Genomic DNA, 143,191 nt, shown 5'->3' on the forward strand with positions numbered 1-143,191 from the left:
CTGAAAAATGTTGGAACAAGATACAACATCCCTCAACAGCCTATTCCAGAACATCAAAATATTTATAGTTCCTTTTTTTTCTTAAATATTTAGCCAAAGTAATGTTTGCTAAGACTTCAGCTGCTATTTTCCTGGATCTGTGCTGTTGAGCAGAGAGAATGATGGGTCACTGTCCTCTTATAATAATCTTCTAAATTTTACAGGGTTGAAAGGCTATCAGCATTACCTCTCCCCAGTCACAGTTATCTCTTTTCTGGAGATGACAAATCCTCTCCTCTTTCATTTCTTACAGATAATGTTTTTTAACACCTTTCACTATTTTCACTGCTCTTTTTTGGAATGTCTTCCTTACAAAGTGTGGCATCCTGACCTCTCCAAATGCTGTCACACCAGCACCACAAAGTAAATTCTTCCAAGTTCCGTGAGACTCTCATTAATGCATCCCAGAGGGAGATTGACTTGCAGTGCAGCAGTATGTTACTTGCTAATTTTTTTTTTCGGTTTGTGATCCCTACTCCCCATTCTGCAATTCTGCTATCTTGCCAGGCACTGACCATTTTGTGCTTGATTTCATATTATCATCATCCTATACATTTCTTTCTCCTAATATTTCTTTTGTTCATCTTAGATCCTCAGTTTCTTCAGCCAGACTAGTTCTTCAGCTGGTACAAAGCCACTAATTGCAGTTGCAGCTACTGTTAGTCTCTACTTAGTAGAGACTGTGCTGGTAAGCAAGTGTCCCAGCACAGCTGGACCAGTACTGGAGAGGAGCTCTCCACAATTAATGTTCTTGGATTCCTGGAGGCTTAAGTCCCCACAGAAACATAGCAGTAATATCAGAGATGCAAAACATTTTATCCAGTATATTAGTTTCCTTTTGTTATATGTCTAACAGAGAAAAAATATATATATCTTCTGATTGCTCAAGTGCTTTGATCTTTCAGGTATTAGCATCTGCCTGCTAACAAAGGGCTGGCTCCCATGTACACTGAGTAGGTCACAGCTGAACCAATCCCTTTCAACTGGCAGCCTTCTGAAAGCAGTTCACACACTAATGCATGGTAATGTCATAATCCAGGAATGCCTTTGTAACCTACTGCACCTGTCAGCTCTTGAAAGCAGTTTGTTGAACTCATGTGGTAGAATGGGCTGCTTTTAAAATACAACTGTTGTTAAGAAGTGTAGTTACCAAATTGCAGTTAATGTACAATGCCTTTTAAAAGGGTTTAAAACAGCAGATGCATACATTAAAAATAATACCTATGCCTACATTCCGCTGATCTCTGGACTCTAGGAGAGTGCAACTTCCATCAAAGAGCAACAGCAGAGAAAAGATATTCTTAGACTCGGTGAAGAGAGAAGTAATAATTAATGTTAAAATAATAGATTGGAAATGGCCTAGATTACCATCACAATGGCCAAGCAGTGCTGCTTTATAAGAAGCTTGCATATACATCATGCCATGGCAGATGCCATGAATATCCACAGGGTCTAAGAGAATGCTCTCTTTCTCCACTCCGCAGGAGACCACACTTTGGTCTTTATTACATTTGAACTGCGCTCACTCGAGACCAAAGAGAAGTCTTTTTCCTTTTCTGCCTCATCTTATCTTCTATATATAATCTGTAATAATGAATACCTTCCGTCATGTTCTGGATGTAAGTATCCGAAAAATATGTGTTTGACCAAGCGGGTAAAGCATTTCGTGAAGATAATTTCTGAATAAAAATTATGCATGCATTTCCTTTCATTCTGTAAAGCGTGCCACAATTTAGTCTTTTGACTGTGTGTTCTACACTGACCTGAGGTTCTACAACTGAAAATCCATCCAGAACAGCATTTTACTGAGAACATCCTTGGTTTAAGCAGAGGGATTCCTAACACTGTCTCTGTCCCTCTATTTCCTTTTACTCACCATCCAGAATAGACAGTATTTGTTTTACTTTTCATTTTATATAGCATATTATGGAGTTTGATTCTTGTTTGGGTCATAGACTGAACTGTCTACAGCTGATAGCAACTGAAATGCTACTGAAGGTAAAGGAGAATACCTACTTTTAGACCAGCCAGAAGTTTGATACACTTCATGAAATGGGGGCTCAGACTCGATATGAATGCTCAGACTTGATATGCATGCTCTGCACACATACTGTTTCTGCTTCTAGTTAGAATGTGTAATGAGAATAGTATGAATTTTGTTTTATGGATCAATTGTTATTAAAAATAATTACACAGCATTAGGCAGCAGCCACTTTCAAAAATGTCATTATCACAACGGCTGGATTCATCTAAAAAGGAATACCATTCACATTATGGGGGAATAGTCTGCAAGCTCTGATTCTTTTTTTTATTTTATTTTATTTTATTTTATTTTATTTTATTTTATTTTATTTTATTTTTGGAGAAACAAAACAAATGGATTAAAATGCAGTGGCTTGTTGCAAAACTTTCTTAGACAGTTTTGATGACACATCATTAACACCACCAATGGGTGGGAACGGTCTGGTCAGTGGTCAGCTCTGGCTGGCAGTGCCCAAATGGGCAATACTCTGGAATTTCCAGCATAGGCAGATGCTTTCCAAAAAAAACAAAAACATTATGTGAGTTCAAATACACCAAAGAGCTCCCCTGTGTGCGGGGAATCTCAGTCTCCAAGATCTCTCTCCCATCACTTTGTGGGAGACTTGTGCCCAAAAGTGAGGCACCAGCTAGCTCTGTGCTGGCTCTCAGCCATTGCATTTCAAACTCTGGTGCAGCAGCTTAAACTACTCCTTTTGTTTATTTAAAACCATGCAAAAAGGTGTACTCAGTCCATGAACCATGTAAGCTATAACATAACTGAACTACACTGCAGGAGCTGCCAAGGCAGATCTGCAAGAGAGGTGGCCACAGGCAACACTTCTGAAAGAGCTACAGCAGCTCTGTCTTCTACAGCACTAATATTTCGCTATTGTACTTATTGTACTAATATGTTGGTGAGGTACAGTGTTGGTGAGGGGAGGCAAAAGATATAGGATGGATAAAACATGAGCAAGTTTAGAAGTGAGCTAAATCACAAAATGCTCTCTGTAGGGCATTAGCTGTATGTTATGAAACACCTTTTTTTCTATGAACTACGTAAGTGCAAGATGTAAAGCCATGTCTGAACACAGTGGGATATCAGATGTACCTAAATAAATATTTGAGACCATGGCTGTGCAAAATAAGTTTATTTGTTGCTGCATATGTGATGGGATATACATTAAATATGAGGATATTGAAAGGTATGTACTGTGTGTTAATTTCAAGCAGTAATAGTCTATTGAAGACACTACTGCTCTCTGCAAATAGAATAAAGTTTGTTTTGTTTCCACATTCTCTTTTCTATCTATGATTTGCCTTTCTATCTATGATTTTGCCCTGGCAAAAGATCACCTGTGGATTATTCTTATTTTGTCTCATCACAGAATTGTAGGGGTTGGAAGGGACCTCCAGAGATCATCAAGTCCAACCCCCGAGTCCAACCCCCCTCATAATGAAATATATCATTTCATCTTTATCTCACCTGAGGAGAAAAAATGTACACAATGTGCTCTAGAAGCAAACTGTGCAGACTGAAGTGAAATGGAGAGTCTGGGTGAAATGCTGGGAGGTGAGGAAAAGGGGAGGCAGAAAAGAAAAAAAGAAAAACAGTCCTGGAAATTAAGTTGTTTCTTATCATGGAAGAAAGTACACATGTTTTGGAGGAGTATATGAATAATAAATGTAGTGGATTAGGACTGAAATAAGACCAGATGGATTGTCAGTGAAATAATCTTTCCAGATGAAAAATAAGCAAAAACAAAAATCTAATTCTAAAATTGCAAGCCAAAACTTACTCTCCAAATACAAAAGCAAAATAAAAAACAAAAAACATGTTCATGTCACGGGGAGTTCTAACAGTAGAAAATGGCCATAAAATAAAGAACTAAAACAGGAAATTGAAGAAAATGCACAAATAAAGCAAAGTTGCTCATGTTCCCCTAGGCATACCAGGGGAAAATCAGAAGCACATCTTGTGTGTCTCCCTTAAGCTGGTTCTATTTACTGAAAGTGAATCCTCAATGGAAGTAGACTAAGCTGAAATTTTCATTGGTATTATTGAACATATTTTTTCAGACAGATTAGTAATATCTCCTCTTTCTCTAGCAGCTGGGCTACATCTATGCAGATATCTAAAGAAATGTTCATAGAATCATAGAATTACCAAGACTGGAAAAGACCTCCAAGATCATCCAGTCCAACTGTCCACCTACCACTAATACTTCCCCACTAAACTATGTCACTTAAACTTAGTACAACATCAAAACATTTCTGGAATACCTCCAGAGGCAGTGACTTCATCACCTCCCTGGTCAGCTCATTCCAGTGCCTAACCACACTGAATCTCTTCTGGAGCAACTTGAGGCCATTCCCTCTGGTCTTATCACTAGCTACATTGGAGAAGAGGGTAATTCCCACCTTGCCACAACCTCTTTTCAGGTTGTTGTAGAGGGCTCTTCACTGAGCCTTCTCTTTTCCAGACTGAACAACCTCAGTTTTCTCAGCTACTCCCCATAAGACTTGTGCTCCAGAGTCCTCATCAGTTTCGTTGACCTCCAGACATGCTCCAGGGCTTCAACGTCTTTCTTGTAGAGAAAGGCCCAGAACTGAACACAGTACTCGAGGTGCAGCCTCATCAGAACTGAATACAGGGAGATGATCACTTTGCTACTCCTGTTGACTGCACTATTTCTAACACAAGTCAGGATGCTATTGACCTTCCTGGCCACCTGGGCACACTGCCCTCTGAAGAGACCTCTGAAGGATCTTCCTACTTCCAGGCAGATTGACACTTCCTCCTAACTTGGTTTCATCTGCAAACTTGCTGGGGGTGCACTCAATCCCATCATCCAGTTCAAGTTATTTTAAGCTAGAAGGATGAAGATTTCAAGTTGGTACCACAGACAGAAGCAATCTCCATCACAAGCCTGTGGCTTCTGATTTCTGCCCAGAATCCTTTGCTGCACAATCCAGCAGGAGCTTGCCATGCTGCTTACAGTACATTGTGTCAACACTTCTGTCCTACCAGACAGTAGCAGTACCTGCAGCCTCAGGACCTCTTTGTGTTAGGTATTGTTAGGCATATGGAAATTAGATGGTCAGGTGTTTACATCATAAGATATTAACACCCAGAATGAAGCAGGGAAGTGCTAGAAAATACTGAGGTGGTAATACACAGTGAAATAAAAGATGGGCACAATACAGTGGATGCCCTCCCAGTATTGGGATTTGTAGCAAAGAGCTTATGGTGGGGTTGTTAAAGAAAATATGTTTGGACAAGAGCCTTCATGTGTCATCATCCCAACAAAATCATTTCTATTACAGTGTGCTGATATACGGGGGAAAAAAAAAAGTTTGAGTGCAGTGATTAAAACAGTCAAGCATGCATCTGCTTGTCTCATATACAGAATTAAACTGAGATAAAATGCAAGGCTCTGTTTTTTCTGTGTTTGTTTCTGTTAGGTTCCTAAAAAGGAAGTTCAAACTTAGCAAGTTCAGTCAGCATGTCCTTTAGATGTCTGATCTCAGCTTTCTGCACTCTGTGCTAAAGTGCTAAATCTGGAACCTGATCGTTCTCAATCAATTTGTAGAAGTAGATATAAAATAGATAAAAATCAGCGTCCTTCTAGTAAACTTTGCACAAACACAGTGCAGATATTCCTTGACCCAAAAGTGCATAAGATGATCAGGGAGAAAGCATACAGACACATAAGTGCGGATTTAGCTAATACCTTTTAAACCACAAAGCAGGGCTTTCAATTACCTACTCCCTGATAAGCTCAGTGTGCTTTTCACTGCTGTCCCTCCATTTTGCTCTTGTCCTCCGTCCTTTTGTAGCCCTGATTAAAACTGACATCTTTGTTCCCCCAGATTCCCCTCTTCCCTTTGGAAATGTTTACCCAGTGGATTTTGAGGATTTGCTATATTTGTTTTGGATTTCTGTGTGTCTTGGCAGACAAAATTGCTGGCACACTGTTGAACACGATCCAAATGAAAGCTGTTAGCAGAAATCTTGGTGATTTCCCATGTGCATGTACTGTGCAATGTTCGGATAGTTCATATCAATATGTTCATATTCAGCATGTCTGTCATGAACATCGACAATACCTGCAAATTTCTTTCTGCAGAGGCAGACACGCAACAGACCCTGATAAACCACTGCTTTTTTTCTTCCCGTGCCTGATGCAGGTCGGTGTGAGAACAGGAGGAGTAACACAGAACACTGGTGACACCATGGGCTCCAATTCTGCTTTGCAGCCAGACAGACCCAGGGCTTCTCTGCTCAGCGCCCCGTGGGTGCACTGCAGCACAGTACTCCCTGGTCACATCACACACTGCATTGTTTTTAGGGAATCCCTGCTGCCTTCTGCCCCTGCTTACTATTCTGGTGTGTGAACAGGCCTGCTCAGCGTGGCCTAGTTTGGCCTGGCTTGGGCTGCCCTGCCTCAGCACCGTGTGAGGGCAGCCTGGAACAAGGCCTGCATTCACTGCTGAGCTGCACAGCAGGACCTGCTCTCAGCTCACAGCCATACGGGCAATAATCAGACTTTGATTAACAAATGCTAACAGCATCCAGCCTCAGAAGCTTCATCCCACTCCCCTGCCTTATATTTGCAAGGCAGGTTTTTAATCCCTTTTCGCGAGGCATGCCACCTTCACCTCTTGAAGAAGACTGAATGCCCTCTACACGAGGACCTTTTGATCAGGCTGATGGATGAGGCTCCCAGAGTTGACAGAACAAATTAACTGGCAATGCAAACATGGCTGAAAATATGCAGCGGGTTCAAAATTTAGTGGTGGGGGCACAGCAAGTATGCAGCAGCTTCCTCGAGAAAGCTGAAAGCTAAACACACGTTGTGAGAGGAGTTTCCAGACTGACCACAAGATGTCCTCCCTACGCCAAAACAAGTCCTGCTAAGGCTGTGCCAAAATGCTGGCTTGAAAGTGGCTTTTGTGCAAAGGCGTGAAGTCCTCCAAACTGGCCTACAGTTGGAGTAAGTTTTCAGTTTAATATTTGTCACAAATTTTTCTGTTTTTCTGTTTTTCTTTTTTATGTTGGGATTTACTCAGAATTAATCCACTGCGGGTTTTTGTGTGCTGAAAACAGTGTGCTGGGAGCCAGCAGGCTGCAGGTGCAGCTATCCAGGCTGCACTGTGCTTCTCAGAATGGTTATGGTGCTGTCCTTCACAGTGTGGCACGGCTTTCAGCCTCTAGTTGGGCAAATAGTAAAAAGGCAGGAAGAAAACTGTGCACTCGCTGTACTAACATCTGGGTGAAATGCTAATCGTGTTGCTGTAGGGATCAGCTGTAAGGATGAAAACCAATTTCCATTCCTATCCAGAATTCACTGGTTAGGCATGTAGGCTGATTCCCATAGCCTGGGAGATGAAAATTTCCATGTACACCCAAAGGCAGCAGGTGACAGGCAGAGGTAAGAACTCAAAACAAAGAAACACAATTGCTTTCTATGTAGAGTTATATCACAACCATCAAGTAAAAAAAGACAGCGTGCTTAAAGTCAGCATCAAAGTAGGCCATCATCTGCTTTCACTTCCAGTTTTTCATAGTGAGGAGGTTAAAATTAACATTCCTTGTCTCTCAACTGGACTCGTCTGTCTCAGTAGACTGGTGCAAGAAAGTGTGGGAACCATGACAGCCAGTTCTGGATGTGGTCCAGCAGAACTAAGGTCAAAATGTATGATGTCCTCTAACTGTGTTCTGAGCTGTTTTATGTATTCAAACCAAAATGAACAGCAGTTCAGTCTTACGTTTTTAGATGATTTCCCACAGCTACGAAAATGCAATCACATTATATTTAGCTCTAGCGCAAAGTTAATTTGTTGTTACATGACATTCACAGCATTGGCTTTCTTTAAAATAGTTATTTGCATTCAAGGATAGAAAATGGAAAATAGTTGATACTAACATAGTGAAATGTCCAGCTGTTTTATAATTTGGGAGTCAAATATCTCTCACTACCCAGGAAAATGCAGAAACGTGGTTTCACTATCCCAAATTAATCCCAAATTTGAATATAACTTGATGATGTTACAGCTGTAAGGGCCCAATAATAGCCACACATACAAAGATGTAAGAGTATCATGGTGTGATAAAAATGCATCACTTAGTTAACAGGAAGAAAGAAAAGGAAGTTATAAAATCTAAAATTCACCTTCAAAACAAAGGCGTTCAGTCTAACTCCTGCTATGTTAGTATTAAATTCCATATATGATCAACCATAAAGGATAATGAGATTCCTGCATTAATGCTTACCAAAATACTGGTAGAAAAGAGCCTTATGACTTGACATGACCTGTAGAAATTTTGATTAAAGAAAAAAAAAAATCTAGTTCCAAACATTTTTCTGCTTCTCCAAGTGGTCCTCAAGACCTCATTAAAAGAATCATTTTAAACACTGGTATGATGCAAACTCTGGCTTTGGAAATCCATATACTGCAGAGTATCAGAAGCCAGGAATGTGTACTGAGCACTGCAATTCTTTGCACATGCTTTTCTCACATTCCTTCCCAATTTGATTCTGTACAACATATTTTGGCCTATGAAGAATGAAAATCCAAACATTATTTCCCAGCATACTTCAAGGATTGGCTAATAGCCATGGCAGGTTTTTCAAATGTGTTTAGAGACTGGAAAATCAACACAAGATTAGAGTAAACCAGTGGCCAGGGATCTTGGTTAGCAGCTGCCTTATGGTACTTTCTGCTTGAACATGGGCACCACCAAGACAGCAGATTTGGCTGAATGTTATGGAAAGTGCTCATATACTGAGGTGGATAGGTCTGACAGGAAGCACTGATCTATATCAACCAAAGTTTTAATCTTTAATAATAAGAGTTTCTAAATACTCGAAGTTGCAAGTCCCAGCAAACACAATACTGTAGTCGAGCCAAGACTTAAATCATCATACTGCTATAAAAGAGATATATAGTGACAGGAAAAAAAGCCAAACACTCATCTTGGGTGTGTTACACAATTATTATCTTAGCAGTGTAATTATACCAATCATGTAGACAAGTAAATACTTGGTTTGCAAAGGTTTGCCTTTGTCTGTGTCTCTCTTCTTTTATATCACTCCTCACTGCAAAACACTATTCAAATAAATTCTTTATAGTTTCAAAGTATGTTGAATAGTAGGAGGTTGTGGTTTAGCTGCCAAGCAAATCAGAGAGATGAGTACTCTCTCTGGGTAAGAACAAAGGAGTCAGTTCAATAGCAAGCTTGTGCGGGAAATTGAGAGTAGCTTTTTCACAGCTTCTGACCCTGATTTTTAGAGTCACCATTTAGGGAACCAAAGCATATGCTCTGTTTTTGTTTTGTCTAAAAGCAAATTTGAAATGAAAGTGCAAGTCCTAAATGCCACAACGTGAATCTGGAGGGGGTGGGACAGGGGTTTGTATTTACCCCAGTATTACTGAGAATGGCATCTACTAATGCATACATTCTTAGACTTATTTCATGAATTAGTGCAACTGCAATATGGGGTTTGCATTTAGCTAGCTCATATTGTGCTGCTATGTTATCGTTGTCCTTTGATGACTGTTTCTACATGTCTCAGAACCTTTATTTTCATGTTGGATGAAGGTAGGATTTAAGAAGCCCTGAGAAAATGTTACCAATGCTGTATAACCTGCATTTGCAGTTATGAATGTCTAGAAACTGGATTTTTTCTGCTAACAAGGTAGAAAAGCCTTTTTTCTAACAGTTGAAAATTCAGCAAAGAAATTCTTAGATTGTGGTTTTCAAGTATCCAGACCTTTTTTGTGCTTTTACCTTTCTCAGTGTTGGCTCCCAGCAGCCCTGAGGTGAGATACTTCAAAAACGAGGAACATAGAAGCTGAGCTTACAAGGAGCCACATGCTTGACTCCAGAACTGCATGCTCTCAACTATCATCCCCTTGCTTAGTAGAACTGGCAGATTCTCACATGTGCCTCCTCAGCAGACATCTCTTTTCAAGTTTATTTCTAAAACATCTTCCCACAAAACTCTTCACTTCTGATAAATCAGCACTTTCAGATGAAAAATTGTTCTATCTAAAAGTAAACAACCAGCTTTAGCTTTGAGAAATGTAGATTAGTTAATTGTATCAGCGAGTGCTTACTTTGAAGCTTAGATATAAACATATCCTTAATGCCCAACCAAGCTCTGCTAAGCAGAAAGGATGATTTATAGAGCAATGCAGAGGCTGGCAGAGTCCAAGGGTTCAGATTAAGTCCTATCTTAATACTTGTTGATATTATTGCGTCCTGTGCCTCCCAGAAGGAATGACACAATACAGCAGAGAGGGACCAGCTTTTGGATATGTTATTTTCTGCTCTTATTCATTGTATCCGAGGTTGAGGTTTTCATACTCTGCTCATGTGTACGCTAATAACAAAGGATCTGTTACAGTCACACTAGAAATGTTTATCAGTGCATCCAGAGTAATAAGCCAGATCAGTGTTTTGTGTTATTTCGCAAAGAATGTCCCTCCGTTTGCGTTCACTTCACAAATTACATATTAAATACTTCAGCATACTATTTTTCTCCTTAGAAATGAACTCTAATGTCCATAACCATCTTCTTCTTCTGTTTCTAGTAAAAGAAATTCTTTGTATATGTTTTCTTTGATCATTTTTCATGTCATAGAGAGTCACACAGGAAACAGTGACAAGCTATTTCTCACAGAAACAGACCAAATAGCACATAGAAGTTGATGGCAACTGGCCGCCATGTGGATTATACTTTTAGCATCATGAATTTAAGGTGGGGAAATATGCATCAAGAGCAACTGAACATATGATCCAGTTCCCCCAGGTTTTATGCAAAGGAGGTACAGTCAAAGCCGTTGCAGACCAATGGCTCCAACAGACACTAATGCTGAGAGTCTGAGAAACAGAGCTGGCATCATTTTGTCTTCAGAACTGTAGGTCAGGCCTATCTGATCCGATGACTGTGAACAGAAGGAACATTATGCTAAGACAGTGGTTGGAATAAAGATATATAAACTCTGAAATGTTTCTGTGAACTGCTCTCATACCCCAGTAGTGAGTGATATAGCAAAATTGACTGGCTGCATGCTGAAATGCTGGCATTTTCCTCCTGGACCTCTGTAAAGCAAATGTCTGTTCTACCAAATGCGTCTTGACTGTCCAATATTTTCAATTGTTTTTAATTTATAAAATGCAGTTAAAGTGTAATTTGGTAATATCATATGAGATTTTTATAATCAAAGGCACCATGGGTTATTCACTGCAATGGATGTTTCAGAGCCTACAAGTATCAAGATATATACCAAGATGTAAGTCAAGATCTCCATATTGCAGAGAGCAGCTTCCATGACAGCTAAATAGGTGGAACATCCAGCATTTGTTCACAGGCAGGGGGTAGCAGAGAATCCAAAAGGTGCTATCTGAGTTGACACTAGATGGACAGCTGAGTCCTTCTGTGGCCCAGGACTGTCTGCCCCAGCACACTGCTCCGGTGACTGAGGGTTCAGGTCATTCTTTAGACCCCTTGCCATCCCATTACATGGCCCAGCAGCAGCAGAGCAACTTCATGAGCTGCCAGCATCTCAAAAATCACATTCAGACATGAGTGGAGAATATGAATTATGAGAAGTTTGGGAGTTTAAGCCAGTATTAGTGAGAACAATTTCTCAGCTGAGCACTAGGCAAACTAAGAAAAGGACAGAAGGAGAAATTCTCTGTCTCAAAGCACCTCGTAGTTCAGCCTACCCAAAAAACTGCACCAGTCTAAAGATCAGAATAGTGACTTTGGTGACATATCTTCAGGAAAATCTCAAGGAAATTTGATAAGCAACTCTGGCCCCTATCAACCTCAGGTTTATCAGAAAGTCATCTTTTTCCAGCCCTTGTAAGCTATGGCAAGCAAAACTGTGCAGGTTAGGTACATCATATGTCAAAACATGATGTTATACATCATGTGTCGAGTCCCAGTGAGACTATGCACAGTGGCATATCTTATTCTCATCACACAGCAAAGCTACATCACTTGCTGCACCTGCTGCAGACATAGAGAACAGCTTCCCCTGGAGAATGCTTTGATTTCTGTTACTATTTTTTCTGTATTTATTCAGAGTATTTATTTTTCTGTCTTTCTTCTCAGCTTCTTCTGTCTTTCTGTTTTTCTGTCTTCCTAACAGCTTGCATATCTCTCCTAACTACTGTCAGCAAGTGTACCAAACAATTAAACTATCCCTCTGCAACATTCCTGAAGCTATTAAAGCATGTAGAGATTCAAGAATGGAAAGAAAACCTGGTACAGAAAATGGGAAGACTGCTGGAATTAGTGTCATGTTTTGAAATTCTCCTTGGAGAAAACACAATGTTGAGACCTTCTAATTCTTTCAGAACTCCTTTTTTTTGTATTTTTGCCCCCGCCAGTTCATACACTCAAGTTTAATTAGATCTCTATTAAACATTTCTACTTTCTTGCCTAAATCACATTAAAACTTAATTGGCATTGCTTCTTTCCTGTGTATTTTTATTTATCCTATTTTTCTCTTCCCCCAGGCCAGCTGGGTTAAGCAATAAGCCCCACTCCCGAAACCTCACAAACAACCAATTGCTTTTTTGTGTCTTCATTTTTCCTTGTATTATGCACTTCTATCCTGTTGGCTTTTTATTTCTCTCTAGCTACTGTGTAATTTTTTCTGAGCACCAGGCTTAATTCTTGACATAAATGTAATAACTCCAGAGAGTTTGTACAACTAGATTTGTGTGCTGAGGCTTTAATCTAGAAATAAGTACCAACTTTAGAACAAATCGGTTACACGTATCAGCCATTCACAGTGCTTCTGCCTACTATCAAGAGACAGTGGTGCCATGTGCAATCAACAGAAGACAGTTATCTCTCTGACATTCACTGCAGGTGAATAAAAACCAGAAGGTACACACTGAGATCTCATTTTCTTCTCCTCATCATCTGCATCAGTGGTGAAGAACTTTATAATAGAGGTTATAATTAGAGTCCTTAGAGCTTCTGAATGTACGTAAGTGCTCATGGTCTACTTAGAGCTTTGGATGGCCATATTTTCTTGAAAGGATTTGAAAAAGAGCTGAGGAATAGCTCTTCCTCACCACATTTTGTTACTAGTATCACAGTGGAAGGAATATATTCCTCCCTAGTAAAACTATATGTGTAAGTATTGTTTTCCACAGCCACAAAAGTGAATACTAAAATCCAATATTCACTGAATATTGAATGACCAGAAACAAAAGCTGATTTTCCTTCTCTCACTTTCTGCAGCAATGTATGTAGATGTAGTTTCTTGGTGATCTCTGTAGGATTTGTGAAGATGCAGCAGTATTGCATTATAGCCTTTATCTCCCTTGACTTTGTATTGAAATTAGGCCTGGACAAGCAGTGGCAACTGGAGCACCTCAGATCTTCCACTATAATATGACCAGTGTACCTAGAACATGCCCCAAATACTTGCATGCCTGAGATCTCCATTACACCATCTTCTGTTTCACATCCTACTCCAGCTTGGAGTTTAACACATTTGTATTTCTAGAAGAATGAGAAATGGTTTATAGGACTGCTTAAAGAGATGGTGTAGATGGAGTACTCTTGCAGCCCAGGAACTTTCAGTCTTTCCTGTGCCTATTCCAAATGCTTCCTCCCATAAGATGTACTCCTATGAGTATTATGAAGTCTTCATAAATTATGGAATCAAAGAATCATAGAATCACCAAGTTTAGAAAAAAGCCTCTAGGATCATCTAGTCCAACCATCCATCTACCACCAATATTTTCCCACTAAATCACGTCCCTTAGTACAACATCAAAACATTTATTGAACACCTCTGGGGATGGTGACTCCACCTCTTCTCTAGGCAGCCCATTCTAACACCTCACCACTTTTTCAGAGAGTAAATTATTCCTAACATCCAGCCTGAACCTCTCCTAGAGCAACTTGAGGCCATTCCCTCTCATCCTGTTGCTAGTCATGCAGGAGAAGAGGCCAATTCCCACCTCACCACAACCTCCTTTCAGGTTGTTGTAGAGAGTTCTGAGGTCTTCCCTGAGCTTCCTCTTGTCCAGACTGAACAATCCCAGTTTCCTCAGCTGCTCCTCATAAGTCTTCTGCTCCAGACCCCTTGCCAGCTTCACTGGCCTCCTCTGGACACACTCCAGGGCCTCAATATCTTTCCTGTAGTGAAGGCCCCAAAATTGAACACAGTATTCAAGGTGCGGCCTCACCAGGGTGAGTGCAGGAGGACAGTCATCTTACTGGTCCTCCTGACTATACAGAAAATGATGCTGTTTGCAAAAGAGCAAAATATTCTTTCGCACTGCAGGCTATAGGAAAGCAAATAATTGGCATATAAAAGGTAAACTATTTTAATGCATTTCAAAAGAGAAAAAAATCTGTCCCTTTCTTCAAAATCTAAGAACCATAACTATGTTCTCTAGATGCACAACATCTCTTCACAATATAAATATTTCCAAGATCTTTTAATATCCCCCTTTTCGTGTTATCTTCTACAACCAACTTGATCTCTATAATGTTTTATCTGCACTTAGCAATCAAGGAATAGTTAGTCACATAATGAAACTTAGTCATATCAAACTTCCAGTTGCCTTCTATATATTTTTATTGTGACAATTTGCAAAGATGACAAGATGCATACATCTTATTGAGAACAATATAATTCAGTGACTCTTCAGCTGCTACAGTTAGGCATTTGCTGTACAAACTACACTGTCACTTTCATAGAGCAATCAGTCCAACAAGTCAGAGTTGGTGTGTCCTTTTGATATGGTCTGTGATGAATAGACTCTCATTCTTCATTTCCAATCTATTATTAATAACATTGTCTGTGATCATCTAGACTCAAAGAATTAAGAGGATAACTCAGTAACTGAATACCAGAGCCTTATCTTGCCCAGTGGAATAACAGTCATTAAGTTTCTGCCAAAAGACCACTGCTTCAGACATAATGATGATCATACAGGCTTGGAAAGTGTTTATGCATTGTGCATTAAGTTAAAAATATTCCCTTTTCTTGGGAGTTATCTTGTGAGATACAAAGCCTATCAGTTAATTTACCTAATGAAACACATTTTAATATAAAGTAATCTTCATTCCCAGTATAAAAATCTCTTTAGTAACCTATAGCATCATCATTAGAATCAAGAATATAAATTAAAGCTTTTGTCTGTGACCATCTTCCTGCAGACAAACTTAATGAAAGAAAAAAAGGGTCAGGGTAGAAAATATGTCTGTGTTGCCAAAATTATATATTAAAAAAAAAAAAAAAAAAAAAAACGAAACAGAAACAAACTTCATGAGACAAAAAGGGAGATATAAAATAAGCTAGAATAACAGTTTTTTGTTAACCAAGCTTACTTTTGTGAGCAATCTGAAATAACACTGTGGTATCCTAGCACTGCAATTCTGTGTCTGTTTCCGTTCACAGTACTGCTCATTAAGTATTGCAGTTAGGAGATGAGAAATATGCAATCATGATTTAGGCATCACAGTGATGTGCATATGGAGAGAGAAGACAAACACAGGCAAAGAGCCTGCTGCATGGCTGCTGTCCCTGAACAATAAATTTAGAACAACATGCATGGCACGTCTGCCTGTTTTTTGAATGCCCTAATATCATCACCCATCCCTATCCTTTCTTTGTACCATATCCAAGTATTTAGGATTAGCCATAAAACTGCCATTGTCAGTGCACAACTTCTTGCTGTTTTCTCATTCAGGAAGTGACCTGGCACAGAATGAGAGCGCACTGCACTGTGACCACCTCTTGGCTGTATCATCTGAACACATAAAGAAAATGTTGTGGTTTATGGGCTGCAGAAACTGCAGTCACAGCCTTCCAAATTTCATATCCTCTTCCCATGAATTCTGTGCATAATCTCATCTCCATAAACATAGCTTTCAGTACATTATCTTTTCAAAAGTTGTGCATTCTCTTTATTTTGCTCACCAACATCTCAAATGCAGACCTGTTGCTCCCAAAAGGAAGTTTCGATGTAGAGCTAGCACAAGGCAACACCCAAGTTCTGAATGCATCCTGAAACACAAAGCTATTTGAATCAGAGATACATACCTATCCAAAACATCCTTCTCACAGATATCTCAGCTGAAGTTCTGCATCTGATCAGCAGAATTCTAGCAGTTTTCTTTCCTTTGTTTAACAAAACGCCTTCAGAAAATATACACTCTAGTGTACTCATCATTATTTAACGGTTTTTAATTTATTATAATTAATTAACTACCCTTATAAAGTATTAACTATTATAATCGTTATTACCACTAGGATTATTGTTGACATTGATTATTAGGAGTAAATTTTAAAAGCATTGTGATCTGCGTTTAGAAAGCAGAACTGCTTTACAAATAGCTGGAAAGTTAAGATTTTATCTACTTTAGCTCCTTTTCCCTTTGATTTTCAATTTTGTTTATCTAATCAATCTCAACATTTTCCCCAGCTTCTAAGTATTATCTTCACTCTTCATTCCTTTTGTTTCTTTCTCCGGGCCATATTAGCATGCACCTAATCTAGGAATGTACTAGCAGTCAGGTTCTCTCATCAGCACATATTGCTCTTGACAGTGCTTAGCTATAAATAGTGTAGCTCAGCTTTTAATCATATGATGTAGAGTTATGAATGACTTTCCATTCCTAATGCAGAGTTTCAATCATTTTTGCCTTTTAAACAAGGCTGGAATTTCTGATACTCGTTCGTAGCTCAGAAGATAGATTTATTTAAAATTTGGTGACATATTACTGGTGGAATTGACTTTGAAAACAAAAAGGCATTGTCCAAAGTTAGTGGGATCTATAGATGTAAAATTAACAGACAGAGTGGAAATGTCAGGTAAATAATTTGCTGAACAAGACAGGACTTCCTAATGGGAAGAAACAAGATGTAGAAATACTGCAGTTCATATTAAATATTTTAGAATGTTGACATGTTGACATATGCAATATGTTGCTCACCTGGTGGTGTGTTTCTCAAAGGTTATAGAAATGTTCCAAGACCTTGCAGGTGTGCAGAATTACATGCAGAAGCATTAAAAACGCCAAGCTACTAAGCTAAACTATACTGGTAAATGAAGTAGAGAATTCTTCACTCTGGGGCAAACATGCACATATACAGCTGTATGTGTGATGTACGTATACACACACATTGCACATATGTACAGCTCTGCAGTGCATTGTACTGTACTGTTTGGTTGTTGATGTTTTGTTGTTGCTTTTTTTAAACCTGAAGTAATCTGTCTGAAATCATTCTGAAAAGTTGAAATTTCAGACTTTCTAATCCAAGAAGTCCATTACAAAGTATCTATGACATTTCTGTTGTTTGCTTGTCTGTTTTTGTTTTCTGCTTAAACGTGAGGGTTTGCAGGATTAGAATTTGGGCAGGATTAGATGATGTACAAAATATTATTGGTATTTAGCTTTGATACACTTCCAAAAAGCATGGCATTCATGTCATTTAAAAAACAATGGTTCTAAAAATACTTTTAGCATTTCCCTTTTTACTTTTCATAGAATCATAGAATCACTCAGGTTGGAAAAGACCTTAAAAATCATCTAGTCCAACCACGACCTTAACCATACTTCCCTAACTAATGGGTAATGAAATGTTGATTCAACAGCTTCGCTTTATATACCATCTTTTGGGTGGCATCTTTTGGCTTAGGAAGATATGAGATGCAGCCTGGGTTTGAAGTTTATCCTAGGCAGAGGAATGCTTTTGCCAAGAGAGCATAAATGAGTATTTGAAGTACAATATATATACTTTCTTAAGTATATCTTTCTTAAGATACTTCTTATATACTTTCTTATTCTTAAATACTTTCTTATTCTTATATATTCTTATATATTCTTATATATTCTTATATTCTTTCTTATTCTTATATACTTTCTTAAGTATATTTTCTTAAGCTACATTACAAAAGGTTGTGCTCCCTTCATCCATTTAACTAAAACACCTGTACCATTTCTCCAAATATGAGCAGGAAAAAAAAAAGAAACTTGAGTTTTTCCTCTTATTGTTCTTGTCATAGTTTCTGAAGTGCTATAATTGAAATTATATCCACGTATCAATTCACAAATGCTAATATAGTAGAGTTAAGTTGCCCAAAAATATTCTCCCTCTCTGTTTCCAGGCAATACTCCTTGAACTCTCTGTTACTTTTAAGTAGAAGAAGGGGCAGGAGCATCCTGCCAGGTGTACCAGGAGCATCCAGGTGTTTGGTAATGAGAGCTTAAACTGCAGAGGTGGGAGACTGGGCTACGCTGATGATGCAACTTAAATCATTTTCTTTCTCTCAGTTGGTCTCCCTTCACTGAGGATGGGCAAATGCAGAGTTACCCAAGTCTGGATGAAAGGGTTAGTTTCATCCTTGGCAACATCTCCAAATTGTGGGTCCTCCTGCATGCATAAATAAAGGAAATGATCTAACTGCTTCCCCATTTCCTGCTCCTGTCTATTCTTTTTTAACTCCCTTATCCACATTTGTTTTTAATAACAAGTGGACAAAGACAGGCATTAATTGCACATCTGTTTTAGCTCTGGCAAGAACTCTCGGGATGCAAGTTCCAACAACTGCCAACTGCTTTAACTTCAAAATGGAAATTTTCCTATGAAAACTTCCTCTGAAAGGCTGATCTTTGCTGCCAAGTGAAACAGGCTACTGCAATAGGTAGGGCACTGTTGCAACTCCTTTCTAAACACATAATAGCAAAATGCTATCCATTAATTCAGGTAAGAGAAAGTGAGGGAAGGGAAATGAGTGATGCTTTCTCCAAACATTTGGATGATAGCTGATAATATTTCACTCTATGAACTGATGTTGTGTAAGCTGAATTGGGCTTCAAAGATACGACTACTCATTTCTGCTATGTTTAATACAGCGTTTAAAATAAAATAACAACCTCCATTTCTGACATCAAATTGTGAATCAATGGCTTTCGTCTGGATGCCACCAGAGGGAGCCAGTGCAATTGCAATCTTAATATTCTAGTGCCTTTGCAAAGAAACGCAAGGGAAGATGACTTTCCTGATAAGCAGTAGTGAAAGAAAGAGCACACTTTAAAGCAAAAATTCCTTCACATTCAAATCACATGTGATGAGAAACATCGATGTAATTGATGAAACACTGCTTAAACTTCTTCCCCAGGAACAGAAGTATTATTTCACATTCTGCTGAACTTTAATAACCCATAATTTAAATTATTGTTATCTCAACAATGACTCCCTTCACATATTGCCCCACACCAATTACTCAGCCTTTTTCTCGTCTCTCTGAGGTGGCATTTCCAAGCCAGCAAGTGCAGATAACATCTCCCATCTTCAACAGCTGTGAGAATTTTGCAAAATGTCCTGCCTTCTCTGAACTTCACCTGATTGTACCTAGTAATACATCTGATACTTTTTATCTGACTGTTTTTTCTTTCATTTTATTAGAATTAATTTTCTGATTGTCAGGCAACGTACTGCAGAGACACTGTACTGTAGAACTCAGCTTTTAGCAGCTGTGCTAAGCACCTCATTCTCAACATTTCCTCATTTATGGCTTTGGCTGTTCAATTGTTAAATATTCATCTCTTGTCTCAAATTTTAAGTGCATGTGATTCATTTCTGCATCTTTTTAAAGTGCCAGGCTTCTACACTTGAACAAGATGGCTAACTATCCATCACATCCTGGACAATCTCTGGTGAATGCGCACATTTGCTTTTCCCTGTCACGGGTATTGGAAATGGCAGTTAATTTCTGTAGGGGCTTTTTAATGTTTTATTTTATACTATCTTCCTTCTTCCAGTTGATAAAATGAAAAACCTATCTACTATTCTTTTATTCCTCATCCACCCACTGAAAATAGTGTTAGAAGACAAAGAGGCCAATCATCTTCTGGCACAGCCAAAGAGGACTAGCAGTTTCCTCTAGCCTTTTGGTGGCTCTTTTGCATGCCTCTGACTTGCACAAGAGCTGGGACATCGTATTTTTTCCTTATTAGTAGAGAAACAAACAAACAAACAAAAAGGTAGTGGAGGTAGATGAATTCTGAAAAGAGGTGGGGAAAAGATGAGGAAAGCCACAAAATGGAAAAGCCACTTGTACAATGTATGGCAAGGATATAAACCAACTCCTGAAATAAGAGCTTTTGTAAACCACAGGGAACACTTGAGATTTCTCCATGTTTCCCTGGGTGCACAGATTACCTGACTTTACAGCACTCCCTTGGGTAAGGCAAAAAATAATGTAGTTTCCATGCTATGTAACCCCCACATCCTAAGGAAATGTGAATAGAGGAAACTGTTACCCCATCAGCCCTGGGTTTGACTAGAATGGAGGGTATTCTTTTGTTCCCCATGCACGACACAATGAAGTAGTAAATGGTGGCAACCTGAGCATCAGGAATGCACAGTGATGCCAGCAATAGAATAAATCACTACAGTGCTGGTAGCTTTGATCAAGTGCTTGGTTATTAAAATAAATGAGTTTCCAGCTTTGTCTTTTGCTGAGATGGCTCTTACCAGTTTGTGCTTTTTTATAAATTATTATAATTTTTTTCAAAACATTCATCAAGCTCAGATGGCCTCCTCTGGTCGAACTGTTAGAGAAGGATTGCCAGCAAACATCACATTGTTCATCTAAGGTCCATTAACTCGGATGCCATTTAGAAGATTCCAAACTGTCATTCACTATGCTTTCTATTTATTACTGAATGCTTTCTTAAACAAAATGTACCTTACTGATGCCGCATGATGTCTTCACATCTGCTCACAATGCTGCCTTCTCTCTCATCTCCACTCTTAGCTCTGGATATCGTGAGTCATCGATACATTTTTCAGTGATGCACATCTGTCTATCATTCTGAAACTTCACAAAAGCAGTGAAACATACATGCATTTCCCTTTATGCTTTCAGTACACGTTCTTATAGTATTTTCAAGGTGAGGTCAATTTTCCTTCTGTGAGCTACTAGGTAAAAACTAAACTGACTTCTAATAATTCTTGGCTCTGCACACTGACATTTTTTAACCTATTGATTTTCCAGTTTTACAGCAGTACCACCCATCAGAGAGCAGCTCTAGTCAAGGTTTGTGGCATTAGTAAGTTCTCATATGGGAGCATATGATTTTTTTTTCCAACGATGAATCCTTCAGATTCTTCTGTGTATTTCCTAACTTAATACCTTGAGAAAGCATTGACTATTTGGTACTAATGGCACCTCTTCCCTAAGCTCATCTTTAGGTGCTTTAGATGTTCAATCTGCTCAGTTTCCCTCATCATAATTACTCAACCTGCACTTGCCTCTGATTTTTATTCTTAGTGAGCATCAGTACACATAAAAGAAGTTTCTGATGATCAGCTTTCTTAGAGAAAGTTAAATTCATTGCATCATTCACAGTTTGGGAAAACAGACACCTTTAAACGCACCCCCACCTCCTTTACAGAATGTTTCATTTCTGTGTGTGATGCTTCTGCCTCATGACATCTTTGCTTTAGTCACCTAACTTCAGCCTCTGATGTTTTTTCCTGTATTACTTTCTGTAGGTTTTGCTTTACTAAATTCTTTTTTTTTTTCTTTTTCCTTTTTTCATTTTTACTGATAGATGTTCATTCCTGGAACCAATATGATGTGAGAGTTGGACCTGATAGTTATGTTACAACTGATTTTGATTTTCTCCATGTTTATCTCTAGAATTCTTCTTCTTAGGCACCATTGTACTAATTTAAGCAAATCACTGACAATGTCAAGATCCTAAGAAATGCCATATTTTAGACTAAGACAGACCAGTGGTGTAATTGTTTGGATCCACTGCAGTCTTTCATCACAGCTATAAAGTTATGACTATCATATGATAGAGATATTCTGGGATTCAGAACTGTATTATGCAAGGACACTTACATCAGTACACAATCTATCAAATTTTTCCAGTGTCCTAGTATGTCTCTAAGGGCTTTGCTACATAAATACTCTTTTGAGACTACTCTGAAACTATACGTTTCCTACACCTGAATTCTGCATACAAACTTGACTGACCACCTGCCCATTAATTACTGAGTCCTGTCCTCTGATTTGTAAGCAAGACTGTTATTTGCTGTTCTAATGCTGAAACTATTTATTCAAACCACCCAGCCTCCACTTTTCCTGATCTAAAGGAATTTTCCATTTTTTATGGTATCTTTTCAGTACATTTATTTAGAAATCCCTTTTGAGGGGAAAAGTGATGAGAATGCAGATTCCCTCTGATAAGGAGTTTATTCTTACTGGGATCCCTGGCAGATTTAAACCATGCCACAGGAATATAAATGGTTAGATTCAATTATTCAACTTTTCTTTCAGAGTACTTTTTACCTAAATAGAAAATTTAGGTTCTGCATGGGCATTTCTTGTCTGTTTTATTATACAACTGTTAGGTCATACATTTTCAAGGCCTGAGATTCCTCCAACTAGTTTTTAAAAGACATCCTTTATTAGACAGCTCACATGATGCGACATGGAGAGGAAGCTGCCCAGCTGTGTGGCTGCATTTAGTACTGTACAAACCATACCAGGCATGCTAATCAGGGAAAACCCCCTAAGTCCCTCCTCCCACTAATCCACCTGGCACTGACATACATTGCCATGCTCCCCTTTACCTTTAATTTCTTCAGCATTTCAGTCGTCGGCTTTATGTGGGATGTCTGATCATTCACTTCCTTAAGTGATGTCAATTATTTTTTCAAATAACTTCTAAAATTTTGTTCTGACTTGATCAAAATACATTAACACAGAAAAAAGGCCACTATGTCATGCAGAGTGTACAACAAGCCTGCACAGAATTTATACAGGGCCAAAAGCTGTACAGAAATAATTCACGTAATGCAATATGCTATTTTCTAACTCATAAATTCTTAGTAAAAAGCTCATTAAATCCTGTGCTGTGAGCCTACACGGTGAGGGCACAAACAAAAATTAGAAGTGGAACAGAACACAAAAAGATGAAGGGTTGAGTATGCGTGGAGAGCATAAAAAGTAGATAAGAAATCCAGTTTCGTAGCAGCTCTTCTGGACTCAGGCATCCTAAGGACCACATCACTGAAGCACTTCACTTCTCACCTAATGGTTTTTTTGTTTGTTTGTTTTAACATTGATTTAGAAGGTAGCGTTTCTTGTCTTTCTCTGTTTGGACCCCTCTCCTATTTCTAATGGGGTTATAGACCACTGCACAGCAAATCTAAATCAATGGCAGTTGATTTGCTTTGTCTAGCTTCCTTCATGAGCTCTGGTTTGAAAAACCCTGTAAATAATCATCAGGGCAGCTCTCCAGAGGCTGTAGCACTTCAGAAGCAACATGGTGCAGATGGCAGCCAGTACTTGCCTTGACTACTCCAATGCAGATATATTTTTAAGTATTAACATATTAGAGGACATATTCTAAGACTGAGAATGATCTCAAGAAAATAGAAAGAAACTGCAGTATCAAATAACTTCCTATTTAAAAAAAAAAAAAAAGAAAAAAGAAAAAGTATGGTCATTGGTCCTTTGTTTTTATAAAAAAAAGATGTACTTAATAGAAGACCACTTTCATAGTGAGGTTAAACAAAGCAAAGCAATTTATACGGCTTGCGTGTATGATAGATATCTCTCACTGCACTACATTAAATCCATTCCTTATGGACTCGTGCCAGCGTAGCTGAGTGAGGATCCTGTGTGCAGCTCAGCCTTTAGGCTGGGTAGCCAGGCAGTGTTTCCAATTAGGAAAGCAACCGATACTATCAAAGGCATGAGTGCCATTCAGTGGGGCCTTGCCAGGCTGTAGAGACAGATCAACATGAATGTCTTCAGATTCAGCAAAGTTAAATGCAAAGCCCTGCACCTAGAATAAAAGAGCCCCATGCACCAACCAAGAGCTGACTGCATAAACAGCAACTTCATGGAGAAATTCCCAAATGTCCTGGAGAACAAGAAGGATGGATATGAGTAATTGCTCTTGCAGCAGTGAAAGCTAATCATATACTGGGCAGCATTAGTAACACCACAACCAGTAAGTTGAGGGAAGTGATTAATGTTCCCCACGGCCTTTGGATGCATCTGATACTGCTTGTTGATCTCTGTGCACAACTTGGGGTAATACAAGAAAGATATTGATGAACAGCAATGAATTCATTGGAGGGTCACTCCAGGGAGCTGGAGCATGGGACACTGAGACAGCTGGATTTATTCAGCTTGGAAAAGACTACAGTTTTATCTAATTGTTGTCTTTAGATACCCAGTAGGATGGCACAGAGACAGTGAAGCCACTCTCTTCCTGGAGAATCATGGCAAAATGACAAGAGAAAACCAATCAAGCAGCAAGTTGGCAAATTACAAGCAGATACAAAGAAAGAAAATATTTACAGTTAGAGAAGACAATCTCTTGCAACGAAGAGCTTACGGAAAATCTCCCATCTGTGATTATTTACAAAACACAATCAGATGACCATGTTTCAAGCTTTATTTCAGCTAAGCAAGCTGAAAGGGAGGTAACTAGCTTCCAACTGCAATGTTGAGTGAGATCCTAGACCTGCTGCTCTTCACGGTTATGAAGGGCCTCTTGCAGACAACTGTTGCTTCAGGGATCAGCAGCCTAATGAGAGCTGATCACAGAGCTGGTACCATAATGAGGAAAGCACGGCAGGTTTGAATTAGGCACACAGAATAGCCATATGCAGATACCAAGGAGAAGACAAAAGCTTCCTAGACCTTGGAGTGCTGATACTAGTTTCTAGTACTTGTTCCACTTTTTGCTTACAGGTCTCTGTGACAAATCAACAGGGAAGATATTTGCTGTGTAACTGTGAGTCGCAGCAGCATTGCATTAGACCATCCACCCCAAAACAGCACTTTTGTTTCTCTGACTCATACTTCAACATCCCCTCCTGACCTCATTCTTATATAGCTACAGATAAGTCATCATCTAGGCACAGGATATGTTTGAAAGGACAGCTTCAGAATACATATAGGCTTCACTGAAGAAGCAAAAGTGGTCAAGATATTCATTTTCACCACTGTAGGATAGTTGGTTAACCTAACCCTATTTACCATCACCAGCTTCGATCAGAGCAAGTGTTTTTGGTAGATATTCTTGCTCTCACTACCAAACAGGGAGTGGGAAGAGGCTATGCAAAAGTATGAGTTTGCATATTGACTGGCACTTTTTTTTCAGGATTGTCCCTGTTGGAAGAAGACATACAAAATATGTAAGATGGATGATGGAGCTAACAATACCTGTCCAGAAATGGGATCAGGACAATGGATTGAGGCATGACCAAGGGCTGTCATCACGAAACTAGTTGCCATCCTGAGAAGACACCCCAACATACAGTGTACTGAGCTACGTATGTACTGAAAATAGGGTAAAACACAAAAACAAAGAGGAGGTCTTTGTAAAAGTTTGAGGCAAAACCAGATGTGAGCAAAGACCAGCAGCTCAGGACAGCAGCAAGCACCACCTCTTAGACAAGGCTGTTCTCAGCTCAGTTCCCTGATCACAGGGATCAAGGAAGAGATTGGGAAGTGACAGGTGGAAAAGTCTGAACTAGCCAAGCGCAATCAGTCCCACAAAATGCAGACAACCAATATCTGATCCAGCAGGAAGTCTCACAAGTTAAATCTAATCATCAGCGTCTTTTGAATAAAGCTTGATCCTGCCTGGCAAGTTTAGACCAGCCTAGCAATGCTGCTTCGGATCCTGTTCCCTGAGGTTTAAAGCCTATCCATCACTAGATAGTAGCCCTGCCAGTGCATCTCATGACACTACTCTGAAGTAATTCAATTATGAGACTTTAACTTATGTTTGTCACTTGTCAGGATAAAACGTATGTTCTTGTTGCATCCACTGCATCCATCAGGAACACATTTATTTTCAAACGCTTTCAGGAGCTGGCCAGTTTGTTGAAATACTTCAGTCACAGGTCATTTATATTTAGATATTCTACATACTGATTGTTGTTTGTTCCTCATCCATGATTGTCTGAAAACGCCACTCTGGGGTCCTTTTGTCCAAAGAAATATTCCTGGTATCAAAGATTGCTGAAAGGGAGCCTTGTTTGTTCCAGCTGACTTTTTATGCATGGAGTTAAAGCTTCATACAATGAGTGAATTACAAATAATTTCCTGTCACTGTGATACAGCCTGCAGCCGTGTTACCACTGACCAAACGAGTGCAAGACATATGGTCAGTGTGTGTCCTTCGGCCTTTTACTCTCCAGTCTCCGAGTAATTGGTTTCCATTTTCCCCTCTCCCATTTTAGGGAGGTGAGGAGCAGGTGCTGGAGTCCTCTCACCCAAGGACTGCTGACTCTGAAGCTTCTCAGGTTCCCGTAAAAAGAAACTGTCTGCATGAACCAGATGCAAAAACACAAATGTAAAGTTTATCTGGGCTGCTTTGCTTCTTCAGTGTCTCAAGCCTGATGGTTTTGTTACGCTGTTTTCACTAGTTTGCTCACACAGGTCCTTCAGTTATGGGGTGTAGGAGGAAACAAGCTACGGGTGGGAGGCTATCCACGCATCCCCTCGTGCCAGCAAACTGGCTACAGCAGCACCCACATGAACAACGGCCACTGCCTGCACAACGAGCTCCAGCACACAGCCCCTCGCGGCCCCGCCTTCTGCAGACCGCTGCCCAGCGCGGCCTCGCTAAAGCGAGGCGAGAGACGCCGGGTGCCGCAGGGGCGGCGGCACCAGAGGTTACGGGTGTTTCGCAAGTCCTCGTTAGTATAGTGGTGAGTATCCCCGCCTGTCACGCGGGAGACCGGGGTTCGATTCCCCGACGGGGAGAAATAAGACTTTTGCCTCAGCGGCTCTCTCAGTGCGATCAATGCCAGTGATCGCCGTCGGGCACAGCACAAAAACGGCGGCCAAAACACGAACGCCACTCGAAGCGCCGCTTAGTTGATCTTTCGTGTAGGTAACGCAGCCGGGCGGTGGCAAGTAAGAAAACTCTTGCAGCCTCCCCGTCGGGGAATCGAACCCCGGTCTCCCGCGTGACAGGCGGGGATACTCACCACTATACTAACGAGGAACGCCTTAACTGAACCCCTCCATGCCTATCCTTTATCTGTGTTGTTTAGCTGCCTCGAAAGCAGTGTATTGCGAAGGGAACAGGCAAAAGGACGTGGAAATTATCTGAGGGCCGTGGAGTGGGAGCGAGCAGCCAGGAGCCGTCGTATGGCGGCAGTTCCGCGGAGAACGAGCTTTACACCACCAAGGGAGCGAGAGGCCCTTGGTGCTGGCAGCCGGTGTGTGGGCGAGGGGCGTCAAGTGATCTGCGCGGGAAGCGGGAAGAGAGCCCGTGAGGGAGGAAAGGAGATTTGAGGCAGTAAAGCGACGCGGTGGCGGACAGTTGTTGTAGGTGAGTTGTAAAGCTCTGGCCGAGCGTTTGCTGTAGGACCTCGTGGCGCAACGGTAGCGCGTCTGACTCCAGATCAGAAGGCTGCGTGTTCGAATCACGTCGGGGTCATTGTGCTTTTGTTTCTGCTCCCGTTCTATTTGCCGCCCTCATTGCAGGGGAAAGGGCGGGACGGGCGTTGTTGTTTGTTTTTGCTTTGGAGGCGGGACTTCGGATTTCCTCGGGAAGCGACTCGAGTAGAACGAGGGGAAGGGAATGAAGCAGTGTGCGAGGCGTTCACAGAAAGTAGGATGTGAAGAAAAAAAGTCGGAAAGATGCATTCGAATAACAACAAAAGGAGTGAAAGGAGGGACAGGGAAGCAGGTGTTACAGGACCAGCCGAGAGACGCGGGGCAGATGTGGTTTAGCTTTTAGGAACCGAAAAGGGCTAAGAAAACCCTAATTTCGAGGGAAATACTCACAAAGGTATTGTTCTTTTTCGGCTGTGAAATAGTGGAATGTTCCCAGAGTGGCCATTTCCAGAGACAGAAAGGTCGAGAAAACACTTCGTTTTGTTCTAGTTTTGAGATAAGGAGGCAGAGAACCAATCGCTTTGTTATTTGGGTGGATTGGGAAGTCAGACACTTACTGAAATTTATTTAGGAAGGAAACAGAACAGTTTGTTAGAGTAAGTCCTGAACTTAAGAAACAGAGAAAAAAAAAATGGCAGAGAAAAGATCCAAGTTTGTAAGAACTCATGGTGTTATAAACCATGGCAGGAAAATGAAGAGAATAGAGAAGGCTTAGAAAGCACACTCAATTGAATCAATTTTATTATTATTATTACTATTATTATTATTATTATTATTATTATTATTATTTTAGACAAATAATCCTGTTTTTGCAGCCTGGTCTTTGTTTCATATACCCTGAAAACCTTAGAAATACAGAGCCTGCAGTCTTTGCTCTGGCGCTTTGCCATCACTGCTGCTCTGACGCTCACAGCTGTTGTTTAGCCCCGGTGTACCCTTTGTTGTAACTTAAGTTCAGAACTCATGCCATTGCTAGGTGGCACTGGGGAACAATTTGTTCCCTTCCTTGTCTTAGCAACTTCTTACACATTAGAAATGTGTTAGGTCTCGCTGTAGATGCCTGTTCTCAAGCAGTAGACTGTGTTTGCTGGGTCTTTCTTTACTTGTGTTGCCAGAATCAGACACAGTACTCAGCTGGCTCAGGCTGTACGGTACTGACAAGACAAGCAGGACAGCCACATATGCTGTGCTGACTGCACTTCCCTTTCTGAGTTGGAACAGGCTGCCCAAGGAGTCACCATCCCTGGAGGTGTTTAAGGAAAGGGGACATGTAGTACTTAGAGTCATGGTTTAGTGGGCAATATTGGTGGTAGGTGGGTGATTGGACTGTGTGATCTTAGAGGTCTTTTCCAACCATCGTGATTCTATGATTCTATTATGAGGTCAACACTTTTTTTTCTTCCTTAACATGACACTGTTGACAAGGGTCAGCCTGTGTTTCACCGCAGCAAACAGCACTTCCTTTGCAGGGATGCCCCGTCCCTGGAGGTGTTCAAGGCCACACTGGATGGGGCCCTGGGCAGCCTGCTCTAGGATGAAATGGGAGGTTGGTGGGCCTGCATGTGGCCCTTCATGATCCTTGAGGTCCTTTCCAACCCCGGCCATTTTGTCATTCTGTGATATTTTGCACTTGTCACTGTCTAACTTCTTTCTACTTTTCCAGATTGTTCCCAGTTTCTTAGGATTAAACTTAAGTACCAATATATCCAATATATTTGCAGTCTCTGCTAGGTTCCTCTCATCTGCAAATCTACATGTTGTAGCCTATCATCCTAATTTCTAATGGAAAGATTGTGTAGAAGAGAATGAGTGAATTATTGACAGTTTTTGCATAAAAATATTGATGGTTTTCTTGCAATAGATAGATAGATAGATTTTTTTTCCTTGCAGAAATTAGTTAAATATTAACCATTTTTGAAGACACTATGGACCTACCACTCTTAACTACTGTAAGTTCTCCTGGCTTGCTTATGATCATATTGCATGAAAGATACTGGTCAGAATATCTATATAGTCAGGATGTAAATAATGTATATATTTAGTGAACAGAAAGTGAGGTGGATTAAAAACTGCCTGGACAGCCAGGCCTAGAGGGCAGTAGTCAGTGGTGCAGTGTCTGGTTGGAGGACAGTAACAAGCAGAGTACCCAAGCGGTCAGTACTGGGTCTGGTTTTGTATAGCACCTTCATTAACAATCAGGATGGTGGAGTATAATGCACCCTCAGTAAATTAATAGACCATAAGTAACTACGAGGAATAGGTGATTCACTGTAAAGCTGTGTCCCCATCCAGAGGGACCTAGGCAGGCGGGGAGGGTGAGCTAGCAAGTCTCATTAAGTTCCACAAATGCAAACTCCTGCAATGGGGGAGGGACAGCCCATGCACCAGTACGTGCTGGGGGCCACCCAGTTGGAAAGCAACTCTGCAGAAAAGGACCTGGGGCTCCTGATGAACACCAAGTTGAATGTGAGTCACTAAGCCACTGTTAGCCACTAAGAAGGATAACAGTATTTGTGTCAGCATTAGGCAAAGCAGTGCCAGCAAGTCAAGAGGAGTGATCCTTCCGGATCCTTTTGCTCTGCTCAGCGTTGGTGAGGCCAACAACTGCTGTCCAGTTCTTGATCTTGACCACCAAGATGATGAAGGTACTAGAGTATCTCTCCTGTAAGAAGAGGCTGAGAGGGCTGGAGCTGTTCAGCTTAGAGAAGAGGAGGCTCAGAGGGAATCTTATCAATGTCTATAAATACCTGAGGGAGGGTGCAGAGAAGATGGATCCAGTCTTGTTTCAGTGGTGCCCAGTGACAAGACAAGAGGCAGTGAGCAACGAACTGGAACAGTTCAGGAATGCTTCCTGAACATCAGGAGGAACATCAGAGCTGTGCAAGTGATGGAGTACTGCCAAAGGCTGCCCAGAGAGGCTATGGAGTCTCCTGCTTGGAGATTTTCAAAAGAAACCTTATAGATGAGCCTGGGCAGCCTGCTCTGGGTGTCCAGGCTTGAGTGAGGGTTGGACCAGGTGGACCAAATATGCCCACCAACCTCAGCCATGAGAGGCTGAGGCAACCTCAACCTTCTTGAACTCTGTGGTTCTATGACATAACTATTCTTTCTACTCCATCTCTCAGGAGAACATCACAGAAGAAAACTGTCTTGAGATGATTTATTCTTGGTATACATTTTTAGTCTTATTTTTGTCTTCTGAATGCATGAAATTATTTGCTAACATTTTTCCCTAAGGATGAAAGATGAGTTCATTTTAGATGAGCACTTTATTTGCCTTTTCTCTAGAATGCACCCTCATACAGAAGTAACATTTTCTGAAGACGTCCACTAGAGATTTTGCAGATGCTTAGTTCTTCAGCACCGTGAGATGTATTCACCAACCTGAAAATATCTTCCTTACTTGATTATTTTGTGACTTGTTCTTTTCCTATCATATCACGAGTTCTTTCTTTCATTAGCAGTGTTAAAGCATAAATTGCTATCAAACTGAATCAGTTAAGTGGTAATTGAGAAACTGAGTTACAGAAGTATAGTCCACTACTCTGGAAAGAACTATGTAGGTTCTTAAACTTTCTAAGTTATGGAGAAGCCGTACTGAAAATGAAGGTGAGGAAAACCAGGCTGGATGCTATATATTCCCATGCTCCTACAAAATTTCTTATGTCTTCACCTAAGTTCCTGTCAGAGCCAATGGATGTAAGAAGCAGTGACAATCTGCTTGCATTCCTGTGCTGCTGCCAAAGCAGGTGCGCTACTCCAAGCATTCCAGATTGTTGCCAGATGATACCTTCGGCTCACAGCGAGTTCATCTAATGCCAACACCAAAGATCTATTAATAGGAGCAGATGTTGTCAGGGTGTGGTTTCATACTGTAGCTAACATGAGTGCAGGCTGTCACACAGTTGTCAGACTTGCATCCCTCTGACCATCCCTGCCTGCCTGTTTCCACCATTCCACTTGCATCACATCTTACAATTGCACAGCAACAGCTGCTGGCTCAGCATGAGGGCCTGGCAGCACAGTACTGGAGCCAACACGAGGAAAGCGTCAGCAGTGTGAGGCCCAGGACAGAACAGAGAGCAGAATCGTCCTTTTTAACAAGCCGCAATTACCATGCAACAAAATAATTTCATTCAAAAGTAAATGAGAAAATTAAACGTTGCATTCAAACTTTGCAATGTCTGAGATTTTTTTAACTAATGTTTCTCCTTCTCAGTGTCCTATTGGTAAAATGGGGATAACAGTTCTCTTCAGTTACGGAGAAGTGTTGTGCAGCTTGCTCCATTAATTCTGATGCACCTGAGTATATTGGTATTTGCTTCTCAGCAGCATTTCTGCAGTATGTGTCCTTCTATGCTTCTGTCTCCTAACTTTTGAATATTGCAGTTTGTAACCTGACTGATCTCTTAATGCAGATCTTTTTTTCTTATGGAATTATTCCTTGTTAAATATAGACAGTAACTTAAATTCTTACAAGGTTAAAAAGCCTTGGAGCAGAAGTAATAGCTAATGTGTGGTAAGCAGAGCTTTTGCTTTATTTCTGTCCTTTTACAATAAAAACACGCACCCATATTATTCCTGTTTGGAAAGTGCAGGACATTCTCATGTAAACTGTCCTTCCTTCAGCTCTGTCTGCATACTTCAGCAGGATCTGACAGTTCTGTTTCCAGTCTGCATTGATATAGGCCCCCATCTATCATAATGACAGTGATATAAAATTATTAATCAGCTGTACCATTGTACACATTTCTTTCCCTGCCTGGGTACAGTCACACAGACTTCCCACAGAGCTGGCCATCCCTGTGCTCAGACTGAAGGAAGCCACTGGCCTGTTTGCCCCATCAGGCAACCTGTAGCATTCCCCAGCTCCGTGAGTGTGGAGTAGCAATGAGTGATTCTAGGAAGTACACTTATACTATGCCATAATGATCGAGGAACTGCTTATTTTATTTGTATGAATGCTTTCCAGTTTCTATTGCCTAAGAGGAAGTGCTATTTTTGTTGTCAAACTCACCATAAACCAAGACTGAATTAACATCTCATATAGGTTTTTTACATTATTTAGATAATAAAATTTCCTTATTGACTCGGTCTGAACAAGGGCATGTCTGTAGCATTTCCTTAAATGTCTCTGCCATGAATGGATTTACAGTTCTCACAATTTTACTATGTGTTTTGAGGCAAATATTATACACGAATGCAAATTCTACACGTGTATTTCATTATGGATTAAATGTCATCCAGAAACTCTGCTGAGTTTAGGATAATTTTTTGATCACACAGATAGAGATAATGTCTTTTTTTTTTTAGCGTCCTACAAGATGAACGACATATCTTGTTTTTATTGGTGGCATTAGAGGTTGAGAATCATAAACTTGGGGGAACTCTAAGCTAGAAATCCGAGATAATTTAGAAGGCATTAGGTCTTTACATATCAAAGATGACTTTATGACTGAAAATCTCTTCTGACGCTCAGGAAAGCTAACAAATTCCAGACATTTGGGAGGGTTCTACGAAGAAAGGATTTTTGGCTTCTACTTTTAGCATATTTCACATTTTTAGGCAAGCTTACGGCTGCTTTTCAACCACTGAAGATCACTATAGTCTCATTCCATTTTCACTTTTTTTCCTAAACTTGCTTTTTGTCACTGTTTATACTGACAAGAGATAAAATGTGACTGCCTGTTTTTCAGGTAGGTTTGGATATTCTGGTCTTTGAAAGCCAGAACTTGCTGTTAGCAGTAAACACGTAAATACTAGAACACTTCTCAGAAGGCATGGCTAAACAACAAGTGTGTATTCAATACTCAAAATGCAAATAATCTAATAGGTATATGTACCACTTTGGTTGTTTCTCTTTTTTCTGAAACGACACTAGAAAGCTCTTTTGGGCTTGTCTGTAATTAAGTTGTTCCCTTTGGCTGCTGTGTTATGTTACATCATGGAAGCTTTGTTTCCCTCAAACAAAACAAATGGTAGAGGTGCAGATCCTTAGCTGTATCAAGGTCTGACTACAGTGATAGCTGCAGGTTTGCAGGTTCCAGTGCTAATCGTTATGTGTGTTCACATTTTGGATCTCTTCCTTATTTCTTCTCCTACTTTTACCTCATCAGGAGAAAGCCTGTTGCTCCCAGGGAGAAACAATGAAAAGTGTAGGGCCAAGGAATAAGTGACAGGTTTGTGACAAGGTTTTGCCTTCACAGAGCAGTCTACCACTCTGGAAAAGGGTGATACAAAGTGTCGTAATGATGCTTTTTTAACTTTGTCCCCTGTGGAAACAGCTGAAGGTAAGGCAATAAAAGCCCAGGGTCTGTGCGATGTAAAAATGTAACCGAAAAAATCATTAATGAAAGGTGATACATATTTATGTGGTTGAGGAAATAGCTTGCAAAATATAAATGAAATGTAAATACCATCTGTAAGGTCCCTTTCAGACTGTGGTTCCACAATCACTCTTCTGGATTTTGAAGTTAACCAAAACACATGATCCTGAGTTTCTGCTGTCTTTATGTTTCTGTATTAGCTTTGCCTGACAGTAGAAAGAAAAATTACAAATCCAACACAACAGTGAGCCCACCCATTTTTAATGAACAATCCCAAATCCAGACTGTAGCTTTGCACTGATTCTCTACATCGTACCATAGTGCTGTTGCATTTTTTAAATGCTACACCTTGTACATTAAAACCAGACAACATCAATGTAATTTGATTAAAAGGTGCAAACTGGCTTCAAACTCAACATTTTCCATCCTTCCACTGCTAAGGGTCACTCACAAGAAAATCCAACACCAGCTGTATTGGATTTACTGAACTGTGTATGGAGTTGCAAATGGCTGCACTATGCCACTAAGAAGCAGCCAGAGAAAACAAGCTTCTGGCCTAGAGGATAATATCATTTATTGTCTGTGGGGATGTTAAATGATATCTGCACTGGTTTTCTATTGATCCAAAAGTAATGCATGCTATTTTATTTCCATGGAAACTATAAGGTACAAAATGTACAACACAACTTGATAGAGCAAATTCTCAGCTACGAAACACTATTCTTTCAGCATACTCATCCCCACTAGCTATACCTCCTGCCAGCAATGACCAAAAGCCTGAATATTACACTGTTAAAATCTTCACCAGCAGAAGTGACCCAGTATTACTGTTGTCACTGCTGAAATGCACCACCTACTGCCTCTCTGTGCTGCAATTGCTGCAGGTTTCACTATTGACTTTGATTAAAGTTTCCCAGACCAGTTTCCCTTGATGCTGTTTTAAAACACTGTGACTTTGTATGAATGGTGTTTTTACTTTTCATGTTAGTGCAATATCTAAAGAACCTCATCACTGCTACATTTCTGATGGACGTTGTTTCAATCTGCAACAGGTTTCAGATCTTATTTATATGAATAAGATGCAAATTCTGAAAGTGAAAGAAGCATCTGCTTTCCAAGACACCTACAAGGGCTGCTCCTAAAGTAATGCCTCCCATTTAGTTCTCTTGGCCTATGACATCAGAGGTGGATGTCACTGTCAGAGCAAGGGAGCTTGACCCATCCTACCAATATTCCATTACATTTTGTTGCCATGTGACTGATGGTAGCAAAGGGACTGTCTGACGAAATAGCATCCGACACGGAAGTGCATATGAAGCAAAGGTATGGAACTGAACTCCTTAGTGTGAAAAAAAATTGGAGCCCACTGATATTCATTGATGCGCGCTGAGAGTTTATGGAGAGAACAGAGAACGTGAGCACAGTGAGGTGGAGAGTTGTGCATTTCAGCATTGGAAACAGCAGATCATCTCTGCTGGTAAAGGTTTTAAAATAAGTGTGGTATGCAGGCTCTTGTTCACTGCTGGTGAAAGGCATAGCAAGTGGTGGTGGCTATGCTGAAAAATAGAGTTTCATAGGTGAGAATTTGTTCTATCAAATAGTGTTTTGTACTCTTTGCATCTGTTGTCATTTCCATGGGAATAATTTTTTGAGTGATTTACTCCATACAAAAAAAGAACAAAATATTTCACATATTGGTTACAACGAACAGCAGATGGTAGCCACCACATATCATTAGTTTTGCTGCAAAGTAAACTAAATTCTGCAAGCTCAGCTACTGCCTTGCATTAACTGCTTTGTTACACTGCACCAATTCATCAGCGGGAAGCACCAGTCTTAGTGTGGGCAGACCACTTGAAATTCTCTCCTACAGAAACAGCCCTCAGCACAACCACAGCTGACACTGCAGCGACGGCCAGGCAAACCGGAGCGACAGGGACGGAGCAAACCAAACCGAAGGGCAATCTCCTCCACTACGGTGTGAAACTCCTTCAGGAGTTGGACTCAATGATCCCTTCAGCTCAGGGCGATTCTGGAACTCTAAGAAAGAGTGAGCTCAAACACCGACGATCCTGTTTCACACCTGGGATGGATGGATGAATTTACATAGCCACTCAATTATTTCCATCTCCGATATTTCAAACACGCAGGGTACATAATCAGATGTAAATTTTGAACAGCTCCCGTCGTAAAACATAGGCAAATTTACAACGGTGAGCATTCCCAGCGAGCAGCACGTAAACGCAAGGACTTAATTCGGGTTAAATCTCAAACTCAGCCCTGCTTTCCCAGCGGGGCAGCTTGCGAAACGCCTGAACTCAGCACTCTCACGAGTGCTCTTCCCGATTCCGCACAGCCGAGAAGGGCGGCAGGGCGACCGCACCACTAGGGAGGCGTAGGGCGGAAGGGCGGCGCCCAGCCCCTCAGGGCGGCACCACCCCGCGCCTCTCCCGCCCGAGCCGAATTTAAACTGCGTTGCTGGTCCCCGCGCAAAGCACTAACGCTGGCCGAGCCCGCGCGCCTCTCCCTTCTCCCGCCCTACAGCCAATAGAAGAACCGCTTCGTCCCCCTCCCCGCCAATCGGGGCGCGGCTTATTGGCGGCTGCGAGGAGCGCTCGCCGTGCGCGCCCGCTCGCTGTAGAGCTGGGTGCCTGGCGCGGGGCAGCGCGTCCCCTCCTCCCGCGCTTTGTTGGTGCCTCGGCGGGCGGCGGCGGCGATGCCCGAGTTCCTGGCGGACCCCTCGGTCCTGACGAAGGAGAAGCTGAAAAGCGAGCTGATCGCCAACAATGTGAGCCTGCCGGGCGGCGAGCAGCGCAAGGACGTCTACGTGCAGCTCTACCTGCAGCACCTCACCGCCCGCAACCCGCCCGTCGCCGCGCAGCCCGACTTCTCCAGCGACGAGGAGCGGGAGCCCACCCCCATCGGCGTCCGGGGCCGCGGGGCCTCCGTCGGACGGGTGAGTGCCGCAGCGCCGCGCTCCTGGGGCCCTCAGCCCGCCTTCCAGCCCGGCCGCGGCTCGGGGCCCGCCTGGGGCGCAGCGCCTCCGCCCGCCCAGCCCCGGGGCAGCTCCGCCGAGAGCGCCTGAAGCGCGGCCACCGGCAAACAGCCCCACGTGGAAGGCTGCGAAAGAACAGCTTGTTTGTTTTGGTTAATGAAGTGCGCCGTTTCAGTACGGTCTGCTTAATGTAGCTGTCTGCTCCTACGGCTGAGCACGTGTTATAGAGCCAAGCGCCACTGCTGTGCTGTTAGGTGCCTTCTGGACGTAGTTCTTAATACCGTGCGTGTAGGGGACAGGGCAGCTGGTGCCACTGAGTTCTTCTCCCTTTAGATATGCGTGATTTTTCCCTTTCAATTTCTCACGAGAGCTATGTAAACGCTCGCATATCATTTAAGCGATAGTTCGATTCATAAATGAAAAGTAAGCGTGCTGTCTGGCCTTGTAAGAGATTGTCAGCTGCAGTTTAGATTTTTAGACGCTATGCTATTTGATTATATCTGCAATACTCCCTTTAAAAGCTCACTTGTAAAACAAGGGCACGGATCACTCTTTAAAAGATATTCCATACTTCAAACTTAAAAACAAAACAAAAACAACAACCAAGCATGCCAACAGTGCTTGAACTGATAAACTGAAAATTGCACCTATAAGATTTCTAACCAAATGGTTTGTCTTTTTCAACATCTGCCTAATTAAAATACTGGAGTTTACGTGGGAGAAATTGTATGCAAGACTTAACACTGAACTCAGCACTCCTTTAATATAGTGGTCTGCCTGTAGCATTTTTTAAGGTGCTTCTAAGTGTAATAGGATGAGCTTGAATCCAGGGTGTAAGCAGCTTGTGTTGGAAAGGAGTCCCTGGAGGTTTTGTTTGTTTTTCCCCTCCTTTCCTTTTTCCCAGGGCTTGAGCTTAAACAATTAGAGGTGGCTTTTCTGTTGTTTACACAGTGGGTGTTACTCTTACACTTTTACTTTTGTTAACAATGCCTGTAAGGCTTTCTGCTGCTCTTGTGTTAATTTCAGAGCAGTAAATTCCAAAATGTGATGGATGGTGCTGGTGGCAGCTGTTTGGATTTAAGCGTCCTGCGTCCTATCTGTGGGACTCTGTTATGGAAACTGAGTGAAATATCTTGATAAGATTAAGAGGTGACAGAAAGAAAAGCATTTCAGACTTCTGAAAGAGGGAACTGAAAACGTGGGGCAAAGGGAAGGTACCCTGACTGCAAAGCTCTGTGGAATTAATATAGGAATGCTGTATTTTATCTAAGTTGCTTTGTAAGGCCTGGAAACAAAGGTGGGTTTGGCGTTCTGTTTTTCTTTCCTCTGTGCAATTTGATTGTTTTATCTTGTGTATTTCTTTTAGGTGTATGCTTAAGAGGATGAGAAAAGTTGGTGCTGGGTGCCTTAGAAAGTAAGAGCAGTCTAATTTGTGGTGATACAGTAAAACGGATAGAAGGAACAAAATTGCAGTGCTCTACTTGTTCCACTTTTATTTGTGTTGGAGGTCTTAGATACTGTTGTGTTGATTTAAGAGGAAAATGTAAACCAGGTGTTGTAAACCTTTATAGGTCAACTGCATGGCGTCTTCCGTATCTCGTGGCATTCTAAAAGAAAAATTCAGAGCTGCTTAATTTAGAAGTTGCAGAGAACTCTTCAGTGCAGATGATGCAGTCGCGGCTTGTGTGAACTTGCTAAAAACCGTTGAATAGATTTGCATCTTCACAGAATCACAGAACGGACTGGGTTGAAAAGGACCACAATGATAATCTGTTTTCAACCCTCCTATGTGTAGGGTCGCCAACCAGCAGACCAGGCTGCCCAGAGCCACATCCAGCCTGGCCTCGAATGCCTCCAGGGATGGGGAGGGTTCTGGCCTGCTGTGATCTGTTATTTTTTTAAATTTCTTTAGATATGGGTTTTTGTTTTTTAAAGACTTTATAAAATTAAAGGAACTTGATGCAGAAAACTTGTTCTTGCTGCTGGGTAAACGAGTGCCTGATGCGTGGAGGGGGAAAGAGAAAAGGCCAGCAGTGCGCTTGGAGCAAAGAGGTGTTTTGAGTAGAAAGGAGCGAAGTGAGACCTGTCGCTGTGTCTCGAGCTGGCGCTTACTCACTCGGAATACCAACACGTGCGGCTTTGTGCTCCCACGCGCCCTGCCTGCTAAGTCCCGTCTGCCGAGGTTCAGCTGTCCGTCTCTTCGCTGCTCCGATCGGGCCCGGCCTGCCGGCGCTCTGCCAAGTGCATCGCGCGCCTCTTCGTGCGCGGAGCTGAGCCCGGCGCGGCCCCTCCGCCTTCGCCAGCGCGGGGCGGGGGCTGGAGGGCGGGGCCGGCCGTAGAAGCCCTCCTTCCCCTCTCCGCCGGGGTTTCTTTTCCTCCGAGTGTTTTTGGGAAACGAGTTTGGCGCGGCGCTCTGAGCGTCTGTGCTGCAGCTGCTAGGAAGGCGGAACTGTGTCCGAGCTACCTTTCTTAAAACAAAAACCTCAGTATGCTGGTGATGTGAAGCTGAGGTGGTGTAGGACAAGTGTCTTGCATCCGCAGTGATGTTGTTCTTGCTCGTGCTTGTTTATATTTCCTTTTTTTTTTTTTTTTTTTTTTTTTTTTTTTAATCCTGATACAGCAGTGAGCGTACAGGTGATTAAGATGAATGTCTGAGCAGACCCAACTTTAAGAGAGTTTTGTTCTGCAGAGTGTTTTCAGGCCCTGGAGATGCTTTGGAATGGCAACTCTTTAGGCAGACAGTGCGTTTTTTTTCTTTTCTTTTTGGAACCTGATGTTCACAACGGAAGTATTTTAGTGGTAAGAACTCGTGAAACTCAATCTTTTATGAACTGTAATGTGGTGCAGCATATTGCATGTACTGCAGTCTGCTATGCACAGGGTGTTGTCAAATACATAAAATTGGCTAAATCAAAGTAAACTTAATTATTGTTTCAAAGATCTCACAGGAAAGCTCTTTCAGAGTAACTTTCAAAATGTGAGCACTTCTCTAGATATAATGGTTATCTGTAGTTTTGGGGCGAGGTTGGATGTGTCTTTGCTTTAGTCACTTATGCTTACCATGAGAGGTAAGCATATAATGTCTTAAAATGATACTTCTCTGGACCTCACTTTCTGAAGTTGTCTAGAATATCCAGCTACTCTAGGCGTACTGGTGTGGATAGTTCTGTTTGTTCTGTTGGTTTTGTTTTGGAGGAGGCTGTTTCTCCCATTTCCCACAGTGTTGTGTGAGGACAGCGGCTGATACTGCAGAAACCTTTTTCCTGCAGGGGAAACTACTCTGTGTGGGTGCTTATGGTGTTGGTTGATCTTAAGCTGGATGTCTGGACAGCTATTTCTAGCTCAAAAGAGAAATAACTGCAAAATAGTATTTTTGCCTCTATAAGAGGTAGATGCTTTAAAGTCAATATCAAAAATATCATCTTGATGTTGCTGCCAAACAGGAGCTGTTCAGAGCTCAGAAGGTGTAGTTTTTCATGACCTCACTGGAGCTGTTCATATCTTCCTGAAAGAACTTTATGAAACACTGAGTGAAATTCTGGGCTTCTAAAATGGTGATTTGGGAAAGATCACTCAGATGTCTTCTCACTTATGCTTCTAAAGGTGTAATGAGGACATTTGGATATGAGATGTCTATTTATAGCTTTGTAGGAGACATCTATCAGGTAAAGATGTTCTTCATTTGTTTTAGTGAAATAGGCAGGTTTAAAAAAAAAAAAAAAAAAAAAAAAACCAAAAAAAAAAAAACAATCTAATTTCAGCTGTTAATGGTATGGCAGGAGTAATATCTGCAGCTGATATAATTGTACTGTCTCAACTACTTCCCTATTGGAAATGGGAAGAATGGTGAAACTGGATGGTTATGAAGATGAAGACCATGAAAGATGGGATTGCATGCTTGGATAGGTGAGAGAATGTGAAGTTCATGTGCTGCTCAGTGATCTGCTCGGTGTTTCCTGTGTGGCTGTATCTCCTGATTATGATGTACTGTACAGATGTGACCTAGAGGACACATCAGCAACTTCCCTTTGAGAGCTTTTAATTGCTTTTGAGCTCGTGTCAGTTTCTCAAGCTTTGTTTCCCGGTCAGTGATCCACTGTCTGAGTGGTGAGACCATCTGTTAGTTTGATTTCTTGATTTGCTTGTTCTCTGAACTTCTACTCTTTCATCAGATTCTCTGGAAACAGTTCTTCACCATGCAATATTCACCTGCTTTCAGGGCAGATGAATTCCCTGCACTGAGTAAAATGGAATTTAGTGTCTGGGGAGGAGGAGGAGGAGGAGGCGTAAGTCCATAATCTTATCATTTAGGACTGCTGCATTACATAGACACTGAGGTCTGGCATGTCCTTGCTAGGGGTAAAAGACAGAATTCTCAAAGCTAACTTTATCAACATCTCTGGATTAGCTGCTGTATAATTTCCTTTCCATTGTTTATTTTGTTTGTCATAAAGCTTAGTAAATAGTATTAATGTTCAGACTTAAAATTATACTATTGCAGAAAATGTTTGTATATAACTGAATAACAAGTGCATGGGGAATAGACCTCAGTGTTTCAACGTCCAAGCCTGGCAGCTGCAGTTGCTTATCTTTCCTGAGAGAAGTAAGTGTCACCAGGGGTGACACTGTGCAAACTGGAGAGTTAAAGAGCATCCTGTTGACATGATTTGGGCTTCTTTAGCCTGTCTTAACCTCATTCAGAGGAATAGTAAAGAAGCCCTGAGCCTTTCTGCTGCTGGTGATGAAGCTGCACCTGTTCGAGATTAAAGCCTTTGGATATCTTAATGTGGGTGCTATTTAACTCAGGATTTGAAAATACTTTTGATGTACCATAACTGTTTGCATAATGACTTCTTGATGGTGTTACTCCTGCTTGTCTGGTGGATCAGTTTTGGAAGCCAGTGCAGGTAGCAATCAGGTCTGTCTGACAAACTGACCTGTGGTTGTTGGATTTCTCATCAGCAGGAATAGTAAAGATGAGGTATGAATTAGCATAGCTTAAACTTTCTGCTCCTTCCCTGTTACTGAAGGAAGGTGGAAGGTTTCAGTGCAGCTGGATGATACTGAGAAGGTGACCTTTTCTTATTTTGTGTTTTCCTGTTGTTGTAGAACTGAGAGCTGTGTGGGAATCCCATTCTTATAATTCACTTAAGCGTTCGTTTGAAGGGTTGAGTATCAGCTGATCTAAAACTGAGCATGACAGGTACACTACCAAATTGCTATCTATTTAGTAGAAATGGATCTCTCTAGTGAAGTATGCTGATCCTCTTCTATTTTTTTCCTAGCAAATGGCCACGACTGGATGTCTTTTTCCTTAATGCTGCTAGCTCTGGTTGGGATTATGAGATCTTCTGATAAGGATTTGTGAGTCTGGGTAGAGTGCTGCAAGCATATTTACAGGATTATGGGCAAAGTACCACCTTACTTCAGCAAATCCTGGTATTCACCACAATTTTGTTTTAAATGCTTAAACTTTTAATTTTTCAAGTGTATGCAAGATGAGGAATATATGGGTGTTCTTTTGTTTGTGTTATCATTTCGAATGAGGGAAAAAATGATAAATTTTAAAGTCAGTCCTAAAGTCTAAAGTTTGACCTGTCTCTCAGGATACTCTCATGAATAAGTTGTCGTGCACAGAAAGTGCAGTGGTGCTTTGTAACGTGATAACAACAGTGCTGTTGCTGAGATTCATGCTGTCATATCACAGACAAGACAGGAAAAAAATTTTCTTGTACCTTTTGCTTCTGGGACTGATCCTTAGTGATTAAGCTGCAGCTTTTTACTTGTACAAGTGAAATCATTTGCTTCTGCTTAAAGGGGAATAAGTGTTCAAAAGTAAAAATTGAAGACATCACAGAACACACGATAATCAGTGTGTCTGGCTGTAGTATTGAAAGGCTCATTACTTTTGACTTTTCATTTTTCTGCTGCCCTCCTTTTTTGGTGAGGCTGACTGTTCTGATGGTTTCAGTTTGTGGTAACGTGAAGTGATACAGAATAATATAATGAGAAACGGTATTTGGAAGAAAATACTACTATTATATGTGAGTTTACTTGCATTGCTGGATCATATTACTGATAAGTTGCAGTACTGTCTGATGGAGATCTCTGTAAAGCATCTGGTAGAACTCCAAGTAATTCTTCTGCTGTGTATTTTCCATCAATACAGCCTCTTCTGTGACGTGTAGGTGATAGAAATCAATCATATCTTAAATGTGGTTTCCAGCTCTTTAAAGAGGCATTGGAATGTCACTTCCTGCACCATGCTAGTTTTCATATGAAATACAAAAGTATTATTCTAGTTAATCTGACCAGTGATGTGTGTGAACACTGGAGATGTCAATAGTCAGATCCTAACAACAAAACCCAGCGTATGTTTTGAAGCTCTTCACTGTTGCAACATTTCAATAGTCCAGGAAGTCCAGAGATGAAAATTCTTATTAATACAATAACACCACTTTGTGGTAAGTGTGTTATTTTAAAAGCAAATAAGATATTTTTTCATGATAAAGGAATGGAAGGGCAGATTCATACTTCATTTCATCAGTCACTAGACAAACTTGTCACTGACATTTTTATCCCTTCTTCAGACTGCTTGGAGACATTTTCTTGATTTTGAGAAACAGTACAAGTTCATGGGGATTCTGTTGCTTTTCAACTGTTAAGTTCATCATGCGAATGTTATAACAATCCAGGAGTTAAAGAAAGTCTAAGTTAATTAGGGAGGCATTTACTGGAAAATCTTATACGGTTGCTGTTCAGCTTTAAAATATCGAGAGTAAGCTTGCATGCAGACCAGTGGTAGAACTGGCAAAAATGCCTGTCTAGTTCCTATTGACTCATTTCGATGATCTTCTTACAGTCTTCTAGTGCTATCTTAGTAAATGCATCAAGAAAAGAGCTTTTAAGCTGTAACATTCATTCATGATTATTTGCATTTGGGATTTTAGGGTTTTCAGTAAGTAGCAAGAGACCCTGATAGCTCTTCTGAGCAATCAAGTTGAATCCTATTAAGTGTATTATTTGTGTATCTGTTTAGATACTACGACTTTGAGATACTGCTTTGAAGTAAGTTGTATTAGTTTCTTTTCTGTTGAGCAAGCAATTCCTAAGCATTTATTCTGCCATCGTAGCTCATCACCCTCTTGAAGATCTTGGAGCCTGGGAATGTCTGTGGTAGCAACATTTGTTCTACTTGGGAAGCCTTTGTGATCATTCTGGATGTTGTGGAAACAGCTAATTTGGGAGTAGCATCTTGGCAGGTTATTTTGATAACCATCTGCACATGATGGTGTGTTGCCAGAGTTCTTTGTAGGATTTTATCAGGATGCAGTACGAACGACCTGAGGAGATAGGCAGGGTATTGGAAGTTTGAGGGTGTTTTTGGCTTTGCCACTCCCTCTCTCATTTCATAACATCATGTAATCTCCCAGAGAATGTTAGTAGAAGAGGGGAAATAGGGATTTGGGGAACTTGATTGGGAGCGTGTGGTTACTGAGGAACTACTTCCATAATCATAGAGGAAGAGGTATTGACCTGCCAGGTAGAAGGATAGTAGAAAAAAGCCAATGGAATGTGAATATTTGTAGTTTAGAGTAGTGTTGGATGAACGTTTACAAGTTTACCTCTCCGATCATTGGACAGCAATCCTCTCCATTTGCATACCTCAAGTTAAAACATGGTCAGAATAATGAGTAAGATATTTATTATTATAGAGGCATCATATAATGGGCATTTCCTTTTATGAATAGGAAACATGTTTGTGTGTTATTTCATAGGTGTAAATGGTTTGTAGTGTTCGGTGTATGCTTTACTTTTAGTTGGGAACAGGTAGGAGAAGAATATGGCTACTTTTCTAATGGCTCTCTTAGCTGCCTGTGCCCTCAGAATAAAAACGTGTTCTGCGTTAACTGGAAACATTCTGCCTTTTGTTTTCACAGAAAGCCACAAAGAAAACTGACAAACTCAGGGCAGAGGAAAAAGATGACTTGGATGTAACAGAGCTCAGTAATGAAGATCTTCATGAGCAGCTTACGAAGTATGGAGTAAATCCTGGCCCAATTGTAGGTATGTCAACTAAACTAAACTTCAATGCCGAGTAGTCTAAGGTTCTTTGATAAGGTTACTTGTTAGTACCAATGCTATTGCAATTTTATTTTCACTAAAGATGTTTTCATTGAACTAAATACATTGAAAATGCTTGAAGCATTTTCCACATTCTTGTGAAGGCAAATTCGCAGTTTATTCCCCTTATGTTCTAGGCTAGCTATACTTGTTTCAACTCCTTTTCTGAAGCTGTGCAACTATTAAAGATCAGCACTGTGGAAATTAGGTCTGATACAGAGGTTGAGATCTGGAGCCTGCCTAAATAGCAAGTATACCTTACATAATAATTTAAGATCTGAGGGCAGAATGAGCATGGAACTTGTTCCTTAGGGCATTTCCTGCTCCCTGCATTCAGCATTAATGTTTTTCTTTTTTTTTTCTGGCCCCTTAACCTTGCATTCCATCCTGTACGCTGACCTACTTCAGCAGGGTGGATGGCAAAAACTCCCAGCTTAGTCCCCTGCCTTAGGCACTCTCCTGTAATACAAGATCAAAGCTCCTTGCCTTTCAGATTGGGTACTGATGGCAAGATAATTTGATTTTACAACTCTTCAGTAGGAGATAGTTTCATCTAGCACACTGAGCCTTCTGTGGAATGTGTTTGAAATAGAATGGAATTGCCAGTAGTAAAGTCTGGAGTCTTGTGTGTGTTCAAATAATTTGGTGCATAATATTTTCTGTTACCTGTTTCTGTATGTTTGCTCATTCAACCTCTTTCTCTTGGGTAGAGCTCAAAGCTCCTGGAAAATTCAAGTAACTACGCAGTCCCCTAGAAATATGTTCAGACTTGATTTTAAGTAAAAACTTCAGTTCCTACAGGGTGTGGATTCTGTTGTGACAGCTGTTTTTTATATATGTGTAAAGAAGACTTCTCAGAAGACTTCAGATAAGGCAGGACTTTGCTGTTGCTAGCAATGCAGGCACTGGTTATTTCTGCTTTGTTTTTTTGCTAGCACAGTCCTGATGTGAATGTATGTGACAGCTTTTTGTTTTAACTTCACAGCTGGATGCAGGAAACAGAAAGCTTCGTTCTTGTTGCTTACTTACACCACCTGTCATGCTTATTGGGCTGGATTTGAAAGCAGGGCAAATGTTAAACTAAGGAGAGAGATGTTAATTTCAGGATAATGAGGCTAAGATGACAGTATTGGAATCTGCATGGATGCTTGCCTTTGCAGTATCAATCTCATTAAGTTTTTGGGAGGGTGTGACAACTCATGTCGTGATGTGTGAAACAACATTATAGCAGACTGAGTTACCATCCTGTGGATGAATGCTCACAACAATAGGTGTACCAACACATCTCTGCTTGTCAGTTCTCTTGAACCAAACACTCAAGCCTTAGAGGTACAATTATATACCTAGATATACATGCTGTGGGTGTACAGACATGAAAAATACAGAAGAAGTGTATGGAAATTCCTGAGGAATACATAATAATGAAGTTCTAGCAGTCAGGCCAGGAAAGACCAAAGCTGCATCTCTAGCATGTATTCTTTTGCTACAGCTACTACAAGGAAACTTTATGAGAAAAAGCTGTTGAAACTGATGGAGCAAGGTCCAGAACCGAAGACACCTGTGCCTCTCCCAGTGATTTCTTCAACTACTGAGAACACCAGACAGAATGGAAATAATGATTCTGACCAGTACAGTGACAATGAAGAAGGTAAGCCTGAAGCAGAACTTGCATGCAAACTATTCAAGTTACTTATGAATAACACTTGGAGTAGAAGAAATATCTGAAGAGAGCATGATCTGCTGTTTGTTGAGGCTCAAAGATACTGCAGTAGACCATGTTGTTTGTATACTTCATGGAGTGCTAACACAGTGACCCAGGAGGTGTTCTGGGAAATGAAATTTTATTAGTAAACTGTTCCTTTCTTATTTGTGCAGTTTCCCTACAGATCTGAGCCTGTAAAAGTGCTAGGTGGAGAACTGGATATTAAGTGTTCAGTGTTCTTTGCACTTCAACTTTGAGTTTCATACGACACACACGCAGTAATTACCTCTATTTTGGGTTAGTGTGTCAGTGTTTAAGTTCATGCTTCTAAACACAGTTTAATTTCTTGCAGACGGTAATTCCTCTTATACTCTGTTCCTTAGGGACCTGGAGCAGGTTGACTGATTTATCTGAGTGGGTGGGTGTGTTGTTCCTACTCTTTTAATATTAAGAAATGATAAGGGCTGGAGAGGTAGAGTCTAAAGCACACCATGTATCTTACAAGAAGTAATGGTGTATGCTTTCAAGGAACATCGCTTTAGTTAAAGTAACTGCAATCTGATACTGGTTTCTAAGTGGAACAGCTGAAATAGTCAAAGATTGTCTGTCTGAATTATAGGACTTTTTTTTTTTTTTTTAGGACAGAACTCATGCATTGGGTCAGTTAAGGTCATTCTTCAGAAGATTGTGCCCTTCACTGGGGAAACTTAACCTATGCCAGGTTGTTTAAGGAAACAGTAGTCCATGAAGTTTGATACCTCTTCAAATTAGTGCAGTAAAATTCGTTTAAACCAATTGCAGTTTATCGATCAGTAATGTTATAGAAACCAGTTATTAAAACTCATTACAGATCTAAAGACTGAGCTGAGGCTTGAGAAGAGAGAACCTCTGAAAGGCAGGATGAAGACTCCAGTAACACTCAAACAAAGAAGAGTTGTTGAGCATAACCAGGTATGTTTTATTTAGTGGCATCTAGAACAGCCGCTAACTGCAGGCATTGTACTCACTAAACATAATCGTGTGTGTGATATGCTGTTCTTAAAAATTTGGTGGTGATCTTTGTTTTAAGAAAGCCTATTCTAATACAGCATGAAAATCTTGTGAATTAACTACATCTGCTGCTTTTTGCCTGTGTGTTAATGTTCAAAATCATGGTCTGCATGGTCACACTTGCCAGTGTGTGTAGCTCACCTTTGAGGGAAAACTCTAGGTAACCTTTACGTGTTTAAATTTCAAAATCTGACCGATAATAGGCTGGAGGAACTGATGTTCTGTTGCATATTTATAAATGACTTAAAAGGAGCAATTTCCTAAAAATAAATAAATAAAATCTGAAAATATTTTGTGAGAAATACTTTTAAATACTCCTGTACATCGTATTTCTATGTATTTTCGGTGCCTATCTAGAGATAAACAGAAGTGTGTGTACACTGGTCTGTTATTGTGGTTTAAATGTAACAATCTATAAAATAATGCATTTTTTATAGAGATATGTGTGTGTATATACACATGCAGCATCTCTGGTATCTATGGAATGCTTTTTCCTCGGCCACACTGAGCAGCCTTACTAGAATACACATGAATTTATTAGAAAACTCTTCCTTAGAAAAATAACTATTTTCAACTTCAAAGTATGTACCTCTTGTCCTTTAATATTACCATTAGTTCTCTTGGCCAAAGGAGGATTTTACAGAGGTGCCTCAGGCTTTCAAACTGCTGACTAAATACTGGATTCAGTGATTGGTGGCTGATCTGTTCTTATGATGTGACAGTGTCACTAAATATCCTGCTGCACAGCTTAGATTACTTAGGATATTTACAGTGTTACTCATCTGACCAATAAGTAGTGGAGTTATGCTACATTAAGAACTTGTCCAAAAAGCATTCAAGAGGGGAGCGATCTGACCTGTTAATAGCCTGATATTAGCAGATAAGAACGTTAAGAGAGTAGTCTTTTCTCAAGATTGTATAGGATGGTAAATGCCATATTGCTCCTATTTAGGTGGAATATCACCTACAGCAGGTAATGCACAGCTCTGTGTGTTACAGTTACTGGGTTCCTCTGCTACTTCTGCTTATATTTGACTGTATTCTTAGGGGTGCAGACTAAACGTATCTTTCTTCTACAGATGAAAACAAACACAGTTCAACACACAAAATCAGTGTTCTTTAACATAATCAATTTGACCTCATGATGGTCTTTATAATGGGTATCAGAATCATAAGGTTCTTCTGTTTTAGGAATTATTCTTTTCTAAGTCACTGTCCATCCAAAAATCCCTGCTAGCTTCAGTGTGGTGGAGGTGTTTAATTTAGCTGTCAACAAATCTTTGTAATCTTCAGGTACCTGCTTCCTTTTTGTGTGTTTTTGTAGTATTTTTTGGTGGAGAGGAATTATTCAATTCTTAAATATAATTTTGCTGTAATAATACTAAGTTATTACTCTATTTGCTCTTGCAATCTTTTGTCTGTGGTATAGATGTTATATTTTTGCAGTTTGCATATTTTGAATACCAGTAATTAATGAAAGGAGTATCTCTTGAAATGCCATCTTTGCAAATTAGTCAAAACGACAAATTCTTGAAGAACCCTCAAGTTTGTTAAAGCTTTTGCCTTTAAACTTGTGACTGCTGCTTTAAAAAAAAAAAAAAAAACTTATAATTTCTTGAGTCAAAGAGAAAGCAAAACTCGAAATGTTTTTGGCTAGCAAATAAAATTGGAAGATTTGGAAGATGGTAACCTTTTATTTCTTGTGAAATGGGGTCTCTAGATTGCATCTAATTCTGCAGAATGCGTATGGCCACTTGACACATCATTTGCAACTTCTGTTTGCTGTCTGGCAATGAGTCAAAGATTGAAGCTCTGAAGAGTGGTGGGGCTAAACTGGTTGGCAGTGTGATGTGAACAGCTTATTAGTCACTTATGGATCCCAAGCTGCACTATTCTTAGTGTAGATGTATGCTGTCTTCTGGTGCTGAAGGCTTGGCACTGGTGGATGTTAGTGTTCTTTCTTATGAGTGCAGATAAGAAGTCTATGGAGGTTGGTGTAAAAACCAGAGGAGGAGGTGAGTGGGAGGCATTGACTCGTCTTATCAGCTGGTTAGCAGCAATGGGCCAGATGAATTTGAGTCCTGCCCTTTGTGCCTAATTGCCTCCTCATAGTGAACTAAGTAAGTTGGAAGAAAACACTAACTTTGAATGTATTCTGCCAGGCAGGTAAATATAGAGTTAGATTTGGGAAGTGTGGGCTTAAGGCCACATAGTAGGTAAGAAACGGGTGGATTAAGCCATGTAGATGTTAAGGAGTCCTTAGAGCTTAGAATTATTTGCTCCTGTGACATTTCTACAGTGGCATTCTGGTTGTGCTGTGTTCCCCTACTCTTCTTTACTCTGTTTTTTATTACCTGTGTAACGACTTCATGGATATCAAACATGCATGCTGTAGTTGCTGACATACACATCTATTGTGTGTATGCCATGTGAAAAGCACAGAACTGTTAGTTGGTAAGTGATAGATCAGGTAACATCATTACCTGTGTCACTTGAACACGTGTTCTGAATGATGCTTGTAAACATCATTATTATGCTTCTAAACATCATTATTGCATCTTTCTGACTATATACCAGGGTACTGGTGTATCTAAATATTACACTTCAGTAGGGTTTATTTACTTCAGGTATTTGTTGTAGGATAAGCATAGAACACCTGTTCAATTAATGATGGAGATAGCTGTGACTGAAGACATAAATACTTTTTCTAGTCTAATGAATAGACTCTGTTGAAGTTGGGATGGGTCTCATGCAGTACACTTAGTCTTGTCCTGGATTTTTCATGCAAGATTTCCCTGGTACTTAAAATGCATGACTTTCAACCATCTGAGGAACTCAGTACGTAGGTTCTTAATTACTGAAGACTTCTTTAGAGAAAAGTTCCTAGAACTACTAATGAAGAGCTCCCCCTGGAGCTCTCCATTTGTAGGACAAGAAAATTGTCTTGCATTCTTGAGCAGAATTAGAGTCGACCTTCTCTGAAATTAGGGGCTTTTTTTTTTCTAAAGCTTCTGAGGAAGAACACCTCAAATAGAAAGAGGCGACATGATAGAATGTTGCAAATTAAGCTTTTCTGAACAGGGGGATGTGAGAAGCTAGTATCTAGTGAATGTATAAGCAGGGATTAGGAGACCTTTAATCAGAAGTATGTTTAAATTTGAAAGTATCACAGACATAGGCTGAAATATATAGATTCTGTATGAAATATCTGAATCTATTTGGACTTGAGATGAGTTCATAAATATGTATCATTCAGTTATCAGACTATTTCAGCAACTTTGAAGTATAGCAAAACACTTGTGCTCCCTCTGCTGGTTATGTAGTAGCTGTAATACTTCTGTTCAAAGTTATAAAGCTGCTCAGCTTCCAGTTTCACTAGAGTAACTTCAAAGATACACATGGGAAACTGAGAAGGGTGGTGGTGTACTTATTTATTAAGGGATAATGAAGGATCTTTCAGCCTATACTCTGAATGCACTGTTTTGTGGGCTAATTCTTCCAGTGAAGTTATTTTGATGCACCAGTCTGTGTTACTCCCATCAACACCAAATGTAACTTTCAAAAACTTGGTAATGCACCAGTGCAAGAGATGCATAGATTTCATTATTGACAAAGGATTTTTCTCTAATTGTTTTTAAACAAACAAAATCTTAGGTCTATTTTAGAAGAAGCAGGCAGTCTCTTGTCTCCCTTTCCTTCTAGATTTATGCTTGGAATTAGATTTGAGGAAGATTTTAAGTGTAAAACTTGCAGTAAGGCTGTGGGAATTGATCTATGCTTCCTTCTGGCTATGAAAGTCTGGCACTTTGCTATTATTTGGCTTTATTATGAACTGTTTTAAGCTTGGCCGTTTAAACCCACAGTTGAGTGACTTTTATCATTGTGGAAACTTCTGAGATTGTAAGAACATCTCCCTTTTCCTCTTTCTGGAGATGAGATCTTGTTAATATGGAGGTGTCTGTGTCTGAATTGTCTGCAGGAGAGAATACATTTGTGGGTTGAACAAATTATTGCATTCTGCTTATAATCATAAGTTGTTGGTGGTTTTTTTTTTTTTTTTTTGTAGGGAGATAATGTAACAAGCCTAGAAGTCAGCATATCCACTCTCTGATTTTCAGTACTTGAAGCATCAGTGATTTCATGCTATTGCAGTGAGAAGATCAACGTTTTTACTGTTAGGTATCATCCAGTCAGCTCAGTATTTGAAAAACAGTTGACTCTAAGTATTGTAGTCATCACTGCCCATTTAGATAGCTAGATGTTATTGGATCCAAGGTTACTGGGTTTCTTCAGTTTGTTTTCAGTGTGGGGTGTTTTGCTTTTAGTTTTAGATGTTTGTTCTGGAATATGTATGCTATTTTGGCTTTTGGTTGTGTGTATCCAATGTTGAGAGCTGGCTTTCATGTATTTGATCATGTCTTTGATACTTGAATAGACTTATTCTCAAGATGAAGTTACTGAGACTGTCTGGACAAGTGGATCTTCAAAAAGTGGACCTCTTCAGGCATTTTCTAGGGAGTCTACAAGAGTGTCAAGAAGAACACCAAGGAAAAGGGTGATGAGAGGCTTATTATAATAGAAAAGCTTATTTTTTTTCACTATTAGGGTCCCAGTGGCTATTTTATTCAACTGTTTTCTTTTGTTTGTTTTAAACAAACAGGTGGAAGCTACAGTACAGTTGCCTGTAGATGATGCTGTTATATCAGAGAGTACTCCCATAGCTGAAACTATATTGACTGCAAGCAACGAAACCCTAGTAAATATGCTTAGTAAATATATTTAACGAATAATGCAAGTAGTATTTTTCTGTAATACCTGTATAATATGCCTTTACTGACAGAATTGTTTTAAACAGGCTGTTTTTAAAGAAAGTAAGACTTCTTATATTCAGTAGCTGTGGAACCATATGTTCAATAGCTATATTAGTGCCTAGTGGTGCTCACTTTGAGGTGGGACTAGGTAGACACATAGTTTCATGTCTTTTTTTGGGGGGGAGGGTTGAGAAGATCCGCTTCAAAAGTTCAGATCTCTTCTTAATTTAAGTATGTATAGAATATCTGCTATATCTGCTTTAAAGCTTGGCTTTTCTTGTGAACTAATTAGCTTCTATGTTTCTAAGTGGCTTAAAATAAACTATTTATTTAGAATGATAAGCATTGCATTTCCTTTGCTTATTTCAGAGTATCTGTTACATAACCTTCAGTGAATTCCTAACACATATATATTTGCTGCAGATAAGGGTTTTGTTGTTTAGTTCTGTCTCCCTTCCCCATTTTACTTTGTGTTTTGGTTAATTCTGAGTTTGAACAATTTTGAATCTCGGCAGGTTGGCAATAGGGTGCCTGGAAATTTCAAGCATGCAGCTCCTACATTGTCAATCAGTGAACCCTCAGACATGCCCAGAAGAACACCAAAGAAACCACTGATGACAGCTGAAGTAAATTAAAACTTAGACTGTTATTGCTTACTCTCTTTGAAGAAGGTTCTTGTGTGTATGGATTTATTCTGTAGTACAGAAGGGGTGGAGGGTCTCATTGCCCAGGTGGACGTGGTAGTGAAACCAAGCTAGCATTGTCATATGACATCAAAAAGAGTGTATATATTTTTTCTTATCCTTCCTTGTTTTTGTAAGGTGGAACGAATCCTCCTTTAGATTATTATTTTACCTATCGTTGTGAAGAATATACTTTTTTCTTTTGAACTATATAAGCAGTTCAAAGAGTGAAATTGTTATCTAGCTCTGATCTTATAAATCAACATATCGTGGAAAAAAAGTGCCTTACCTGAAGGACTAAAGTGATGGGGTTACTTGAAATCAAACATCAGAATTTAGAAAGCAACTGTAGATTTGTTAGCTACCAATAAAGAAAATCATTCTTATACTCTGTTAGCCTATTCGAGCTGTTGAGATTATTTGGATAAATGTCTAAAGTGCTTGAGAGTATATGTAATAGTAGTTATTAATGTAGTACTGAATTACTGTTGAATTTTACAGTACAAAATAATAGCTGGCTGAATTTAAATGGAGTTCATTGCTCCACGTAGATATTTATATAAAACTTGCATTAACGCTTGTGAAGCCCGTTCTACCAATGGATCTGAGATTTATTCCACAGGCTACTTTATTTGTTTATAAGAACTACTGCAGTTTAGGCTTAATTGTCAAATAAGGTGGTTGTGGAAAAAGTTGATACTTTATTTCAAACTGCATAGTATTTCACTGTACTATGGCATTGTCTGTTACAGCAGAAAGAGACAGATTGCCCACGTCAGTGCTTGGTTAATCATGTTGGCCGCAAACACTCCTATGATGTGCTCAACACAGCCATGATAGAGGTGATTGGTTAAGTTTTTTGATCATCTAGATCATTGGCTTGCAGATGTATTGCATTTATGGCATATTCTTTATCTTAAAGGAAACTGAGGAGAGCAGTGAATACATTGAGACACCAAAAGTGACCAGACAGCTGCCAATAATTAAGGTTAACTAACTTTTAAAACTCAGGAATTAAAGTTCTTAAATGTCACTGGGTGGCTCAGATGCTTCCTTACAAACTGCACGTGGTTATGGACACTGAGATAGTTAAGCAGGAGCCTATTGTTTTGAATTGTGTTAGGCTGATAATGGTTTTTGTTTTCCTAGGTGCCAGAGAGAACTCATACAGAAGAACGAAGAGTAGAAAGGGATATTCTGAAGGAAATGTTCCCTTATGAAGTATCAACACCTACAGGAATTAGGTATTGCTGAAGTCTGTGGGGGCTTGTTTCTTACTTGTTGAGAACTGTTTGAGCTGAGGAGGGTCTGTTGATTATATTGCTAGATTTCAGAGGAATGGTTTTGCAATTCTGACTTAGTGGCAGTTGAGACAACTGTTGAGCTCTTCTGTTCTGCATATGTGGTTTTATTAGCCAAAAAAGCCTTTTCTTTATTTGAAACTGGGGAGCAGGGGAATAGGGGGTAGCATTATAACATAATTACAGTAGTAACTTGCTGGAGGTTAAATGGGAAAGACCTCTCTGTGGCTCCTAGTATGTCTAGATTACAACTGTTTTAGTCCCTGCTGTTAGTTAAGAGAAGGTCTCCCAGCATAGATTTGAGATTTTTTTTTTGAAAGCAAAAAGTAATTTTCAAATAGTCTTTTTCTGTTATGTGATTGATCCTATTGTAGTCAAGCATTACTGTAGTGCGAATAAAGCTGGCTTTGTGAACAGAAGGACTAATACTGGAAACTTAGTGCTTTAACAGAAAACTGGAATAGCCCTCTGGATAACTAAGCAGTTGATACAGCTCACTGCCCCCCTTAAGAATATTGGCTGCTACTGCATACTGATGTCTGAAATTGGGTGGGGGCTGTGGCGTCATAGCTGTTTTCATTGGAAATCTTTCTAAATTTGTTAGGAAGCAAAAGATGATAGTAATGGATAGAAAAAATTAAAATAAAGAAAACACAGCATAATTTCTAACAAAAACAGTGCAGGCAAGACTTAATTCAAATAGATTAATTACAACGGATTCTTGCAGTGTTTCCTTAATCCTTACTGCCTTATCATTTTGCACAGTGCACTGGCTTGGACATCAGTGATGTTTTAATGGCCTGAGACAATTTTAGGTTTAGAAGTCCTGGAAAGACTGCAGAAGTGATCAGTTAAAATACAGGTGCAGATGCTTCGTGGCATTTTATTTCTTATCATAATTAGAGTATCCACATAGGCCGACATAAAGTGGCATTTGAGTGTTTATTTAAAGGGATATTTATTTGAACTCTGAATGGTTAACCTCAATCGTATGCTACTCTCTAAGGCATTTGTAGACAGGTATTTCAGGTACTCTGTTCACTGAAAATGATTTATAGTTCTTCAGCTATGCTAAGATTCTCTTGTATACTTTAGATTGCTCTTTCAAACACAGAGGTGTTTTTTGTTTTCTAATTAACAGTGCTAGCTGCCGTAGACCAATCAAAGGAGCTGCTAGCCGGCCTATCGAGCACACTGACTTCAAAATGGATGAAAGTTTCTTTAAGTATGCTCCAAAATATAGTACCTCAAGTGACATCAAGTCTGAGAAACCTTCAACAAAAAAAGAACGCTCCATTCCCCTGTGGATAAAAATTCTTCTCTTTGTTCTTGTTTCAGTCTTCTTGTTTTCAGTTTATCAGTCGATGGAAACTAATCAAGGAAATCCTTTCTCTAAATATATTCAGATGTTCTCTCAGGACGGTGCCAAATGAGTATCTTTCTGAAAGGCACACCCAATTTTGATCTCCTGTTTTTAATTGTAGAGAACTCTCCTGCCCTCTCATCGGCTCAAGGACTACTTATAAATGATGTGATTGGAACCTGATAAATTTGGATAAACGAAGCAAACTAATATTAAATGGACACTGGTAATTTTCTGGACTTTGGACTAGTAGGAGATCACTTTGCCATAGGAGTAACATTTTTATTTTTTTTTTCAGGTCTTTGAACTTTTGTAGGCTTTATTTTTTTAATGTGGACATCCTTTAAATTCATTTTTGAGAAACTGTATATTTGTTTTTGCGGGAACTTGGAAGCTGAGAAGGGCAAAAATGTACTAAAATGTGAAGCTGTGTTTTTAAAGCTTTTTCATTGTGCAGGGAAGAAGTTGTACTTTTGTCTTGGTAGATCTTGATAGATTATGAAGGGAGGAAGATTTGTAACAAGGGAATGAGGGAGATGCATTTTTGTATGCATTTTTCAGTAACAAATTAACTGAATTTGATCTTTTAGGAAGTAGGGAGAGTACAACAGGCTTTTCTGTAGGTTACTGTAACTTTTTAGTAAATGTAACTGTAAACTTGTTCGCATTTCTGTAAAAGTCTTAGTATCATATTAGTAACTGTTTAAGTGTAACATTTAAATGTATCACTTCATTTCAGTGCTTACAGTGTTGTAGGAGTTCAATATAAATTGGCAACAGTTGTCTTAGAGGAACTTATTTATTAGTAATATGCGTGGAAAATAAAAATTGCATCAAATACAATTTGCTACTAAATACTTTTTGGGGGTAAAAGTTGTTACCTAAGGTAGTCTAAATTCCAACTTTTAGCAGTGGTCTTTTTTCTTAATGTAAGGTCCTTCCATCACAGCTTTGTGATTATCTTTGAATATTCATGTAGAGAGGTATTCTCAAAGTGTGAAAATTCCATATGAAGTTTTATTCTTATATGAAGAGGGCATTGCTGCATTTTCTTCTACAATTTCATCTTCTGAGGTGAGATTTACTACATTCATGCAGTTGAGTATTTTTCTCAGTGGAAGCATGCTAAAACACTCAATATTGTATAACTTAGTTGAGCAGGCAGCTGACTTCACTACTACCAATGAGGAGTGATAAGCAACAACTTTTAAATTGAATGTATTCATTTTGATGTGCTTAAATCCGCAGCATACAGATGTTCAGTCTCATTGCTTCGTACAAAAATGCAATAAAATCATACTTATTCTTGAAGTGCTACTTATGAAAAGCTGAGAACTTTAGTTAATGGTCTATTTTTACTATAGGTACAATTATTGTGTAGACTAGATATGGGAGAACATTACTTTCTGTGACCTTTGGGACAAAGATGGTAATTTGTAGCAATGCTATAGGTTTCTTCTGTTAAGATTTAATGTTTTTTTCCTTTATCTGCTTTCTGAGTAATCCAATTAGCTGAACTTGTGTCCATGCTATAGAAAATTGTAACTCATGACATTCACTTTTTTGGTGTCAAACTGCAGAAAAATAAAAATGATTTTAATGTGTGTGGATTTTCCTTACCAAAATAAATGCATTGCTGGAAAGAAGAAAGCAAATGAAAGTCAACCCGTGCATCAGTCGTTGTGTTTCGTGCTGCTGTGTTATTTCATCTTTATGAAAGTGGATTGTTCTGGTAGTAAAACTAGAGCTATCAACAGGTGGTAAGGGAGAATAGTCATAATACTTGCACCGTAAATATTACCACTTAAATATTTGGCACCATTATTCTTTAGCATATGTTATCATTTTAATTTGAACAGAGGAAGTTACTTATTTTTCAGTACTCAAGGAATTTCCTTTTCATTTTTCATCCTACTATGCAATACATGTTAATGTGAAATTATCTTTTCTAGCTATATGAAATACTTTCAACCACTTTCAGGGATACTGTTGTTGTTTTTAAACAGCAATAAAACCCAACAACCTGCAATGCAATTAAATGCCATCATTTTTTTTTTTCATTTATATGCTACTTGAGGGGTTCTTCAAAAGATACCTCTCAACTTCAGTGTTACTTCATGGAAAGTAAAGATTTCTTCACATAAGTCCTTAATCTGCATGCAGTTTGTTGTTGGGAGACACTGTATCTTACAGGAAAAAAATGTCTGTCTTCTTGGGGCATTCAATATTGTGAGAGCTTTACCAACACTGCTAGAGTCAACACTGCCAGTCATATAATTGCATGGGTAACACACATAGTAATAGCACAAGTAGCTGAATGATTGAATGTGCTTAAAGTATCCGAAATACCACTGTCTAAATTATACTGAAGTATGCTCTGTTCTTTATATGAAAGTGGTGAAGTGCTGCACTTGTACTTTTCCTTTAAAAAGAAAATAAATAACAAAATTCCTTGGTTTGTTTTTTTTTTTTTTTTTTTTTTTTTTTTTTTAGGCAAAACTGGGTTAAATTTTCATCAGCAGTAACAAAATGGAGCAGATTTGTGGACTGGTACTTGCTTAACTTTTTCTTAAGCTTTTTCCCATTAAACGATGTGCTGATAATGTGCATCAAGTCTCAGGAGTCTGCTCTCAAGCTGTGAAGCACTAGGTGAAATTGCCAGCATTGGAACTTAATTTTATGGTACCTGACCTATTGTAAGGCCTGGGGAGTTTACTTAATACGTTAAAGATCCTCCTTGAGAGTTTCTTGTCTAAGTTAGAAATCTGTGTGTGGTTTGAAATTTAGATTGTGCTTAAGTAAGAAATGATGTGAAGGAATGTATTTTTTTCCTCCAGAGTTTACTTGCTAGCAGTATATGTGTACTGTACAACAGAATGCTGTGTGTTTTGTAGTGGCACAACCTACAAAAGTCTCCATGATAACAACAGTCCTCAGTTTGTGCAAATAACTTCTCAGATGATTCTGTGGATGGAATGTCTTTGGAAAAATAAAATTGATTTGTTCAGATTTAGAACAGAGGAGTCCAAAAATAATGTCTTTTATAATGGAGCTCCATAGGGAGGCATTTCAGCAGAAAAAATGCAGATGCTGCAAATGAAGCTTGGAAAATTGTGTGGGGTACATTGTCTGGTGTTTTTTGCTTGCTTCACCTGACTGTAATAGATAAAGGGTAGGTTGTGATGTTTAATTTTAAAACCTTGTGTTTATGAGCTTGTTTTTCAGCATAGTCTTAGTTATCGTAAGGGATTTGACCCTGTGGGTTCACCAAAATGTTAGGTCTGTGGAAAGCTCTTGTAAAACAGGAGCTAAAGGAGGAGGAAAAAAAAAAGTGAGTGTTAATAACAGAAATATGGCTAGGAAAGCTGTGCAGTAGCCAAACTGGTATACTCCTATCTACCCAAAATTTGAGAAGATACAGACAGATTTAAATAGAAGAATTTAATTTACAATGACTGTTTTTACTGTGAATTTGAAAGAGGCAGACACCAAAGCATAGTCTTGAAAGACAATTTTTTATTGCTGCCTTCACTGTGTGCCAGGAATCAGATTCACTTGATCAAATTGCAGGCTTTTGCTATTTTATTATTTCAGATCTAGAAAAAGTGAAGGGGTTTTCCGCATAAAATGGAAGGCATTCAGCAGAAACATGTGTTATTCCTGTACTTTCACTAGGATGTTAGGCTCTACTCAGCTCTTGTGAGGCCCCATCTGCAGTACTGTGTCCAGGCCTGGGGCCCCTGGTACAGGAAGGACGTGGAGCTCCTGGAGCAGGTCCAGAGGAGGGCACTAAGATGATCAGAGGGCTGGAGCACCTCTCCTGTGAGGAAAGGTTGAGAGAAGTGGGGTTTTTAGCTTGGAGAAGAGAAGGCTGGGGGGAGAACTCATTGTGGCCTTCCAGTACTTGAAGGGAGAATATTAGCAGGAAGGGGAATGGCTGCTTATGAGGATGGATAGCGATAGGACAAAGGGGGAATAGTTTTAAACAGACAGAGGTTTGGATTAGATATGAGGAGGAAGTTTTTCACGCAGAGGGTGGTGACACACTGGAACAGGTTGCCCAAGGAGGCTGTGGATGCCCCATCCCTGGAGGCATTCAAGGCCAGGCTGGATGTGGCTCTGGGCAGCCTGGTCTGGTGGTTGGCGACTGCACAGAGCAGGGGGTTGAAACCTGATGATCTTCGTGGTCCTTTTCAACCCAGGCCGTTCTATGATTCTTTGACTTGTAATACTATTTGTTAATAGTGCAGAGGTTAGAAGTTAATTTTCAGCTAAAACCTCATAACAGGTCATTATACAGGCCAATTTCAATAGTAATAGTTCAAATAGTAGTGATGCTAGTTAACGAGAGACGGAACTCAGCACAGTACTAACTTCAAACCGCGCCTGAAAACAGCACGCGATTAAGAGTAGGAATGGTAGCTGGCCTGCAACAAGTAGCGCCCAGCTCCGACCAGTCCCAGCCTGCAGGCTGCGGTCGCACAGGTAACGCTGCCGCCGCCTGTCACGAGCGGAGCTGGGCGTACCTTGCGGTTGCCATCGCTTGGAGCTGCGTGCAGGCATGCGGTGGAGCCCGCAGCCGGCGAGTGGGAACCGCAGGGAGGAACTCCAGGGCCGCGGGCACACGCATCGTCGCCACGGTCCTTCTCTCGCCCGCGTTTTTTCCTCCAAGGGAGATGTACGCATCCTCGCGGCATTACGTAGAACGCGGGGAACCCCGCCCTCCCCTCAGCGACAGTCGCCCCCTCCCCCACCTCGGGGAGGAAGGGCGTTGGCGCGGACCGCGCATGCGCGGCGGCACCGGCTCGCGGGGCGCATCCGCCAATCGCCTCGCGGCTTCTTGCCCTGTGGCTCCGCCTCTCGCGTCGGCGAAGGACAAAGTCACCGCGCCGGGCCTGCGGTCAGCCTCTGCACCCAGCTGCGGCCGGAGCAGCGCTGCGCTCCCGCCGCCATCTTAGGAGGTGAGTCGGGTCGCCTGGCCGGTGGCGCCCGCTGCATGCTTGGGGAGCTGAGCGGGCGCCGGGTGCTCGGCCGCCGGGCCGTGCCGGTCGCGAGGCCTCGCCGCCCCATTGCGTTCTTCTCGCCCGCTTCAGGTCGCCATGTTCTCGTCCATCGCGCCCCTCGCGCGGCTCAACCCCTTCTACGCTCCGCACTTCCAGCTGTGCCAGGATGGGCTGAGGAGGCGCGCGGAACCGGCCGAGGCGCCCACCACGCGGCGGAGCCTGGCGGCCGCGTCCGCTACCGAAGGTAAGAGCTGGAGGGGAAGGTCGTGGCCGGGCCCGCTCCCCTCTGCCGTAGCGGGCCCGTGCCCGCTGGGGCGGGGAGCGGCCGCCGGCCGCTTGGAGGACGAGGAAGGGCAAGGGGGGGGGAGGCGCTGGCGGCCTCTTCCGCTCCCCGGCGGCGCGCGCCGAACGGCACCGCGCCTTCAGCGCCGCCGGCGAAGGACGCGAGAAGGTCCCGGATCGGAGCGGCGGTGTAGGCCCTGCTGATGGCTGTCCTGGGGCTGCCGGATCGCTGCTTCTGGCCCCGCTAGGCCCGTAGACCCTCGCTTTTGCCTGCGGGAAGAGCAGCGTACAAGTCTGCGGACGTGGATGGGTCTGAAGATCCTTTTTGCGTGTGTGTATTTTATTCTCGTCTCAACATCCACACGCGTTGTAGGAGCAGCTATTCTGTGTTGATATTTTTGTTTTTTTCTCCTTAGTAGTTTAGTAGATAGAGGGCATGCACGAGGTAGCTGTGAAAAGACACAGTGATGCTCCTTAGATTTAAGTCCAAGCCCTTCCTGCGTGTTACTTAATCTCTGCTGTGACTTCCAAAGGTCAGACCTTCCTGTAGTGGAAGTAGATGTGAAAACTCACGTTTCTATAAGCTGTCTATAGGAAAATGCCTGCCTGCTTTTATTAAAAATTCCATACTATAAAATCTTGACAAGATTTCTTTTGTAAAGCCCTGTAATTACTGATGTCTGTTAGTGCTGTTGTATGAATGTCTGTGTAGCATTTGAAAAAGACAGAACTGAGTGTTCGGTTTCATTGAATTTAAAGAAACAAACCTTGGCTTTCAGTAGTAGTAGGATTGCTCCTAGCAAATAAAGTCCTAAATCACCATTCCGCATGCTAAATGTATCTTGTATGTGCACTTATTTCTTAAAATTATGTTAAATCTTCATCCATTTTGTAAGCAGATGAAGATATATATGTTTCTTTGTCTGTCCTGCAATTTTGTTAATTGGTACTCTGGATCTTTGTGTTGGGAAAGTAACAGAAGATATCTGAGCTTATGCAAGGTCACACAAAGTCATCAGTAGAACCCACAAGACCTTTCAAGTTCAGCTCAGGGCATCAGCCATAACGCAGCTCTTGGAATTTGTCCTTGTTAGTGGTTCAGATCTAAAGTAACGACAACAGCTATATTCCAGCTAGGATTATTTCAGTTAACAGAGTAGACATGTTTCTGTGCTGTGTATTTATATTTAAGTAGCTTTATTGCGTTTGTCGTAAGTCAGCATCTACTTATGTTAGGATGTCTTTCCTGTAATTTCCTCTACTGCCATTCTATTCTCAGGTAACAGTTTTTAAGGAAACGTGGTTACACTTCTGAAATAGAAAATAAGGTATCTAATGTGATTGTCTTTTATTTTCCTAATACTGCTCTGCTGCTGCAAACATAGGTACATGTAAAGAGTGTAAGCCAACCTGATAGTGGCTTGGTTTTCTGTGCTTTTGAATATCCAGTTGACCAATCAGTCTGAGTATCACTGGAATAAATGAGATACTTAAAGCTCTACTTACCTGTGTTCTCTACAGTGCTCTGCCTTACTGAGGAGTGCAACTTTTTAACAGTAAATTAATATAGAAAAGGGGGGGTGTGAAAGGGCAGTTCAGATGTCTTGGCAGTGTGGGAAGTACAGTACTGTCATGCTGAAGGCGTGGTTAGACAGAACCACCCAGTAATTCAGACCTGGAGGCTTCTCTGATTACACCTGTATAGACAAACTCATTTGTGTGTATTTAAACAGTCATTCTGATGAGTTTTAAACACAGTATTTCTGCAGTCTGGAAAGCAGACAGCTTAACCATGCTATTTAGAGGTATGTGCAAGTCCTGGACTAACATATTTTCAGCTTTGGGTATTATCTCAGTTTAAAAAAAAACCTCTTAGGTTATACATTATTCTGACTGTTAATTAATTCCTGTCTTTAAATTTAAGCTTAATGTTGCGTCTCTGATTTGAAATGTGTTGTTATTTCAGAATAAAGAGGAAATGAATTTTTATTGTCTTACTGGTTGATTTTGAAGAGTAAGTTGGGAGATAAATGAGATGAAAGTTCTGGAATGTTTTGGGGAAGCTCTTTTACAATAGAGAAGTTGCAAGTTGGATAAACCTGTTAGTGTTAATGGGTGATTAGCTGATGGTGTTGCACATAATTGGAAACTTCATGTTCATGAAGAAATTTATTTAAAACAGGATGATTTCACACGGAGTACTTTATGGAGCAGTTCTAGTTAAATATGCATTGATGACGTATGGTCAAAAAGTTTCTTTGATTAACCTTTTCTATAACATTAAATGTGAATGTTCAATCTAATGAAATTCTGAAATTTCATTTAACAGAAGCTGTTTAAATCTCAATTTCTGCGTTTGAAAGAAAAATTCATATACATGAAGGATCTGAAAAATACCTGAAAAAATACTGTGTAAAGGAAAAAAAATCCAGTCTTTGACAGATCTGTGTGGTCTCTGCAATCAGTGTGAGAGATTTTTAAGCCATAGTATTTCATTCCTTTAGGTAGTGGGGCTTAAAAAGAAGTTTTGTCTCTAGAATAATAAATGCTTGTTTTGCTTATTTCCTTGATACAAGAAGATGCTTGATGTTGAGGCTTTGAGTCATAATTAGTAGTTATGGAATAACTAGTAGTTATGGAATTATTTCAACACAAATATGCTGTGATCTATAACCTTTTTCATTACTTTTTATTTTTTTCAAAGAAGAAACTCATGTTGAATGGCCTAGAATCCAATCTTGACAGTCCAGAAGGTGTTAAGTTAAGCATAGGAGATTATTTATGATATAACTGTAGTTAAATAGTATAGCGTGAAAAATTATTTGAATTTAATAATTTTGAGAAGATAGCACTGGATCAATTATGTTTCTTTTCTGATGTTCATTACCATGTCTGGTTGAAATGTAATTTTTTTTTCCTAATTAGAATACAGCTGTGCATATGGCTCAGGCAGATTCTTTGTGCTCTGTGGTTTCGGTGGGATTATTAGCTGTGGAACAACGCATACAGCACTGGTTCCTCTAGACCTGGTTAAATGCAGAATGCAGGTTTGTTCTGCATGCGGTGAAGTTGATAAAGTGTGTTTAGTGTGAGATAATTAATCTACTAATGAAATGGAAGCTTAAACTATCTCTTGGACATCATTGCCCAACGATGCATGAAGTTTATGTAAAAGCATGGTGTGTCTTTATGTTTTGCTGCAGAATACAGTTGTGAATATGGCTCGCTCAAGTTTTATGCTCTTTGTGGCGTTGGTGGGGTCCTAAGTTGTGGCCTGACACACACTGCTGTCGTACCTCTGGATTTAGTGAAATGTCGTATGCAGGTTTGTATTAACTCAGACATTTCTTAAACTTTTTCTGTACGTAGCCAGCATATGGAGAGTTCACAGTACCTTTTCTGGATGCCACACAGCAAATAAATTGAGTGCTGAGCTTAATGCTTAATTGAGTGTTGACCTTAATGCTGTGAGGTTAACAAAATACCACATTCAAGGGAAGCAGAGTCATTTAGGCTAACCTGGGTAAGTTAACTATGTTCATTATAAGTTTAGCATACTACGTTTCCAAAACTACACCCACCACAAAGTTATTCTGTGCTGACTGGTGGGCTGCTCTGCACAATTCACGTATTTCAGAAGAAGGAATTTGTATCATTAGTGTTTTGAAGACTTAATTATGTTTTTAGCCTGAAGTGTTGTGCATGTTTAATTTGAGCCATTAACATTTTGGATATTGCTGCATGAGTTACAGCTTGGATAGTTTCTCATGATGACATTTTCAGTGTAAAAGGTAGAACTTTAAATTGTAAGGGTGTCAGTGCTTGTGTCTGGTTTCCTAGTAGTGATAGGAATGGTTTCTCACTGAACTGGAAGAAGTGAAACCTCACTGCACTTAATTTATGAATACCAACTCCAGCATTAAAACAATCTGGTAAACAGCTGTGAGTAAAAACAGTAATGGGTTTATTCAGGCAAATCTGTGCCTCAAGAACATAGCAAATTAAAGCACACTTGTAAATCCCTGGAAATGTACTGAAGTGGGGGGGTTATGTGCTCAAGAAAATCTTAAATTCTGGTCTCGAAGTATTGATTTTGTAATGCACTGGGCAGACCCATGGTGCATCAGATGCAGGCAATGTGATGCCTTTTATAAATTTCCCTTGAGGCTCAGCCTCAATCTCTATTTCTGCCATAGAGGAAAAGCTGTAGTTGCATACATGTGTTATTTCTGAAAGTGTAGCTTAAGTGAACTCTTGTGTTGTTACAGTCAGTGCATGTCATGAAAAGCCAAGATATGTAGTTTGACTTAGGCAAAGATGAGCTTCTTGGGAAGGAGGAGATTGATCACGAGTAGAGAGGGTGTAGCATCTCAGACAGTTCTCAGTCGGATTGCAAGTTGGGTTATTGGGCAGAAGGCCTGAGAGTCACGCAGCGCTGCATATACCACTGGGAGCAAGACCTTATAATTCATAAGCTTCATTGGTTTTGTAGGTGTGTTTTACTTGGGCTTCTAGTCCTGGGCATCCTTTGAGATGAAGTTGGTTATGCTTCCCCTTCTCTAGAGAAGATTCCATTTGGCTTCCAGTGTAACTTTATAAAACCTGTCAGCATTTATCTTTTTACAGGTCCTATAAGTGAGCATGTTATTAATCCTCCCTAGATTCTCCAGGAAGAAAACTGTTTCCTGTCCTCACATGTACTTTTAAGAAGAGGTAGTCTCCTGTGTAGGTGATAATTAGACATGACTCTGAAATGAATATAGTCTAGTTTTACTGTACCCAGTTAAATATTGAATGTTCTGAAATTGACGTGTTTAGGTAAATTAGTTCTCAGTCAGTGGATAGGCTGCAAGTTAAAGAATTAGTCGCTGCCGTTTCACACGCATGTCCTTTGACTGTCTTCTAAAAGGATATCTTCCTTTTCATCTTCCTGGGGAAATGCTGGATGAAAACAAGTATGAAAGGCAAGTGGACATGACTTAAAATCTGTCAGAATGACATGCTTCAGAGTTTCTGTTAAATGAATTGTTTGCTTTCATGTGAAACAAACAGCCTGGTTGGCCTTTATTCTAAGATCTGATGCTCAGAGTACCAGATGACCTCCAGAGGTCTTTTCCAGCATCAATGAAGGTTTTTTTGTGTTCAGAAAATATTTTGAATGTAGCCCTTACTGCAAAATCAAAGTACAAGTGCAAAAGTTCTTTACTCTTTGATCTACCTATCTTAATCTAATTGTTTTGAGGGATCAAACTAATAGTGGACAAATAACCTTTTCTGTTTAAGAATCGGGAATCTTCAGGCTTTGTATTTGGTGTCGGTGTTACATGTAGGGTTGATGAGATTGCTGATAAAAGCTGTCAAGATTTTAAAGAATCTGATCTAAACAAAATTATGCAAAAATAGTGCTATCAGTGTTAGTGAGTCTCTCCTATGTACAAAGTCCTACTTGTCATGTGGAAAATAAATACAAAGCAAAATTGAGGCTGCTTGTTTCCTGAGTATTGAAGAACATACTGACTATGTAAAGTTAGGGATTGAGACTAGCAAGTAACCCTTGCAGTTACATTAGTGTAACCTTGTGGTGATGATGTTGTCCAGGGGAGTCCAGCTGTGTGAGGAATTCAAGAATTTTCTATTCCACTTGGAGGTGTGAGAAGAGAAAACAATGTCAGATGTCAAGCAGTTAACTGTCTGTTCTGTTTAGGTTGATCCACAAAAGTACAAGAGCATCTTCAATGGATTTTCAGTGACAATCAACGAAGATGGATTTCGTGGCTTGGCTAAGGGATGGGCTCCAACTTTTATTGGATACTCCTTGCAGGGGCTTTGTAAATTTGGTTTCTATGAAGTTTTCAAAATCCTGTATGGCAACATGCTGGGAGAGGTAAGCATTAAGTACTTTATGTGAAACTGTGCATCAGCAACGTAACAGTACTACTAGCAGAGAGGAATCAGGAAAAGTACAATTCATTAATGAAAACACGTTTAATTCACTTCAGGAAAATGCCTATTTGTGGCGTACTTCGTTATATTTAGCTGCATCTGCCAGTGCAGAGTTTTTTGCTGACATTGCTCTGGCTCCAATGGAAGCTGCTAAAGTTCGCATTCAGACACAGCCTGGATACGCTAACACTCTGCGGCAAGCGGTACCTAAAATGTTTGGAGAAGAAGGCATTTGGGCGTAAGTTTTTAGTGTTTCCTTATTTTTTTATTTTGACTTGAATTCTCATTTTTTAAAATATTTTTCCTGACAAAGAATCGTTGCTAAAATCAGTAGTGGCTTTAGCTTACAATACTTTGTTGGTCTTTGTAGTTCAGGATAACAACTTAACGCAGTTAACATCAGGGAAGCTGTGCTGAGCTGGCTGTTAGTTCCACATGCTCCTTAGATCCATCTTTGTGAGTATCTTTGTGCTGAGTTCTGCTGGATAACTTCAGTTTCTAGCAGTTCCAGTCGAAGTTGCTCAGCAACTTTTTTGGTTGTACAGTCGAAGATGCTTGAGTCATTGGCATGTGAGAGAAATATAACTGCATGTTAGCTTTCTGTTCTGATAAAAGTGACTGTAAATACATGAGTCATTTACCGCTATCAGGACGTGGCTGGTATGCAGACATTGAACCTTGCTGCACTTGTAGTAGCCGTGCTTCATTATTGCAGTGCATTGTGATCTGAAATGTGACAACAAAAATAGCTGTGCAGAGTAGGGATCAGTTAAATTCCTGTTTTGCTGTTTGCAGGTAGTGCACAGAAATGAATAATAGAAATATGTTCCTGCTCCATAGGTATTGTGGCAATTTGACCTTACAGTGTCAATCTGTTAGGAATTGTTTTGCTGATAGCAGCAGTAAGATAATGATTTTTTTTCAGATTTGAAGTACTTCTTCAGTACTACTGATAATCAAACAGTTTCTCTTCTTGTTAAGTTTCTATAAAGGTGTTGCTCCGCTATGGATGAGACAGATTCCATACACAATGATGAAATTTGCCTGCTTTGAACGTACTGTTGAAGCTCTCTACAAGTATGTTGTTCCCAAGCCACGAAGTGAATGTTCAAAAGGAGAACAGCTGGTAGTCACATTTATTGCAGGCTATATTGGTAAGAAAACTTTAAATCCTGCTCTTGAAAGCCACACATTTTTCTCTATCTCAAATAGATGTGAGAGTGAGGGAATTTGCGTGTAACTTCAGCAAGTGCAGGAGAAAAGCCTGGATTCAATCTCTGATTGGAATGAGTGAGCCTGTAGTAGGATAGTACTCTCAGTTATTCCTGTGTCTGCTATGTCAGTGCCTTAGTTTAGAAACAACAGCTGGTTCAAACAAGAAAACTTGCATCTTTGCGAGGCTACAAAAGAAACAGGAATGTTGAAAAAATGGTAGAGAAATCTGAGTGGAAGGGTGATTGTGCATTTGCAAAGATTCAAGATGAGTTTTCTTTTGACAGAAGGGGTAGGGGTAATTTAGCTGGTTGAGGTGTTTCCTAATAGTCATATAACCCTAATAAGAACAGACTTCTTGAATATCAGGAGACTTGATGTATCTCCTGTGCAGTTTGTTAGTGATCTAGGGAAGATGTTAATTCAGTTGGCTATATTTACTATGCACAGTAGTGATGCAGATAAAACACCACAGAAGTGATGTCAAATTATTCTTTCAGCTGGTGTGTTCTGTGCAATCGTTTCTCATCCTGCTGACTCCGTGGTATCTGTGTTGAACAAGGAAAAAGGCAGTTCTGCCTCACAGGTTCTTAAGAGGCTTGGATTCAGAGGTAAATACATACCTTGATGCATTTTGGGTTTAGTGTCTGTGGTCATTTGTGTTCTGGAGGGGATTTCTTCTTTCCTGGTTTCTTCTGCTCATGGCTTGTATTTTTGTTCTGCAGGTGTCTGGAAAGGTCTGTTTGCTCGTATCATCATGATTGGTACCCTGACTGCGCTACAGTGGTTCATCTACGATTCTGTGAAGGTTTATTTCAGACTTCCTCGTCCACCTCCACCTGAAATGCCAGAATCTCTGAAGAAGAAGCTTGGTTTAACTCAGTAGACACCTCATGGACTGACTTCGCTGGCTGTCCAGTGATGAGTTTCATGAAACTTTTATATATTTGACTATGTGGAAAACAAACTCTATATGGTGTTATTATTGGCTGTACCCTCATCCCACATGAGGGTTTAAATTCTACCACTGTCATTGCCTGAAATAAATGAGAAACAGAGTGCTTAGTGTCTGTTTACTACTGCATATATGAGCTTCATTTCACAGCAGCAAATGCCTCAGATACTTCCCAAAATGAAAAATAAAAAATAGGCCTTTCTGCACTTCAAGAATTAGAATTGTGAAACGGCAGCAGCAAAATAGGCTTTCATTGTTCCCAGAGTAGGGCCAAGGAACCCCATGCAGTACTGCAGAAACTAACTGCAGCTATATGCTTTTTTCCAGTCCTGTTTCACCAGCTGTTTCTGTAAAACAGATTAATTGCAGTGATTGAGATAAAAATGCAGTCTGATAGGACATCCCAGTTACAGCATCTGCGTTCTCCATAGATTTGAGGGAGAATCTTACACTACTCAGAACTCTCTGCATTGGAGTAGTCACTGCAATGCAAATTATGCTTGCTTGACTAATTTTTGCTTCTCTTGGCTTTGAACTGCACCAAAGATGTTGTTTTGGCTGTACTGTGGAATTAAATTGCAGCAGCTACTTTATTACATCAGCTTTGCTCTTGTTAAAGTTTCTCAGAAATATTCAACCACTAAAAGATAATTAAAAATGGCTTGTTTCTTCTTGGAGGGATTGAACATGCCAACTTTTTCTTAACTTTGGTATTTCTGTAGTTTGATTTACACTCCTGTGTCCCCCTGCCTTTTTTTTCACTTAATTATGTTAATACTGAGTTTTGGTTGAACCATACATTTCTGAATGCCTGATTTTGAACCTTAATGATTTGAGGAAATCTTAAGCTTGTAGGCATGCAAGGAGAGAATCCTGAAAATATTTTATTAAGGCAATGAATTTTGTTTGTTTCCAGTATTTAATGTAAGAGATGAGCATGCTGCCTTTTGAGTTTCAGCTGTACAAGAGACAACAGTCGAATCACACTAAGTAAAATTCAGAAAATGCCTAATAGTGTATTAAGGGTTCATCACCTCCAGCATTACTTTGTTCACTTAGTAGAGCTGGAGCATGTGTCCTTTTTGCAGAACTTCCATGTGTTGCCTTTCAGCATTCAACTGGTGATGAACAGTCTGCTCTGTTGGAGTAGCATAAATAGATTGACCACATCATCCTATTGAGGTCTAATATTTCTGCTACTATTTTACATAGCATTGAGATCCCTGCTACTTCGAAAAAAGCCCTCTGACTTTCCAAGATTTTGGGATGGTTATGCTAAACAAGTAAGCTAACCTTTATTTCCTTTCTAAATGAGGAGTAAAATCTAAAACAGTTTCCCTTTTCCAATGACACTAAACATACATTCTTACAGTGGTTGGTAGCTAGCAGCATTATACTGCAAAGCCCAATTCCCTAAGTCTAAATAAAACACTTGTGTGAAGTACTTTGGGTTGAATTTCAGGGATAAAAGTACATATATCTTGTTTCCCCTGTTGCTGGTAGGAAGCTTTGAAGCTGTTTAACAAAACCTGCTTCTAAGAGTTTTTTGGAGGAGAGCATTAACTACAACCTTGATCTTACATCAAGACCACCGATGCTAAGTAATTTTAGAAATTGCCTTTTGTATGTGGTTCGTGTTAACTGGTAAACATAGCATCTCTTGTGCACTGAGTAGCATAGTCTGTTTAAAGGCATGCATTAACCCACTGGACTTTACTAAAAAACAGAGCAACTTTCTAATCCAGGGAAAGTGAACCACTTCTATGAACTTTCAAGGCCAGCAGAAGAGCAAGACAGAATTTGCCTTACATAGCAGGGTAATCTGACTATCAAGTAAACCAATGTTAAGCTACATTTTGCAAGACTTTCCTCTTGTTTCATGGGTGGAGCAAAATCGTGGTTTTTCTTTAGAAAGACCTGGGCTACCTTTGTGCAGCTGTAAACACATGCAGTAATAAAATAACATCATTTTTGCTCTAAGGTGAACCTGAAGCTGTCCTTTGGAAGATGACCTTTATCAAGGTCAATCAAAGATAAAACTACTAAGAACAGTTATATCTCCTTTTCTTTTGTAACTGAGAAAGGCAAAATAGACCTAGTTCTACTTCCACTATTCTGTTCCAGTGGAAAACTTGAGAGGGAGCTGCTGACTGGCAGCTGCAGCTGCTAAGTGTTGATTTTTAGCCATAGGCTTGTTTGGATGCTTGAGATGCTTTAACATAGAAAATGCTATTGCACAAAAAATTATCCACTGAAATTTTAACTGCTTCAGTGGGAAAGTGGTGGTATTGAAATGTATTTGAAAGTCAAACTTTGTCATTAATAAATGTGCTTTATAGCATTATGTGCAGTATGTTTTCTCAAAGTAGAGAAGATGGGTGGGAGAGCCACGGTACTTCAGATGGGCTTGGTTGTTTTTACAGAGAAAGTCCTGTATCGGAAAGGAGCACTCCTCTGGAACCACGTAAAACTGAGATAACTTCAGAACAATCATTAAACCCAAGAGTGCTTCCTGAAACATGGATCATATATATGCTGCTTCTGTATATTTTTTTATGAAGGAGAAAACATGCTCTCTTAATATTTATGGAGCTGAAATCTGCTTTCTGGTTTAAAACGTACTGCCTAATTTGGAATAAGAACTTTCACACCCTGTGCTTGTATTAGATTGTACTACAGATCAAATTCGCTGATGTTGCTAATACGTGCTGAAATGCTTGTAACATATCATTTTAAACTGGGCTATAATAATACAAATAGATGTAATTCATTTACATTTCTACATGGAAATGTAGTTCACAGTGAAAACAATAAATCCTGTTTTTTACAGTGAACGTGAGTACCTCTTGGACAGATGAGCTCAATAGCTATATAGCCTTGTTACAGGATACAGTTTCTGCAACTTGAGTGATGTGGGCAAAGAATCACTAGCAGACTTCTGGCTGGCTTGGTGTTCTGGTGTCTAAGAGCAGACTTCAATACGTTGGCTGTGCTCCTGTAATGTTTCAGTATTTGTCACTGAACACTGTTGATGCTTTTATTCATTGTAAGTTGCTGGCTAGAATACTATTCTTGAGCAACATACTTGAGTGATAAGGTAAAAGCAAAGATGTCCTGAATATCATTATGGCTTAGACTGCATGGAACGAGTCTTTGCAAGTAGCAAAGCTGTAATTTTCATTGCTACCTGAATCTCTCCATCACATAATGAAATTGTAGAGGGTATTGTTGACCATCCATAGAAATGAACTAAATAAGAATTGTGCTTTTCCTGATCTCATACACTCCCCCCTGCTGAGAGCACAAAAGCAAAAAGCAAGGCTAGTAGATTGATCTAAGTTATGAAAATTGCCTCACTGTGCCTCATCTTTTCCAATACAGAATGAGTTTTGCCTCTGTCCTTAGACCAAACTGAGGAGGACTATGAATGTGGTGAAGGGTCTAGAGGGGAAGATGTATGAGGAGCAGCTGAGGTCACTGAGCCTAGAGAAGAGGAGACTGAGGGAGGGCCTCATGGTGGCCCACAGTTCCTCACGAGAGGTATGGAGGGATGGGTGCTGAACTCTTCTCTGGTGTTGAACAGTGCTCTCAGACATAATTTTAGTTTTGGGTAGTCCTGTCTGGGGCCAGGATTTGGACCTGATGATCCTTGTGAATCCCTCCAGCTCAGGATATTCTGTTATTCTGTGCTTCTGTATTTTTCAGGTGCAATGCAGAACCTGCACTTTAACATGGCTGATCATTCTGGATGTTCTTTTATTTTTCTCCTTCAAACACCTTGTTATTTTCAGGAGTTTGCTCAAGAGCTGTGTGAAAGAACAAAGGTTCCTTGGTTGGCACATATGGATGGTTTTTAGGAAGACTTGTCTTTTAACAGTTTTATTCCTGTGGTTTGTCAGATGGACTGGAAAGGAGTAAAAGAAACTTGAAACATAAAAAAGTGCAAAAATCATGGAATGCTGAATGACGATGGGAAGAGTGAAGGAAAAGAATGATATATCTTCCATCAACTCAAGAGCCAACCAGCTGTACTGTTTTCAGATATGACCATCTGAACAACTGACGAGTTATAAAGACCACCCTATTAGGTTATATCTCTTGACATAACTTCACTTTTAGGGATTTTTTCTCAATTACTACATCTTGCTTAATTTTTTTAATAGCAATTTCAATTCCTACTTAGTGCACTTTCTTCTCTTTTCTCTGCTAAACGGTCTCCCAGTATCACGTTACTTCAATCTCTCTCTTACTACACTTCAAAATGTCTCAGGTACCGTAAGCTCTTGTTCTTCACCACAGAAATACAGTCAGGGGCTAGTATCAGTCTTACTCTTTGACATCTCAGTAGGTTCTCTTTGCTAATCTTGCCAATTGCTGTAGTATTTTACAGGCTAAGCAATGATGAATAATGCTGTTAGGATTCCTGTACGGATACATATAGGTGACACTGGGAGAAGGCCATCAAGAACATTAGTAGATCTTTCAAAGCACCCCCTCTGTATAGTACTGTGTTTTAAAGACCTAATAATGCTGCATAATTGTGTGATTGCAATCATAAGGCCTCAGAGAAAATACTGATTTATAGGAAAAACTTTTTGCTGGGCATCAACTGCATTTCCTGGTTTTTTCCTGCATTGCTTGGTTCCCTGCATTTACCTCTTTAAATACAGATCATTTAAAAAATTAAAATAGGAAACTGCTGCGGTTTCCAAAAAAAAAAAAAAAAAAGGTTAATGTATTGAGACAAGCACTAAATTGCTAATGCAGTTTGATTACCTTTCATTTATGTGGAGACCACAATTTTATTCCTTCTTTTGAAGCAGGAAAGGGAAAGCTGAAGATCAATATTTTATGCTTCAATACTGTTTTATTGTACAAAAGAAGCATTTAATTAAATATAGCACCTGTCACTCTTCGGAAAGACATAAATATGCACAGAAACAAGTTTTTTGTTCAAATTATAGCTTGTTTTCCCTCAAAATCAGTATTTTTTTTTCTTCTCTTTTAAAAGAAAGAAGTTTCAAAGTTCCAGTGTGCTTCTAAACAAAGCCTTTAAATGTTGTCTTTCTTCTTAGCACTATTCATGATGGAGTAACACTCCTCAAACATTGCTATTTCGTAGGCAGTGTCTTTTCTAGTGATCAATTAATGTCTGAGATCTTGGCTATTTCTTCTTTCATACCTTTGATCTCAGTCTGAACTCTTGTTAGATTGGTCAGCTTCTCATTCAGTAAAGCAATTTCTTTCTCCCGTCGTAACACATCCTCAACTAATCTTCCTATTCTCAGCGTCAGGTCGCTTATTAATGGCTCCAAGGTGGCAAAATCCTTTTTAAGATTGTACATCTTGGGTTTTAAATCATTTGCAAAAGTAACGGTCTTCAGAACTTTTGCTCTGTCTCCTTCGAGATTCAAAAGTCTATCTGAATGTTTGTTAAAGTCACTCCTTAACTCAGACAAAGCTGTCTTAATTTGCTCAATTTTTCTTGCATTACTGGACGCCAAGTTTTGTAGTTCTGTACTTCGGTCGATGCTACTGGTAATCAGATCACTTATGCTTTCTATCGTCTTCTTTTCACCTTTTTCTACCTTATCTTCCAATGCTTGCAAAGACTCCGTCAGTGCGGCCATCTCTGAGACCAGGCCTGAAATACGTCTTATGTCAGTTTTTACTGTCACAATCTTCAAAGTTACATTTTTGGCTACAGAAGCTGCATTCTCTTCAACACTTGCAACTGCATGAAGAAGGGTTGTCAGATTCTTCTGCAGTTCTTCATTCTTTTTAACTACGCTGCTTGACCATGTTGTCATTGTATAAATATCTTCCTGTAGACGTTTAATGTGAGAAGGTACCTGAAGATGTTCCATCTGCTCCATTAAGTTCAGCGTCTTTTCACACTAAAGAGATACAAGTAAAAATATATGACAAAGTTTCTAACTTAAAAACAATCATCAAGATTAAAGCTATACTCTAATTAAATACCTTAGTATTATGATGTTGAAATTGAGAGCAAACCCTGTCTTTGGGAAATAAGACATTTGCTGCAAGGCCGTTAACACTGTCCTTTCAGCACATTTTGGCTGAATTTGCTAGATCATACGTGTTGGTTTTTTTTGTTTGTTTGTTTGTTTGAGAAGGGAGGAGCAGGTGGGGCCTTCCAACACACACTGCAGAAATAGCTTGGTTTTCAGAAACGGTAACATCTATGCACCTGAAGCCTGGAACCAGTCGTATGATGCAGGCATAACTACTGTATTACTCTTCCACTTCGTAACTAGCTTTTTTGTTGTTCTTGTTCAGTAAAAACAAACTTGGAAAACTCAGAGTATTACATTATTGCACCTTTTAACTACAAGGCCCTATCCGGTTGTTGTTTGTTTTTTTTTTAACTATTTTTATGAGAATTGATTACAATTTGGAAATACTAAGGTCAGATTGCTAATTCAGCACAGCAACTGTGTTTTTGACTGTCCTTACTGGCCCTAATCCTAACTTCAGTACAATGAAACATCCACTTGGCTGCTAAAAGCTACCAGTACAGCAACTTGGCCTGTAGAGAGCATTAGAATTGAGAAGTTTACTGAATTAAGATTAGCCACAGTACTGATTTTTAAAACAAACAATTGCAGCATGTTGTTATTCTTTCTTTAGAACAGCATTAGACAACATAAAAACTGGGTACTGTTTGCTTGCAAGCTTTTTATTGTTTTCTACAACTGATACTGATGCAGCACAGTGGTGGTGTTGATGAGCAAGCCCCCACATGACACAGTAGAAAAATAAGTTTAATTACCTCTGTTCTTTATTTGTTACCCTTTAATTAAATTGATCGAGTTTTTAGGACAGAATTCCTCATGACCACAAAACTGTTTGCTTAAAAACAAAATATTAGAACTTATATTGTGAAGAGCTGTACCGTGTTTCCTAGTTAATGACATCTAACGATGAGGAGTTCTTGTTCTATCTCAAGTACGTTCAGCTTTCAGTAGAGTTTGGGTTGATTAAATACATTCAACTAGGGAGCACCATTGGTAGTTTAACCGCCCTTCTCCAAGCATAGATGAACTAGACCACACAGTAGAACATGCTTGTGAAACAACAGTATTATTAAAAAATTCAGTCTGGAACAGTACTTTTAATGGAACAGTGGACATACATTCTCGCTTTTGGAAGATCAAATTATTTTGAATTGGATTATTCACCAGGACAGAGCAATAGACTGCAACATATTTTTATTGAATATGACTGTAAACAGATACAATGCATACATAAATAATAAATAATAAATACATGAACCTGAAATATCCTAGCATTGAGAAATAGAGGTTTAAGAGTGTCTTGAACACGCAGTATTAACTGCTCTCTCTAGAGAAATCAATTGTTCATTGTGTTACAAAGTCAATAGGATATGATAACAAAAAGTAACAATATGGGAACCAAAGCAATGAAGAATAAATATAAATTTTAACCTGATGTCTCTGTCCCCTTCCCAGCTCGTATGTTGAAGTCATGTAACTTTTAATCAATTAAAGTGCTTTTTCCATCAGTGTGAGCCTTAAGTCCAAATTCACTTATCCCCATCTTGGTCACTTTCTAACTTATAGCCTTCTAAAGTTATTCCTTCAGCACCTGAAGACACTTCCATGTCACGTACTACTTCTTCTATAACTGCTGTTTTATTTTGCAGTTTTGATATGCTGTCATTGTACTGTGCACCGTCAAGAACGTTCTGCATCGCCGCTGTATCAGAGACAGTTTTCAACATATTACTTTCCACAGTAGATAGCTGTGTTGCCAAGTTCTCTATCTTCTTCTCCATACTTAGCAATTCACTTGATAATCTAAGGATAGAATGAATAGCATTTTCGATTTTTGGCAAATGGGTCTTGCACTCCTCAATTTTAGGTTCATAGGCTGCAAGTTTCTGATTCAGGTCTGTGTTCTTGGCTAACAGACTGTTCAGCTCTTCTTCTAGTTTTTCAATTGCCGTTGCATGCGAGTCCAACTTTTGTTCAACTCTAGCAAATTCATCATCTTCTTGCCTTTTTACTGTTTTAATATTTCTGGCTGTACTGTCTTCCAAGTCTTTTAATCTTTCTGAAAGGGATTTAATTCTTTGGTCAACTTTATTTATCTGGGAAGTAACTTCTGTATGTATGAACTTTGCTTCAGATTTTATGCCACTAGTGTTCGTGTTCATTTCATCCATGCTTTTTCTCCAGGAATTCGTAATATTTTGGAACTTCTCATTAATGCCCTGCATCTTTATAAACAGAGTCTCTTCATTGGTCTCAATCTCTCTTATGGTGTTATGAAGAGAAGACACTTGCTGCTCAAATTCAGTCATCACAGAGATGGATGAGGCAGATTCTTGCAGGATATTGTCAGAAGACTCAAGCTGCATTTATAACACAAAACAGTGTCCAGGTCTACTAAACAACAGCAAGACTAGAAAATCACTTGCACTTGTTTAACAGAGAATGAAGTCCCTTAGAAACAACTTTATTTGTTACAAAGTTTCTATATTAAGATTTGCTTTCATATTTGTTTGTTAAAATATTAATCTGGCATTAAAGAGCCACATAAAAAGGTTTGTTTGTTGATGATTTTCCATAGAATGTGTTTTTTTTGTGGGATGGGGGAGGGGGATGTTAAATATCTCACAGTGCAAAATGCTGCATGGAATTTAGATAATCTGAAGTGCTGCAAATAAACAAGAAATTACATCATATATAGATGACAGCATTATGAGATCAGTGCTAAATCAATATCACTTGCACAGGCCATGCTGCTCTCCCATCACTATCCGTGCAATAATTCTGCAGCCAGCCTACTTCATTTTGCCACACATAGGAAAATAAAACACCATCATTTCAGCATGTCTTTCGTATTACTAGAACTGGTCTAACACATAAAAATGCCTGCAATTTTTACTTAAATATATGTATGTGTCAATTATATATAGAACAGGATGGGGATGTGCATAAATCTAAGTTATTTTAAAAGTTTTGTGTCAAAAAAACACACTGAGATACAACTGCTACATGCACATCCTTGGACAACAGTACAGACTGACATATGTAGCTGCATTTATTAAGACAAAAAATCTGATTCCTACAGTGTCTTCTTTTTTTAATCAATAAAGTCAAATTTAAGTCAAAGTTCAACTTAAATTTCATTGTTTCAGATGGAGTCAACACAAGTTTTGTCACTGCTTTTGTCATGGATATGATTAATGCTATTTTCCTTCTTAATGCTTTTCAATAATGCTTATACTCCAGTATGTACACACACTCAGTAAACAAGTGGTTAAGTAACTAATTCAAAGCAACACAGTCCTTAAACTTTCTTCATTGATTGGTCCATTGAAAGTCTAATACATATGGCTTCATACCATTCCTTACCTTCAAAGCACTTTTGTAAGGTAGATATTTCTATTTACTTTCATTTTAAAGACAAAGAACGGACTAAGAGTGACTTAAACAAGCTTCAGTGGAAATTAACAACTGACTTCTTGTGCTGTCATCACAAATGTTGCTATAAAATATCCACTGAAGGTAAAGGAAAGTAGAACACATTAGAAAAAATGTATCTAAAAGAAGAGTCGCTCAAATTTGACTACAAGTCAATAAAATAAAACAATGGTAAATGTTCACCAGAAACAATCCAATTAAGATGTTAACAATTACCTTTTCAGAAATTAAGCTAACTTTATTTTCCACGTCCAGGAATCTTTCAGCTTCTTGCTGCAAGAAATTGTACCTTTTTTCCATATCAGCAAATCGACTCGACTGCTGAAACAGTAACCTGCAAATTGCAAATAAATAAACAGTAAATTAAAACAATATAATTAGCATACATTAAGTCTTCCAGGATCTGATTCACAGAAATCTGCTAATGAAGGGAATTGTGCTCACACACACACACAATTTGCTAGTGAATTTGATGTGTCTTCATACTGGAGTTGATGCCTTCCAACAGACGTGTAAAAATAAGGAAACATTTGTAGATGCACTTCTCTTTCACACAGCATACCATCTAACAAAGAAAAACATCTATTAACACAGACAGGTCATTTCATAGAATAATAGAATCTCGTGAGTATGAAGGGACTTTTAAAGGCCATCTATACCAACTCCCCTGCAACAAACAGGGACATCTACAGCTGATCAGAGTGCTCAGAGTCCCTCCAGCCTGACCTTGAATGTCACCATGACAAGGTACACACCACCTTTCTGGGCAGTCTGTTCCAGTGCCTTACCATCTTTACAGTAAAAAAAACAAAAAAACCCCTCCTTATGTCCAATCTAAATCTCCCCTTTTAGTTTGAAATAATTTCCCCTTGTCCTATTGCAACAGACACTGGTAAAGATTCTGTCTCCTTTCTTACAACCCCCCTTTAGATATGGAAAGGCTGCTTTCAGGTCTCCCCACAGAGCCTTTTCTTCTCCAGGCTGAAAGAGCCCCAGTTCTCTCAGCCTGTCCTCTAAGAGAGGTGCTCCATCTCCAGGATAATTTTGGTGACTCTCCTCTGGGAGCACTCCAACAGGTCCCCATCTCTCCTGTACTGAGGACTTCAAATCTGGATGCAGCACTCCAGATGAGGTCTCACCAGTGCAGAGCAGAGGAGTAGGATCACCTCCCTCACCCTGTTGGCCCCACATCCTTGGATGCAGTCCAGGGTCCAGATGGCCTTCTGGGCTGCGAGAGTATACTGCTGGCTCATGTCCAGCTGTAACCCACCTGTACACCCAAGTCCCTTTTGACAGGGTTGTGCTCCATTCTTACACTGCCCAGCCTGTACTGATAGCAGAGTTTGCCTTGACCCAGATACCAGACTCTGCACTTTGATCTGTCAAACCTCATAAGGTCCACTTGGTCCCACCTCTCAAGCCTGTTTAGGTCTCTCTGAATGGCATCCCATCCCTCAGGAGTGTCAATTGCACCACACAGCATGGTGTCATCTGCAAGTTGAGGGTGCACTCAACCCCACTGTCAATCCCACTGATGATGTTAAAGAGCACTGGTCGCAGTACTGACATTGAGCCACTAACCACCACTCTTTGGGTACATCCTCACAACCAGTTCCTCATCCATCAAACAAGGCTACCCATCAAATCCACATTTTTCCAATTTGGAGAGAAGGATGCTACGGGGGACTGTGTCAAAGGCCTTACTGAAGTCTAGATAGATTACATCAATGGCTCTTCCCTTGTCCATTGATGCAGTTACACCATCATTAAAAGCGACAAGGTTGATCAGGGAGCACTTGCTCTTGATGAAGCTGTGCTGGTCCTCCCAGATCACCTCCCTGTCTTCCATGTGCTTTAGCATAGCTTCCAGGAGGTTCTGCTCTATGACCTTCCCTACCACTGAGGTGAGGCTGACAGGTTGGTAGTTCCCTAGCTCATCCTTTTTACCCTTCTTAAAAACAGATGTGGTATTGCCTTTTTTCCAGTCACCAGGGAGTTTGCTTGACTGCCATGACTTTTCAAATATCACCAAGGGTGACTTGGGCGACTATATCTACCAATTCCCTCAGGATGCATCTCACTGGGCTGCGTAGATTTATGGATGCTTGGGTTCTTCAGGCAGCCATGAACATTATCTTCGCTTACAGGGGGAGGGGCCATGCTTCCCCAGTTCCCACCTTCCAAACCAGCCATTCAAGGCATATTTGTAGAGCAGTCACTAGCAAAGACTGAGGCAAAAAATTGTTGAACACCTCAGCCTTCTCCTTGTCTGCTGTTACTATCCTGCCTATGTTGTTCACTGGGGAAAGTACACCCCCCTGGTCTTTCCTTTTCCAGTTGATGTACCTATAGAACCCCTTTTTATCACTGCCAGGTCCAGTTCCAGTTGGGCCTTGAACCTTCCTGAATCCAACTCTACACAGTCTAGAAGCATCCCTATACTCCTTCCAGATTACTGGTCCCTGCTTCTACTGCCTGTGCATTTCATTCTTGCTCTCCATTTTGACCAGCAGGTACTGTTTTCCCCCTCAGGCAAGGCAATATATTTCACTGATAAAGTATACTTTAACTGGTAGAACTGAAACACAGAACATTAATTTGGATTTTCTTGTGGAGCACCTCAAAATCATGCATGGAAACCTTCACAATTAGAAAGGCTGGTCAAGCTAATGCTGCTTAAAGCTAATTAAGGCTGGTTAAGCTAATGCTGCTAAAAGAACATTGACTATTTAACATTAACATTGTTTATGGACATGGTTTAGTGGGCATGGTGGTGATGGATTGAGAATTGGACTAGATAATCTTAGTGGTTTTTTACAACCTTTATGTTTCTATGAACATGTAACCAGTGAAGAACAGTTGGTAAACCCTGTATGATGCTATATTTCTGAACAGATAGTAGGAATCTCAGTCCTGTACTTTATGTGCATACTAGTGAACGTGACAGCAGAATGGAAGTGAGGCTATGAGTAAAATGCTGTTATTTTGCTGGATTCATCCCTCAGTAAGGCTTATGGTGGATGAGGGGGTCCTCATACTAGAGCCATTAGAGCCATTTCATCTAGAAGAACAGAGCTTAAAATACTTGCACTTTCATGAATTGCTGTTCTCTATGATTCTATGCTATTTGTTAGAATACTGCACAGCAATTAAAAGTTGCAAAGAGAACAACAGTCTGCATGGATTAAGGTAAGCAATGAAAGCTAAAAGTGAGAGATACAGAATGACAGCAGAATAAAATGGATCAGTGACGCCTCTGCCTACTGCTTTATGTGCATTGTATAATGTAAGTCACACATTTATTAAAGATTTAGATAAAGAAACCTGACTGAGCGTATGATAAGAACAAGTTCTGCTAGATTTCTGCGCAGGGCTACCTACCAGGCCAGCACCAAGCAGGCAGAGAGAGAAATCACACCCAAGGCCATCCGTGAGTCCATCCCAGCAGAGTTCTGGCTGTGGCTCACCACCTTCCCACGGCTGCTGTGCTTTTTGAGCTTCTGGGAAACTTCGTTGCTCTTGGATGAAGGAAGACCTTTTTTCCTCTCCTTAACTTCAGACATTTTGTGTCGTTTTTTTTTTTTTTATAGAGCAGGAGCAAAAAAAACTACAAAACAAAACAGCAGTTAGTTACACAAATACCCAGAAAGAAACACGTGCTTAACACATTACCTAAATGAGCACCACGACACGTATGGAAGTTCACTTACAGAAAACTCGGTGAAAGCTCGGGTTTTTTTTTTTGTTTGTTTGTTTTTTTCCCTCAGTGCTCTGCAGAGCGCGGCTCTGACGTTTTGCTCAATAAACTCCACGCACTCCTCAGACTTCTGCCCGCGCCGCCCCGCCTAACTACCGCACTATCAGCCACGCTAAAGGCATACACGTATAGATAAAGGCAGCTGTTGCCTCGCTTCTAGAAGCAGGTCCACCCCACGCCTATCTTACACCACGTTGCCCCCGGCTGCCGCCCGCGTCCGTCCCCGCCCGCCTCAGCCCGCCACGTCAGGCGCGTGCCGGCAGCCCAGGCACTGCGCAGGCGTGGGCGGCTCAGGGTCGGGTTGATTTTCCCCACCCCCGGGCCCGGAAGGAGGAAGTGCCGGCGGGAGGAGTGCCGGCTGTGCGGTGTGTGGTTGCCGCTTCTGCTTGGAGCTGGGAGAGAGCTGAGAGCCGGAGGCACGGCTCCTCCTCGGCCGGTAACGGCGTTGAGGGGGCGCGCGGGGCGGGAAGGGCTGCGGGCCGAACTCTGGGCGCGGGGCGGCGGCTGCGGCTGCAGCTGCGGCTGCGGGCGCTGCGCTTTCTGTTTCCTTTCCCCCGCGGCGAGAGGGGAGCGTTGTAACTGGAAAGCCTTGGGGAAAGAGTGGCTTTCACCAACTTCAGGCCGTTTTGATGCTGTTGTTTGCTTTTATGAGATGGAGGGAGAACGTCGTTTCAGCAGGACAGAAGTGAAACACAATGAATTCTTTTAGATACCTACGATTTATAGCATCAACTTGCCTGAAGATTCGCTCTATTTACAGCTGCTCAGCTGACTCTAAAGTAGAAAGTATAAGATACTTTAAAGCAGCTTTCTTTGTACATGTAAGTTATGTTATGGTTCCAGCCTGACTTTTTTGTCCCCTCACCTTAAAGAAATATGGATGCGAAGAGTAGAGCGTGTTTAATTAGGCATCGTCGGGCACTGGAGAGAGACATCAAAACCTCGTACATTATGGATTGTATGGTTTCTGACCAAGTCCTGACATTGCAGGAGGAGGAGAAAGTGAAACAACAGGTAGAGTCATCTGTGGGTTTTTTTTGTTTGTTTTTGTTTTTTGTTTTTTTTTAATTTTTCCAGGCTGCTCGTGTGTTTTATGGTCCTTCCTAAAAATTATTGCTGTCAATCATTACTACATTACAAATGCTTAACCAAGCGCTTAGGATGTGGTTATTATTGCAGCTCATAAGGTTGAGCTGAGGTCTTGCTCAAACTAAAATCTATATCCGTAGCAATAAACGTGTTAAATAACTTGCAGAGCAATAGATTAGGTAGTTTCTGTTAGCTTTGTGTAACACCTATTTTAATGTTTGTTCTAGAATACACAGAAGGAGCGAGCAGCTATGCTAATAGATACTCTTCTTAAGAAAGACAATAATGCATATAGATCTTTTTATAATGCACTGCTTCATGAAGGGTACAGAGATCTTGCTGCACTTCTTCAGGATGGCATCCCTGTCTTCTCCTCTGGGAATGGAAAGCATGCTATGGATGAGATGACTTCATATGGTTAGTGCAACTGCGGCAATCTCAGTTTCTGAAGGGAATGAGAAGCTGTGTTTTTATTCACTGCTAAGTGACTATCTGTAGTACCTAAAAGGAAGTAAAACAAAAAGGAAGTAAACAATGAGCTTGTTTACTTGTTTTGGTAGCACAATAGTCGGTAGTTCTGTATTTCATATGATAGGAGAGGATGGTTATGGCTTTCATAGGTCATCTTGAAAACGTTCATTACTTGGTAATGTGTATTTTAAAAGACTGGAAATCTGAAACTCCTGTTTTTCTCTAAATTGTAACATTTTAAGAGTCTTTCTTTCATTTACAAAAAAAAGTTACAATTTAGACTCTTAAGTCTTTCTTTCATTTACAAGTCATTCTTTTTAAGTCCCTACACCTGGTGTAGAGAACCTGCTTTGGCAGGGGGGTTGGACTTGATGATCTCTGGAGGTCCCTTCCAACCCCTACAATTCTGTGATTCTGTGAAGTTCATGTAGGTTGCTCCAAAAATAGTGCCTTCTCTTTATTTCCATGGAATATCCAACAGATTCGCAGAGCTCTGTAATACTATCTGATTGATCACGCACTCATCTACAGAACACTGTCTTACAGCACAGTCACCACTGTTGGCTATGCATTTTCAGCAGTGATGGATGAGAGCCTGGAATGCTGTATTCATAACGAACTGCACCAGAGGAGGTGACACACTGTCACCACTACTGAAACACACCACTCACTGCTTCACCGCACTCACATCCACTGTTTGGTCTCAGTCAGCGTTCAACAAGTGTCAGTGAATGTCAGTGGGTGCAATTTTTCCAGTGTGGAGGTGTTCAATTCCACACCATTGTTTGATACACACTTCTAAGTCAGGCACCATTTTGTCAGACTGCCCCTCTGCTGCCATCTGGTGCACAGCAACAAAATGTAATGGAATAGTGTTGGGAAGGTTCAACCTCTATTGCCATACCACCATCTGCCTCTGCTGTTGTAAGCCAACATAATAAAATAGGAGGTGTTACTTTTGGAGTAGCCCTAGTATATAATAAAGAAAGTAAATTTTACATAAGAGGTTTCAGCCTTCAAAATTCAGACATTTCTCATTTAGAGTAGTCTATAACTCTCAGCACTGCATGCCAAATATTAATCTAGCTAATTTGAGTGCTTATTTCACCACACCAGATCTTTTGCTTACTTTCAGTAAGATCTTGAACTTTACAGAAGTTGTCTTCTTTGATTTATATGAAATAAATTAGTAGTTTAGTGGGATGAACTGTCCTACTGCATTTGACTAAATGACAGCTGAATCTTACGGTATATTTTTTGGCACTGTCTAATATAAGAATCATAGAATATTTAAGGTTGGAAAAGATCATCTGGTCCAGCTGTCACCTGTTTCCCTGCCTGCCCTGTGATCATGTCCCTCAGTGTCACTTCCACATGGTTCTTGAACACCTCCAGGGATGGCAGCTCTACCACCTCCTTGGGCAGCCTGAGTCACTGCAGCACCACTCCTTCAGAAGAGAAATTTTTTCCTAATATCCAACATGAACCTCCTGTGGCGTGGCTCGAGGCCATTTTCTCTTGTCCTATCACTGTTACCCGAAAGAGAAGAGGCTGACCATCACCACACTACAGTGTCCTTTCAGGTCCTTGTAGAGAACAATAAGATCTCCCCTAAGCCTCCTCTTCTCCAGACCAAACAATCCCAGTTCTCTCAGCCATTCCCCGTAAGACTTGTGCTCCAGACCCTTCACAGCGTCACTGCCCTTCTCTGGACACTCTGCAAGCCCTCCATATCTTTCATGTACTGAGGAGCCCAAAACTGAATGCAATACTCAAGGTGCAACCTCATAGAGACGTGGTATTTAGAATACCTGAGTGAGATTTCCAAAAAAATAGCACAACAGCCAGCTGTCTACTGTGTGACCTGCAATGGAGAGAGCAGGTGCACATTTACTTTCTTGCTATGCTTCAGGTACCCTATTGCAAGTTCACTTGTCTTAGCTTAAATAAAGAGAAGCCTGGCTTGCACAGCAATGCTGTGCTGTTAACCACAGAGAAGAAGCTTTAATTTGCATGCTTCCTTTTCTGCTGTATTCTTGAAGCAGTAACCTCTGGTTGAGAAAGTGGCTCAATGGTTGGGAATAGCAATAGTTCTTGGGATTGATGTAACTAGGTCCAGCTTGCAGAAAATGTAGTTACCAACTGGGGTGCTGCTGTAGATGGGAAGCTGTTACCTGTTAATTTTGGCATGGTTAGTCCAGGAGTTCTTAGAGCATCTGTATGGGAAATGAGCTGGGGGAAGGATTCTTGGGGGTGAATTGTTTGTTTTGTTTTGAAGAGGCATAATGTTTAGAAATCACTTTTTCTTTTCGTGTTTGTTGTTTTTAACTTCAGTTAAGACAACTCTCTGCGAAGGAGGTGTACCACAGAGACCAGTTGTGTTTGTCACTCGGCCAAAGCTGGTAGATGCTATTAAACAGAAACTGTGCAGCTTAGGAAGTGATCCAGGTTGGGTGACAGTTTATGGAATGGCAGGTTGTGGAAAGACCGTTTTAACAGCAGAAGCTTTAAGGGATCACCAGCTCTTGGAAGGTACTTTTCTAAACATCAATATTCTAAAAATTACGAGAAATATCTATGCATTGAGTGTATATGGATCTTATGTCATCTTGAAATTGATTTTGTATTTAGCATGACAAATTCCTTAGGTGCTTTTATTGCTTGCAAGTTACAGTTTTCGGAACCGTTTAGTGCTCTGGGACCATTGCATATTTTATTAATTTATGGAAAAAGATTCTTAACAGCTTTTTACCTTGAAACCTGCTTTGATTTATGAGAGTAGATGCATCCTTAGGTAAATTGAATTTGTTATTTTTAGCAGTACAAAGTATATAATAATTGTTTTTAGTCTTCATTCTTTTTTGTGTGTTGCTTGTCAGTTCTTCAGACTTTTACCTGTGCTATATGGGTTTAAAAAATCTTGCTCAGACTATAGTGTAGGTTTTAGTAATGTCAGGCATTTGTGGTGTGGTTATACTACTATTATTAGTAGTAGATAATAGATCATAAATGAAATCATTTACTGTTGTTTTTCTGTATAGGACATTTGGAGCAGAAAGTGAGGTGAGATATTAGAAAATATGTCTGAGATTTAGAGAATATGGCATCCTCTGCTGCAGCTGGCTCTTCTAGAAGCCTTCTTGCTAAATGTTTTGTGGTAATTTTGTATCCCAAGCCCTGAACTCCTGCAAAGTGAAAAAGTGAATGCTGAGACAGAGAAGAAGGAAAGGGCTTGTCGAGGAAAACAAGTAGAAAGGAGGGGCAGCATCAGTGACAATGTGAGCTTTGGGAACTTGCCTTACAGAGGCTGTTCCTTTTAAAATATAAGGCAGTAATCTTGTAGAATCATCCTCCTGCGGTACAGAGTTTTAAGGTTGGTTTGCAATAGACTTTACAGTTTATATTTGAATTTAAATTGTATTATTAATTGCTATTCTAATAAATGCTATGAATACTTCTAATTTTAAACGTAAAGCGTGATTAACATTGTTGTTCCTGTCAGGTTATTTTCCAGGAGGAGTTCACTGGATCTCTGTGGGAAAACAGGACAAAGCTGGGCTCCTCATAAAACTGCAGAATCTTTGTAGTAGATTAGAGCATGACTCTACTCTTTCACAGAGACCACCACTTAACATCGAGGAGGCCAAAGACCGCCTTCGTTTGCTGATGCTGCGCAAATACCCAAGGTGATGTTGGTAAAATGCTATGCTATTCTTTTGCTCTGCAGTCTAATAATCTAGAATGTCTGTTACTACATATTTCTGTTTCCTAATTAAAGAAAAGATCAGAAGTGAACATCCTAACTTTCACTTTTTGCTTTCCCTTTTTATCTTTTAATGTAGATAATGTAGAAGTGATAGTCGAGTTAAAGCTAGCAGTACTTCAAGAATTTTGATGTTTGCATAGGGACTACTGTTAATATTTTCTAAATTGCTTGCTTATGGGAAAAGAGAAAATAGATTCAGAGAAATGTAAAAAAGCTGAATGGTAAATGGATGGTTAAATCAGGTATGTAATATATGCAGTAAAACTTTTTCTTTAAGTAGATGTTTTTAATGGAGTAGCATAAGGGATGCATTGTAGGCTTGTTCTGGATTTATTTGTCAGATTATTAAAGCTTTTGCTATAAATATATATATTATACACACACACACACACATATATATGTATATATATGATAACCAGCTGTGCAGGAGTCACCTTCACATGAAAAGTTATTAGTCACTGAAAACTGAAAGTTGAGAACGAATAGCTGGGAATAAGCACTACTCTAACTTCTAGTGTTCTTACTGTGTACTTAAAATGTTTAATGAGTGTATGAGGATCATACAGCAGTGGAAGGCTGTGCGTCACTAGAGAGCAGTTAGTGTGTTTTTAAAGTGGTTGCTTTGGAGTTACCAAAGTGAAAGCAAGTTTTCAAGATATGATCAATTATGGCCAAAAAGGCAAGTTGCTTTCAAACTTCAGGAAAGTTGAATTGTTTGATCAAGCAAAGTCTTGGCCACTGCACAGCTTTTTTTCATGTTTGAACAGTAGCTTTTGTTATTTTTGGGGATTTCATTACTCCCTGGGAAAATCTATGCTAAGCTAAACACAAGTGAGATATCTCAGGCATAATACTCCAGTGATATGATCTTTACAGCTGATGGAGTACTGGCATTTTTGTAAGAGAAAGAAGTCTTCCTTGCATAGAAAAGATTTAAAAAATATTGCCAGGCCTGTGGGAAATTGACCGATAAAGGTGAGAAATTCAAGTAGGTGCCTCCAGTGGAGAAAAGAGAGATACAGAATGATTGAAGGGGAGCATACTGTTTTCTCTCACTAACTCACCAGATTACTTACAGAAGCTTGGAAGAAGCTACGGCCTGTGCTGCATCCCGCCCAGTTGAAGATGTCAGAATGCTGTAAGAACAAATTGAACGTGTTGCATTAGGTTAATAACAGTTCAAGTATGAACCAAACTTCACTAATTTGTTCTTGGAGAAACTTGCATTCAGCTTTCTGACACAGGGTTTAATGTCCTCTTAAAATGTTTCTTGGATTAGTGGAAGAAAATTGAAATTGTACTACTTAGTTAATTCTGAAAATGTTCTTTCGTTATGAAGGTGAAATAGTATATCTTATTACTAATACGATATCTGAAATATGAAATATCTTTTCTTGTACTAGGTCTCTTTTGGTCCTGGATGATATTTGGGATTCCTGGGTGTTAAAAGCATTTGATAATCAATGTCAGGTTCTTATCACCAGCAGGGACAGGAGTGTGACAGATGCTGTGTCTGGTAAGGAATGATCTTCTCTTCTGCATTACAAATCATGGATGTACGTGTATGCAAAGTGTTTTTGTGAACTTACAAAAGAATTGATAGAATCCGTGTCTGTCAAGTTGTGCACAAATGATGAAGTTTTAGCATTCTGCTCTGTAAAACTATGCTTTTCCATGAAATACATGTTATATGTTGTCCTGTGTATATGTCTATATTGAGAATCACTGCACTCTTCAGTAAATTAGCCTGCCTGATGCTGCTGTGTTTCAACTGATTATCTCTACGTATGAAGTAGTCTCTGAGCCGGATCCTCTGCTCCAGATTTTTCTCCAAAAATTCTCTCAACTTCCATAGCATTTTGAAAATTCTTTTTATTTTTCCCCCCATATATAGGCAATAAATATGAGATTCATGTGGAAAGTGGACTAACACATGAGAAAGGACTGGAAGTTTTAGCCCTGTTTGTGAATATGAAAATATCAGAACTGCCAGAACAAGCTAACTGCATTGTAAGGGAATGCAAAGGTATGGCACTCGACACTTTTAAAACCACTCAGTATATTTTTTTCTTCTGGATTTTGTCTTGCAGAAAGAGGAGGGAACACTTGATGATCAGAGGGTTGGAGAACCTCTCCAGGAAGAGAGGTTAAGAGAGCTGGGCTTGTTCAGCCTGGAGAAGAGAAGGCGCTGGGGTGATCTCATTGTGGCCTTCTGGTACTTGAAGGGAGCTTATAGACTGGGAGGAGACTGACTTTTTACACAGTCTGATAGTGATAGGACAATGGGGACACCTCAAGAATTTGATTAAGAAAATTTCCTGATTTATTCATTTAGCTACTAGACTAAACTATTGAATTGTGTTCCTTCAGACTCTCTAAGGTTAATTTACTTTCTTCCTTCAGGTTCTCCTCTTGTGATATCCTTGATAGGTGCATTACTACGAGATTTCCCTAGTCGCTGGGAATACTATCTGAAACAGTTACAGAATAAGCAATTTAAAAGAATAAGAAAATCTTCATCTTATGACTATGAAGCCCTTGATGAAGCAATGTCCATAAGTGTAGAGCAACTGAGTAATGATTTAAAAGATTACTATAAAGACCTCTCCATCCTCCCAAAAGATGTTAAAGTACCTACTAAGGTAATAACAGCAACTCAGAAACCTCATAGCTTATTTTATTTATTATTATTACTATTTTTTTATGAATTAGACTGGGTGGTTCTTGTAGGTTCCCTCCAACTCTGGATATTCTATGATTTTTAGTGATATATAAACAATAACTTTAAAGAAGTAGTAAAATTTGAAATTATGGTATATAACTAATGCTATATGCAACTTAATAATAATTGGTGGTTTGGGTCTCTTATTATATCATACCTCTTATCACCTGTAACAGAGCTAAAAAACTGCAACTGAATTAATATGCTCATAATGTTAGTTTAATGTATGCTCCATGTGTAGCTCTTACATTAGGTTGTAACTGAACTATCTGAAGGCTTAAAAACTGTTGGGGAATTTCTTTTCTGAAAAATATATGATCACCATGAGTCAGTACAAATAGACAAACGAAGGGGTAGCTTGTATTATCTATCTCATACATATCTATTATCTGTCTGTCTATATATTTGCATAGTTTAATATTGAACTTCCTGAGTTACTCACAGAGCATAGATTTCTTTTGCAAATTTTAATGTTTCTACCATGTTTGTTTTTTTTCAGTTAATTGTTAGTCTTTTATGGCATTCCTACATTTTTGTTTGTTCCTTAGTTCTGATGATCTTTTCTGCCTTTTTAGGTGCTCTGTGTTCTTTGGGATATGGAAACTGAAGAAGTTGAAGATATACTGCAGGAATTTGTTAACAAATCATTATTGTTCTGTGATCGTAATGGGAATTCATTTCATTATTATTTGCATGATCTTCAACTTGACTTTCTTACAGAGAAGAATCGCAACCAGCTTCAGGTAGAGTTCTGGCTTATTTGCTTACTTCTAACATTCGACAAAGCTGGACTTTCTTCAGAAAACATTCCTTTTTTAAAAAGTATCCAGAGTAATCATGTAATAGGCTACAATGCAATTAAACTTAATGCTGGCTAAGAACATTTTAGACTTGAAAATGAGAAGTGATTTAATGATAATTCCATATGGAGCTAAGAAACTAATAGAATCATGGAATGTCTTGGGTTGTAAGGGACCTTTAAGGGTTATCTAGATCTGTTTTTGGAGGAGAAGGCAAAAAAAGGTAGATAGGAAGAAGAGGCCAATTGTTTGCTTTGTATCTATGTATGTAAAGGGTCATTTTTGTTACTGGATATGCATGTTTAATGTAAAGAGTGACCTTTTCTCAGTCTAAGAAGGAAGATTAGCAACTTGCTTTTCTGTCTTTACTATACAGGGAGTTTCTGTAGAATGTCTTCAACATAATTTAAATTACAGTTTCTTAAGATAAGTTTTTCTTATTTAATTTGTTGACATCGTACATGGAGGAGTAATAATAATAAATGTTTAATATTAAAATCAGTCCACACCTTTTTATAGTATTAACTGAAGGTGTGTTTGGGTTCTCATTGCAGGAACTACATAAAAACATAGTAAATCAGTACAAGAGATATTACAAGCTTCATGTGCCTGTGCTATCTCAAGAGGACTGCATGTACTGGTATAATTTTCTAGCATATCACATGGCTGGTGCTAACATGCAGAAGGTGAGTTCTGACTGAGTTCATCTGTTTCTCTTCTTCACCCACTGCCCTTCCCCTCCAGGCCATTTTTTCCTTTTAGAGTTGTCTTTTCCTAGGCCTCTGGGCAGATAGGCAAATACTGAACATAAAGTCCTTTCGGGGCTCCACTGATAATCACTGTTATGAAAACAACTTCTATGTCTCTTGTCTTTTCAATCAGTTTGTAAGAAGATTTCATATAACGTCTTTTGTTTTTCTTTTTCCTTTGAAGAAGATGTGGTAAAAAGTCTTCTTAAGCTTTTTTGGAAATCCAGGCTTACTATGTTGTATGATAAAATTAAATTGATTTGCTTAGAGTACTCCAGTAGATTAATGAATGAATTGGAGTGAATTGTATTAAGATATATTTGTGCTTTTTTATTTTTCCCTTAAGTAGATTCAGTTGTGGAATTCATGCTCTGAACTATGATTTGTATTTCCTGTAGGAACTCCGTGATCTTATGTTTTCTCTAGATTGGATTAAAGCTAAAACAGAACTGGTAGGGCCTGCTCATCTAATTCATGAATATGTAGAGTATAGTTCAGTCCTGGATCAAAAGGTATGTAAAAGGTAAATGATCAGTCTGTTCCAAATATGTTTTTCCATCTTTTAGTGCGTTTTATTTATGTATGTATTTGGGATACATAGGAAGTGTAAAAATGAAATGCTGGGGCAGTCCTAAGTTTAACCTCACCTTGGAGTGAAGGCAAAAATGAAGAATTAAAAAACTGTGGTTTTAGTTAACTTCAGTATAGGTGACAGTAATTAATTATGGAACTTAGTGGTGAGAATCTGTGGTTCTGTGATAATTAATGGTGAGTGCAGATGATACTCCCTTTTTTGGGAAGTTTAGAATCTTGTTGGCCTCTTGGAATAGTCTTACTGATATTTAACACTGGCTGCTCATTGAGTAAATCATTGCTTCCAGTATCCGTATTTGAAAAGTAAGGATAATACACTTTTTCTGAATAAAATAGCAGATTATTTCAGTCTATGATTTGTACTTGCTAATAGAACTAGGGAGAACTAAATGCTTCTGTAAGAATACTGCCTGTATAGAAAATAAAAAAACAAAGGGCACTTAGAAGACATATCCACTTCAGTAATTACCAAATGTTATCTGCTCTGTACATAGGATAGCATCATACGTGAGAATTTTCAGGAATTTCTGTCTTTAAATGGGCACCTTCTTGGACGACAGCCTTTTCCTGACATTACCCAGCTGGGTCTTTGCCAACCTGAGGCATCAGAGGTGTATCAGCAAGCCAAGCTGCGGGCTCAAAGAGAAACGGGGACATTTTACTTGGAGTGGATGTAAGTGGCAGTAATCCAACTGCTGATGTGTTTATCCCTTGATTCAATAACATTGTCGCATATACAATTGAACACAGTCAAGGGTAACATAAGAAGTGCTGTTTTTTATGGGAAAAGAAAGTGAAATAATTTTCAGGAACTAATGAAAGAAAAACTGGACATGTAAAGCTACAAATTAGTATCAATTTCATAGAAATGAAGAAATTACTTCTCTACTTAATGAACATTCATTTTAAGTACCTACCCAAATGTGAAAATAAGGTAATTTGAAACTTCTCTATATACTTTTTTAGAAAGGTGAGAATTGTAGGGCAAATATTACGTGTGTGATGCAAACTTGAAAGAGAGCACATAGGAGATCACAGCTTCAGAAAGAAGTCTATTGGGACGTAGCAGAAAGCAGCTCATTAAGACATTATTAAGAAGACTGTTTTGCTGTACCATGGCTGTGCACATGAGGTAGCATGTTGGTTTATTATGACATAGTAGCATTCTTGGTCTCTAAGCTCTTAGCTGTTGGAGGGCAACATAAATTCTAAGTGAATGTAGGAACTGATTTCCCTTATTTTGTGTGAAGGCTGAAAGCCTGCTGCACAAGGTATGTGAACAACTATTATTTTTTAAAGAGAATTTTGAATGATAAAAAATGCTAGGAAATAGTAGAAATCAGACTCCTCTCAAACTGAACTATCTTCTCCTACAGAAATAAAAAATCCTTGAAAAACCTTTCCCGTCTGGTTGTTCGTCCGCATAGAGATGCAGTTTACCATGCCTGCTTTTCTAGGGATAGACAAAGAATAGCATCATGTGGAGCTGATAAAACACTTCAGGTAAAAACACCTACCTGTGCATGAGTGAAGTGTAATGCTGTGTACTATTTTGATAATGTTTGTTGGTGGTGCTATTGCTTTCCTTTTGCTATGAAGATATTAGAGATCTAGAATATAACGGAGACAAGAGATTGAAAGGGTGTTACATAAACACATTTAGGTTAGTAAGTACTGTTTTGTAGTTCAATAACTATACTATGGTACCATGTAAATGAATATGAGATACCTTTTAATGATACAAAAAGCTTAAGGCTTAAGTAGTGCATCCCAGCATGTTTCACATTCTTTTGCAGAAATTGTAGTTCCCATCTACAGTACTGATAAACAGTGAGACGTGTTAGTTAGTGGTTTACATTTTCCATGGGGTTCTAATGGATGTTTGGTGCTAAGTTGCTAAATTTTCTCATGCAAAGTAAAGAAATCTGGGCAGAAAAATGAGCCCTGGAAGTGGTAGACTGGAAAAAGGTACGAAGTGAGTATGGGGAGACAGAGAGGAAAAGTGACTAATAAAAATTTGCCAGCAGTCTGCCTGGAGGGAAGCCAGACAGCTCTCAAGAAAACTAGCAATCAGCCAGCCACTAACCTGGTAAAGTATCCATATTCCAGACAGCCAAAGGTAAGGGTAAAGAACAACTATTCTGCAAGCCTTTGGTATTGTTTTGGATGCCTGCTAAGTTCAATACTAAAGTAAAAGTATTAATGGTCCTCAGTTGCTGTTCATTTGGCTATTTAATGTGGTGGTCTTCGTTACTTTCTTTTTTTTGCTGGCTTCTACATTGTTACGGTCATGGCATCCACCCACTTAAGGAGATGCTTGGTGGATATTCTGGTTTATGCTGTGTTGAAGTTATTGTGCTGGGCTTCTGTACTTCATGGCTTCGTTACTGGGACTGCTGATTTCTTATTTTTCTCTTGACTTTCTATTAAAAAAAGAGATTTTTTTTTTTTTCCCCCCAGAACCTAAACTAGAAATAATAGGAAAATTAACAATCATTTTTCATTGTTTAACTTTGAACTTGTCATGTTTTTCCTAACAGTGACATCAAAATAAAACTGTTTCCAGATTTTAAGACTAGCTCTCCTGTTTTAGTGGAATCAGAAAAAATGATTGCTAGATTCAGAGCAGATATTCTGCAGAAATGACTGTAGATGTAGATTTCCTTTTGCTTTGTTGCTTTTATTTGAACAAATACCAACTATTTCATTGTCGCTGTCATTCCCATTTGATGAAAAAAGATAGGAAAAGTAGGGATTTTACAACTTCTTGAATGTTGCTGCAAAGAGAAAATTGTGATTTGTTAGAACAGCTGAAGATCGTTTACTCTTGCGATGGAAAGGGTGCGTTTACCATTATTGAGATAAATCCCAGAATTTTAGGAAACTGATTAATGTGCAGTGCTTCTTTCCTGTAACCAGCTCAGAAGAGACTCCTAGCACCTTAATTTAATCATCAATTGCTGCTAAAATTCTTCCTTTCAACAGAAGAATATCATATCTATCAACCTGGAACTTATACTTGTAATAACAGTGCAGTTATTGTTAAGAAGTTATTGTGTGGTGAAGTTATTCACAAAGTAGAATAAGAAAGTGCATGTATTTAGCCTTAAGGAGCACAGAAGTCATATGTGGTAGAAAGCCTAGCTTTGGTTAAAGGTTATACAAAGTCATTAATGAAGCATGCAATGCGTACAGATTTTTTATATTAGTGTTCAGTATTTCTTTCCATAATAATTTCTATCACCTTTATAGATTTGAAGTTCAAATTAAATGTTCCCATATTACTTTCCTTGAAATTATAAATGCTTTCAAAGTGCAAACAGTTTTATGAAGAGCTTAGCTAAGGGAGCTCTTTGAGAGAAAGCAATCCTTTATTTGTGTAGGATGTTTCAAAATTGTCTGCCAGCTAGAAGATTTCATTCCTCATTGTATTTCTTCAGGTGTTTAAAGCAGAAAGTGGAGAGAGATTGCTGGAGATAAGTGCTCATGATGATGAAATACTTTGCTGCACTTTTTCTGCAGATGATAAGTATGTAGCTACTTGTTCAGCTGATAAAAAAGTGAAGGTATGGAAACGGAGAGTAGACTTTTTGTGTGTTTGTTTTGCTACATCGTAATTCAGATTTCAGTTTTAACCAACTCAGGGAGAGCAGATTCTTAAGACTGAGGGTTTTTATTAACTTTCTTAAGCCTTATGTGGATAATTCACTACTTTAAAAGCAAAATATCTCATACTTGTTTAGCATCTTATGTTACCATCATGCATACACAATTACGACTTATTTTATTTGTATTATCAGATGATTCTTTTTATGTAGAACACAATGGGTGAGTCCACTCCTGTTTGTAACATAAAATTAGTATATGCACAAATGTTTTTCTTATATAGCGTTTTCTGAGAGAAATTTGTTATTTTTAATTCTTCAGAACTGCAACAAAATCTGACAATATTCTAATCTTTCTCAGATTTTAATCTAAACTATGATCCCCCTCATTCACTTGATATTTAAATTGTTCAAAACTAGCTGTGAAATTTTGTATACTTAATAGTAGCCTGAAACTGAATTTTGATGAGAGTAAGTTGGTTTTATTTGGTTGCAGACGGCTTGTTATAAGAACCTTTGACTGTAAATACCATGTTCCAGTTCTTGTTTTGAAAAATATATGTATCTGCATCTCTGCTCTACTCTAGTAGAAGCAATCTGAAATCAAAGTTGTGTGTTAATAGATACAAATATACGTGTTTTCCCTTTCTCTTCCAAGCATTTTGGTGTGTTATTAAGAGCATTTTTAGGGTTTTATTTGTATTCCTAAATGGTTTACAGATTTCATTTTTTTTATTAAGTACATTGAATTTATTTAAAACTGGTTTTTATCCTTCAATTCCATCTAGATCTGGAATTCAAGAACAGGCAAGTGTTTGTACGTATATGAAGAACACACAGAGCAGGTCAATTGCTGCCAGTTCAATAACAGGAGGGGTCAGTATCTTTTAGCCACCTGCTCAGATGACACTTTCATCAAAGTAAGTTGAAAAGATTGTGATAAGCAGTATGGGAATAATCAAAACAGAGTAATTATTGTTGTAGAAATATGATTCAAACCATGTAAAGCAGGAAAATAAGCAAACACACAAAACAAACAGCAGCCACAAACAATACAAAACTGGATGCCAAATGATAAAATGAATGAATAATTAATGTAATGGAAGTGGAGCAGATGTATTTTCTTATTAAATTTATTGGGCATAATAAAGAAATGAAAGTGGAAGCCAACAAAATAACAGTAATAAAAACAAAAGATTTGTCAGATTAGCTATCTGGTTGTATTCAGATTATGAGGCAGTATGTATACTGAGAGCTGAAGCCATGTAACTGAAATATCTGAGGAAAGGGGGGAAATAGAAGAATAAAGGAAGATCTGGCTGTGGGTAAGGGTGTAATTTCACAGCAAATTCACAGTATATCCAATAATAGAATAGAACAGTAAAATAAAAATCAGATTTTATTTTAGAGAACAACGTACAGCTAACTGTTCCTGCTTTGAGTTCTCCCTGAGCAGTCAAGTGAAAAATCTGGTAACAGAAAGGCAGTATGCCCTGTAAGCTTAGAAAGTAGAGGTTGAAAGGAAGGAAAGAAGCTAGATGAAGTTTAATCCTCAATCTGAAGAAACCTTTGGTAACTTTGTGCTATTTGTGGTTCTTGTATTCATTGTACAGAAAGTGTTGTATAATAGTTACGAGAATCATTTTCATGCAAGCTGGCATATGGAAGTAAACTGTGGGGGAACCTCAGGCATAGCTTCAAGTCTGTGAGCATGTGGGTAAAACTAAGAAACATTTGTGAGAATTTGGTTGCCGCCGTGGTTTTGTGGAGAATGTGAACAATCTGTGAATAATTCATGAATTTAATGGTATTTATATATTTGTTTCTCATGCAGCTTTGGAATTTGAAGGATAAGTATTGTAGGAATACGATGTTTGGTCATGTAAATGCTGTCAGTCACTGTAGATTTTCACCAAATGATGACTATATTGCTAGCTGCTCAACAGATGGAACAGTGAAGGTACACATCTTATTTTTTAAATCAACTGCCTGTTTTAATGATTTTGGGGGAGTATGAAATACAAAATACGAGTGAGATAATTTTGTATTTGCGTGGTTGGCTTTTATGAATTAAACCCTGAAACAGTTGAGTATTGTTCCCACTTTTAATGCAAGACTTGGAAAAGTTCAGTCCGGTTCCAGAAGGAAAATTGAGTGGCTGCAGTTTTAAATAAATTCTACTGAGTCTCATTTTGAGTCCTTTTCACCATTTAAAAAAAAAAAAAAAAAAAGTATATAGTTAAGAGAACTGACATGGAGGGGTGTTTTGAAATTTGTTTAAACAAAAATAATAATGAAAACAACGGCAAGAAGGCCTTCAAGAATAGTTAAAAGGTCTGTCATCTGAAATGGAACCAGTAATAGCCATAAGCAATAACAGTGATGCGAGTACTGAGGTAGTTGTGTTTTTGCTTAGAACACAAGCATCGTTTTTTATTGCCTTTGGCTGTAACAGAACTATGCTGCTTCAGTGCTGCAGTTCTTAAAACACTAATACCTTTCTATGGAGCTGCTATATCAGGAATGTGAGGTTGTAGTATCTGTTGTCATTCAGAAGAAAAATTGTGGTAGAGGAAACAGAAATATTCAGTAGCTCTCTGGTAGGTGCCTCAACGAAATAGGCGTACAAACTACCTGTATCCAATGTACCAGATTGCTTGTTGTGAGTGGGCTTTATTTAACAGAGTTGCAGAGCAGATGTTATTTTTGTCTTTATTCTATTGTTAAGTAGAAGTTAAGACAGCCATCTAGGCTTGCTTGTTTGTTGTTTTCCTCACTTTCTTCTGTAAAAGAGATTGGGAAGTGGTTTTCTCCTGTTGTATGCTGTCAAGAGAGGTTTCATGTATTTCCTTCATTTTTTCTTGAAGCTTTGGGATGCGCATTCAGCAAATGAACTGAAAACTATTGAGATAAAAGAATTCTTCAGGAATGCAGATGAGCAGCAAGATGATGTGGAAGTTTTAGTAAAATGTTGCTCTTGGTCCAGAAGTAGTGATACAATTTTGGTGGTAGCCAAAAATAAACTTTTGGTAAGTATCTCATGTTAATAATTCTCTAGATGTGTAGAATGTTGCTATCTGGGTAGAATTTGTGAATACTTATAAAATATAAGATATGTTTCAGACATAAAGTGCCTGTTTTTAAGTGTGTTTAGTAAAAAATATGCAGATGATAAAAATGACAAATGAGATAAATACCTTCTAAATTAAAAAGTGTACATTGTTGAGTATATAAGCTGTGTCTGTGGTGAAGCCATTCTAGCTGTATGCTAAATATTGTAATTGCCTTCACAGCTTTTTGATGTCACGACATGTAATCTGTTAGCACAAGTAGTCGTAAGTCATCACAGTACAATCCAGTATTGTGACTTCTGTGCTGGGGATGAGTTAGTAGCAGTTGCTTTGTCTCATTGTTCTGTTGAGGTAAGTGATTTCTTCACGGCTACAATATACCAGGAAAGAGTAATAGAAAGTGTTACATTTGTCGTGGTTTTGTGTAAGGAGAGGTAAAACAAAGTGGCAATTTTAACAGCCTTTCAATGTGCTTTGTTCTTTATAATTTTTGTTTACCTCTAAGATGTAAAATAGGAATTGGGAAATAGTGTTTTGAGGTTAGACATCCTTCTTAGAAAGCATAACTCAGTTTTATATAAAACCACTAGGCCACTGTATTTATTTGAAGTTATGTGATAATGTGATTATTGTCAGTCTTTGGATTATACACCTTCCCTTTACTTAGCTCAAAACAGGCAAACAAAATACCTTCTCCTGTCTGCTGCTGCAGGATGTGGCAGTTTGTGAAAGAGGAATACAACAGCTGAACTAACTTTGGGACTATCATGGCTAACTAAGCATGTACAAGTATTTGGGTTTTCTGTTTTTTATTTTGCTAATGAGTGAGGTTTTTTTTTTTTTGTAATTCCTCTCACATCTTTTAAACTTACTGTTGTCAAAGAGGCTTCTGTTTCCATGTTACTGACCATCAAATTGTCATCAACAGGCACAGTTCTTTTTACACGACAGTTTTAGAGTGAGAATTGAGAAAATGCTAGTAGAGATAGTAATTAAGTATACTTCTTTTCAGTTTTGCTTGAAATGCAATCTAAATTCATGAGTTCTTTCATATTTCTGCTGCAGTTGTGGAATATTAAATCCTTATCAAAAGTAGCAGATTGCAGGGGACACATGAGCTGGGTTCACTGTGTGACATTTTCCTCAGATGGATCTTTATTTCTGACATCTTCTGAGGACCAGACAATACGGGTAAGATTACTCTTTTTTTTAAGCTGATACTGTGTGCATATAAAACATATAAATTCTTTGTCAAAATTGTTCTTATAAAATTATATATTCATATACAATATAAAATATTTAGCATTATGGTTATAGTAAGTATTTAGCTTTGTATTATATAAACATACAAAGTTATTTCTATATACAGTAGAATGAGCTGCCTATTTTCTTTATTTACTGTATAGATAAAGAATTTTTAGGTCCAGTGGCAGTTCAAGAGTAATGGTAGTTTTTAGATTTCAGGTAATTAAAAACTGGGAACTGTTTTGATGGTCCTTTTGTAAGCTAGCAGTGTTGATATGCCTTTCACTGTTAGATATCTAGGATATTTAGATTCTTATAGTTGTAATGCCTCATTAAAAACGGTGAAAATAGACCTACAATGTACAGAAGTAACATTTCCTTCTCTCCAAGCTAACATTTACATTCTTGAAATTTTGAAAGCAATTGAAATATAGAAATCTATACTTGGCTTTTACTGTAATAGAATTTTAACACTCTTCTTTGAAACAGAGAAGTGGACTTCATGGTTCTGATGCCAAACACTTAGATGTCTGCTTGGCAGCCTAGAAAAAGAATTATTTGTTTCATCAGTTGGAATTGCTATAGCAATTACACAACTTTCTTTGCCTAGTAAATAAAAATAGCAGAAGGATAATTTTCACTGTTTTAAAGTCAGTGTTACTTGCAGATTTTGTAAGACTTTGGTTTAAAGGTAGTCAGCAAGTTTTTTATCTTGAAAACTAATGGAACACTCCATTCTTTGACAGATTTGGGAAACAAACAAGGTGTGCAAGTCTTCTGATGCTGTGCTAAAAAGTGAACTGGATGTTGTATTTCACAATGGTGAAGTCATGATTTTAGCAATTTACAATCAGAAGCATATTCAAGTAAGCTGTGTTTCTCAATGTATTAATTTATTTGAAATTATCTGTAAATCCCAGTAGGAAACAAAGCACTGAAATAACTGCCTGTTCATGACTTTCAACAGTTGAATCCATAGAAGATGATTCTTAATATATTGTAAAATTTTAAGTCCAGGAACTTTGCCTATAACAGACTTTTCACCTTTGCTCGTGAAGGGAAAGTGACTGAAAAGTCAAATTGTAGTTAAGCAAGTGTCCTGTAATTCAGCAGTATATTTGCTATCACATCTCTAAAGGTAGTTTCTCTTGTGACTGTGGTGTTTTACCCTTGCTGATCTGTGGTCAGCAATGCATTCCTAGTCACCTTTTGATGTGCCATACAGTCATTTCAAATGCATCACACTGGTAGATATTTTTAACTTACAGATTTTTTGTAAATCATTGCATTCTAAAGTTCTCATCAAAATTGGTGTAAGGACAACACTGAGTTGAGATTGGTGCACTGTGCATGCCGTTAAGCTTTAAGTCATGCTTACACTCCGTTTGGCACGAATATCTGACTGGCAAGTAGATTTGAGCTCAGAACTCACTATATGGCCTTTGAAATTCAGGAATAACATGTTGACCTGTTTTCTGTGATCATGCAAACTTTTAAAAGCCTTCTGAGACTGAGATGTGTTTCTGTCTGCAAACTTGTCCCCTTCAGAACATGTTCTACAGTGATAGTTACACAAACCTTCAAAGCAACTGATTTGTGAAAGTATCTGGTCTTGATAAACAAAAGTTTAGAAACTGACAAACTCTTCTCTTGCCGTTCTTAGCTCTTTATTGTATTTTATTTCAGTTTAAATTTTAAAATATTTTGTTAATTTATTGCCTATCTTGCAGCTCATTAATGGAAATACAGACAGCATTATCATACAGACAGAACCTCAGGAATCCCTTGTTTGCTGCTGTTGCTTAAGTGAAGATCTTAAATTTGCAGCATTTGGGCAGGAGAATGGAGTGATAAAGGTATTAAAAAACCTGAACTTGATCTTGAAAATAATAGGAAAACAACTTTCTTTTTAAAGAAGTGTCATTTTAAGGACTCTCTTCAATAATATTCTTTAGTACAGTACTTAAAAATTTTTGTTTTAGTGACACTGAAGTGACGGTAATTCAAAGGTAATACTAACAATGCAGCATTGCGCTTCGTTTACCAAGGACTGATTTTTTTTGTTGTCACCATCACAGAATCACAGAACTGTAGGGTCTGGAAGGGACCTCTAGAGATCATTGAGTCCAACCCTCCTGCAATGCAGGCTCCCTAAAGCAGGTTGCACAGGTTGGTGTCCAGGCGGGTGTTGAATGTCTCCAAAGGAGACTCCACAACCTCCCTGGGCAGCCTGTTCCAGTGCTGCCACCATTACTGTGAAGAGCAGGCACATTGGTGCAGAACTTCTTATGCTTCAGTTTGTGGCCATTTCCCCTTGTCCTATTGCCCCGCAATGCTGAGAATTGTCTGGTCTCGTCCCCTTGCCTCTCACACCTTAGATACTTATAGACATTGGTCAGATCCCCTCTGAGTTTTCTTTTCTCAAGGCTGAACAGACCCAGGTGACCCAACCTTTCCTCACAGGGAGCCCAAAACTGCACACAATACTCAGTCCATTGGCTGCGAATGCTGTATTTACAGTCTCTTCATATTTAAAGAGAATTTGTGTTGAGAATTTGAACTTCCTTTCCCTAAAGTATGTAAAATAAATACTGTTCTTGCATTTTTCATTGTAAAGATACTGCAGTTGTTGGATGGGGAAGTTCTGATGTCCCGGGAAGCCTACAGGACATCTGTGCAGCACTGTCGATTTACCACGGATTGTCGGACTCTGATTTCAAGTGCTCATGATGCAGTCATACAGGTTTGGAAGATATTTTAAAAGATTAAATCGTACCTTTTTGGAAAAAATAAGTTAAAAGCATCTTTCCTATTATACCTAACGTAAACTCGGTGACCACTGTATATCCTGTGTGTGGAACCATCTTTGTTCCATGCATTTTGAATTGATTTTGTATTGCTATAGAGTAAGTTGGCATCCTTAATTCTATTGCTGCTTTGATTTATGTTTTCCTGCTTATCTAATTTACAAGTGTTGCAATGTCAAGTAATTTGTTGCAAAGGAACTGTAAATAAAAAGTTACTGTTTTTTTCTCTGGATGACCTCAAATAGGATACAGCAAGTTAGAGCAGCAGATAGGGGCTGTAGAGACTGTAGCTTTTATTTGTATCCCACAGGTTGGTGAATATTAGGCAGTTCTAATGCTGTGCATGATAGAACCAACTGCTTTCAGATGGATGAAAAAAAAATACTACTTTTCTTAGAAGGTAACAGTCCTGAACATGTAAGTTTGAGACACAATTCAGCACTGGCCAGGTGTGGACTTGTCTGTATTGTATAAGGGAATAGAATTGAAAGACTTGTCTCTGAGTGGGCTGCTGTGTCTACCTATTCCAAAAAGGGCTGAACAAAGATACTTGCAAGAAGTTGAATGGTTGCATTAACATGGTCTCAAATTAATAAGCTCTCCTGTTTGGCAAGATTGATTGGCTATAGAGAAGCATTATGGTGTATGTAGCATTTTAGCTCATCAGGGAATGCACTTTGAAGTGAGTGTCCTGGTCTTTTTTTAGTATAGTACTTCAGGTTTCACTGCACAGCAGTTGCAGGCATGCAGACAGGATTCCTAAACTAGAATTCATACTTTAAAGTCATTCAATATGACCAAACTTGAGCTGATTTGAAGTCAAACCTCTAAAACTCACGTGGATGCTGGTCCTCAGCCCTATTTTGCTCAGCAAATCTATTCCAGTTTCAGTCTTCTACCTCCTTGCTAGTGTACACGTAGCCTGTGCTGCAGTCTGTTATGGTGTTTGTTTTGCTCGAACTCTGTGCAAAACTTCTGGATCTGAAGCTATCCTGAGTATCTTCACTGTGATCAGTGCAGTAGTAGTCAGCTCGCCACTTCCTCATCGTTTTTTCCCAGATCCTCTGCTCCCCCTAGTGGGCCGTCACAGTTGTCATCTGAATGCCTCATTACTGTTCTTTCTTTGACGCAGAAAACCTGTTTGAAAACCAGTTAAATCACTGTCATTTAAATTATATTGAAGCTTAATAGATTCTGTAAGATAAAATGACATTTATTCAATTGTCAGTGAAGAGTTCAATTAAAATGCTGCCATTTTGCTATGGAAACACCAACTGAAATGACACTTCATTAAAAATATGCTTTAAAATATGCTTTAAAATATAAATATAATATATATCTACTTACATATAAACATAGAAATTTAAAATGTGATTTATCCAAATTTAATATAATTATAGAATATTCTGAGTTGGGTGGAATCATGAGAATCGTTGAGTCCAGCTCTGGGCTCCACACAAGACCAGCCCAAATTCAAACCTCCTGTCTGAGAGCATTGTCCATTGCTCCTCAAACAGTTTAGGACTGTGCCCACTGCCCTGGGGAGCCTCTGCCAGTGCCCAACCACCCCCTGGTGAAGAACCTTTTCCTAATCCCCAGCCTGACCCTCCCCTGACACAACTCCACGCTGTTCCCTTGGGCCCTGTCACTGTCACCAGAAAGCAGAGAAGTGCTTTCCCTTTGCTCCCCTTGTGAGGAACTGTAGGCTCCTTTTCTCTAGGTTGAACAAACCAAACGACTTCAGTTGTTCCTCATGTATCTTACCCTGTAGACCCTTCATCATCTGTGTTGCCCTCTTTTGGATGCTTTCTGTTAGTTTTATATGCTAACCTTCACACAGTGCTTAAGGTGAAGCTGCACCAGTGCAAAGCAGTGTGTAATAATTGCTTCCCTTGACTGGCTACTAGTGCTAATGCACCAGGATATTACTGACTTTTTTGGCTGCCAAGTGTTTTAGCACCAAGTTCACTTAGAAAAAATCAGATTCTGTGTATATTACAGGGAAACAGTTTGCTTTCACATTTTGCAGTGGTTAATGCTTTAAAGTAAACTATCTCTGAGGTTGAACTATAATACTTCTAGTGAGTTGCCACCTTCATCAAAACTTTTTATCATTCCTACAGGTTTAAAATTAAGCAGTTAATTAATTCTTTTTAAGTTGTGTTTCTCATATATATACATGTATATGTGTGTGTATATATATATATATATATATTCCATCTTTATAATTAGGTCTGGAATTGGCAGTTGAACGAGTGTGTGTTTCTAAGAGGGCATAAGGAAGCAATCAAAGACTTTGCGTTTCTGGAAAATTCAAAACTTCTTTCCTGGTCGTTTGATGGAACAGTTAAGGTAAATAAAAGGCTGTGTATAATATAAAATACATCTTACTTTCTTTAATAAGAACAGCTATTTGCTGAGCTCTGTATGTTGTATGGACACTTGCCTGGTTGAACTGATGTGGAAGTATGTGACAAAAATTAACATTTTATATTTCTAGCAATATTTATTTATTATTATTTATATTGTGTTTTGGCAAAATGTTTGCCATATTAGTACCACACAGATGAGTTTTATTTCCTTTATTGACTTTTTTAAACAGTATTTTACTGGAAAAACAAGCTAATTCTGTTCCATAGGTTTGGAATATCACCACTGGAATAATAGAAAAAGATTTTGCTTGCCATAGAGGTGCTGTTCTTTCTTGTGCTATCTCACCTGATGGTAGCAGGTTTTCATCTACTTCTGCTGACAAAACTGCAAAGGTTGGTTACTTTATGTACAAAAATAATTTGATAACTTGTTTGGCCTGATATTTTTGCTGTTTTTTTTTTTTTCATTATGAGATAACTAGTGATTATTTAACTAATCCTTTTTTGCTTCTAGTGTTAAAATTCCCATATCTGTGAACACGTTTCTAATGCTTTTACATACATTCGGAATTGATCTGGGTACAACTTCAGGCTGTCCTGATGACCTCTGTATGAAAAAACCACACATTCAATGCACAAGTCTGTGAAGAATGTTTTGTTTAGTTCTCTCTATTGATTTATTATAGCCTAATGTTCTAATTGGGAAATGGAAGTTAAGAAAAACTTCTGAAATTTTACATGAAAATATTGTCCATGTTGTTGGTAATATTTTAGAGCCTTGCTTCTAAACAAAAAGGCTCAAAACTGCTAAACTGTTCCAGGCCTGCACCATTAGCTTTTTTAAAATACAGTTCTAAACTGACTCATGAATCCTAGGGACAATTTTGTGAAGTTCTTTATGAATGAATGAGTTGCTTTAAAGAGCATATTCCAAGGAAAAAATGCACCTGATTCTGCAAGTTGTAACAAATGCATTCTTGTGTGATTCAGAAAGTGAAAGCAGAGTACGCACAGTGTAGTCCATACATAAGGAAAGAAGCCTTTAAGCATGTATGTAAGAAGTGATTTTTACTTTTGAATGCTACTTTTGAATGGTGTTTTTTTTTCTTTTTTTTTTTTTAGAAAGAAGGGGTGAAGTTATAATTGTTTTTGAGCTTGTTTTCACTCTCCTGTGTTTTTCATGTAGATATGGAGCTTTGAAAGTTCATCTGTTCTTCATGAGTTGAAAGGCCATGAAGCCTGTGTGCGGTGCTCTGCTTTCTCTCCTAGTAATAAATTACTGGCCACTGGAGATGACAAAGGAGATATAAGGGTACTGCTTTAACCTTGTTATTTTATAATTCAGTTGATAGTTCTCATATGGAAGAGTTCTCATAGCTTGTGTTCTGCATGTCTATTTAATTAGCATCGTAGTGAATATCAGTTGAAGATTGCCAAGATACCTTGACACATTCACACAGTGACAGTAATTTGTAACCATATTGATAGATTTATTTTCCTGGGTTCCATAGGTTTATGAATGCTGCAGAACTGTGATTCACAGAATTTGCTGATCATTCTACTGTAAATTCCATGAGTGATTAAATCCTTTCTATATAATACAGTCGTAGGAGGGGAGTGCTTCTTTTGGGTTATTCTGTCACTTCCAATTGAATGATTATTTTAAAAGGCTTTTTTTCCTCTAATATGGAAAAATATATTTCAGCTCTCCTTACGTTGACTTACACACATAATGTTTTCTTTCTGTCAGATTTGGGACATTTTAACAGGTGAATTACTTCACTTCTGCTCCTCAGTTACTGTGGATGAAGGAGAACCAACACATGGTGGTTGGGTAACAGACCTCTCATTTTCTCCTGACAGTAAAATGCTTGTGTCATCTGGAGGCTATCTTAAGGTAAGCCTTGAAATAATTAAAAAAATCTAACATACCTAATGAAAACACAAAATGCTGATAATTTTAGGAAAACCCAAACCACTTAAAATAAACAAGTCTGATATTTTTTACTTAAGACTGCTCCATCGTTGTGTTTGTCTGGCACTTTTCACATTTCTTCTCCAGATTGAAAGCTTCTTGAATATATATTTCTAAGATGGAGTTTGTTTTTGAACTCCATATGTGCTGTTGCTCAAAGAGTTCGAGATAGAGTTGGGAACTTCAGATCCTTATTAACAAAGCTCTTTAACATCTTTAAACATTCCAGTCATTTCTGTTTGCTTTAATATCCACTCAATTTCAGCTGCAGCTGCATTCATAATGAACATGAACGTGCTCTATGTCCTACTGCATTTATTTGCTTATTTAAGATAACAAAATTCTGCATTTCTATTTATGAAAAAATTGAAAGTGAATATTCTGCCTTGAAAAGACATACTTGCTCACTTCAACTGTATGGTTATATTTTACAGTGGTGGGATGTAACTACAGGAGAATCCTTGCAAACCTTCTACACGAATGGAACAAACCTCAAATCAATACACGTGTCCCCTAATTTTGAAGTGTACGTGACTGTTGATAATCTTGGTATTCTTTATGTATTACAGAAGTTGTGATCAATGGGCTGAACACTGTAGAGATCATGGAGCTCATTTTTTGAGCTGGAAACAAGACTGTGCTAAATTTTTATCTCTTGTTAAGCTGTGAATTATATTTCAGTGTTGTATTCACAATGTTTTCATGCATATTTATGTATCTTCCTGCATGTTTTTGCAAATTAACTTGCATTTAGTCTTGTTTTTGATAAGCATTATTATAATATGTAACTCCTCATTTGCATTTTGAGAATATTGCTTCCGATTTCACAATGAAATTTTATTAAGATTTATTCAAATTAGGAGAAATTAATAATTAACAGCAGTGAAAAAATAATAGGAACATAACAGATCAGTAATGTATTCTGTGCAAGGGGTGATGGCTAAACGCTCTCTTGTTATGAACACAACTGTGAGATACAATTTTTTTTTTTTTTTTTTTTACTATAATGAAAGGCTTTTCATTTAGTACAGAATGGAAAGAATCAGGGACATCCTCCATTTGAAAGAAGAAGCTAGCTATACTGGTGCTTGAAGTTCAGAACAAATCAAGTGACTGTGCAGTTTACAGCAGCACTGCTTCCCTCTTGCCCCAAGAATCTTCACACTTCTAACCTTTTGGAGATAAAAGTGATAAGGAGAGAAATGAGGCGTGTGAGCTATTCTTAATAAGGGGAACATCTTGAGTCTTGTTTTCTCAAGGCAAAATCTGAAGAGATATTGGAATTGAAGTGGAAGAGGTTGTGCCACGCGTCCATTCAAACGATGGATACAACCAACCAGCTAAACTGACACTGGAAATGCTTTAAAAGGTTTATATTGAAAAATATTAGAGGGTGTGAATTTGTGTTTTTTAGTTTCAAAATTAGCATTCAGTTTATACTATGAAGACATTTTATTGTTAGCTTTGTTAACGTTGGGTTCTTGGTACAGGGATCTTTTTCCTGGTAATATGTGATTTTTATTACTCCTTGTTTTTTATAATCTATTTATAGATTCTGTATAGGGTGGAATCTTTGATGTTTTGTACTAGTTGTACTTGGCATATCTTTTGTGAACAACTGGTTAACAATTTTTCTTAGATGCCAGTAAGCCTTGTTCTAGTAAACTGCCTTTTAACTATGAAGAGTGACTGCACAAACATTAGTGCCATGATTTTAGGTGTTTTGTAGTTGGCAGTAGAACACATCATCTAGATACTTGATTGTAAAAGGTATGTTAACAAGGGTGTATTACCTGATACAGAATAATGAAATTTTCACTTTTAGTAGCTTTTTTGTGTGCATTTCAGCAGATTTCATACACATTCTTAATGTTTTCCTGTTTTTGACAATCAATGTTTTTTTTTCCCTCTTTTTTTAACTTGAAATTCCACTGTTTCTAAGGTGCTATTGAATACGGGTCAGTATAATTAGAATCCTGCTGGCAGAAATACAAAGAGAAGAAATTTGATAGAAAAAAATAATAATGTTTTGTATTGTAAGTATGTACAGCATTCAATAAAGATGATCCAGGCAATATGAAAGAATTTTAATTCTTGAATGGTTTTTGGTTTGTTTTGTTTTTTACAGAGTACGAAGGAGGGGAAGTGCTGTCTAATTTATTGTCTTTTTATAATCTTTCTCTGTGTTTTTACTGACAATATGAATATAAAGCTGCTTTTTATATCACATCCAAAATACTTCCACAGGTAAGCAGTGGTGTTAAATATGACATGTAGGAAAAAATGAACAAAGGCAAACTGATGTCTTGGAATATGTCATGTAAAGTTCAGGATAGAGATGCATCTACTCTGTCTAGCTTGTACAGACCTCACCAGGACCCACCCTAAACAGCTGAAGATTCAAGTAGTGGGATGCTCCTGTCAGAAGCAGTGTCCCTTCATTGCGTAGGCTGTGCTGTCCGTAATGCATAGGACCACGTTAGTCAGAATTTAAAAGACCTGAAAAATACAGGATCACTGTTACACATGATAAACCAGGGCGGAAAGGTGTCTTTTGTGACAGTGTTAATGAATCTCTGATGACAGGAGAACCTGATCATGGCTTAACAAAGAAAATGTGGAAAGTGGAGTTCACAGAGACTTTCAATTTGGAAGCAAATAGCCAACAAATTGTACAGAATCTTAGAAGCATATGGACTAAATAATGCATTCTTGAATTATTCTGGAAAGATGACAGCACAACAGCATTGTGCTTGTTGCTGCAACTCAGGAACCGGTGCTTCATAGAAGGCAGTGTTAAGAGAGTCAGGACATCTGTATTCATGTGCAAATGGATAGAGTTGACTAGTAAGACTTCATGGCTGCAGTGGAAAGAGAGATGTAGTGATGAGAAAGTCTGAAGAACCCAAGAATAGATACGATTTGCTGGAAAAAGATTAAAAATAAATAAATAACTTTTAAGACAGGGGTCAATGAAAACAACAGTGTCTTTAATTTAAAATATTTAATTTAAAATATTTCAGCAGAAAATAGAATCCTGCAGTCAGTAGTGGAACATTCTCTGCCCCTAAATAATTCTGCCTCTCCTAGAAAATGATGCAGTTGGACTCCCTATTACAAAACACTGGGAGAATTACAAAGTTTCTACAGGGAGTCCCATTCTACAGCGGTGTGTGTCCTCATCTCTGTTCTCCTGAGGTGTTTGACAGGATCTGATGCTTTTGTAGGCTTTACCAGAAAGCCAAGCTGTGTGAGCAGTCTGATACGTTGAATTAGTCATAGCACCTGGCCTGGTTTCAGTCGAAGCAGTGTTAGTAGCACACCAAAGTTTGGTTGTTGCGGAGTGATGGGAGCACACTGAGGGCTAGGCTGGGCCACACAGTGGGGCAGAGCTGCTGCCATGATGGTGTGGGGCAGGGGGTGGCCAGAACAGTGCCTGAATGAGGAGTGGCTTATTCTGTACTACTGACACCGCATGGAAAGCTGTAAAGCTGTGGGCAGTTGACTGGGTTTTACCACAACAGTCATTTTGGCAGCCAAAGTGGAACTCACAGCATTAAAATAATGACAGATCTGACCAGAGCACGTTAAAACAGAGTTGCTGTAAGTGTTAGAATAATTCAGTAGTTGCTGGTCGCAATGTTGTTTTTTCTATCTTCAGAGATCATTTGTTTTTTTCATGGAACCGTATCGCTTGCTATGCGCGATCCCTACAGAACTGTTTACCATTTCCAGGGGTTGGATTAAGGTTATCATTTTCACTGATGCTGTAACACTGGTTGGGAAACAAATCTGGTATTTGTATTCAACACTACATCCCTCTTCATAATTTGGAAAGAGAGATGCTTCCTAATTATTACCATCTGACACATTCAGTTCTGTTTCTTCACATCTTTCCTTCTGCCTTCTCCTGTCTCCTCTAAAGACACGTTGTGTGTACATGCTCATAGGTGGTGATGATGAAGTGCAAGGCCTTTGAGGGCTTGAGACACCTTATTTCTGTTGCAATTTCGAGAAGAGCAGAACTCCACTGTTTGGGGAATGGGGATTGTGCCAGCTGCTCAGAATGCTTTGAATGATCTTTGCGCCCAATTTCACTTTGTTATTTCAAGCTAAGAATAGGACATAAATCACTGGCTCTGCTGATGTGCAGTATGCTAGGCTGGGCTTGTTTGCAGCCTGAGCTCTGAAGAAGGTTGACAAAATTCTTTCAGCATTTACAAAGCTACGGCGCTGTGTGTTATCTTTGTTCTGTTTCTATCTGTTGGTTGTTTTTTTTTTTCCCCCAAAGTATCTCACTGCATATCTGTCTTCTAAAGGCTAAATGTGATTGAAGCCTAAGCTGGGTGTCAGGGTTTTAGATTTAAAGGATCCAGTGAGAATAGAGGAGTAAGATTTTCACTCAGCCTGTATTACAATTTCAGCACTTGCAGTATCATCCTCACTGTTAGACTTGTGGGGTACTGCTCAGCCATGTAGTAGTTGGACTGTTTAGATGATGTGTCTGTGTTCACTTACAATAACAAAGCTGAAGTCTCTTGAAAGTGTTTCAATAGGCCTCTTGGGGACCTGGCTGTTTGCAGAACAAATTAGCTTCCTGCGCTCGTTTCCATGTAACAAACCCCATGTTGTAGGAGTGACAAGATCTCTGGGAACAGTTGAATATCCCCATCCTTCAGGCTGGAGAGGATTCTTGTTCTGGGCTCAAGAGGGATCATCTGATCTGGGTTAACTTAAGACTTCACAAGTCTTAAGTTTAATTTAGGTTAAGACGTTACAATTACACTCTGTGAATGGATGTGGTATTTTTCATTTTTTCTTGTATTTATTTCATTCAGTTTCTTTGTGTCTCTGTAATTTTTTTTTTGAGCTTTCTGTAATACTGTATAAACCCAGATGAATTTTGAAAATGATGCTTAAAATGGCTCAAAATGATGTAAAGACAAATTTACTCCATTCAGCTGTAAAAGTAAATATGATGCTAAATGTTCTCCAATCAGATTGCTTTATCTCCCTTTTCAAAACGTATCTATTGAAAGTTTTCTTTGTGGTAGCCATGGTAGAAATGTAATTCCCTTGAAGTTGTGGTCACTTTTCCTGTCAAACTTCTCCACATCTTGTTTAGTCTTCAGCCGCTATTGTCAGCCTGCTTTCAAATAGGGGTTTCCAATATTCAAGGTTATGGTATTGGTAATATTATGGGAAGATTTGCTGGAGCAAAGTGGTTCTTCATTACCCTCTCTTTTATCAGAAGATGTGGAATAAGATTACTGCCAAAAAGAATGATCTAGCAGACTGTTCATTATGCATCAGGATGCTTTTGTCTCTAAAAGGTGAATCCAGGCAACGAAGATCACCTTCTCTAAATACGATAATCCTTTCCACAGTTTGTATTTTTAGTTTACACATAAACTACACTTCCTGCTTGACAAAAATTAAACCACAATGCCTCCAGGTCACTTGTGCTTTCATTTTGCCTTACTCACTTTGCTGCTTGAGGTCTGTGATGGATAGCAATTATTTCTGGGAGAAAACTATGCATTTGACCAAGGTTTTTTTTATATGTTCTTGTTTCTCACAAAACCAAGGTTTGGTTGTCTCATTTGGAGCAGACAGCTATGCCAAGCAGCATGGGGCTTGGAGTCTGAGCGTCTTCTGCTTAGAAACTTACGTGTTTTGAAAAGTTTAGGTTCTAACAGAATGGTTTTTCCTGTTGAAATTTCTGCACTGAGATACTTCATTACTATTTCTAAGATGACTGTTCATGGCTGGTAAGATTCCCGGAGGGGAAAAATCAGAAGTGCCAGCACAGTCAATACCGACAGGGAAGAACAGCTGAATTCGGTATTGTGACCCAAGGAATTGGTCTGAATGTGAGCACTGCAGAAGTTCTTCCCTAGAGGAAGAAAAGACAAAGTTTAAGTGACTGAAGTGAGCAAGTAACTGGGGTATGGTTAAGGTGTAACTGTGGCTATGATATTTCTACAGTGACTGACATAAACAGTACTGTCTGTCTGTTTGCTATAATAGTAAATAGCTTCTTGTTTTCCATCTGAAAGACAAGTTTTGCTCTTGTGTATTCTTGGAATTTGCTTTTTCCACATCTAATCCAGTTTTAGAGATTATTTCAAAAAGGATATTGAAGTAATTCTGCCGTTTTTCTTAACAAATCACAAGAGCTGGGAAGCTGTGAACGTTGAGTTATTCTTCCCTTTCAGAGTTGTTTATTTAGGAGAGGTATTTGCTACATTAAACAAGTGAAGCCATATAACAAACATTTTGGTAATCAGGCCAGCATAAAGTGCTCATAAATTATCGCTAGGCAGCTCTAAATCTGTCATAAATTCTTACTGACTTGTTCACAGGAATGTTTATGTAATTGAGGGAAAATAGAGAGAAGAAGTTAAGTCTCCATTTTACAAGTTAAATCAACTATAGTGAGATGAAACACACCCACACGCTTGGCTCTGGATCAGCTTCAAAGTTCTTGAAAAGCAAACCTTTATGAAATCTATATTATATAACGCAATTATGAAATCAAATTCAAGGTGTAGGAATCAGCAGTTTCCCAGGTGTCACTGATGGTGCTCCTCTTGCATACTCCTTGTGTAACAGCACATCTCCTCAAGCAGGGAGTTACGGATTCACGATTTTTCCAACAAAGCAAATTTTGGTATTGCTGTGAACGTAGATGTAACGTAGTGTTACAGCTGGGAATCGTTGAAAGAGGTCCAAGGAGCCATGGTTCCACAGCTGTGGAAAAAAAATCCAATGAACCCATTGAATGAGATGCAATCTTTCATGACACCCCTTTAAAAGAGGTGCAGCAGCTGCAGCAAAGCAGACAAATATTTATTAGGAGATATTTATTATTTCAAAGTGAAAACTATGAAGTAAACCCCTACTGATCAGAGTTTGTACACCATTCAGTGAAATACAAACAAAGTAAAGAAAAGTTCATTTAGAATTAAAGCTATGCACTCGGCAAAAAGCAGCTCAGTCCTTTTAAGACACATGAAATAATACTTTTGAGTGAGGAAATATTTGAAATAAAATACCAAGGTGTATCTAACATATGTAATTTTAATCTCAGGAACAGGAAAGTTATAATCTTAACAAGTGGCATGGAGACATTTGTTCAAACTAAAGCATTTGGAGTCAGCAAATCCTGAGAATAAATAGCTGAATGCCTGAGATGGGTAAGATGAAGGGTCCTTTGTACCACTCTTGGTAAAATACATCATGTCTTGAAGAAAATGAGAAATTTCTAAAGGTTTGTGAGTTATGACATTTCTAGTGTTTGATAGAGGAGGCCAAGGAAAATACTGACTTGAATTCAGTCCTTAGTAAAAGAGAGGAAGAGTGGAATGGCAGATTTAGGGTTATATGAAAACACGGAATTTACTCTGAACGTCACAGAAATTTTCAAGGTATTGCTGATGGTTGTTTTTTTATGAGAGATTAGTTTTGTCAAGCATCATTGGCAAACATCTAATTGCTTTGTTTGTGGTTTTTCTTTCTTTTTTTTTTTTTTCCTTAACCCCATCAATGTCAATGCATGAACTTTGGATTTCTTCAGGAAATATGATTCCCCATCACACAGTGCTTTGATTTAGAAGAGGTACTATTCTGTAGCACTAGCAGCAAATGTATTGAGTGGTTTAAAATATGGACCGTGTTATTCTTACAATGCTATTTAATGTTTCTCTTTATGATCTAGAATGCCTTTTATGATAAAGCTGCAGGTGATATAAACTGGTAAAAAGCTAACAGCAAGAATAAGTAGCTATCACAACATAACGTGTCTGTCTTTTGGTGTTCAGCAGAATGTTTTTCTTTATTACGTTATGAACGAGGTATAGCTGTGTCATACGTAATGGCATTAAGAGCATCACTGAGGTCATCTGGAAAATGATGGTGTGGAAATAAAACTGTTCGAGGCCATCCATGTAGGGAAGAAATCCATGTGATTCATTAACAATTCATCATGTAGAAAGCTCTGGCATTTATATTTCAGGGATGAAATGCATTCCTTTTTGCACTTCTCTTCCATCTGTTGGGGAAAAGTCTTGCAATGTAAAACTTAAGTGTTAAACATATTTTGTTGAATTGGAGAGAAAGCTGAGAAGTGACCTGTTTGTGAAGCATGAGGGCATCTCTGGCTTGCTGACAAAAGAAAAAAAAAGTCATAATGATGGCAAGGGAAAAAACAACTTGTAACATCACGTAAAGCAAGGGAATTATGATGTTAGTTTTTTTTTTCTTCTCTATGCGAAACTGAATCTAAACAAAAGTCTGGATAAAACGTTCAGTTTCTACTTACATGCTCCTGTCTCTTCTGTATGATTTCCATGTTATGGATGATGATAAAGCTAAGATCTTTATTGTCTTGCATGTCTCACCCAAAAATAGGTACACAAAGGAGCCTGAGACAACGTGGCAATGTATCAGGGCTGTGTGGTCTATGCTAGAACAGTGGTTGTGACAAAATACTAAGACTCAGAGCTTCTCTTGATTATTTTTGGATCAGGAAAAACTTGTTCTTGTAGTTTATAGTTGGATTTCTTAACCTTCCACTTTCCTTTGAGATCGGTTGCTTTAGGAAGTGCAGTATTGAATACAGTTCAGCTGTGCCTTCAGATTCAACAGCTGTCCATCTTTAATTCTTCTGCTGGTGTAGCTTCCTTGCAGACTGCCTTGTATAAGACTTCTGTCTGGGAAGCAGTTTCCCCTAAGGCAGGTTGGCAGGGTATTTTTTCCCATCTTTTTCTGTAGCACTGGGGACAGAACATGTGCATTGCCAGCTGGAATTGCTTATGTACTTCTCACTGAAGAGCTCTCCTGCCATATCAGAGGCTGGGGATAATTATGGCATTTTAGGTGTCTCTTCCCTTTCTTGTTGAAATGTAGTCAATTTAATTTTCTGAGATTGAGGCATTTGGCCGAGCTAATGCTTCAAGCTTTAGGTAAGTATAGTTGAGCGAGATGCAAGGGCTGTGATAGGTGCCATGGTGACTGATGTAGCATCTCCTTAAATTAGTCTCCAATCATATATATAATACACATAATTTCCAGATACCTGGAGATTTCAGCAGATTTATTTAATTATAATGCACAACTGCTCATATAATGCAACATAAAATCAAGGAATAAGTAGTGCTAGCTTCAACGAGCCTCAATTATATACATATAGGATATTTCTGCTTAGGATGTGCCCACGCCCCTTCCCCTCCTCTTTATCCAGTGAGGATGTATCAAGCTGTAGCCTGATACGTAGTATGAATTCTGCAGCGTAACGATTATCACTATCCAATAAACACAGGAAAAGAATGAAGATTGCACTGCATCTAATGGATCTTTAAAATCAATGTAGCCTATTTCATTTTCCTCATGGTGTCACTGTAGGATAAAGTTAATGTTCTCTGGGCATCCTCCATATTAGAATATGCTTGTGATTTCCTCTGTCTCACCCTGAATTTCTGATGCTTGCTTAAAGGGGATGATAAGAAACACATTGACTTGAAAGTTGAACATGTACTCTCTGTCATTGAACATCCTTAACACTGTGCTGGAATATTATTTTTTTGCTATTTAAAAAGCAGTTAATATTATAATAAATTTGGCTTTGTATTACGATTAGAGAATCTGAACAGTTCTAATGACTTGAAGGCAGGAATTGTCATGTTTAAGAAAATGACAAAAGGTGTGCATCTTCTAAAGAGATTTGCTTGTGATGTTAAATCCTTAGCACTTTTTCTATACGTGAGGAAATGGCTCAAAGCCCTGTTTTTCCCAAGCAGGAAACATTTTGAGTTCAGATTTTTTGACTGATAAAAAAGTAGTTTTCTTTTCCATGTTCTTGATGGCAAAAAAAAAACAAAAAAAAAAAAAAAAAAAAAAACAGAGAGAACTTTGTTTCATTTACATATTAATCTCCTTTTTTTCTGTCCAGTTGCTACTACCTAACCCACATTCTCAAAGAATTTAAATGCCTGACTTCCACAGGAGAAAAGTGGAAGATGTGGCAGTAGTGAGTACATGCATACGTTAAGTAGGACTGAAGAGAAATTAGCCTGTGGTGTTGTACAGGAGAGGAGCCAGTCATGGAAATGCACGTAGGATGTATTCTTCCTTCAAGGTAAGAACCATTGGCCATTTCTCTTATTTCCCTCTGCTGCCTCTCGAAGTCAGACAGCAGCACTTTGGCTGGTTGCACTCAGGATTCAGTTGTCTAGTCAGTAGGAAGGAGCTCTTCCAGCACTTACACAAGATCTGTATCCCAGTGAGAAATCTGGCTGCAGGAAAATCTTATTTGTTTCAGGTTGCTGAACTTTTGATCAGCCTCCAACCAGCTTGGGTTATGAGCCCCCAGTCAATGTGAATCAGAGTGTTCAAAGGTGGGTGGGATAGCAACATGACCAGGAACATTAACTGAGCTTGTTTAGCAAAGAATTTGGTTCACCTTAAAGAAGTTACAGAGCACTGAACAGCTTTAGAGCACTACAGAATTACAGTCTGAGCAATACTCCCCGTACTTTCCTGTGAGTTGAAAATCCTGGCAATGTTTACCTCTGGCTAAGAGCTGTAAAGCAGCTGGTCTTTTTACATGAGATAATGGATACCCCTCTTCCTTGTACATGCCCTCATTTAAATACTGTCTCTGATCCCTGTGCTGTGTCTCTCACTTACACGCTTGTCACTGTCACTCAATTCTTGTGTAGAGCTGATTGTTCTTTGAGGTTGTAGTCAGCAGTTTGGAGACAGTTGAAGTTACTATTTCTGACTGTTGTCTTGATCTCATCTTAGACATCATTCCCCAGTGAAGTGTGAAGCCGAGTAGATGAACAGAACATATTGAAAGAAAACTAGGGCAAAATTAGATGAGTGTTCTGCACATGACACAAACTGTTTTAATCTAGAATGGAAGCTACATAGCAGTGTTTCATCTTTGGACATAAAAGCTTATTAGTTGTCTAGAATGCTATTTTATTTCCCCCCTGGAAAAGGATGGGCACAACCTCTTTCATGACCTCCTAATTACCTACCCAGTGGCACCATCTGATGGCCACACCAGTTGGTGATGCTGAGATGTAGAGTTGAATCTGAAAGCTGCGTTTAGCATTGAGATTCTGCAGGAGAAGCAGCCCTTCACACACTTGCTTGCAGTACACAAGAACCAGATGTGTGCCTCCTCCCCTCAGTTGTGAGCTGTAGCTCATCTGGCTTTAAATAAACGCCAGGCCAGATTGGAGTAATCACTATGTCCAGTCTCAAAAGCAATATCTCCTTCAGAAAATCTTCCAGTTCCATAACACGATATCCCCCTTGTTTTCTCAGGAGTTCCTCCTGTTCCCGGAAGCTTTTTACCTTGTATTTTAGAGACCTCACTGCTAATGATGAAAATCCTTTGTCACTCACACTTACATCACTTTGATTCCAGTTTCTTTATCATCCCATATGAAGTGCAATCTATCTCCTCTCATCTTAAGCAGCACTCCACCCTCCCAGTGAAGGTGGTTGTTGCAATTAACTCCTGTTTTCATGACAGCCAAATGCTCCAGTTTCTTCATGTACTCTCCTTGACTGCCTTTCTTCCCTCTTTTCTTGAGTAGTGAACAAGAAAAGCAGTCTTCCTCACTTTCTGATCTTTTGGAGGTGTCTGGCTTCTTCTCTGTCTTAACTTTTAAGATTGACCATTGTTTTCTCACTTCCTATAAAATTCCAACATTCTACAGACAAAAAAAAAAAAAGAAACTGGCTGTTCACCTTCACCAAGATGAACTAAAGATCAAATAGTAACTACTTTGAGCTAGTGCAGATTTGTGTCCTGTATTCAGAGAAGGCTCTATGGGTCTGAAGAAAGGAACACTAACATTACCCTATGCTATAGAGGAGACTCAATCTATTTGCCTCCAGTGGGTTTGTGCTAGGATCAGCCAGTGCAGGAGATGTTTGCTTCTAAAATCCCAAGTTTCTACAAATACAGAAGAACTTTATGCCTGCAAATCTTACTTGTCCTTCCACTATCAATGTCTGTCTGCTGTGAGGGCTCCAGCTGTGCACTGACTTGCTGCGTCCCCAAACATTTCTCTTCACACTCATTCTCTGCGCTACCAGTCCTTCATCTTCCATCAGTATTTCTAGCCTCCCTCAGTCACTTTTGCCCCTTATCCTTGCTCCCAATCAATTCCAGCTGCTCACTATCGCCACCTGACCTCTTTGCCATCTCTTTGATGAATCTGGATCAAATTTCTCCTGCAAGTTGCCAGTCCCTCTTATTGCTTCAATTTGTCTGATTGGAGTTGTGCTACACCTCTTGCCTCATCCTTAAACGTTTGGGGTCACTCAGCTGCATTAGCAGCACCCCAGTTTATGGCTTGAAAACTGGCCACTTTTGTACTTTTGGAGACTGAAGCGAGCCCATTTTAACGCAACTCCCTGTGCAGTTCTTCAGAGCATGCGATTAAATACAGAAAGTCAGCAGTTGAGTAGTGCACTGAAGAGCCATTTAATTAAGGCCTTTAAAGTATTTACCATCTGTAAACAAAATCTGTGTTCTAAAACAAAACTGTCCCCACAGCAATGCCTGTGTTTGTGTGGGATAAGCTCCAAGCTCAGTGAAACTGGGGAAACGGAGGGCTGTTTGATGGCTGGGACCAAGCCCCTTTTGTTTCCTTTGGCAATGATAAAGTGACGCACAAAGCACGGGGACTGTACAACTTCATTTTATTTTGTGTGCTTTTATAGGATATAAATAAATGACAAAATTACAAAATTTATAACTGGAAGCCCAAGCATATTTACATAAGTTTTGTTGCAGTGAGGCTACTATTTACTGTTCTCCTATACAGTTTTTCCTTTTGGTACCATATTTTTGTGTTAGTTTTTGACTGTCAGTTGACTACGTACATATCAACAGTGAAGAGGCAAAATATGTACAAGGAACTATTTTGTTCAAGTAAATTGAATACTGTATTAAAATTATGTCATCACTCAGCGCTATGATTATGTTTAACTAAATCATATACAATTATCAGGTTTAAACCGAGTTCCATTTCCAATTTTGGAATTCACCAACTGCTGAGTCAAACCGAAAACCTCAGCTGGATATGAAATAATAATTAAAAAAACGTTAAGACAACCACACAATTTATCAATATCTCTATAATGAACTTCAAAATGATTCACAATTTGACTTGATAGAACAATATACGTTAAAATGCCATTTTTTCTCCTATAGTGATATTTGTACTGTTATAATTTCAGTTCTACATAAATATACATCATGGTATTATACAAATACTCCACAGACATTAAAAAAATTAAAACACTTTAAAGAAAATGTAAGTAAATATTATTTAATCAAATATTAAGCAAATGCTTAACTCGTTTTTTTCCATGAAAACAATTTTATTACTTTGGAATTTTTTTCTTTTTCTCGCTATTTTTATTTAGAAAATGTTTCACGGTAGAATTTTATCAACATTCTTCTAAACAAGCTTTCTGTGGCAGAAATCTTGATAGCAAAATCCAGAGTTTTGACTTTTTTTTTTTTTTTTTTTTTTAGAACCACTGAGATTATTTTAAAAAATACGAGTAGAATTCATGGCTATAGCAATGTCAAACTGCATAAAGTGTATGTAAGTGGAGTAGAATGGTGGAATGACCATTCCACTTCCATTTCAGACTGGTGACATGGAACATCCAGTGCACTGATGCTACAACTTCTATAATTTTCATAATGCTGCAATAGCAATGGTTTAATTAACCTTAAAATAAACAACATTTGTCATAATTAATCTGGCTTCCTTTCCATAAATACTCTCATGTTTTCCTATAGTACTTCTCTTCCATAAAAATATCTAATAAATGTTTTCTGTGCGTTATTAATACCTTTCTTCTAACCATTCATAAAACTCTGATCCTTTGTTACAGTTCAAGAGGCTCCTGTTTCTGCAGAGGATCAAAGGACACCAAGGATTACATATAAAACCAGCGCACACAGAAATCAGGGTACCTAATTTCTCGTCACATTAATGAGTTCTTTATTCAACAGAGCAAATATTAATGAATTCAGTGGTTTCACAAATACTCTATTCATTAATTCTGGTTTATATTTCAATTAAAAACTGCCAAGATTTAAATAAAAAACCAATCAAATATCCTACTCGTAGGCAGCATTAGTGTTAGTTTAGAGACCTTCTGTTTTTTAAAAAGTAGAATTCTAAAATAAGAAATCAAAGAAAGCACTGTGGCAGAGTCACAAGGGAGAACTGCGTGAAAAATAAGGTTTCTCACTCCTCTTGTAGACTGTAATTTTAAAAGTCTTCGTATAGTGTCATTCTTCTGTCAGTGCTGCAGGAAGAAGAACATCACCAGAAATGACTATCAGCCTTTTTTGTTAGTTACAAGGCCACGCATACAGTGCAGTCTTCCTCTCTGCTGGGTTGAAACGTTGCCATAAAGGAAAGGCTGTGCTGTGACTGCTTGGAGTGCAAGGCACAACAAGGAATAGGGGGACAGTTTTGTATCAGAAAATGGTAGTTTCATACTTGGTATTAATGCCTCTTTTGGCTTCTTGTCCAGGTTCAACAATCCATGGTAGATTCGCAAGAGTCTTTTGTTCAGATGGATCTATCTGCTTTAAAACAAATGCAAATATACAGACGGGTTACCATCCCTGCACGCAGCATTTCTAGCAGATGATATTTCTTTCACAAAAATAGAACACAGAGCAAACCCTTTATCAACAAAGTCCTCTTCTAATGCCTTAAGCATGTCAGCGCGAGGGTCTGCATTCCCATCTACCTACCGATGGTTGCCCTCTTTTTACTGTTCGGATCAGAGCTGTGTCTATCCCCAAGCCATGGAGCATCAAAGCCTGTTATGCTATGTTTAAAGCAAGACTTGATGCTGCGCAGTCCTTTTAATACTGAGACAGATGATGGCATCAGAAAATGCTCTTTCTTACAAGTCTATGGATGAAGAATCTGTGGCGATGTACTCAAAACTGTATGGTTGAAAGCACGCTTTCATGTGTATTTTTCCTTCCCACTCATCCTAGAATTAACTATCACAGAGGATGGTTCTCCCTTTATATCCAGGGAATATGATACAGCACACAATCAAATCACACCATGTCTGTATTCTCGCTTGATTTAAAATAAGTTGCATAATTTTTGGAAAGTTATACCATAAAAGAGTGCTTCTCTGTCAGCTATGCCCTGTAAGATGGAATAGAAGTAATAGAAGTAATAAGGAGGCTCCGATTACCTACGGTTCTTAGGAATGTGGGATTCCAAAGATGTTAAGAAGGTGTATTGAAACACAGTTCTGAAACAGGTTCTGAAGTCTAGCTCTGCTGAGCATCATGCATGCATAAATAAATAAGGTAAGAAAAGAAGTTGCTTGTTGTGACAAGAATATCACTGTAAATTGATTCCGATTTGTAATTTGATTAAGTGTAATCATCTGGCAATCGTACCTAAATCAAACAAAATTTGTGCACTATTGGTATGCACATGCAGTGCCATTAGTTTGATGCCAGATTAATCTCTTGACACAAGCTCAGGAAACTCTATGGAACCGAACAGCTTTGGATGTATGCTCTGGCTGTGATCCTCAGCACTAGTCAAGTGACTTCTTAAATTAAGGAAACACAAAGTGAATGGTAGTTCCAAATGGCTGACTGCGATACAGTGACACAACCTAGCAGGGTTGTGTTGGGTAGAGGTGACACAGCTTCAAAATGCGTATCAACTCTTACTGTACAGCTGAATGTTGTTGTTGCATGCACCACTCCATTCTACTTACCACTGACTTCCGAATACTAACACGTGGTTTTGGAATAGGTTTGGAGGGTTTATTTTCAAAGCTCTCAGGGAGGGTTGAAGAATGGCCCCCTTTTCGTGCTTGTAGTGCAAGCTGATAGGCCACCTCAAATGCTTGTCCTAGTGTGAGAATGATTTCGTAAGCTAAATTCTGGAACAAAACAAAAACATTTAAAATTGGGATTAGGCAGAGTTGCTGTTAGATAAAAGAAGTGTTAGTACTGTCTGTAGAATGGATTTGTAATGAAAGTAATTAAAAACACACTGGTAATAACTTCCTAAATCTCTGCAATAATTACGTCAGTCAATTGATTTCTAATTAATTAAGGACAATCTAAATGTAACCTACTGTAGTGAAAACAACTGCTTTTCAAATCTTTGAAAACATTGTCTCACTAGACATGAGAAAAGGGTTGTGTGGGTGGGTGTCACCTCTTAGAACAAGTGTATTCATTCTTGACCCCTTCCCCGCTCTTCTTGCTTCCAAGATCCTAGCCAATGGGCACTACTGCACGTATCTGACATTCCACCTCGCTTCATTTCAGACCTCCTCTGCTGGCCTCTCCTCTGCCTCCAGGGCAGGCAGCCCGACTTACACTGTGCAGTGCCATCACCAGGGAGCATGGGAAAAGGAGAGTGCTCCAGATCTGCTGCGACACTCCCCAAAGGACAAGATGCACGTGTTGAAGGTGCAGATGCAGATGCAGTGCACCCACGCATGCGTTAAGGTAAGTGCTATGCTTGCAATGTGTGTTTCAAAGGCAGAGGGAACCCTACAGTTTTGTTTTCTAGAAGTAAAACTGTTTGAGCTTAACTTGGAATGTCAGCATACGCCTGGGGAGTTAGCATGTATTACCAAAGAGGTCAGGTTCTGAAGAACAAGATCAGTTATACCTAGAAAACTTTAAATTCTTAGAGAATATGTGGAAGAAAACCTGCTGAAAGGTTTAATAAAGCATGAATGAGGAAGTGGGGGATCTGTACAAATGCTTTTTTCCAGTAAAGTTTTACATCAGCTAAAAGCAGCTGCGAGTTTCAAATTTGACCATAATCCAAATTGCAAGTGAAAGCCTATGGCAATTTTTTCAGGCTTGTGGGTTTGCTTTGGTGTATTTAATTCTAGGCTCCTACAAGCTTCCCAATAACATTTCGGACCCCTGCAGAGCAAACACCAGCCTGCAGGCTTTCCTTCTCATGTCCTGCAGACTCCTTACCATAAGTCATGCATCTTAGATGTAATTCAGGAGTTACTCTCTCCTTCCTGATCCTCTGTAGCTGGATGCAATTCTGCATTACTTTGAAACTAGGTGAGCCCTTAAAACTCCCACAGGCTTTTAATATTATTTCAAATGTATTAATTTTAATTGAGGTGCATGTTTAGCTAGTTGAGGCTAACTGTTGAGTTTGTAATAAGGCAGAAAGCAGTGCAAAACACACAGACACACACTATCTGCCCTGCAGAGGTTAAATACAGCTAAAGGGCTAAGCATTTTATTTCATGCCTTATACCACAGTTTCACTGCAGTCATTAAGAAGTTTCATCCCTTTATTATCACAGCTTTATACTAAGAACATGTAGGCTAAGTTCAGCCTATTTAGCTCATTATAAGAGCTTCTTATAAAGGTGCCAACCCTGGTCTTTGTTGGGTCAAAGGGAAAACAATTATAATCCTCCACTGGGGTATCCTCTCAGCTGTGATGACTGCATTAACAACAACAAGCATGCCAAAGTTTCAGAGCTTCCCAAATAAGAATCTCTGTGAGATCTGGTGGCAGCAGTCTCCAAATTGTCTCACTTTTAATTTAAGGGAACCAACCTGGACTGAGAAAGATTGAGAATACAGTTTGCCAGTGAAGTCAGAAATGAAAGGCTAAAAAGACCATTATAAAGCACTCTGCCTTTTAGCAGAACACTAGTTATGGAATTAAGACCAGCTGAGTATAATTGTTAAAAATGCACAGAATAATATTATTTGAAATGGACTGCACATATTAGCAGGACAAGGATATTATTCTAAAGAGATCTTAATCTGCTGTCAAGACAGTAAGATAGTGTACTGTATCATCATGGGATTATCTACACTGGATACTATTACTGATAAGGGAATACATTGACAGTATATAAGGAGGGCTTGGAGAACAAGTGGACAGTAATACTATAGGAGTGAGACAGTGTACAACCCAGGGAAGTATGTGAAAAGGTCTTGGGAGACAGCATGTAAAGTCCTGAGAATAGAGTGCAGAAAAGCAGAGTTTGCCATGCATAGGCTATCTAGTTTGGGTCCTGGATCTTGTGAGAAATCATTATGATTTGTTTTCTTGAGCAGAGCGTAAAGTTAAAAAATAGCCCTTCCTGGAGCATGTGAAAATGTAACTGTTTCAATGGTTAATATATATATGAAATACTTAAAATAGAACATTTACTGCTTTGTTCAGTGTTCTAAACATAAACTGAACCATTGTGCATAAATGTCATACATTGTGTACTGCAATAGAACCTTGAAGAAGTGATGCGTACACTTCACTTGGAGGCCTTGGAGGGCTTTAAATTTGTCCCTTTTAAAATTGGAAAAAAAGAAAAAGAAAAAAAGAAGCAAAACCAACGCAACATCTGCTGAATCATACGTAGAAAAAAAACCACCAAGGCTAAATAAATTTGGTTTGAGGAATTTCTCATCTGTAGTACAGGGAGAGGAATATGAAAGTCAGAGTTTTTACATATTCTTGGACGGGCTGTTGCTGGAGAGAAAAGAGCAGGAATTCTCTGGAGATGCAGGAGGAAGATAAAAACCACAAACACCACAGTGGGAAGCCTTCCGATGGAATGAGACTTCTTTTTTTACACGTGACATAAAATGAAGCAAACAGGTCTGTCTCTTCAAGAGATGTTTAGAACAAAGTTGTAGACCCCGTGGTGATTATGAGAGACATTGACCCTTACAGCACTCCAACAAGCTCCTTGGAAAGGAGGTAAAGTTTTTAGGACTGAGTTCTGCTACAATCATGTTCCATGTACGTCTTGACAGAGAAGGAAGGTGAGTAAGCTAATGCCTTTAAGCATTTTTTGTGATATGAAAAACTGAGGTCAATTGCCCTGTCTGCAACATAATGTGTTAATTCAGCTCCTCAGTTCAAGTCTGAGTTGGTATTCTTCAAGTGCTTTAGTTCAGCCACCCAATTACAATGGCTAATTGCTTTGTTACTGTTGGACTTATTTTCTTTACTGCACAAGCTGCAGCAGACATTGTTTCTTCACTGTTTTCATGCTTCTATAAAGCTATATGGAGGCTTCAGGACTATTTTGAGAATGAGAGCAAGATCGTTAATTTCTGTCTTTTGATCTACAAAAGCTTAAAATGTCACTTGCAAAGGATTATTATAACTTTTTTTTTTTTTTTTTTTTTTTTTTTCAGAGAAGCTAACGTTTTGCTTTTTGAGAAAAGCATTTTGGGTATAAAGAAGATTTGATGGGTTTCTGCTTTCAGGTAATTATCTTTTTTTCCTTTTAAGATCACAGTTAAATCTGATCTTTAGACTGAATTTACTGAAGTGTCCTTTGGCATCTCACAGATAATTGGTGAGAGCTACCCACCACATTTTCTGTGTAGAAAGTCAATTAGGACACATCTGCAAGGTGCTGAACTTAAAATCTCAGCTGGCAAAATCAAACAGAACACAGTATACAGAATCTTAAATTGAAAAATCTGAAAAATTCCAACCCTGTTCAAAATTTCCATCCCCTGAGATGAAATCATTTGCCCAATCCTTAGTCATCACAGTCTTCAAGGCCAGATGTTAAGGATTCCTACTATAGAAATCTGACGAGGTTACTTATTAATAACTGGGGTTCTTTGAGGTCAAGAACTGTCATACACATGCATTTACACTGCTGATTGTTCATATGCTTTACCTTCTAAACCAGAACACATTTACGTTTTGGGACAGCTAGAAAGGACTGCACTTGTCTGCACCCTAACACATCAGTCATTGTTCAATCAAGGGGAAGGAGGCTCAACTTGCCGAGGGTGGTATGAAGAGAAGAACATGGCTGGCATTTGCTTGTAACAGCTGTGGTCTACCTGCAGCTTTTATGAACAGACACTCCTGCAACTCAAATTCGTGAATCTTTCTCACCCTGGATTTGAAGTGATGGTCAGCAGCAGACTCTTCCGAATTCATCCTCCTTTTCTAATGTGGCACAGAGAGATATTTTATATGCAACACAGCCATGGAAACAGGCCTCCCAAATGTGACTTTGAGGCTGTTGCAAAAAGCCATCCATGTAGACTAGCCCAACAGGAGAGACTCATTTGCTCATGAGCTGATAGCTCCTGGTGCCTGAGTGCTCCATCTCAAGAAAGTTGTGAGGATAAATTAAAACGGCTTCCCACATTCTGCCTAATATGCCCTGAAAGAGTACAGTCAGGGCATGCTGTCTTTGAGTACTGCAAAGAAAAAAGTTTTCAGTTCTTGAGGCATGCAGATGCCATACTGATTGTATCTGGATCATCATGAGAACAGAGAACAACTTCAATAAAAAATTTCAGTTCCCAAATCCACTGGAAGAAGGCAATAAACAGAACTTTGAGGCCTGAAACCATGTGTTTTTCATTGCTGCTGAATATGTACTAGCAGTTTCCAATGCTTATCCAGATTAAGTCTGCACAATGAAGGACAGAAGACTACAGAGAAGGGAAGTTTTGGGTTGCACAGAACCCCTGTCTATCCTAGGCATGAACTAGAGCAGCTAGTTGTGCCAGTTTATGCTGGTTGCCTTCTTTTCATCAGTATGCAGGACGCTGAAGGAATGTCTGACTGAAATTAATACATGAAAGGACTTTGGTGTAGGAACTATTATCATGGTTTATTTTTTCAAAGGGAATACTTCATTGGTGGTTTTGAGTCTGCTTTATGTAAGTGGATGTGTGAAGTGAGTTTCAAGTACTGATCAATAAATCTTCTACTCCCAAAACTTGTCCTCTTCTAAATATCTTAAGCAATGGATGTCACTCCCAATTTTAATTACAACATCATAACTCTAAGCAGAGGAGTCACTTCTAAATGCTAAGCATCAGTGATACTTGTATTGACATGCTGTTACACTGAAACACTTTCCTATTTGCAAAAAAAAAAAAAAAGTTTTTTCCAGTTCCCTGAACAAAGGGACCTAATTTTCATCTCAGTGCATATACTATACATATGTATATATATGTATGTGTATATACAATATACATACATTATTGCCTGCTGTAAGGGGCCTGCTTTGAAGAGGGGTTGGACTCAATGATCTCTGGAGATCCCTTCCAACCCCCACAATTCTGTGATTCTGTGATTATATTACCATATTATATAGGATTTAAGATGCTTCTTTTTTACACTTTAATGTGGATTTTACCATTTTGAACTTTATTTTTCTTATTTTGATTGGACTTCTGTCCCTTGAAAAATGAAGAGGACTGCTTCTATTAGCAGACTGGAAGACCAGGCTCCTCTGTAAGTGCTAGACTTAAATTGAATCTACTTTATGCTTATGTTGCAAATATCTAGAATATTTTTTTTTTCATCGAGCTTGTTCTTCCATCAGTAACATCAGATTCTGAGAAATGAAACAGCACAAAAAAAAAAAAAAAAAAAAAAAAAAAAAAGGGGGGAATATTTGAGTAGGTAATACCCCACTGAGGATTACATAGCATATGAAAAATAATACAGACAGTAAAGTTTCTTAAATTAGCCATTTATAGTGGTTGGGGTATTAAACACTCCTCCTGAAGTATGGGAAGTGAGCAAAATGTTAGAATTATTGCTGGATCACTATGCTTTCCTAGCTGAGTAGGGAGAAAACGAATTTTATCTGACAAACCTGGCTCTGTGTTTGTGCTTGAACATTAGGTCTATAAATGAAAATGCATTAGTTTGAAACTGTTAAGAAGTGTTTAAATGGATTGGTAGAAATAAAAATGTCACTCAGTTTACTCTCAGTTGATACACTTATCACTAATATAATGTAGCATTTTGTTGACAACAGTTTGCCTATTTTTAATACCATTTAAAATCTTTTTCTATTCCACACGGGCACTAAAATGTCAGTAGAGAAGTTAAACAACAAAAGTACTGAACATAAAGGTTAATATTCCTTTTAACCTACTTTCCTTCAAGCTATTATTTAGTTTCTCTGCAATGCTGACTACTTTCCCAGTCACAAATAAAATGCCTCTGTTCAGACATCTCTCTGTCTTTTCAAATTTAATTTATTTATATTTATGTAAGCACGTTTTGAGAATTCACAGACATTATTAAAATCTTCTTTTTCTTGAATAATTTTTAATTTCTGTAACAACTGTATGGAATTTTAGATTTCTCTTGTGCTTAGCTGAAATGGCATTAGGTGAGTATTCCACAGACATTTTGGATGTTAAGCCTTCTTGGTCCTAAAACTTAGAGCTACTATTTATTTCACCAAATTTAGCTGGAAACAGTGAGACTGATTAATTGATACATGTTCATAATTTTTTGAGACACCAGTAGGCTTTGCATCATTATTTGAGAAGCATAAATGCAGGAAGAACTCAGTTAATCAAATTAGAAGAGCTTTAAGAACTTCTGTTGAAATGAGTCTTGAGACTCCAAAGTCAATGCAGTCTGTTTGCAACAAAAAGGAAAAGGTGCTGATAATATATTTTTTCCCTTATCTTCATCATTTGTTAAGCTAAAATTCCCACTGCAATGACAGAGAAACGAAGACAACAGAGGGGCCATCTAGACTATTGCTATAGTCTGACGATGGTTACAGGGGTGCCCTTTTCCACACAAACATAGAAAGGACAGTGCTCTGCACAGATTTGTTATCACAGATGTTTCAAATCTATGAGTATGGCAGCCAAATATTGCAAGGACCTCTTGAGATACGTAGTTAGCTGTCTGTGTGGTCTCTTCTTCTTCAGAGCTACCAATGTTTCAGTTCTCTGTTTAGAGTAAGAACAAAACTTTTCATATGTTCTCTATATATTTGCAGAGAATTTTCAGTTCTCCAGTTTATTCAGTAAAACATCCATAGGTTTAAGAAATACTTAGAAAAAAAATGTTTGAGTTATCAGGACTGATCCAGCTAAACAGTGAAACACAAAAGCCCATGGAGCAGCAAAGAAACCCAAAGAAACTGCCTGCTGATCTGTCCAAAAAACAATCCATATCAATTTCATGAATGTGGGATGAGCCCAAAGGCCTCCACAGGAAGACTCCAACACTCTCACTTCTTGTTGGTTGGTCTGGGACAGACTCATGAGCGTAGCAGCCAAACAGCTGGACATCACCAAACTAGTCTTTCCTCAACTTTGCAGGCACCAGAACACAGTCCAGAAGACAAACTTAATTTGAGGTAGCTCTTGAGCCTATCTCTCAGCAGGACTGAACACTGTACACAATGCACATTGGTCCAGTTCTGATTTATCTGCTATGTGTTACGATTTCAGAGTGGGTGGCCAGAATTGCTTTTTATGAACTTCTTGGAAGACTACAGCTTAGATTAGATGTCACTTGTCAAGACTCGCGTTTCAAAAATTCATACACATGATACTACATTAAAATATTTTTTTCTTGAATAATTTTTAAGTTCCTCTTGTGCTACTGACTCAAGTTTCAGTTTAGCAGCTGTGATGACACAAGTGAATTGTTTCAGATGGGAAATGAGATAATATCAAGCAAAATATTTGTTTTTCTCCAAAACTGCTCCTTCACTATCTTGTATTCGATCAGTAGATTCATTCGGTAAATGAACAATACCTTCCATTAATCACCATATGCCTTCTTTAAAAATAGAATAAAAGAACTGTAACTGTTATAAAGCACTACTAAATAAATATCTCTATTAACTGACCACATCAAATGCAGTAAATACATGGCAGTAGTGGTGATTGGTCTTCAAGTCTTTAGTGATGTACGCAAATGTAGAAAGGTCTTCAGGGTCTTGTGCAGCACAGGAGATGTTACGGATTTCATGTTCAGCAATAATATTCTGTTGAAAAAAAAAATTTCAATCAATTTAGGAATTCCATGTTAAAGAGCTGCAAAAGGCATGTTTTTCGATACATATTTATGTTCATCTCCTGTGTTCAGATATTTCAGTTTCTTAATAAAAGGGATTTAATATATCACATGTGAGTTTCTTACACAATTCTTTGCAATTTTGACCCTCTCCTGCAATATCTAAAATTGCCAGTAAGACAGTAGGAGACAATTGCACTCTGGAGTATTCCCTATGATTCTATTTGGGTTTTGTACAGTTTATGCAGTATCCTGTATACATCTTTCCTGGCATACAGCTGTAAATACAATTTCAAAGCACTACACAGGCATCCTCTGATGCTGCTGTTTTCTGCTGAAAGGTCACTATATCCCACTGCTTCAGGCTGCTGATGGACTGGAGCTGGTGAAACCCAACAGGCCCAATATCCAGTCTTTTGCACAGGGTGTTTGACAAAATTCAGCTATACTCTTTCAAAAAAAATCAACAAAACATCCATCATCATTTATAATTAACTAAAATCCTGAGCTCTTGAAAGGGTTCTTCTTAGTAAAAAAGTAGCTACAAATGGCAACATTTCTCCACTTGGTGACAACAGCATCCTGTAAGAGATATAGAAATATTTAACTGTTCATGCACTGAGCAACACTACTTGCAACAGCCAATGTAAAAGCTATAGCATACTACTGAGATAGACGTGGGGTACATTTCTCTGATGGAATAAATAACCAAAAAAAAAGCTGTCTAAAGCTTTGAACAAAATTATGAATTGTCATTACATAAGTTACTGATAGGTAACTACTGTGCTCAGGCCAAAAAAACCATGAAACTAGAGAAGATACTATACAATGGCTTATGATTAGGCCTTGCATCAGCAATGCACACATTTCAAATGATTTATTTAACATGATGAATGACATGATGAATTCAACAACATGGATGACTCATTGAACAGAAATCTCCTCACAGGTAAGTTTGTACGATCTTCTGAATTGTGTCCCTCCTGACTGTAGCAATGGCTTTTCCATAAAAAAATAAAAACAACAAAGAAAAAGAAGAAGCCTGCTGCAGTATGACATCTCCACTGCACTAAGAACACATGACATCTGTAGTGCCACAGTTCCTCACAGCTCTACGCTTTGCTGTTGCCTTAGTGGCATCTGTTCAAGTTAAAACAACCTCTGAGCATCTCTGTTTTTCCCTCATCCCTGTCTTTTCCTTCCCACCTCCTCTCCTCCTCCTCTTTTTTTTTTTTTTTTTTTTTTTGAAGAATAGGAAACATATGCAACTAAGTCACTTAGGATTCTTTGCCGTATCCTCTTTCATTTGCAAAGTGTCAGCTTTCCCCCTTGTATGTAGGTGTCGAGTTTTCTAAAAGACATATTAATATATGCAATTAAAGAAATAACAGCTTGGGGAAAAAAAATCTTAATAAAAAGTATCCCAAATTCCAAATTACAGAAGAAAACATGATAAGAAGACTGTTACTGAAGACATGATATAATCCTCTTAATCTTATACTGTTGCAACATACTTGATTATTTCAGTTTAATGCATTATTCATAAAAGTTACAGAAACAGTACTTATGTTTCAATATATGCCAATTTATAATGACACGTATAATCTCTGCTTAATGACTATTGGCTTTTTATGTTACTTTAAGCACTTTATTTCCTTTGTTCTCAAATTTGTAAGTTTTACCCTCAGGAAAGATTTTAGGGAGAATGACAATTCTAACAAAACCAGGCATTTAGATATCCACAGATAGAGCTGTAATAAACCCTCATTGATGTTGTAGCATCAACACTGTAGTTTAAAAAGCAGAAAGAATTAAATCTTGGAAGGTTTTATGCCAATTTTTATGCCAAATCATGAGCCACTAAGTAACTACCTGAAGTTATATGCTGTGTGAAAAGAGATCTGCTATGCTGCAACTTTTCCTAGGTCGCTTGAGATTGGCACAGGGCTTTGTGTTTTAGTGTTTTATTTTAAACCAGGTGAAGTTTGGAAACATACTCATTTTAACTTTGTTTTGAATAAAAAAAGGTGTGTCTCAAATAAATCTCACAGACAGAAATTAGCAGTGAAATAGGTTTTCCTCTAACTTCTACCGAATTATCCTCTCTGACTTCCTTTCAAAATTAGACGTTTTCAGTGCATGCATTTGCTGTTTCCTAGAGTCAGAACTACAGCAGACCAATAGTTTTAGTCACTAGAAATTATAAAGTTATGAATCAGTTTGCTGTGCTTGGTGTGCTCTTCTCTTTACTGAGAATGTAAAACTGTTGTTCTAAAAATTATCTCTGTTTGTCAAAAGCAATCTCCAGAGCTTCAGAAAAAGCAGGGAAGGTGAAAGTCAGTTCTGCTTCTGCCAAGGCAACACCACTGAGATACCAAGCTTTGATTAGCAGCCTTCTCTTTACTTGCCTACTTTGTGTTAGACAATTCTTCTCCACACAGAAATTATCCAGCAGTTAGGGTTAGCTGTGATCCATGAGAAATTTCTCAAAGCCTGCTTTGTCTTTGCAGCAATTTCTTCCTGGCCTCACTTGCAAAGAAATGGTGCCATGTCAAAGTGGTGTCATGCCAAACTTCAAGGTGCCACTGAAATAGCTTTAGTGGAATGAGGTCAGAGCCTCTTTGTTACCTGAAGCTTTGCCTGCTTTAACTCAGGATACAGATTTTTAGCTTGGTGGCATAAAGTAAAAGGATGAGCAATGAAAGCTGAGTTTTCAAGCACATAAATGCCGGCTATTTTTGTCATTTAAAAGTATGCATTTATTGCAAAGTGGTGCCCAGCTCTGCCAACCATAATCTTGCACAGAAGCAGTACAAGTCAGAATAGGGTCTCACCTTGGTGCTAATCTGTTTTGGGTCTCGAAGGAATTGAGTACAGCACACTGTGGACAAGGCTGATAACAATGCTCCTGGGAGGGCTGCAGGCTATTACCTGGTTTTTACAGAAGGGAAAGGCAGTGCAGATTTTGAATGGAAGAGAAAGCATTCTACCACTTTGAGAAAACACACAGGACTGTGGTGTTATTTATCTCAATCAACTACAACTGTAACACTACTAGGCATAAGATCTAGTGGGATTGGTCTAGAGCCACCTAATACTATTTGCCCAAATTCTTTCAAGTTTCCTTCTCACATAAGAATAGATGCACTGTGCAAAGAGGTACTGTAGGCTGCTTTTGTTCTCCTGATCTAGTTTTTTTTAAACCTAAAGACACTGAAGTTACACCCCTTACACTATAGAGGAGATTTCAGAGCTGAAAACAGCTTTATCCAAGTTGGAACTAATAGCATTACAATGTTCTGATTTATGTCCAGCACATCAGAGAACATAAAAGAAATGAAGGCTACAGAAGTTCCATTTTGACTTAATGGAAGAAAAAAGAGCTGACAGGAATCCCTGGCCTCTCTACTCTGGCAAATACTTTAGACTTGATATAATATATATTTCAGCTTTGTTTTTATTTCGTGCCATCTTCTAGCCCTGGCAGTGCTACTGTATTAGAAGATCACAAATCTGCTTTCATTCCTTCACTTAAAACCTTCCACTTTAAAAACTGCCTGTTTTGTCAAGTTTGAAGGATACTGGGTTAGATGTATGGTGTGGTCTGAATGCACAGCAACACCAAGCAGTTACACACACTATTAACTTGATGGGATAGTCGAGTTGTCTGAGTTTCCATATTGCTTGGTGCATTTTGGTCACATAACACACACAAAAAAATTTTATATTCACACACAACATCAGTGTGGTTTGCACTTTCTTGATGTCTTAAGACGAGAGAAGAGAAATCCATGCATCACTTTACTCCTCTTTACAAGAATTTTACTTTGGCTAAGCAATAACTCATTGTTCTATCCACCACCAAGTTCTCCAATCTTTCAACTTCTGTCTTATAAATAAATTAAATAATAAAAAAAAAAGCTGGATCTATTTTGAAATGTAAGACACAAAGCACAGAGGCCTTGCCACACCACATAGGAAGATGAACACAACATGGAATAACAACTGTTATGAAGCTGCAGCAGTTCAGGGAGTCAGATGGGAAGTACCAGGAAAATAGCTGTTGGAGAGGCACTGACATTTGGAAAGCATACTTAAGGCTCATGTTTCTTATAATGTCTGGCTCTGGATAAAACCTTTGGTTATTGATACATCTTCATATTTTTATTTTTTACCAAAAACTATATTGAAGAAAAAATATAAGTATTTTCTGCATGTTTAAGGAACTGCACGGGGAAGAATATGGTAAAGGATTTTGCGGAGGCCCTTAGCCAAATTTCTGTTGTCATGAGTTTGCCTTTTAATATCAGAAGGCTGGACACAATGTTCTCCAACTGAGCCATTAAAGGTGCTTCACTCAACCTCCAGACAGAGCTTCTGGAGAGTGACAGTAAGATTACATCAACTGCAGAGAGAAGAGAAAAAAGAAAGGAAGCATACAGTGCAAATCTGTCCCCTCTATGGCCCGGTGCTCTAACTGAGCCAACCTCATAAGTATTCCTATCTGAGAGGAAGACAAAGCTGATATTCAGTGATTGCACATACCTTATTTGTTGCATCAATAAATTTGACTCCTTTGTATGAGACAGACAGGACAATGGTTGGCACTTTCTTCATTTGTTCCGTAGACTTCTGGAACAAAAATGAAGATGCTGTTGGAGTTGTAATGCACTGAAAAAAACAGCATTTTTTCTCTTCTTCTTCCAACAAAATGCTTCAGTTAAACAACAGGTATTTATTCAAATATTTGTCTTTTTCTTGAGCTGACTGATCTTTGGGCTTTTGAAATAGCTGCCTTGTAGTTAAAAAACTAAAAAGAACCCTGTAGCTTCTAGCATAGATGATAAAACCTCTCCTTTTTTCCAGCATGATGCGAAGAGAATGAAGTTTACCATACATAAAGTGAATGGTCACGTAATCAGGGATTTCCTAAAATAAACACGTTTAAAACATCCATCTGATGTGCTCCATTCACCCCCGCCTCTCTTCTCCTCCTCCTGTCCTTCCCAGCTGGAAAAACTAACTGTGCATTTTGTGGAACTACTTCTTTGCTGCAATTAGTTGTTACTTACGAATATTTCACTCTCTCTCTCTCTCTCTCACTTTCTTGCAACTATATTTGTGACATGAGATATGCCTACAGCCCTCCAGGCCTGCCAGTCAACCTGTCAGCCTGATGTTGAATCTTGTAAAGCCAAACCATCTGCACTTCCTACAACGTGGTTGTTACTGCAGTTGGCTTTACACATGAATTAACACAGAGGCTTATTCTGCATTCCCTCAATGGCCAGGTTCTCTTACCTACAGTTCATGTCTTTGTATAAAGCTATTTTTCTTGCACGCGTGCCTTCAGCATGAGGCACACAGCTAAGATATTTCCTGGCAAACAGATTGGGCATGTATTTGGAATACATTTAAATTATCTGCAGAAGACCTGTTGATTAGTTTATGGATTAAGTTTTCTGAAGAAAGAAAAGGGAAAACAAACATCACGTAGTTTAGAGATGGTCTGAATTCTTTAAAGGTAGAAACAATTATAGGGAGGACTATTCTATACAAAACTACTATGGATAAAAAATGTAGACAAAGTTCAGCAAATGCTCACTCATGGTAATATCTACAAATGATCATAGAAAGCAAGCAGACATTTTCTTGAGAGGAAAACCTAAGTTCAGATAATTAAATATGAAGAAATATGAAGAAATATCAGCATGCAATGAGGGTGCAACCACGTCTAGAATTGCCATCCTAAAAGTTTACAAGAGAAGCTGAAAATGAGTAGCAGCAGCGGTTTCGTATTTTTCAAGAGAAATTTAATAACAAAGATTTAAACTTGAAAACACAGACTGTATCTGAAAAAAAAAATCTGTCTAAAAATAGGTGATGGCAGCACCAAACAGAAAACAAATGAAGCTTAAAAGAAAAAAAAAAAAAAACAAAACTGCAAGTAAGTTTCTTTTCTGATCTCATTCCTGCCCAAATCAAATGCGACTCCATTTTTGCCAACATAACATTCAAAGATACACAGCCAACCAAGTTCTACAATTAGTATCGCACGCAGTGAAGGCAAGAATTTCTAATATAAGTCTCAAAAAGAGCCTTTCCCATCCATGTAATGGGGAGGACTATCATACCGTTCAGTATCAGACAACAAGATACTCATCTGTCAATTTATCCTGGAGAAGCCTTCTTTCACCCAGAAGACTGGATGCTTCTTGAAAATGCATTTGTTTTTTTCGATGATAAAACATGCTGAAAAATCTAACAAAATCTGAAGAAGGACACTAATCTGAATCACATTTTTCTGAGTGCAAAACAAAACTGTCTCTGCTAAAATCAGAGCAAGCACATACCTGCGTGTCTCTATAATAGATCTCAAGTGACTCTTTTCATAACATACAATTTCAATGCACACAAAGCCTGGCACTGACTGTACAGAAACTGCAGTACATACACCCATCAGAATAACAAGCAATATACCCCATATATGCTTATATCTAGGCAAAACATTCACAAATATGACAACTTCGCTCTCATCATCTGGCAACCCAGCAATCAACCAACTTTTGTCCTTTCTTTCTATCCCGACAGCTACATTCAAGAGCTCTTTGTCTTTCATTTTGATTATTGTAATCACCTCCCTCCTTGCTGCCTTAGCAGCAAGATTCCTCCCCTCCTCCCATACAAATATGGCTACTAAGTTCACTTTAGCTTTTTGGTCTAACTTGCACTATCTGCCATTTGCCATAAAGGTTAAGTTTCCTGTTGGCAATGTTGCAACAGCCATCTGAGAGTCCTCTTTCATGCAGACCTGTGGTTTGTACTTTAATCATCTTCCTTATGTGCCTCACATTCAGTGGGATCTGTCTAGAGCAGACCTGATCTTTTAGATTTAAGGAAGTCTGTGAACATCAGAAGATGGCATCTGAGTGAAATAGCTCATTAAGATACCACTAATGTGCATATGCCAAATTAGGAAATGAATCAGAGACCAATGGACATTTGCAATTCATTAAACCAAATCGTCTCAGCTGGTAAGGAGCAGTGGACATCCTTTATCAATCTGCAAACCAAAATAACTGCAGGATTCATTCATGCAGAGGTGCTCTGGAAGACAAAAGTCCAGCACAGAAACATGATTTTGCAAAACAACTCTACACATGCACATGCTTGTCGCAACAGAGTTGGGCAGTGGGATAATATCCTTGGTAAGGGATAGTACTATCACAAAAAGCACACACTCTATTCCCCCTACTCCTCTCCCAGTGACAGATGAACTGAAGTCCACCATAAAAATACTATTTCTGAGTAGCTTCCAGTCTTCAATAGTTTCATGGCAAGTTGCCATGGTGAGCTCATATTATTTGTTTGTTGTTCATTTCTTCTTCAGTGGAGGGGGTGGCCACCAGGACGTGCAATGTGAGTTTTCAGAGAAACAATACAAACAGTACTTGCTCAGGCACTGTAACTGCTTTGGCTCTAGATTCTAGGGTGTTGACAGTCATCCCAGAGCTTTTATGGTCAGACATTTTGCACCTCTGTGCAGGCCAAGTGGGCATCTCTGCTGGTGCCTGTGACTAGAATCTGAGAAGGTGGGACACAGGCTGCAGTACTTCCTTTTCTCATGCTTTTCAGGCTCTAACCACCACTGTTGAGGACATGATGAGATGACAAAATATTTTTGTCCATCTGGTGCCTCTATGGGAAGCATATGGACCTGGGCCAAAGGTATAGGACCTACAGTTGAAGACTGGCACAGGATGTCAAGTATACTGGCATATGGTCTAACACTCCAAGGCATATTCATATAATGGTAGCAGGACTGGATTTTATCTCAAGTAGAAATAATTATAGTGACAGGACCCTGTCTTTGGGCAAGGTGCTCACTAGCCTGTAACTGGTCAGAGTTATAATGAACTCCATGGTTTGTGGCTGTAACTTCGGCTCTTTATTTTAATAAACAACTTTAGGATAATCAGCTGGATGAAAAGTGAGCATATTCTAGGCTCGCTGCCATTGCCTGTCTCTGCCATTGCCAGATGATCTGCTGGTCATAAGGACAGATGTGCATGTCCTGTCTCCTCAAGCACACCGCAGTGAGGAGTCTTAATGCAGCAAGTCTGCATGCCACAGAGTGAGATTTGGTTCCACTTCTGAAATACCTCCTATGGGACAGGTAGATGCTGACATAGAAGTACTCCATACAAAGCACAAGAACCATAAAGCAGGCCTGACTGTAGACACGGGAGGATGGAGAAAAACACTGCCATCCTAAATCTAATGTGACATTTGTTCAGTTTCCTTGACTCCCCGAAAGACACAGTCTCTTTTTCTTCAGAATAAGGGCAGTCAGTCACTAATAGAAATCTCTCCTTTATCTTGATGCATGGCAGCTGTGTGCAGCTTCCTTGGCTAATAGACTTTTGTAAGGAATAAGAATACCCCTTTACTTCCCAGGAAAAAGAAGAGAGAGGAGTCCCAGTATAGGAATAAATAAGGTATCTACGGACAAAAACATGCTATGTTGCTGGAAGTTGGTGGGAGCACCAGCCACACCGCTGGCACGCCTGACTTTCTAAATGAGCTGCTGCTTTTCTCTAGCTGATTTCTACAAAAAAAATTGCTTCCTGCAAATGTGCTTATGGCCAGTCCATGAGAAATAGCCAGTGGAGCCAGCAGTGGGTTCACACAATTCAGTAAGTGCCCTCCTCCACCCAGCATTCCAAATGGAGACCTCCTTCAAGATGAAGGCATCTTCTGCATAACTGCCTGGTTAACACAGTGGTTGTTTACACAGTAAGGGCTGGGATTTAAGATCCTGTGAGTCAGTATCTGAACCCATTGCTGCCATTACGCAGCATGGTGCCAAACCTCTGCCTAGCCTTAGACAGTTCCTTCTTTAAGAAGGAACTTCCTAGACTGCATCCAGTTCCTTCTTTAAGAACGCACAAAAAGGGATACAGGAGCAGGGGGACAGAGGAAGAGATAGCAAGCTCAGCTCTGAAGATGTTTTATGAAAAAGAAAAGAGTAGCCTGGGGTTCTTGTTTTTGTTTCCAAACCTGCTTATGAATTTTCCTTAGTTTTATTGAAAAAAAAACCCAAAGCCATACTCACAAGTGGACTCCAGATAGATCTCTATAGTACTACAAATTGTCCTGAGTGAAGCATTTCCTCTCATCTTTTGATTTTGAGCTAAAGGCTGTGCAGAACTGCCAGATGTTTATTTAGAATACAAACTAAAGTCCAGATAATTGAATTTGAAATCCACCCAGCCATTGTACTCATCAAATCAAATTAGCCAACGATGACTTAAGAGAAGAGGGCTTTTTTTTTCTGTGAATAAAGGAATACAAACTAGCTGTTTCCTTTTAAAAAAGAAACATATGCACATATGAAACATATAATGCTAAAGGGCCTTTAATCTTTTCAAGATGAGATTGTACTGCAATACCTTGTTCTACGCAGAACGGAGAGCATTAATCTATCACTTCTGAATAGTCTTGCAGTGTACAAAACACAGCATCTCTGTGCACATACACAGGCACAAAGGAGCCGAAGAAGTAATTAAGATGCACACATAGGATGGAGTCCAAATTAAGGTGCTCGCACATCCACTGGATACACTATAGCACACTGCATAATCCACCTCATCTATTTATTTCCTGACAGAAGGCATCAGGGTTCACTGGTGCTTCTACTTTGTCACCTTGACCACTTGTACTTACACATGCACAGAAGTACATCTACAGTTAGATTACTCAACTTTCGCATGCTGACCAAAATTAAACCGTGTTCATCCATAGCTTTTATTGCATATGTCATTATATTTGATCTTGCCAATACACAGAGGAAAGACAGAATTCTACTGTGCTGAATCACTAACAATAGGTAAATTTTGTTTACAAGTTTATGAGCCTGTAAAGCTTTAAGATTTCTCTTGGCTTTTCGGTTTTGCAAATGAATCTGCTAGTTCTGTCCTATATTGCTTTTTAATAGCTATCTGAAGACTACAGCTGGCACTGTTACTGTTCAACTACGCACTGGAATCCACTTCATTCAGCACTTTCCCATACTGGTAGCACCTACTAATTCCAAATGGCACCAAACTGCACATTTCAAAACATGTATTGGTACCACCTACTATCATACCTGAAAGTCTGTTTCTTATGTAAGGCTTACGAAGCTTTTTAAACATTTGGTTTTGAATGAATCACGTTGACAATACTGTGTATGAGATGAAACAAAAAAGCAAAATTCACTTTTGACTGAGTAGTTTTAAAGCTCATTTTGAAAATGCATTCTGCCTTGTAACAAATATTTACTAACTTCTCACAGTCCAAAAGGCTTAAAAATGCATCACTGACATAATGTAATACCTCTTGAAATATGATAGCATCTGTAATCCCCATGGTACAAGACTGTTTACTTCTCTACAATTAGTGGATGCCTCCAAGCTACATCATTAATGTGAATATTGCACAGGGGATGCACCTGCAACTCATCTGCTTGAGAATGAGATCTCCTTGCTTTTGCATTATCTGTACATATTATCTGCTGCTGACAGGGCAGTGTGTCCCTCCTGCACCTTGGATTCTTGTCAGAGATCAAGGACATACAGTCCTCTGAACAACACGGGATGGACTGATGGGGATATGCAGAAGGACTGAATGGCCTGAAGACTTCCCACCACTTCTTTTTTTCCCTTTTGAGTGGTATGCATGCAGCTGTTTCACTGCAGGCCCTGCCAAGCTGGAAAGAGAGCTACATGCCCTAAGAGCACAGCAATCAGAGAATCTGCTAGATCTCAAATGCAGTATTTGCTCATGATGTGGTATTTGCCTCTTTAGTTTCACTGGAAGCCTATGAAGGGCAGTAGTCCTCTTCTACTTCTACGGGAAAAATGGGAATTGAGAAGCAGAAAGGGATTAGCAGAAATAAGCAGACTGCCTGCATCCAACTTTACGTAGGAAGGAGTAAGGAAGGAATGCTCCAGATCCTATTCCACTTTTCTGCTAGCAGAGAAAGAGGCAACTCTGCTCCATATTCCTCTTCAGAGATATGGGAAACAGATTTCGTGACAGTTCCAACTTTGACTTTTGGTCCTAAGTCAGCAAGATATATAAACACAGGCTTTTTGAATAGAATTACATCACTAGTTCCCCAGAGCTTTGACTTGAAATTGAAACCTCTTTGCTAACAAAAAAAATTCTAAGAAAAATATGTTATGTTCAGGAAGGTGTCAGGATCCAAGAACAGATTCTCAGTTCCCAGCTGCTGCAGTAAATATCTGATTGGTTCAGACTGCAATCCGTGTACCCAACATGAGTGATTTAACATCACCTTAAGGAAAGAGTCTACCTCGCTATGACATTTGTGCCAGTAAGCAGAAAACCATGTCCTTTTTACAGAGTCAAGGAATTCACAATTCAGATGTATAAATGCCTGATGGAGTCTACTGCAGAAAACAAGTCTCTTCCAGCTGCCATTAAACTTTACTCCTTTTCTTTGTTTAGATGCAAACACATTTTATTCTCTCTTCCTGTTCCTATGGTGATTTGAAGTGAAG

The 143,191-nt window shown here is 39.0% G+C and overlaps 5 protein-coding genes and 4 non-coding genes across 35 annotated transcripts in view; 6 read left to right on the plus strand and 3 right to left on the minus strand.

Annotated features, from left to right (window-relative positions):
- The first annotated feature begins 26,794 nt into the window (after positions 1-26,794).
- TRNAD-GUC lies at positions 26,795-26,866 on the plus strand. The gene has a single exon. It is a non-coding gene; the product is annotated as a tRNA-Asp (tRNA).
- Positions 26,867-27,038: 172 nt separating this feature from the next.
- Positions 27,039-27,110, minus strand: TRNAD-GUC. The gene has a single exon. It is a non-coding gene; the product is annotated as a tRNA-Asp (tRNA).
- A 366-nt stretch (positions 27,111-27,476) lies between these two features.
- TRNAW-CCA lies at positions 27,477-27,548 on the plus strand. Its single transcript has one exon. It is a non-coding gene; the product is annotated as a tRNA-Trp (tRNA).
- An 8,955-nt stretch (positions 27,549-36,503) lies between these two features.
- On the plus strand, positions 36,504-57,528 carry TMPO (thymopoietin). Of its 7 annotated transcripts, XM_042816049.1 has the most exons (11): positions 36,506-36,790; positions 44,770-44,896; positions 46,443-46,601; positions 47,506-47,606; positions 52,141-52,260; positions 52,366-52,461; positions 53,032-53,142; positions 53,952-54,041; positions 54,122-54,187; positions 54,349-54,443; positions 55,642-57,528. In XM_042816049.1, the coding sequence occupies exons 1-11, from the start codon at positions 36,551-36,553 to the stop codon at positions 55,931-55,933; spliced, it is 1,497 nt and encodes a 498-aa protein (XP_042671983.1). In that variant the 5' UTR covers positions 36,506-36,550; the 3' UTR covers positions 55,934-57,528. The 7 variants fall into 7 exon arrangements, with proteins under 7 accessions (XP_042671988.1, XP_042671985.1, XP_042671983.1 ...); XM_042816051.1 differs by lacking the exon at positions 52,141-52,260 and having other exon boundaries at positions 36,505-36,790; XM_042816050.1 differs by lacking the exon at positions 54,122-54,187 and having other exon boundaries at positions 36,507-36,790.
- Positions 57,529-60,723: 3,195 nt separating this feature from the next.
- On the plus strand, positions 60,724-69,364 carry SLC25A3 (solute carrier family 25 member 3). Its single transcript, XM_042815484.1, has 8 exons — positions 60,724-60,824; positions 60,957-61,110; positions 64,352-64,473; positions 66,853-67,032; positions 67,148-67,329; positions 68,073-68,245; positions 68,804-68,914; positions 69,029-69,364. The coding sequence occupies exons 2-8, from the start codon at positions 60,963-60,965 to the stop codon at positions 69,187-69,189; spliced, it is 1,077 nt and encodes a 358-aa protein (XP_042671418.1). The 5' UTR covers positions 60,724-60,824; positions 60,957-60,962; the 3' UTR covers positions 69,190-69,364.
- Positions 67,524-67,764, plus strand: LOC122159172. The gene has a single exon (XR_006168399.1). It is a non-coding gene; the product is annotated as a small nucleolar RNA SNORA53 (small nucleolar RNA).
- A 4,741-nt stretch (positions 69,365-74,105) lies between the features above and the next one.
- On the minus strand, positions 74,106-82,714 carry LOC122158659 (IKBKB interacting protein). Of its 2 annotated transcripts, none has more exons than XM_042815483.1 (4): positions 82,442-82,714; positions 82,113-82,338; positions 78,948-79,065; positions 74,106-75,155 (listed from the first exon to the last, which is right to left on the minus strand). In XM_042815483.1, exons 2-4 carry the CDS (start codon positions 82,292-82,294, stop codon positions 74,400-74,402), a joined length of 1,056 nt encoding a protein of 351 aa, XP_042671417.1. In that variant the 5' UTR covers positions 82,295-82,338; positions 82,442-82,714; the 3' UTR covers positions 74,106-74,399. The 2 variants fall into 2 exon arrangements, with proteins under 2 accessions (XP_042671417.1, XP_042671416.1); XM_042815482.1 differs by having other exon boundaries at positions 75,067-77,656.
- Positions 82,715-82,834: 120 nt separating this feature from the next.
- On the plus strand, positions 82,835-109,836 carry APAF1 (apoptotic peptidase activating factor 1). 5 transcript variants are annotated; one of them, XM_042815803.1, is made up of 27 exons: positions 82,835-82,853; positions 83,361-83,502; positions 83,805-83,994; positions 86,383-86,580; positions 87,551-87,734; positions 89,218-89,330; positions 89,709-89,840; positions 90,218-90,456; positions 91,112-91,279; positions 91,891-92,022; positions 92,484-92,597; positions 93,174-93,352; positions 94,056-94,182; positions 96,120-96,245; positions 97,073-97,204; positions 98,119-98,244; positions 99,152-99,313; positions 99,578-99,706; positions 100,421-100,546; positions 101,347-101,466; positions 102,331-102,456; positions 103,218-103,343; positions 105,640-105,759; positions 106,047-106,172; positions 106,966-107,091; positions 107,530-107,676; positions 108,189-109,836. In XM_042815803.1, exons 2-27 carry the CDS (start codon positions 83,365-83,367, stop codon positions 108,330-108,332), a joined length of 3,750 nt encoding a protein of 1,249 aa, XP_042671737.1. In that variant the 5' UTR covers positions 82,835-82,853; positions 83,361-83,364; the 3' UTR covers positions 108,333-109,836. The 5 variants fall into 5 exon arrangements, with proteins under 5 accessions (XP_042671737.1, XP_042671735.1, XP_042671739.1 ...); XM_042815801.1 differs by having other exon boundaries at positions 82,836-82,924; XM_042815802.1 differs by having other exon boundaries at positions 82,847-82,920.
- A 10,627-nt stretch (positions 109,837-120,463) lies between these two features.
- Positions 120,464-143,191, minus strand: part of ANKS1B (ankyrin repeat and sterile alpha motif domain containing 1B) — a 193,859-nt gene continuing 171,131 nt past the window's right edge. For 8 of the 16 annotated variants that reach the window (XM_042816021.1, XM_042816020.1, XM_042816018.1 and 5 more), the window contains 5 exons: positions 137,978-137,985; positions 136,170-136,256; positions 131,458-131,595; positions 123,568-123,735; positions 120,464-122,395 (listed from right to left, as the gene is read on the minus strand). In XM_042816021.1, the coding sequence (XP_042671955.1) occupies positions 122,285-122,395; positions 123,568-123,735; positions 131,458-131,595; positions 136,170-136,256; positions 137,978-137,985 (512 nt within the window). In that variant the 3' untranslated portion in view covers positions 120,464-122,284. The remainder of the gene's footprint in view (positions 122,396-123,567; positions 123,736-131,457; positions 131,596-136,169; positions 136,257-137,977; positions 137,986-143,191) is intronic. The other 8 variants (XM_042816022.1, XM_042816019.1, XM_042816017.1 and 5 more) reach the window with 3 other exon arrangements.

Source organism: Centrocercus urophasianus, unplaced genomic scaffold (genome assembly GCF_019232065.1).
Source record: "Centrocercus urophasianus isolate 14NV4802_14NV808 unplaced genomic scaffold, USGS_Curo_1.0 seq_15, whole genome shotgun sequence".
NCBI classification, from domain to species: Eukaryota; Metazoa; Chordata; class Aves; order Galliformes; family Phasianidae; genus Centrocercus; species Centrocercus urophasianus.

Excerpts from the sequence above, each read along its gene's own strand:
- TMPO (XM_042816049.1), top strand. The coding sequence starts at position 36,551 with ATGCCCGAGTTCCTGGCGGACCCCTCGGTCCTGACGAAGGAGAAGCTG. Across the intron at positions 52,462-53,031 it reads CTGCAAGCAACGAAACCCTA|GTTGGCAATAGGGTGCCTGG; the intron begins GTAAATATGCTT and ends GAATCTCGGCAG. Across the intron at positions 54,042-54,121 it reads TCAACACAGCCATGATAGAG|GAAACTGAGGAGAGCAGTGA; the intron begins GTGATTGGTTAA and ends TTTATCTTAAAG.
- SLC25A3 (XM_042815484.1), top strand. The coding sequence starts at position 60,963 with ATGTTCTCGTCCATCGCGCCCCTCGCGCGGCTCAACCCCTTCTACGCT. Across the intron at positions 61,111-64,351 it reads GGCCGCGTCCGCTACCGAAG|AATACAGTTGTGAATATGGC; the intron begins GTAAGAGCTGGA and ends GTTTTGCTGCAG. Across the intron at positions 67,330-68,072 it reads GGAGAAGAAGGCATTTGGGC|TTTCTATAAAGGTGTTGCTC; the intron begins GTAAGTTTTTAG and ends CTTCTTGTTAAG.
- APAF1 (XM_042815803.1), top strand. The coding sequence starts at position 83,365 with ATGGATGCGAAGAGTAGAGCGTGTTTAATTAGGCATCGTCGGGCACTG. Across the intron at positions 92,598-93,173 it reads GTTCAGTCCTGGATCAAAAG|GATAGCATCATACGTGAGAA; the intron begins GTATGTAAAAGG and ends CTCTGTACATAG. Across the intron at positions 103,344-105,639 it reads CTCATGATGCAGTCATACAG|GTCTGGAATTGGCAGTTGAA; the intron begins GTTTGGAAGATA and ends CTTTATAATTAG.
- LOC122158659 (XM_042815482.1), bottom strand. The coding sequence starts at position 82,294 with ATGTCTGAAGTTAAGGAGAGGAAAAAAGGTCTTCCTTCATCCAAGAGC. Across the intron at positions 79,066-82,112 it reads GCCTGCTTGGTGCTGGCCTG|GTTACTGTTTCAGCAGTCGA; the intron begins GTAGGTAGCCCT and ends TGCAATTTGCAG. Across the intron at positions 77,657-78,947 it reads TTAGCTTAATTTCTGAAAAG|CTTGAGTCTTCTGACAATAT; the intron begins GTAATTGTTAAC and ends TTATAAATGCAG.